General features: G+C 40.4%; 2 protein-coding genes across 6 annotated transcripts; one reads left to right on the top strand and one right to left on the bottom strand.

Moving 5' to 3' along the window:
* Positions 1–17,011: 17,011 nt before the first annotated feature.
* On the bottom strand, positions 17,012–45,055 carry MED1 (mediator complex subunit 1). Of its 3 annotated transcripts, XM_060781081.2 has the most exons (18): positions 44,869–45,055; positions 41,090–41,211; positions 40,121–40,199; positions 38,494–38,548; positions 36,578–36,710; positions 36,233–36,261; positions 35,056–35,127; positions 34,071–34,145; positions 32,889–32,962; positions 31,806–31,895; positions 31,025–31,136; positions 28,815–28,939; positions 27,650–27,768; positions 25,064–25,265; positions 22,279–22,374; positions 22,073–22,178; positions 18,386–20,328; positions 18,080–18,216 (listed from the first exon to the last, which is right to left on the bottom strand). In XM_060781081.2, the coding sequence occupies exons 1-18, from the start codon at positions 44,894–44,896 to the stop codon at positions 18,179–18,181; spliced, it is 3,498 nt and encodes a 1,165-aa protein (XP_060637064.2). In that variant the 5' UTR covers positions 44,897–45,055; the 3' UTR covers positions 18,080–18,178. The 3 variants fall into 3 exon arrangements, with proteins under 3 accessions (XP_060637063.2, XP_067326145.1, XP_060637064.2); XM_060781080.2 differs by having other exon boundaries at positions 17,012–20,328; positions 44,869–45,054; XM_067470044.1 differs by having other exon boundaries at positions 17,012–20,328; positions 41,090–41,199; positions 44,869–45,054.
* Positions 45,056–48,361: 3,306 nt separating this feature from the next.
* CDK12 (cyclin dependent kinase 12) lies at positions 48,362–103,591 on the top strand. Of its 3 annotated transcripts, none has more exons than XM_060781078.2 (14): positions 48,362–50,411; positions 58,544–59,425; positions 62,670–62,846; positions 63,837–63,976; positions 65,735–65,905; positions 67,060–67,249; positions 67,826–67,882; positions 69,263–69,364; positions 70,146–70,223; positions 71,176–71,292; positions 77,859–77,990; positions 79,024–79,238; positions 83,846–84,301; positions 87,642–90,371. In XM_060781078.2, exons 1-14 carry the CDS (start codon positions 49,360–49,362, stop codon positions 88,316–88,318), a joined length of 4,446 nt encoding a protein of 1,481 aa, XP_060637061.2. In that variant the 5' UTR covers positions 48,362–49,359; the 3' UTR covers positions 88,319–90,371. The 3 variants fall into 3 exon arrangements, with proteins under 3 accessions (XP_060637061.2, XP_060637060.2, XP_067326144.1); XM_060781077.2 differs by having other exon boundaries at positions 87,618–90,371; XM_067470043.1 differs by lacking the exon at positions 87,642–90,371 and adding an exon at positions 103,371–103,591 and having other exon boundaries at positions 48,363–50,411.
* Positions 103,592–120,408: the final 16,817 nt, after the last annotated feature.

Raw genomic sequence — 120,408 nt, 5'->3', positions numbered from 1 at the left:
GGGAGGCATCCAGTCCAACCCCCTGCCAAGAAGCAGGAATATTGCATTCAAATCACCCCTGACAGATGGCCATCCAGCCTCTGTTTAAAAGCTTCCAAAGAAGGAGTCTCCACCACACTCCGGGGCAGAGAGTTCCACTGCTGAACGGCTCTCACAGTCAGGAAGTTCTTCCTCATGTTCAGATGGAATCTCCCCTCTTGTAGTTTGAAGCCATTGTTCCGGGTCCTAGTCTCTAAAGAAGCAGAAAACGAGCTTGCTCCCTCCTCCCTGTGGCTTCCTCTCAAATATTTATACATGGCTATCATATCTCTCAGCCTTCTCTTCTTCAGGCTAAACATGCCCAGCTCCTTAAGCCACTCCTCATAGGGCTTGTTCTCCAGACCCTTGATCATTTTAGTCGCCCTCCTCTGGACACATTCCAGCTTGTCAATATCTTTCTTGAATTGTGATGCCCAGAATTGGACACAATATTCCAGGTGTGGTCTAACCAAAGCGGAATAGAGGGGTAGCATTACTTCCCTAGATCTAGGCACTATGCTAGAGTTGTTGCTTTTGTTGTTGTGTGCTTTCAAGTTATTTCAGACTGAGCGAGGGCCAGGTAAATGACCTTGGAGGGCTGTATGCGGCCCCTGGGCCTTAGTTTGAGAACCCCTGGTGTGGAACATAATAAATTGTGGCAAGTTCTTGGTAGTATGGGCAGAGGCGGCCCTAGGTAATTTTCAATGGTAAGCAAACAGTATCCCCCCCCCCTCCCCCTGCCACCATTCACTGATATATATTTTCTGTTCGTTGTGGGAGTTCTGTGTGCCATATTTGGTTCAATTCCATCATTGGTGGAGTTCAGAATGCTCTTTGATTGTAGATGAACTATACATCCCAGTAACTATAACTCGCATATGTCAAGGTCTATTTTCCCCCAAGAGTGCCTCAAGAGCGCCCCTGGGCAAAATCAACTATACTGCAAATGCTTACTTTGCGTAATGGATTGAGCCGCCCCCGAGTATGGGGATACTAAATCACCTTGTCTCTCTCCTGAGGAATCTGTATACTTTACTTAGGTGATCTCTTGTAGTCCGAGGATGATGGTCCTCCAAGTGTAGTGTCCTGGTGGTGGGTCCGTAGGTGAGTGTGGAACTCTATACTTGATCTGCATCTTCTCCCGCAGTGAGGACATTGGTTTCCAGGTGGAAGGCGGTCCAAGTTGGGGTTGGCTTGATGCACCTTCCTCTTGGCACGTTTCTCTCTTTCGCCCTCCATTCATGCGTCTTCAAATTCTACAGCACTGCTGGTCACGGCTGACCTCCAACTGGAGCGCTCAAGGGCCAGGGCTTCCCAGTTCTCAGTGTCTATGCCAGAGTTTTAAAGGTTAGTTTTGAGCCCATCCTTAAATCTGTTTTTTTCACTGTCCACCAACATTCCGTTTTCCGTTTTTGAGTTCCGAGTATAGCAACTGCTTTGGGAGATGGTGGTCGGGCATCTAGACAACGTGGCCGGTCCAGTAGAGTTGATGGCAGAGGACCATCGCTTCAATGCTGGTGGTCTTTGCTTCTTCCAGCACGCTGATATTTGTCCGCTTGTCTTCCCAAGAGATTTGCAGGATTTTTCAGAGGCAGCGCTGATGGAATCGTTCCAGGAGTTGCATGTGATGTCTGTAGAATGTCATTAACAACCTTAGATATGAAGATGATACCACTTTGATGGCCGAAAGCGAGGAGGAGATGAGGAGCCTTCTAATTAAGGTGAAAGAAGAAAGTGCAAAAGCTGGGTTGCAGCTAAACATAAAAAAAACCCAAGATTATGGCAACAAGAATGATTGACAACTGGGAAATAGAGGGAGAAAATGAGGAGGCAGTGACAGAAGGAGGATTTCCTGCAAAGGCGGGACTGCGGTGCCCACTGGCCAATAGGAGAGCATTCCCCGCTCCCAATACAGATTCCTCCAATGGCCAGCGAGGGGCAGGATGGAAACTTCAGACAAAGGAGACATAATTTCATAATTGGATTACATTGTTCCAACTCCAGGACGAACAAAGCGGGGCCCTCAAGACCCATTAGTTCTATTGTTGTGATTATTATCTTTATGAGCCCCAACTGTGTGGGTCTGATGACTCTGCACCAGTGTCCATTGTATTTTAAAACAGCATATTGTCCATGATGATAGGATTACGAATCTCTTCCTGGGAAAAGGGGAAATAGCGATGTGGAAAATGGGGCAAGTCATCCCAACATCGGGGAAGAAAATGGCAGGTATTTATTTATTTATCGTGTCATCAGCAACCATTGTATTACAATTCCAACAGAGCAAAACAAACACAGAGATTAAAAAGAAAAAGAAAAAAGAAAAAAAAAACCACACAGATTTTGTAAATTTGGTATTTGGTTAAATGTCCTTTGACCAGTATCTGGCCACTTGGAGTGCCTCTGGGGTTGCCGCAAGAAGGTCCTCCATCGTGCATGTGGCAGGGCTCAGGGTGCATTGCAGCAGGTGGTCAGTGGTTTGTTCTTCTCCGCACTCGCATGCCGAGGATTCCACCCTGTAGCCCCATTTCTTAAGATTGGCTCTGCATCTCGTGGTGCCAGAGCGCAATCTGTTCAGCGCCTTCCAAGTCGCCCAGTCTTCTGAGTGCCCAGGGGGGAGTCTCTCATCTGGTATCACCCATGAATTGAGGTGCTGGGTTTGGGCCTGCCACTTTTGGACTCTCGCTTGCTGGGGTGTTCCAGCGAGTGTCTCTGTAGTTCTAAGAAAACTATGTCTTGATTTAAGTCGTTGACGTGCTGGCTGATACCCAAACAGGGGATGAGCTGGAGATGTCTCTGCCTTGGTCCTTTCACTATTGGCTGCTACTTCCCGGCGGATGTCAGGTGGTGCAATACCGGCTAAGCAGTGTAATTTCTCCAGTGGTGTGGGTCGCAGACACCCCGTGATAATGCGGCATGTCTCATTAAGAGCCACATCCACTGTTTTAGTGTGATGAGATGTGTTCCACACTGGGCATGCATACTCAGCGGCAGAGTAGCATAGCGCAAGGGCAGATGTCTTCACTGTGTCTGGTTGTGATCCCCAGGGGGACATGAGAGAAGCCTCCTCGCAGGATCCGGGCGTCCCCTGGGCAACGTCTTCGTAGACGGCCGATTCTCTCAACCCAGAAGCAACCGGAAAATGGCAGGTGATAAATATCTTTTTATAAGTCGATGTGGCTGCACAAAGAACAAGTGGTCTGACTCCGAAGCCTGTTGCCTTTTGCACGTCCTGTGGTATGGGTCACAGATGATGGGTGATTGAGTCCTTTGTAAGTAGGTGATGACCAGGAAAACGGCTGGAGGGAATTCCCAGGTCAAGGGGTGCTGACGAAAAGGTCATCAAGGTCATGCTGAGTGGCTTTGTTCTCCAAAGTTTTAAATCTAAACATAAAATATTAAATATTACACATTAACACACACATTAAGGGAGGGAGACACATACATGTCTCCCTCCCCACCCGATGACTCTGAAGACCCTTGGTATCCACAGGGGTTGGAGGTTAGTGAAGGGAATTCAGGGAGACGAGAAGGAGGTTAAACTCATTTACTGACCACACATTTTCCCTCTTCTCAGACCCCTTCTACACTGGCATATAATCCATATTATCAAAGCAGATAATCCACATTAACTGCTTTGAACTGGATTATATGAGTCTACACTGCTATATAATCTAGTTCAAAGCAAATAATCTGGATTTTATATGGAAGTATAGAAGAAACCTCAGAATAGGCGACTGGTTCTATGAGGAACATAGAACTCTTAATTTCACTCTTAATTTTCACTCTTAATTTTCACTCTTAATTTTCACTCTTAATTTTCTCCTAGTAACATTTCAATCATTAGAGCTAATTTATCAAAAATATGCCCTCGTCCAAATTACTTCTAAAATTTCAAACACAAGTTAGTCATAAAAGATATGAGCTGGCGTATCTGCAATGACCAAGGTGTCACTCAAAGTACATATCCAAAATGCTGAGAGCAGAAGTATTTTCGATTTCAGATTTTTTTATTATTTTGAAATACTTCTATTGACTTATATGTACATAATGAGATAGCTTGGAGATGGGGCCCAAATCTAAACATGAAATTCATTTATGTTTCATATACACTTTATGCACAATGTCTGGAGGTAAATTTAATAAAATATTTTAAATAATTTTGTACATTAAATAAATTCCATCCACAGAAAGCAAAGGTGTCACTATCTCAGTCAACCATGTGGACAGGATTGAATTTTGGAACATTTTGGGCTCAGAGAAGGGTTTTTGACCTTATTAGCATAAAAGATCACAGCATTTTAGCTTCCATAGGCCCACCAGTTGTGCCTTCAGGACACTCTGTGGACAGAAAGATGCAAACTTTCAAGTTGAACAAGATCCTGCCTTTTAGATCTGGCTGTTTTATTCAAGCCTGGATGTGAAGTAATTTGTATATCCTCTGAGGGTCTGTTTTGCATGCAGGACACCAAACCTTGCTATTACACTGTGTATGCGCCATCAAGTCGCCTTTCGATTTAGTTCAAGCCTATAAATTGCACAGGGTTTTCTCAAGAAAGGGATAGTCAGATGTGGTTTTGCTAGTTCCTTCTGAAATATAGCCCACAGCACTTGTTACATATTGGCAGCCTACTATCCAAGTGCTCACCAGACCTGATCTTGCTTTGTTTCCAAGGTCTGTTGGGATCTGACACCTTTAGGTCAGTTAGGCTGGTTCTGCTATTATGCTACAGAAAACAAATGTAATAAATTGTGCCTCTCCTAGCTGAAAGTACTAGGATGATAGCTGTAGCCCCTCACATCTACATTACAGAGATCATCTATCACACCAGCACTACCTTGGATACAGGCAGTCCCCAAGTTACAAACAAGATAGGTTCTGTAGATTTGTTTTTAAGTTGAATTTGCATGTAAATTTGAATAGGTACATTTAAGTGTAACTCCAGCCAAATATATCTCTGTGTGAGAGAGCTTTGGAAAGAATAGGGAAGGGTTAACGCCGTTGTGGTGTTTATTTTGCTGTCTGTGCCCTTGTTCAGAAGATTTCACCTCACTTTCTGTCCCTGTGATTGGATTTTGAAATTAAGTGGCTTGCTGTGAAGACAAGGATTGGTAATAAAGCTCCAGTGGATACATTTTTCCCCATGGCAATGCTTTCAGGAGTGATTTTACTTTCCTAAGGGTAGCTTTCTCTCACTTTGTGATGTCTCACCCCTGTTCTTAACTATGAGTCACTTGTAAGTCGGATGTTTGTAACTCGGGGACTGCCTGTATTACCAATGTATTATTAGTAAAGGTTTCCCGTGACATTAAGTCCAGTCGTGTCCGACTCTGGGGGTTGGTGCTCATCTCCATTTCTAAGCTGAAGAGCCGGCATTGTCCATAGACATCTCCTAGGTCAAGTGGCTGGCATGACTGCATGGACCGCCATTACCTTCTCGCTGGAGCGGTACCTATTGATCTACTGATACTTGCATGTTTTCGAACTGCTAGGTTGGCAGAAGCTGGAGCTGACAGCGGGCGCTCACCCCGTTCCCCGGATTCAAACCTGCGACCTTTCAGTCAACAAGTTCAACAACTCAGTGTTTTAACCCACTGCACACTATTATTATTGTGTTTATTTATACCTCACTTCTTCTCCACAAAGGAGACTCGAAGGTAATGCAAGATTCTAAAATATACTTTGTATGTTTAATATTCTTTCTGTCGTTAACTATTTTATTCTGTATCGATGAGTACAAAAGCCAAGCAATTGTCATCTTGGGAAAGGCTTTGTTTCATCTACAAAATGTTGCTAAACTATAACTTGTATAAAAGGGTCATTGCTATACAGAACAGTATTTTGATTCCATTACAGTTTGTCATTACCATTTATTTATTTATTTTGCTTTAATCTGCAGAACCTGATGGTGCACATTAAAGAACCAAGTCATCCAAGCCCACACAAGACATTACTTTCACTTCTGACTTTCAGTTACTAATCTCACCTATGATTAAGAAGGCAGGACATCTAAAAGAAGTGTGGCCCTTAACTACATATTAGTTGTATAAACTAAGTCCTGCATACTATGCTAAATCAAATTGCTTAGCTCATGTTGTCTTGGGGTGGGAGACACATATAGCCCTCATAGCAAACTTCACAATTTATCTCATGTCCTTGAGATACCCTTCCTAAAAACACACACACAAACATTCTAGTTCATGAGGAAGTATATTTCAAAAATTCTGTGTTTGCTATGATAATCTATCATGGCATAATAGAGTATGCAAATACTGTATATAGCTTCTCTAGTACTCTGCATGAGCGTAAATTATCCCTAACATTAACCAATGAGAAAAATAAAACTCTCTAATTTAAGCTGGATGTTGAATGCCATAGTATGGATTGTCCTTTAGTAGCCGCTGACTAAAAAGAAAAAAATATTGACTCTCCTACAACATGGCCTCACACTTGTAGAACCTGTATATCTCTCCAACTTTAATTAGTGTGATACTCAGTCACACCATTTTACAATACCTGTTCCCTTTGTCTCACTGAAGCAAGATGCATGTTGCCTCTAAGAGCAACACCAACAAATCCTATTTTTAGAAATACTGGCAAATAATTGCCATTCACCAGAATCAGATTGGTGGACATATATACTATACTAGCCGTCCCCTGCCATGTGTTGCTGTGGCCCACATGGGGGTTCAGTGTGGGAGGTTTGGCCCAATTCTATCGTTGGTGGGGTTCAGAATGCTCTGTGATTGTAGATGGACTATAAATCCCAGCAACTACAACTCCCAAATGTAAAGATTCTATTTTCCCCAAACTCCGCCAGTGTTCACATTTCGGCTTATTGAGTATTCATGTAGAGCTTGGTCCAGATCCATCATTGATTGAGTCCACAGTGATCTCTGGATGTAGGTGAACTACAACTCCAAAACCAAAGGACACTGCCCACCAAACCCTTCTAGTATTTTCTGTTGGTCATGGGAGAACTGTGTGCCAAGTTTGGTTCAATTCCATCCTTGGTGGGGTTCAGAATGCTCTTGGATTGTAGGTGAACTATAAATCCCAGCAACTACAACTCCCAAATGACAATATCAATTTTTTTGAGTGAAGAACATACATTGGGTTGTTAGGTGTCTTGTGTCCAAATTTGGTGTCAATTCGTCCCGTGGTTTTTGAGTTCTGTTAATCCCACAAACGAACATTACATTTTTATTTATATAGATTTAGGTATGGGGCAATATAGACTGTATTTAGGTATATTTAGGTATGGGGCAATATATACTATATTTAGGTATGGTAAGCCGCTCTGAGTCCCCTTTGGGGTGGGAAGGGTGGCATATAAATGCCATAAATAAATAAATAAATAAATAAATAAATAAATATGGGGCACACTGACAAAATAAGTAGTGGTGTAGGCTATATTTCAGAGGAAGATAATTTTGAACCATCTCTGGGAATGGCTTAAGAAAATATATATATATGAGGCTGGCATAAGTTAACAGGTGATTTGAGGGCTTACACACAGCAGTCCCACATTTTCTATTTTCCTTATCATTCCATTTCCTTCTGTCAATAAATAAATATCACCCGCTGTTTACTATAATATTCACTTTTATTTTTTAAATGGCAAGACACCCATTTTGGTTAAGACCCCAGCTGATGCTTAAAGTACAGTTTGGGCTAAAATCCCATTAACACTTACCTGGAAGCAAGCTCTCTTGAACTCAGTGGATCTTATTTCGAAAATACACAGTAGTGTTCACAATATGATTTATGATGATAATAGGACTATCTGGAATCAATGCAGTTTGACATCACTTTTTAACTGTCATGCTATGGAATCGGGGGAGTTGTAGTTTGGTGAAATACCACTTCACTTCAATTAGGCGATCCCTCGTTTTCCGAGGAGGATTGTCTTCCAGTATTTTTGTGGGTCCGTATGTGGCTGTGGAGCCCTAATTTTGCTCTGCATCTTCTTCTGCAGTCCGGATGCCCGACCACCATCTCCCAAAGCAGTTGCTCTACTCCGAACTCAAGAATGGAAAACAGAATGTTGGTGGACAGGAAAAGAGATTTAAAGATGGGCTCAAAGCCAACCTTAAAAACACTGAGAACTGGGAAGCCCTGGCTCTTGACTGCTCTAGCTGGAGGTCAGCTGTGACAGGCAGTGCTGCAGAATTTGAAGAGGCACGAATGGAGGGCGAAAGGGAGAAGCGTGCCAAGAGGAAGGCGCGTCAAGCCAACCCCGACTGAGACCACCTCCCACCTGGAAACCAATGCCCTCACTGCGGTGAAATACCACCACATTTTGGGCAAGGCGGATAAAGATCTGGTCATTGTAGAATTAACGCAGTTTGACACCACTTTTTAACTGCCATAGCTCAATGCTATGGAATCAGGGGAGTTGTCGTTTGGTGAAGTATTGCCACATTTTGGGCAAGGCGGATAATGATCTGGTCACAGTAGAATTAACACAGTTTGAGACCACTTCATAACTGCCAAGGCGCAATGCTATGGAATCGGGGGAGTTGGCGCTTGGTGAGATATTATCACATTTTGGCTAAGGCGTGTCACTGTAGAATTAACACAGTTTGACAACACTTTAACTGCTATGGCTCAGTGCTATGGAATAATGGGAGTTGTAGTTTTACAAGGTATTTAGCCTTCTCTGCCAAAGTGTGCATCAAATGACAACTCCCATGCTTGAAAAGCATTCGGCCATGGCAGTTAGTAGTGTCAAACTCTTATTCTACAGTGTAAAATGCACCTCTGCAAACACAGGAAAGAATAGTCTAGTTACAAACTAGAATATTATACAGCATTTCCTGTGTTGTTAAAAAGGTGGAAGCAGAATTCTTGCCAAAAGCTATAGTTGAGGTATCTTACCTGCACTTTGCAAAACACGGGCCCAATTCAAGGTGCAGGTTTTGACCTACAAAGCCCTAAACAATTTGCGACCCGCCTACCTGCACAACCGCATTTCCGTCTACGAACCGACGCGACCTCTTCGATCTTCCGAAGAGGCCCTTCTCTCACTCCCACCTTATTGCAAGCACGACTTGTGGGGACGAGAGAGAGGGCCTTCTCTGTGGTGGCCCCTTGGCTCTGGAATTCACTCCCCAGGGATATTAGGCAAGCCCACACCCTGGAAATCTTTAGGAGGTGTCTGAAAACTTGGCTGTTCCAATGTGCCTTCAATGACTGAATGTCTGACAACCGCTAACCAAACTCTGCATAAAATGTCCTCAGATGTTCTCTGGTTTGTGCAACAAACTCTTTTCTTATCCCCTGGATCCCCTTCCTGATTTTTACACTGCCCTATCTCCCAGTGTTTTAAAATTTTAATATTTGAACTGGCCCTGCCCATTGTGTTCATTTTTAGTGGTTTAGTGTTTTGATTTTATATTGTTGTGCTGTATATTTACATTTTGTATTTTATGTTATTTTATTTTCTGATTTTCTGTTGTGTTTTTGTGTTATATTGTGTTTTCTGTATTGATGGGCTTGGCCTTATGTAAGCTGCCCTGAGTCCCCTTTGGGGGGATGGTGGTGGGGTATAAATAAGGGATCCTCTCACCTCTGCAGGAGTCTACCGTATACCATGCAGCTGTGGACAAGTCTACATAGGGACCACCAAACGCAGCGCCCAGACACGCATCAAGGAACATGAAAGGCACTGCAGACTACTTCAACCAGAGAAGTCAGCCATAGCAGAGCACCTGATGAACCAGCCTGGACACAGCATATTATTGGAGAACACAGAAATGCTGGACCACTCTCACAACCACCATGTCAGACTACACAGAGAAGCCATTGAAATCCACAAGCATGTGGAGAATTTCAACAGAAAGGAAGAGACCATGAAAATGAACAAAATCTGGCTACCAGTATTAAAAAACTCTAAAATTATAACAGCTAAACAACAGAGAGGAAAAAACCAGGCACAGATTAACACCTCCCAGCAACAGATTTTCCCAGGCTCAGGCAGGCCTTCAAATGCTAATGAAGGTGATCAGCTAAACATTCACACCTAACTGCAGCAGGGAAGAGCTCCTTGCCCCACCCCAGCCATTCCACAGATATATAAACCCATTTTCCTACTTCCAACAGACCTCACAACCTCTGAGGATGCTTGCCATAGATGCAGGCGAAACGTCAGGAGAAATGCCTCTAGAACATGGCTCTATAGCCCGAAAAAACCCACAAGAACCTAAAGTTTATTATTATTATTATTATTATTATTATTACATCCTATTTTTGACATTGATTTCCAAATGCTAGTACTCCAGGTGTTTTGGACTTCAACTCCCAAGAGCCTCAGCTGCCTTGGTCAATGATCAGGGATTTTGGGAGCTGTAGTTCAAATTACATGGAAGATCAGAGTTTTGGGAACACTGATTAGTAGGCCAAATATATCCTTCAAGAAGAGGGTGAGGATGGAGAAAAGCCAGGCAAAAGAACTGCTGTAGAGACAACCTTTTGGGCAGCACTGGATGCATCTTAATAAGGATGACTTATAAGCACAAGTTATTTCAGTTAAAGGTTTTCCACCAGTTCTGCAATTGAGTTCCTTTCATCAGCTGTAAAGTTTGCCATTTATGGCTTGAGAAGGGAAACAGATTTTTTTAAAATTTATTTCTCTGCATCATAGTCCAGTTTACCAGCATTCCAGCTGGGAACAAAAATAATAATTGCACTAGATCCCTCTAGGAAAAAGCTTGTCTGCTGCAACTTCCGTTTCAACTTCTGCTTAGAGACGCTTTCACCCAATCAGCTTGCAGCTCTAGGAATGCTTCATTGGCAGGAGGTGGAATGGTGGGGGAAATTCAGCGAGAAGGGGATTTAAATAGAGGCCAGTCTCCAGGTGCATCTACACTGTCGAATTAATGCAGTTAGTAAGGCTAACCACCTGAGAGTATTCCTTGCGTATGAAAGTCCTATGAAATCCATAGCATTGCCAGTAAAGAACTTGAAGATCTGTACAGTCCTGAATCTGCAAGTTCTGAGCAGGGCTGTTGACAGAGTGCCCTGGAAGTCTCTTATGCCTAGAACCATCATAAGCTGATGGTGGACAGAAGTGTCTATCAAGTTATTTTCCAATAATAATCTGCAACCTGCCCTCATCATTTTCCATAGAATCATAGAGTTGGAAGAGACCTCATGGGCCATCCAGTCCAACCCCCTGCCAAGAAGCAGGAAAATTGCATTCAAAGCACTCCCGATAGATGGCCATCCAGCCTTTGTTTAAAAGCTTCCAAAGAAAGAGCCTCCACCACACTCCATGGCAGAGAGTTCCACTGCTGAACGGCTCTCACAGTCAGGAAGTTCTTCCTAATGTTCAGATGGAATCTCCTTTCTTGTAGCTTGAAGTCATTGTTCCGTATCCTTGTCTCTAGGGAAGCAGAAAACAAGCTTGCTCCCTCCTCCCTGTGACTTCCTCTCACATATTTATACATGGCTATCATGTATCCTCTCAGCCTTCTCTTCTGCGTGACCTAATGTCCTTGGGAAGTGAGTTCCAGAGTCGGGGGGCCTCCACCGAGAAGGCCCTCTCCCTCGTCCCCACCAATTGCGCCTGCCAAGGAGGCGGGAGCGTGAGCAGGGCCTCTCCAGATGATCAAAGGCGCAATTGGTGGGGGCGAGGGAGAGGGCCTTCTCAGTGGTGGCCCCCCGACTCTGGAACTCACTCCCCAAGGACATTAGGCACGCCCCAACATTGGCAGTCTTTAGGAGGAGTCTGAAAATGTGGCTGTTCCAGTGTGCCTTCCCAGAATAAGGAAAAATTCCCAGCAATATGTCCTCAGAATGCACTTTATTATTGGTTTAGGTTGACCTCGCTCCCGCATTTCTTTTAAAACCCTATACCAGATATATCCTACCTTGTTCATGCCAAGAGTTTATTTTTTAATTTTAAATTATTACATTTAACCCGGCCATAGGTTTTTAATCCTTGTGTGTTATTGTTTATATGTGATTTGTATTAATTGTATTGTATTTATTTTGATTATTGTTTTGTTTTATTGATGTGTTATTGGGCTTGGCCTCATGTAAGCCGCTCCAAGTCCCTTGGGGAGATGGTGGTGGGGTATAAATAAAGTTTAAAAAATATTATTATTATTATTATTATTATTATTATTATTATTCGGGCTAAACATGCCCAGCTGTTTAAGCTGCTCCTCATAGGGCTTGTTCCTCAGAACCTTGATCATTTTAGTCACCCTCCTCTGGACACATTCCAACTTGTCAATTTCTTCAATTGTGGTGCCCAGAATTGGACACAGTATTCCAGATGTGGTCCAACCAAAGCAGAATAGAGGGGTAGCATGACTTCCCTGGATCTAGATACCAGACTCCTATTAATGCAGGCCAAAATCCCATTAGCTTTTTTTGCCGCCGCATCACATTGTTGGCTCATGTTTAACTTGTTGTCCACAAGGACTCCGAGTTCTTTTTCACATGACCTGCTTTCAAGCCAGGTGTCCCCCATTCTGTATCTTTGCATTTTATTTTTTCTTCCTAAGTGGAGTATCTTGCATTTGTCCCTGTTGAACTTCATTTTTTTAGTTTTGGCCCATCTCTCTAATCTGTTAAGATCATTTTGAATTTTGCTCCTGTCTTCTGGAGTATTGGCTATCCCAATTTGGTGTCACCTGCAAACTTGATGATGCCTTCTAGCCCTTCATCTAAGTCATTAATAAAGATGTTGAACAGGACTGGGTCCAGGACAGAACTCTGTGGCACTCCGCTCGTCACTTCTTTCCAGGATGAAGAAGCATTGGTGAGCACTCTTTGGGCTCGTCTGTTTAACCAATTACAGATCCACCTCACCGTAGTTTTTCCTAGCCCACATTGGACTAGTTTGTTTGTCAGGTCATGGGGGAATGTCCTTTTGACTGGCTTAAACAGCCAAATATCCTTTTGACTGGCTTAAACAGTGAGCATGAATTTACAGGAAATCAAATAAAAAATTGTAAACACCAGTTAGGAACAAAAGGACATAGAGAGCAGGTTGAGGCCCCATCTACACCGAGCACTGAGTGTTGTTCGAAGGTAGCTTTGAAATTAAGTGGGCAGATAAACTTCCACGAAAGTGTGTGAAAGAAAATCTTTAATGAGTGCCAATGCTCTGTGGTTTGCATAATCACCATCCAGTCGTCAAACTGGTTCCAGGATTTTCTATTTAATCAACTGGCATGCTAAAACATTTTTTTCAATACCAGTTTAAAACTATATTAAATGGGCAGTGTAGATGGCCCCAGAGAAAGTTAAGCATGTTGCAATTGTAAACACATGGACATGTGATTGAAAATTAGTATATCCTATCCATGTAGTAAGTTACAACAGGCTCAATGATCAGGACAAAGAGGGTGTGTGACAACCCGAGGCAGTCTAGAAGTTGTTCGGCAACTCTATAATTAAAAGTGAATTGATGAGAATTGTAGCTCAACTTTTAAAAGGTACAAACTGCATATTGCTGATATAAGCAATTATGAGCTGGAGAGAACTGATAGATCACTCACACTACTGTACTGTAGGTTTTTAAATCTTTGTGTGTTATTGTCTATATGTATGTTATATTAATTGTATTGTTTATTTGCTTATTGCTTGTTGTTTTTATTGATGTGTTGTTGGGCTTGGCCTCATGTAAGCCGCTCCGAGTCCCTTGGGGAGATGGTGGCGGGGTATAAATAAAGTATTATTATTATTATTATTATTATTATTATTATTATTAGACTAATTCTCCTGGAAAACAGACTGCTCCTTCATGACTATTTATTATGGTACTACAAGTATTTAAGTTCTTCAGTTTCAGTTTAGCACTTTATTATAAAATGTCTCCCAAACAGTTAAGTAGAACGATAAACTCCAATAATTGAGATGAAGCGGATGTTTCTACCAAACAAATTTATTTCCATGTAAAAGCAAGTTACTTGCAATATTTTCAGAAAACCCATTAAGATAATATACTCCCCCCACTCCATGAATCACCAGCCATATTTACACAAGTGTTCACAAAGAAAGAGTGGAGACATACTATTTACATGAAGGGGGAGGGGGTAAAAATGGAAGAACACAACCTTGTAATCTAAGTGGTTCTACCTGAGATTAAAAGGTTTGGCCCTTCGTCACTAATGTCTCTTTACAATACTGGAGGATATAAAATATTGTTATCAATTAAATACATTTGTAGAAATTAAGATTTAATACAGAGCCCTATAAGGTACTAACACACTCTAATTTTGATCGGGAAAACTTGGATTATAGACCATCTTGCTCCATTTCCAAAGTAGATGGGTTTCAAAATTGTTCTTAGTTTATTGGTAGGATTTCAGATTTCGGAGTTGCATTGGATTTCAGTTTTCGGAGTTGCATTGAACACATTTCGCTCCGATATATGCAAAGAAGAATTCCGTAGGGTGCAATGGCAACTCCCTCCACCAACCTTATGTTTTGTATGTGCTGAATACCTATAAACCTGAGCATTCAGCACATATGGAACAGACAGTCTGTATTTACCCTCTCTTTTCCCATTGCAGCCATGCATGGTGTCTCTGACAGACCAGAGATGGAATCTCTTCATGACTGGGTATGGCACAGTGGATGAGGAGCCTATATTTTAGCCCAGTGTTTTTCTCAAACTGTGCTCCTCCGTGTTTTGGATTTTAGCTCCCAGAAATCCCAGCCACCTTACCAACTGAAGTCCAAAACATTTGGAGAACAGTTTGAAAAACTTTGTTTTAGCCTAATGAACATTTCTATCTCACTCAAAGCCCTGCTACTGAACCAAGACAGGTATCAATTTAAAAGCATAGTAAAAATAATTCAGAACATTTGGTTTTGGGACCACAACCACTTTGAAATATCTAACAGGATTATAGTTCCAAGAACCAGTATCTCTTTCAGTAAAATAAGCATTCCATATTGAAAGGACCAATTATATTCCACTGCTTCCCACAGACATCATCCTTGAAAACATAACAGCTCAATGCAAATGATATACAATACCAACAGCTTTTTAAAAGTGTTTCATTTTGCAAACACCATTCATACTGTTGCTGCTAGGACGTAGTAAGCTTTTTCAAAACTTCTGAATAATGAGCTTCCCATTTAGTGAAACATACACTAACTCTCAGAACCCAACTTTCCCAAGTGAAAATAACACTGTGGCAATTAAATAGACCACCACCTACTGTGATCTAAGCTGGCACACAATTAGTCTTGTGCTCTGACTTCATTGTAAGGGACATTACAACACATTTGTGTTTCATAGACCTTTGTGTCTTACATACTCATGACTATTCTCTTACAATAAGAAAGTAATGTAATTTTTGCTGGAAACAATGGAAACAGAAATGGAAGTCATGAAAATTGCAATTTGTGTGTCTTGTGTACATGATACATTGCAGCAGCCTGTTCCATTCTGGTTCACACCAGCTTAGACTTCAAATCTTATCACTACAGTTGTAGTTCAATACATCTAGAAGGGACTACTCTGCAAAAGGTGTGTGTATGTGTGTGTGTGTGTGTGGGGGGGGGGGTTCACAACTAAGAGAATATATGTTGGGCAAATATACTCTGTAATAACTTACTAGATACAAACATTTGGGAGTGCATGGGCCAATGTTATGGACTATATATTTTGTCAATCCTCAATTTAGACACACGGAGCTATGTGTGATCTACTCTGTTCTCTAGAACCTGGACAATATTCACCCTTCCATGCACAGATATTGAAAAGCATGAGGCATCCGCTTTCAGAGACAGATTCATCTGTGCATTACGATCTACAAAGGCTTTGCACATGGGTTATGACAGAGTCATACGTTCCAAATGAGATTCTTAACACTGGCTACTGATGACAAGTGATCAACAAAAAGTTCAAGGATATTTCTTTGCTCATAAGGAAAGGGATCATACATCATATTAGCTACATACATATTCTTGAACTGGTCATTGACCATAATAAAGTGAATTTGAACACATATTCTTTCTCTCTTCTCACTTCTAGTGCAGATATTTTCCATGATGTTCCAGAAAAATCCTCATATCACATAGAAGGAGGCAGTGATAAAGCTGCTCCTTGTGCATTAACTGCCAATGCTTACATTATTTACTCTTTTCTATGTGAGTTCAAGGATCCTATACTTCTGGTGTATAAAGGGCCATGCTGCAGTGCTTCTTCCACAATAGACATGTTACCATTTAATTTAACCGTACTCTCTTCTCTCAAATGTTTATAAACTTATATTTAAAATTACAGCAGCTGAGGAAGTACAAAAATGTCCTGTTCACTGAATTCTGACTAAACCTACCCTTTCCTTTTCTTCCCAAGTTGGGAGAACACAGTAGCAATTGCTACTAAAATACAATACAGAAGACATACATAGAAGAAGACATACATGAAAGCCATCAAACCTTTCATAGGGACGAAGGAAAATGCTTTAAGTCAAATGACTGTTAAGGTTTAACACATGAATATCAGAATACTTCACTTTTTGGGTGACAGTCCCCAAATTGCTAGGTGTTGTACACAGTGTCTATAGCAGATATCATTTTTAACAGGAGATGGTCAGCACCTTAGGGAAGTGGGACATTATTTGGCATGAAATGAATTTGAAAAATTATTTTTCAGTGGAAATACTCTTTAAGGAGGAATCGTAAAATCCACATAAGCTTAAATTTTAAATGCTAATATATATATATTTAAAAAATACACCAAAATGGAACTATTATTGAAACATTCAAAGAAGAATCTGATTCTCCTACAGTGAAATGTTTTTGTATGTGCTCGAGTTTCAGTTCTGGAATACAAATCCAATGTATTTGTTGGAAGCATGTATGTGTATTTATTTACGCTTCCAAGAGCTTTAAAAATAATTCTCTTACTAGAGTAATGCACTGGAAAAGTTTGTCAAATTTGGATTATTTTTCCAAATTTCTAAGTCTAGCCCATTTGAGTGCCATGCACTCATTATTTTAATTTAACCTCCCCCCCCCCCCCCCCCCCCAAATGAAATAGCTCTTTTGTTCTATTCCCCAAATATTTTCAATTTCTTATCAGGGCAATATCCATTAGATCATCATCTTCCTCCCCAATAGAAAAATCAGGGCTGGGCCTGGATGACCTCTCTGATGTAAGAATGGCACTGCTTGTCATAGACAGAGACTGTTCTGAAGAGATGGGAGATTTAGACCAGCTCTCTGGTTTAATGCTGTGAGTTTTCTTTTTGTCTCTTTCTTTGTCACGATCCCTGTCTCGGTCTTTGTCTTTCAGTTTCTTCTTGTCCTTTTTGTGCTTCTTATGCTTTTCTGAACTGTATTCTGGAAGAGGCCTAATTCCATCATCAGAGCTGGGACTGTTTTGATAGGATTTCTCTGCTATAGATGAACCTGATTCACTCTCGCTGTCAATGTTTTGAGGGGTATATGCAGGAGACTTACTGTGGCTGGGAGAACAGCGCTCGTGCTTTGGAGTAGATCCACTTATCAGTGGCGATCCATAGCTTTTGGAAGAGGCCATCTGAGGTCTTAAGCTGTCCCCACCTCCTTCCCCAGGTTTTTGCAAGGTGACTTTGGCTTTAATGCTAGGAGAGCCACCATCATGCTTACTGATGATTATCTTGGCCACTCCAGTGCTTCCAACATTCTTTGAATCGGATGTCTTCTTGGAAGAGTCGGATGAGCCTCCTGAAACAGATACTTTGGATTTTTCCTTGTCACTTCTTTCCCGTTTCCCCTGCAATTCACTTCCAGACAGGTTGTGTTTGGATGACATGGAGTGACTTGAGGAACTGGAACTCTGGATCATCTGTCCATCCATGGAGTCTTCCCCGCCAGGACCACCAGTAACAACACCATGTTTGAGTTTGTCAATGACAGCAGTTAAAGATGGCTTTTTGTTTCGGCTTGGAGACTTGCCTTTGGAACTTCCATGCTGATTCTGAGAGGAGGACATGGAAGAACTTCCAGATGAAAAGGAAGATGAAGATCCTGTTGAAGAATTTGAAGAAGGGGGTGCCTTCTGGGACATGGAACTGGAGGATCCCATCCCTGAAGAGGACTTCATGCTGGAGCTTGATCCTGTCCCAGACATGTGCGAGCCTCCAGAACCGGAACTAATTGGGGACTTTGCTTTAGATGACGGGGGAGTGCCTGGAACGGGTTTCATCGGAGAGGCCAGCTTGTCAGAACCGCCCGAGGGTCTAGAATGAGAAGGAGAAATGTTTGGTTTACTCATGGAAGGGTTCATAAGCGATGAAGGCTTCCCTTGAGGTTTGATCTTGGTACCTCCAGAGCCGCTGCTCAGGCCGTGTTTTGTGATGGGGGAGGACCCAGGCTTGCCCACTGATTGGGTGGAGCTTTTGGACTGACCTGATCCAGAGCCGCCTTGGCCCGAGTAGAGGCTGCTGCTCATCTTGGACCCGGAAGACCCATCCGACTTGCTGCTCTTTATTTTGCCGGAAGCCGATGAGGAAGACGAAGACGAGGAAGATGACGACGAGGAGGAGGACGAGGAGGATGAAGAATGGCTGTGATGACTTTTGCTGCTCAAAGAAGACACTGAGCCGCTGCTTGTGTACTGCCCATGGGAGGGTTTGCCAACAGTCACTGTTCCCTTGGGGATCTGGATAGTGATTTTGGGGATGGGAGGAGTAGCTACCCCAGGGGGTGTCTGAGATCTGCCTGAACTTCCAGGAGATTTTGAGCCACCTGTGCTTGTTGGTGGGGTGAAAGGCCTGGTGGATGAACTATGAGAGGGAGATTTGCCTTCTGGCTCTACTTTCCTCCGTTTCTGAACCTTTTCTTTACTTTTCCCATCACTGGATGGGGTGCGGCTGCGTTTTCCACCCTTGCCATCCATCCCAGGGCCCGTTAAAGAACTCCCAGATCCATTGCCCTCTTTGACCCGCTTCTGTGACTTTTCCTTCCCCAAATCTCCTGTGCTCAGTAAGGGACTCTGACTTCCACTATGATGCTCCATGACATCAGAGGCTCCCAGAGCTTTGCTGGCAGCTGTGATAATACTAAAGTCGACTGTGTCCGTTTGGCTACTTGCCTTGAACTTACTCTCCCCTCCATCTCCCCCCAGCACTTGAACACCCAGAGTACTTATCGTTTGTGGTGCAAAACCTTTGAAGTCATCAGCATCTCCACTCTGGCTGCTATCATCAAAATACTCTTCTCCAAAGCCACTCTGGCTCTGACTGTTTAGGAGATCAGGGTTGAAATCAACGCCATCGGGAAAAAACTGATTTGAAGAGTCACTGTTGGGGCTCACAGTAGCATCAGCAATCAAGTCAGCTGGATCGGTGTATGGGTTGTCACTGTTGTTTGACTGAAAAACATCAGGATCAAACAGGGCACTTTGAGAGTGCCCTGAACTGGATGAGTCCCTTACTGGTGTTCCCATAGGATGACAGTCTTCACTGGTGCTTGGTAGCTTGGATGCTTCCTCTGCTATGTCGGAAAGGATATCTGTGACATCAGGACCAATGCTATCTGAACTGGAGAGCCGAACCATCCTCTGAATGCTGGGCTGGGCATGGGATATTGACTGTGGATAGGTTGTGGGTGGAGTGCTGCACTGACTGGGTGCTGGAGTGATATGGGGAGTATCTAAAGTGTCAGTGGTCATATTGACATCGAAGATGGGGTTCTGTGAATCAACATCCATGGAGAACAGCTCTCTCTGGAAATCATCTTCAGTCTGATGTTTAGGTTTCTCCACTAGGACACGTGACTTTTTCTTCTTTTGCTTGTTGGACCCTGGTCCCATTTCCATCCTAGGAGAACCAGAAGAGGAATTCTGTCTCTCAAGTGGACTGCTCCCATACAAAGTGGAGAAATCTTGAGCTGGATTGTCCTTCAGCAGGTTCATGAGCATAGGATGGTTCTTGGTGTTGCTTGCAGGAGATGACACAGGGGGAGGTGTGTGGTGTGGGGGAGTGGGGCTGGAGCCAATGGTGGAGCCCACATTTCCAGTGATTTGTAGCAAGCTTGTAAGAATGGGATTTTGTGACACTTTGCTGAAGTCCTCCCCATGGCCCACTGAATCATGCCGTTCTTTGATGCCCATGCTCATGGTGAACAAAGTGGAGATGGGACCCCCAGGGAATGTGCTGGTTGGGGTGGTGGTGCCACTCATGGGGTTGTTGCCTGTGGTCATGCCATAACCTGGGCTGCTAGCAGGGGGCAGGTTCTTCTTAACCATGTCTTCAACTGTCTCAGCAATTAGGGACAAGGCTGGTGTATCCGCCTGGATTGTCTCTGCCTTTCTCCGAATAGCTCTCATGGTCACAGGAATTGACATGCATCTGCAAGACATGAGATGCAGAAAAATTAACTTAGTATCATCATTACTCAGTAAATGTTCAAAGATACTGAACCAATGTATAGAGCCCTAGGGCTTTCCCCCCTAAACATAAGGTGAAGAACAATATATACAGATTTTAAATACAGGAAAAGTAAATACAATGTTCAAGACATGACACTGGTTTCTTGTGGGAAGAGGCAGAACACTCTATTTTAGCATCCCCTCCTCCACTTCATCCTTCCTGTGAATGCCCTCTTGCTTCCCTTCTCTTCATTCAACGAACAGAAAAAATAATGTGTAAAAAATGTACATGAAATTCATAAAATACTCTGCAAAATTTTCTCCAATTAACAGTGGGAGAAAATAAAATATAGAATATATGGAGTTTGCCTTTTATATGTATATTCCCCACCAATAAAACACAAATTCAAAGCTAAGACAAATTAATTCAGATCCACATAAATTTGAGCAATGTATTCATTTTATTGTTTTTCCAGGGAGGAAGCATATTATCTGGAAGAGATGGAAGACTTTTTAAGATTGATTTTACTAATCATATACTTATAGCAGGTATCATTTCAGTCAAAGTGTGCATAAGGTATGTGGCACAATGGGTTAAACCCTTTTGCTGGCAGGACTGCTGACCAACAGGTTGGTGGTTTGAATCTGGGGAGCAGGGTGAGCTCCTTTCTCAGCTCTAGCTTCCCATGCGGGGAGATGAGAGAAACCTCCCACAGGATGGTAAAACATCAAACATCTGGGTGTCCCCGGGCAACGTCCTTGCAGACGGCCAATTCTCTCACACCAGAAGCGACTTGCAGTTTCTCAAGTCGCTCCTGACACAAAAAAAGTGTATATTTGCAGGGAAGAATTGATATCTTTTTTACAATGTCATAGGCATTCATAGCCAACTGAAAATAGCAAAATAAAAATTCATATATTGTCACATAACTGTGCATACATTACAGACACTTTTCCCCCTAAAAGTGACATCTGTAAAGGAGAAACTATTCTCTTTCTCCACCCATGGTTAAACAATAGGCTCAGATAACTGCTGTTGGGGGAATGAAAAATGATTTAAAGGAGGAACATGCTGTGAAGGTGCAAACTTAAGAACAATTAAGCTTTTCCAAACAGGCTGACCTTAAACGCTCGACTTAAAGAACACACCTTCAAAGATTGCACAGCTAGAAGTGTCAGGAAATCAGCGTGTGGCTACACAAAGTGCAGCAACCTGACCCATTTCCAAGAATATTTAATGAGAAAGAGATGTGGAAAGCTAGACCATTTTTTTAATGCTTCAAACCATCCTAAGAATTATCGGTTACAAACTGATTACTGAAAAATAGTATAGATAACTTGAGGCAATCCTGGCTGGAAGGTGAGGTTGGATTACTGAATTTTCAAATGATTAAATACTTCTTGTCCTGAACTTCTGAAGAAATTAGGTAAAATTAAGGCATGATTCCATTATTGTAGAAGGATAAGACACAGCTTTTCTTCTTTAGCAAGGCACAGTTTCTGCTACTGAGAATTTGCTATTATTAAATCTACTGCCACCATGAAAAAATAGAATGCAAGAAACAGAATACCTTGCATGAACGAATTTTGCATTAGAGAAACTACCTCTGAACCTCTCCCTTCATCAAACTTTCATTTAAGTACACCTCCGAATAATTGGGTTTATATTTAACTCACAGTCTTCAAAGATCAGCTTTTGTTCTAGCTTAAGAAGCATGACGTACCTTTGAACAACTTTAGCAATGAAGTCATCTGTGCAGATGAGTGCATCCGAGAGCCCTTTATACAATTTGCAGTTCACATGGGTAGAGTCTTGTACATCCATTACCACTGAAAAATAGAAGGTTCACAAGTAGGGTGTTTAATTTCAAATACATAACTCCATCCATCCCTTATTCTGACAACCCCTGGTCAAACATAGGCAACTCACCACAAACTAAAGAGTCATTTACAGGGTGCTGAAATGAGACACTGAAACAGGAGTCAGAAAGAGGACAGACTTCAAACTGGAGGATGCCAGGAGTATCTGAAAATAAACAAAGAATAAACTCATTTATCAAATACCTATTACGGACCCTCTCCCGTGAATCTGCCTAGTCTCCTCTGTTGTTTTAATGTATGCATGCAAACCATTTTTAGCTGATGCTTGGGAAGCACTGGGCTCCCCGGTGGTGCAGTGGGTTAAACAGCTGAACTTCCTGACTGAAAGGTTGACAATTTGAATCCGGGGAGTGCGGTGAGCTCCCTCTGTTAGGCCCAGTTTCTGCCAACCTAGCAGTTTGAAAACATGCAAATGTGAGTAGACCAATAGGTACTGCTTCTGCGGGAAGGTAATGGCGCTCCATGCAGTCATGCTGGCCACACGACCTTGGAGGCGTCTACGGACAACGCTGGCTCTGCGGCTTAGAAATGGAGATGAGTATCACCCCTCAGAATCGCACACAACTAGACTTAATGTCAGGGGAAACCTTTACCTACTTTGGGAAGCACTATATAACAGAATTTGAGTGCCTCAATTTCAACCTCCCCACTTGTTTATTCATTTATCATAGATTTTTCCCCCTTTTGTCCTCATTACACCTTGCACAACTCAACTGCTCTTAGATACAATCAAAACAAACAATACTCTTGTGGAGATTCGAACAAAACACCCAGCCAGACCTTTCCTGATCTTTGCACCAGATCTATGTTATTGTTTACACAGAGACAGGTCACCTTTTTATTCTTGAAATCAAACCTGTGCAGACAAAGCAAAAAGCCACGTCTGAAGTAGCACGGCATCTGTGTTTATTCCTCTCACTTGAACACAATTTCACAATCATTTGGGACCCAGGCAGATATGTCCTTTTGACTAAAGCACATTGGCTAATGTGTATTTGAGATGTGGAAATCCCAAGCTCAAACTTTATAAACTTAACAGGCAAAAAAGCCATTCTAATTCAGCTGAACCCATCCCAGAGATATTCTGAGGAAAACATGAGAGATCCCCACATATACTACTTTACAATGAAGAAAATGGGACAGCGACACGACAAAGATACATGTGGTTTGATTTGGTTTAAATACAATAACATTATCTTCTGAAGTGCTTAAGCCACATACATGCTACAGATGTTCCATTATTTCTATTTGTAATAAATTTCTTTATAGTAATAAATGAAGTATCTGAACCTATACATGTTTCACCAGGGAAACAGAACTGAACATAGACATTAAAACAAAGGTGAGGAATATGTGGTCAACACTGAGCAGCTAGCACACCTAGGTTTAAGAGATGATGGTAGATGGAATTCAGCACCATCTAAAGGGCCATACATTCTGTTCATTGAAGGCTGGAGTAGCATCACAACATGCATATTAGAACTACTTGTGAATGGTAGAAGACAGAAGTATCCAAAGCAGTACATCCTAATGAATGCTGGTATAATTATATCACTGTATTTATTTCCCATCTTTCATTTGTCTAAGATGAACACGGCAGCAACTGTGGCAGCAGGAGTGAGGATCATGTAGCCCTTCAGATCTTGCTGGACTGCAATCCCTGGATAGGGTTGATGGTATTTTGACTAGAAGGCTGCATGCTTCTTGCCTCAGTCTGTATAAATCTACAATGCACATCATCAAGGTCTTTAGAAAGACTTCAAACAACGTACCATATTTTTTGGTGTAGTAGACAACTTTTTAGGCCTGGAAAATCTTATTAAAAGTCAGTAGTTGTCTAGTACGACGGGTATAAAATTAAAATAATAATAATTAAAAGGAAAAAAAATAAAATACAACTACCTTAGGAGGGAGGGAGGGTACGGGGGGCAGGAGCGGCAGGCTGTATTGCCATGGGGACCGGCCGGGGGTGATCACCCGCTGGGCTGTCCCCGCAGCCTCCACTGCTCTCCCTCCTCTAATGTCATGGCCCTCCTCTGCCCCTGACGCTCACCTCCTTTGAAGGCCACTGGGCTCCTTTAGGCCCAAGGAAGCGCCATCAGACAGCTCTCAGCAGCCCTGGCGGGGCATGCCTGGGATGTGCTCGCTGAGGCATTCTAGGAGCCAGAATGCCTCAACGAGCACATCCCAGGCATGCTGCTGCCGGGGCTGCAGGGAGACGTCGCCCGAAGGCGCTTCTTTGCACCTCCAGATAACAACCAGCAGCCCCTGGCGGCGATGTGCTCGCTGAGGCATTCTGAGAGCCATAGGAGTCAGGGAACTATGGCTCCCAGAATGCCTCAGTGAGCACATCTTAGGCACGCTGCTGCCGGGGCTGCAGGGAGTCGTCGTCTGAGAGCCGCAGGAGCTGCCAGGTCTGCTGGGAGTCATCCAAAGGCGTTTCTTTGCGCCTTCAGACAACGACTCCCTGCAGCCCCAGCAGCAGTGTGCCTGAGTTGTGCTAACTGAGGCATTCTGGGAGCCGTAGTTCCCTGACTCCTACGGCTCCCTGAATGCCTCAGCAAGCACATCCCAGTCACGCTGCCAGGGCTGCTGGAAGTCGTCTTCCAGAGGCGCTTCTTTGGGCCTAAGGCGAGACCAGTGGCCTTCGGTGGAGGTGAGCAGCGGGGCGGAAGAGGGCCTTGAAAGTAGAATGGGTAGAGCGGCGACAGAGTCATCGTAAACGGCGAGTATATCCCTAACTCTGTATTTTGTGTTGAAAAGTGGGGGGAATCGTCTTATACCCCCAGTCGCCTTGTATGCCGGAAAGTACGGTACTTTGGGGCAGAACTTACCTTCTTTTAAGACTGTTCGCTTGACACAGCTGCCTATCAGTGTGTTGTAAGCTACCTGATGTCTAATCATATTGAGGATAAGAGGAACCCGACTAGGATGATGGAAAGCAATTTTGCTAAGCAGGGTTCCTTGAAGGCTCCGGCCATCTGGCAAAGGGGCATCTTTATTGATGAAGTAGCAGTGCTGTTGTCCTGGCAGAGCCTGATAGAGAAAAACGCAAACTCACTATTAGTAAGATATGGATGAATACTATAAAAGCATATGCAACCCAGGTGTTGCAAATCAATTATTTCTGAGGGAATAAAAGGTTGTATTTCTCTAATATTTCAAGTACATACTTGTTATTAATGCATGAAGTTTAAATTCAGCTCAAGCCCTTTCCCATCCAAGCCACCCGTGATGGTGGAAAGTGGATTTAACAACATTATACACCCAGAACACAGAATTACCATATATATTCGAATATAAGCCTAATATAAGACAAAAACACCAAATTTTACCACAAAAAACTGGGAAAATTTATTGACTTGAGTAAAAGCCGAGGGTGGGAAATGCAGGATGTATTGGTAAATTTCAAAATAAAAATAGATACCAATAAAATTACATTAATTGAGGCATCAGCAGGTTAAATGTTTTTGAATATTTAAAACTGTAATTTAAGATAAGACTGTCCAACTCTGACTAAACCATTATTCTTACCTTCTTCAATGTAAATGTGCTTATTGTATCCCTCCAATAATAGAGTAAAAAAATAAATGTAATAAAAATAAACATTGAGTAAAATAATGGAAATCTACATCTATATTTATATGTCTATATTTGTATGTGTATGTATGTATGTATGTATGTATGTGGCAGCTTTCTGACTAGCTGCCACTTTCACAGGCAACTGCGACCCCCATGAAAGATGGATCTGGACCAAATTTGGCACACAGAACCCCCATGACCCACTTTACATTGTAGTGTGGTTTGGTGAAGGATGGATCAGGGATGATGGAGTTTGCAGTACTTTCCATCGTTTTGGATCCCACAGACCACTACAACCCCCAGCAATGTTGGACCAGGACCAAACTTGGCACAAAGAGCCCCAATGACCCACTTTACATCCCGGTGCAGTTTGGGAGAGGATGGACCATGGATGATGGGATTTGCAGTACCTTCACTCACTTCCGGAGACCACTGTGACACACACCAATGACTGATCAATACCAAACTTGGCACACAGAGCCCCCATAAACCACTCTACATCTTGGTGCTGTTTGGAAAAGTTTGGACCATGGATGATGGGACTTGCAATGCCTTCACTCACTTCCTGAGACCACTGCGACCCACACCAATGACAGATCAAGATCAAACTTGACACACAGATCCCCCATGACGACTCTACATCCTGGTGCGGATTGGAAGAGTTTGGACCATGGATGATGGAGCTTGCAGTATCTTCATTCACTTTTTGAGACCACTGCAACCCACACCAATGACTGATCAAACTTGGCACACAGAGCTCCCATGACATGCTCTACATCCTGGGATGGTTTGGAGGAGGATTGCTCATGGACAATGGGACATGCATATGGGAGTTGTAATTCACCTGCACCCACTAAACCTAGCTGACATTGGATCTAGACTAAACTTGGAGCACAGACAAACACTGCCTTTCTGAAATAACCCGGACCCCGCCGGGTCCCCAAGCTGGTGTAATAATAAATGTAAAAATAGAGTAAAATAATAAATCTATTAAAAATAATAAGAGTAAAATAATGTAAATGTAATAATAAGAAGAATAAAAATAAAATAATAAAAGTAATAATAAGAATAATAACAACAGAGTAAAATAATAAATAACTTCAATTCGAGTATAAGTCGAGGGTGGCTTTGTCAGACTAAAAAAGGGCTGAAAAACCGGCTTATACTCAAGTATATATGGTATGTTACCCCTGCAACAGCTGAGACAATGAGAATTAAGTGGGTAGCGTAAATGGCTATAAGATTTCAGGCAAAATATATGGATTCAAGGCTGTTGAACTGTAGAATGAAGATGAATGAAAAAGAGACAAGATGATGGAGAGAGAAGGAATTAGCTTGTAAAAAGCTCTAAAACAGTAAAATTTCTTTGAAGAAAGCATGGGGTCACTGGGGTAAATACCATAAAGTTAAAAACCCACTCCCACAACATGTCCCTCAAACAATTTACCAATGAAATATTGAGGCTGGAGGCATTAGAATAATAGCAGGAAATAAAAAGGGGGGGGGGGGAGAGAATATTGAAGAGTCCCAAACACCACTCCTATTGTACGAAAACCGAAGCCTTGAGAAGCAACAACCTTGCTCCACCTCTTTCCTCTGGTTGCTCGTATATGTCTTATTTAAGTTTCCTTTTGCGTTCTGAAACCTAGAGTAGGTGATGTTTTCAATCTGTATTGAGGTGAGGTCAGAGAAGGGAGTCATGCATTCTCTAACCATGTAGATTGTATTAATTCTATAGTTAAATCCTAACTATTCTGGAAGAGAGTATGATTCAACTATAGGATTAATCATAAATGGAAAATGATTCTTATATTCTCATTCTCCACTTAATAACTTACTGCATAGAAGCGCATATTGTGGTTCAATGATCCAGCATCTTGCTCCTTGGACAGCTCAAACTGAGTAATCAGCTCATATAAGGGGACATATGTGGGTGGGGTGTCAAACAGTGGTATGCCTGAGGATTGGGTGTGGGGAGAGAGAAAGAGAGAGAAAGAGAGAGAGACCATGAGCACAATTTTTAATGCAACGATTTCTCAATAAAGGAGAGGTTTACTGCACTGTGGAGCTATTGTAAGGATCCAAAAAATTCTCATCTTTAATACATTTGCATATTCCTGTTTAATAAGGATGACTGATTTATTAATGTTAATACAAACCAATGTGGTCTTATGGTGGCATGCTGCCTCTGGAAGACACTGGTTCAAACTTCTGGAATTCCACAAATTTACACTAGACGGTGTACGCAAGAGGCAAGCTTGTGGGTTAAAATGCTTCCCTTTCTGTTTCCTATTCTTATGATCAGGTACCGTGATGAGATATCCCTCCCTGAGACCTTGTAAGGATGAATGCAAATAACTGCAGTACTAAAAGAAGTGAGCTAAAACGTTGATAGAGAAATCCAGCTGCGTACTAAGAAAACACATATATTCATCCTTCACCAATAATGCTTTGTCACATCTGCCCCCAAAACTCAAATCTATCAGAGAGAATCATGGAATCCTCCAGATGTTGCTGGACTCTAAACTCCAGCAGTTCTAGCCAGTAGGTTAGGAGTGGTTGTCCCAAAATATCTGTGAGGCTGCATGATTATATTCAATTAAGATATTTTTTAAATACAAAGAAAAGAGAGATTGAGAGAACACTAGCAAAATTAGCATAAATTGGCCACAGAAGGTATAGGAGGAAAACAGATGGGGCAAGCATCTTTCTTCATTATTATCATAAAACTCTACTCCAATTGTATCCTTTTCCAGGTTAACATACGTGCATCCAATCACCACAAGCAGTACTATTTGCTTTATTTAAAAAAGAGAGAAAGAGGAAACAGGTAGAAAGATCAAGAGAAACTTGATCTGGACAAATACATAAACAACATATGGTCATAGCTTTGTAAAAACTAGAAAAAGATTGTTAGAATGTGAAAAAAAAGAGTTGACTGTCGCCCTCTGGGTGTCAAGATGTGGCACTAAGCAAAAATCCTTACTTGAAATCATGACCAACCTGTGCAGTTCTGAAGTTTCTGAATGAAACCTCGAGATACTGGAATAGGTCTTGGAAATTTCAAGAAGAAGCAAGCTGGCAAATCAACACTATTAGCACTAGTGATTGAGGAGAAGGAGGGTGTCCTGAAAGAGAAAGGATTGACAACAGTATTATATTTATAATCACCCCAAAGCATTTGCAAGTCTATGGCTTGTAAAAAGATACCCATGTAAGACATTTCCTAATAGGGGTTGAAAAACGCTGTGATCTATTAACTTTAGGAAGGGTTATCCAACTATCTTATTCATGTTTTTCTGTGACCGTGAACTATGAATGCTCTTTAGGTTAGAAATGTGGAATATAAAATTTTAATGTGTTGTCAAAGGCTTTCATGGCCAGAATCACTGGGTTGCTGTGAGTTTTCCGGGCTGTATGGCCATGTTCCAGAAGCATTTTCTCCTGACATTTCACCCACATCTATGGCAGGCCTCCTCAGACGTTGAGGGGTCAGTTGGAAACTAGGCAAGTGAGGTTTATATATCTGTGGAATGTCCAGGGTGGGAGAAAGAATTCTTGTTTGCTTGAGGCAAGTGTGAATGTTGCAGTTGGCCACCTTGATTAGCATTTAATGGCCTTGCAGCTTCAAAACCTAGCTGGTTACTACCTGGGCAATCTACCATGTCAGACTACACAGAGAAGCCATTGAAATCCACAAGCATGTGGACAATGTTAACAGAAAAAAAGAAACTATGAATATGAACAAAATCTAGCTACCAGTATTAAAAAAAATCTAAAATCACGACGGTAAATAAAGAGCAACACTCAAAAAGCAGAGAAATTCCAGAAAAGGATAAATCAGGGCCAGCTAACACCTCCCAACAAAGGATTCTCCCAGGCAGCAACCAGCCACGCTTCGAAGCTGCAAGGCCATTAAATGCTAATCAAGCTGGCCAATTACAACATTCACACTTGCATCAAGCAGACAATAGTTCTTTCTCCCACCCTGGACATTCCACATATATATAAACCTCACTTTATATGTGGGCGAAACATCAGGAGAGAATGCTTCTGTAACATGGCCATACAGCCAGAAAGCTCAAAGCAACTCTATTAAATTTGATAGCAAATAAAGTCCATTAGTTGGTACTGCATCCTCAGGAGTCTGTTGCTGCATGAGCTAAACAAATAGAGCAAATAATAATAAATAAATAAGTCATAAAAAAATTATTTGTACCCCACCACCATTTTCCCAAAGGGACTCAGGGCGGCTCACAGAAGCACTTAAAAAAATACATAAGCATATAAAACAACAACATAAAACAATGAACACACATAAATCCCCATCTAATAAAATTATAAAATTAATAAAACGCAGTAAAATCTGCGAATAAGATTGGCTGTCTACATTTAACAATCTAAAATACCGGTTTGAAGCAATCACTAAGTCCTCAAATCTGACTATAAATTCAACCAAAAAAGCAATCTAATACACTTGCAGGTAATATACTATGAGCACATTCCAACATAATGGAAGGCATCAGATTCCCATTTAAACTCACATGACAAGTATATATTTCACATTTGAGCCACAATGATTTCAGTGACCTTAAATATATTTCTTTCTGTTGAATTGGCCTGAATTAAGCAATTCAGCCCTCATTGTTTCTGCCTACTTATCATCCACAGATCAAATTACAGTACAGTCTCGCTTATCCGACATTCTGTCTTATCTGACACTCTTATCGGATGTCTCCCTTTTCCTCCAGCATTTTCCCCAACTTTCTCTCAATTTCGAATAAGTGAAAAAGGCAAGACAAGGAGGATGAAGAGGGAAGAAATGGGGAAGAAGCAGGACCGGAAATGGAAGTGTCCTCCCTCCTTCCTCTGTGATTCCCACGCTCCTCTTCTAATGGGCCGCTTTAGCCCCGAGGCCTTAACCCTTTGAGTCCCTGTTGTTAGTATTCTAGGTGTCTAGCGCTGCGTCGGTAACAGCAGGAGAATCCGTATTATCCGACATTTTGTTTATCCAACGGTTCTGCCGGCCGGTTTATGTCGGATAAGCAAGACTCTACTGTATTACTAAAAAAAAAAAAAAGCATATAAGCTGAGAAAATCAACTGTAAAGAAGAAAACAATTTCACATTTTGTCCACCTCTGCTCACCTTAAGGAATTATTTTAATCCATGACAGTATCTGTTATAAACTTACAAACTGTGCTTCTTTCTTACCCTTTGTTATCCACAGGATGAGACCCCATAATCAGAGGAGCAATTGGAAGCTTGTTCATAGTCAAAGTTCCTTCAATTGTAACATATACATTCATGCCCAAGTTTCGAGGAACTGAAAGAGAGTAAAAAATATTCAAAAACGTGTAGTTCAAAACACGAACTATATAGCAAAGAGTTAGAAACTGGATACTGCACAATGTGTGTACTCTGAAATCTTCAAAAGAGATATATGAAGTTTCTGCTTCCGTGAAGAATAATATCCTTAGATAAGCTATGTTTCTCACTTATTACAGCAGAGAAAACTAGGCCAAATAGGCTCTTCCTCTAGTTTTCGTGCATGAAAACCTGCTCATTCAGGTCCTGGCTGGCACCAACAGAAGCCTTAACAGTTCATGTTCACATCTTTCCATTTTACTTCTCAAGTTTGAAACAACAGCAGGTTGCAACGCAGTTGGAACTACAGAGGGAGAAAATGAATGCACTGGGAAGTAAGATGGTGCACTGAGCTATTACTGTTTGGTGTTCAAGTTGTTTCCTACTTATGGTGACCCTAAGCCAAAGTTTTCACAGGGTTTTCATGGTAGGATTTGTTTACAAGGGGTTTGCCTCTGCTTTACACTGAGTCTGAGAGAATGCAACCAGTTCAATTACTGTTACCCCAAGCAAACTGCCCAATTCATAGTTTGGAATTGACGTGGAAGATGGATATGAGAAGTTCACCAAAAATCCTCCCTCAATATAGGCATTTAGAATAGGCATTATCTGATGAAAAAGACCGTACCTCCGCCTTCATTCAGTATGACAGGTGCTCCAGTACCATCTTCAATCAAATCATATGGTGAAACATAATACTTCAGATTTATCAGGTGACCTGGAAAAGGAAATGGATAACTTAATAAAATATACGCAGCAAAAAATAAGCCTATATATTAGCATATGATTGTGTTGAATCAAACTTAAAACAGGATATATGAATTAAGAGAACAAAAATTAACAAAGCCAAGATTTGAAAGTGGTTTTTAAGAAACAATATTCTCCTTATAATTGCAGAACTGAAACTCCCCCATATAAGAAATTGTAAGATAATGATGGGGAATCTATGGCCCTCCATTTGTTATGAACCTCAAATTCCAGAATGCTAAATGTAGAAGTTGTAGTTCAAAACAAGGTGTAGTTTCTTCTTTTTACTTAAAGCAAACAACATTCTGAACCATAATGCTAATCTATACAAGAGACAAGTGGAAATGGGCTTTGCATAGACTGTAATTTCCTGTCAGCATCATAGTCGAGCATCAATCATTTCACAAGGTTTTAAAAAGTTTTTTTAAACACAAGTATAAATCCAAATAATAAAATCCAAATAATGAAATTTCACTTACATTTTCACTCAATATAATGTATCTTATTTACTTACTCTTACCAATCCTAATCCCACCCTTATCAGCCTCTTGTGTCTACCAGTTTTTCTTTCCTCCCCCACCCACTGGGAACAGTTGTGTCTTCATTTCAAGTATTATTTGAATTGATCAATTGTGAAGAGGATGCGATTGAGTTCTTTATATATTTTTTCCTTTTACTCTAGCTATCAGAGTTCCCCATTTCAAGTCTCAATTCTTTTTACAGATGCCAGTTGCGCATTTCAACCTCCTTTCACAAGAATAATCCTGGAGCATACAATCAGCTAAATAGTCAAACCATTTTTTAATTTCCCGTTTTTCCCACTCTTTCCAGCCCAAGGCTACTGTTGCTTGGGGAACTTCTATCATATGCTATTCCTCAGAAAAAGCTAGCAGGATTGCTGAGTGGATACAAAGAATCTATCCTTATTCCTGCTATACATCTTTAGAGTAAGATCGTCTCCTACCTCCACTCCTTGGAGTGAGATAGCCCACACTTCCATGCAGAATCTTGTCCAAAGGACTTGCATTGGTGGCTTGCCTAGAAACAGACAGAATCAGAAACATATAACACACTGGGTGCAGAACTGAAACAGTCTCATTTGTGACCTTGTTTCACTAGACTAGTTACTAGGCCTGGGTAACAACGGAAAAATTTGTTTCTAAAATCGATTCGTTTTTTGGGGGTTTTTGCGTTTCGATATTTAAAAGAATTCCGAAATTTTTCTTTTAAAAAGTTCAATATTTACGAAATTTCGTAAATGTTAAAAAAATTACGAAACATTAACGAAACAAATACGAAACAATAACGAATCGATTCGTTAATGGCGGACGCGACCGCGCAATACGCTAAAAAACCTCTAAATGGGACAGGGGGAACTTCTGAAGCTTCCCTCTCCCTCTGTTGTTGACTGTTGGTGTGATATTATAATTTTTTTTCACTAATTAAACAAAAAACAACTATAAAACTTGCCCCAGACATGCGGAAATAATAACGAAACGACCTCAAACCGATAACGAAACAAATACATAACGAATCCGAAGCATTTACGAAACGAATTTAAAAATTCGTTTCGTTTTTAAGTTGCTCCAGAATGGTTCGTTATCGTTTCATTATAAAAAAATAACGAATTTTTAACGAATTACGAATTAACGAAACGAAACCGCCCAGCCCTACTAGTTACATGTCCCAACTGAAGACTTAGGTTTACGACACTAACAGCACAAGTCATTTATTCAGATGTCAGTCTTATTACTCCCCTGTGGAACTTACACCCTGACATAAGACATGTATAGGATTGCAGGTTAGGATCTACAAAGAGGTAACTACTTTTCCTTTCTGGAGATGAAATGGGAAGGAGCTACAGCTTGTTTCAGGAGAAGCAAATAAGAGTGTCATAGCAAATTGAAGGCCAGAGTTAGTGTGGACAGCACTCCTTCCATTTAGAGTTTTTCAGGGCTACAGCACTATGAGAAAGGATGTGTGTAATGAAATGGGCTATTACCCACACAAGGATATCTAGTGAACCCATGCTTCAAATGGATGTTAGGTTAGATTCTTCCAAACTCAATATTTCATTTTCTAGACTATACCGAAGCTTATTGAGCTAAAAGTAAGTGCTGAGGTCAATGTGGTAAAATGCTCTTACCAGTACATGACTGCCATCTTTGTAAGATCGAGTTCCAAGGATTGAAGAGCCAAGTACATTTTAGTTTTCAGTTTGCTGAAAGAAAGAAGATTTCATTAAAAATAGGTAAGTGGCATTTAAAACAGTGCCTTGAAAGTACATTCCACTGAACTCAATGGCAGATATGGACAAGATTGCACTGATAACAAATGCAAGAACTGTCTGGCTGTCAATAGACCTCCAAACTCCAAGGAAGATACTTTTCCTGAGCTTATCAAGATTGCTATCGAGCCAAGGATCCAACAGAGATCTCATATAGCCTAAAACACCTTCCTATTAGGAAATAAAGTAAATGGGCATAAAGATGGATCTATTTTTTTATCACTGTCATGCTGTCTAAACTGCACCTGCATTCATATTGGAGGAAAACACCGGGGGGGGGGGGGGGGGGCATATGGGGAGCCATAATTCCTCACTCTAAAAATATTTCCAACTAGAATACACTGCTTTCCTAGATATCTTCTTGATGCAGTTTTCATAACATCCACATAATGACAGCAAAGACTGGAGAAACAAGACTCTGATCAGCACCTTTTACAGTGCTCTGGGATCGAAGCCTCACTGCAACAGTATTTTTCTTACCAAATCTATCCTACCAGTTACTGCAACAGCTGTATTTAGCCCCGCAATCATTTTAAAAATCACTGAAGATAGGATCCAGCCGTGCTTGCAGAATTCTGAATACATCTCATTTGTTATTTTAGCACCTGCTGCAGGCTACCCCAACCCTACATTTGCTTCCTCATCCAAAGCTGAGGTGACTAGGAAGTATTGTTTAAATGTTGAAAAGAAAATGAGTGACATTGGAAGTAAGTTATGAGGTATATGAGAAGATGTGCATCCAGATGTACAGACTGTCAACTGCTTGCACACAAAAATAACACAAATACTTGGTCAAGTTACAGAAAGATTTCACACAATAGAAATTATGTAATAAAATACTTACTTGTCACCTGGCAGTTTATACAGATTAACGAGGCCTTTAAGGTGCTTAGAAAATTCATCAAAATCTCTCTCTCTGCAAAGTAAGAAAAAGACCTTAAGCTCAAAAGAACCTGGATGGTTTTTAATATCATCAGCCATGGTATTCTTATGAGGCATTGGACTGGGAAGAGCCTGTCCTTTACTTATAGTGCCCCTTTGTGCTATTTAACAGATACATGACACAACTTTGTGAAGGTCCCTTGAGTTTGGGGTTCACTGCTATCGGTATGCTGACTGCATCCAGCTCATCTTTTAAAATCTAAAGGAAATGAACCAGTATTTAGTACAAATGATAGCCTGGATGAGGGGAACACATTGGCATTTAATGAAGACAAAAGAGAAATGCCTAATTGAAAGGGAAACCAGTGAATAGGGATTCAGCATGCTGCATAAAGTTACATTCTCTTGAAGAATCAGGCTAGCATTCGAGTCATACTCCTGGAGTCAGGGCTGCATTTGCAGATGGCTGGGGCCAACCTCAGGGAGAATGCAATTCCCATTTTACAAATAGCTACTCATCTGCTCCTGGACACAATTCAAAGCACTGTTTTAGAATCTACAAAGACCATGTGGCTTTGGGACAAGCCATTTGTAATATTACTCTACCATGTGAGTCTGTTCAGGTTTTAAGATATTTGGAAATGACCTCCATTTGATGCTGCCTCCAGTGGTCACTTCTCCAAAAGGAACCTAAGAGAAAAGTATCTTCTTTCAAACTCTCAACTCCCTGCCAACAGAAGGAAATTTAATTCATTCTGTTGTCCTTCTGCTAAAGATAGAATTATTTTTATTTTGACAGGTTTTGGGAATATAAACTGGTTTTGGGCTGATGGGACTCCAACCATTTGGATGCTTTCAATCCATCCTCTGTTGAGAAACATATTGCCTGAACACAGGTATGGGCTCTATGTTCCAAATAGCCTTTAAGGTAGCCTAAAATACTAAAATAAATTGAAATGTCAGCATGTAACCACAGAATAGTAATATTTGCACATTTTTGCTTACAGGAGTGGGTGGGAAGAACAATTCATTATTATTCTCTGTAGAAAAGAATGATAACAGCCAGAAAACCATAGCCATACAACAGCACTGGTGTCCAAAAGAAAGGTAGTAAGCAATGAATTTTATATAGTACTCACCTTAGATGCTGCACCAATTCTGGACAACTCTATAACAAAAAAGGACATGTATCTCAAAAGTCATCTAAAGTTGCTGTCATTTTTAGTTCAAATGGTACATCCTTAACATGTACAGGGCTACAGTGGATATCACCTTCATTTAGGTACAGTTACTCCTCTGAATCTAAACATCTCTCCATTGAGCTCTACAGCAGATGGGCAGCTGACTTTCTCCTTCCCACAGTTGGAAAACTAAAAGATCTGGCCCTTTTATGGTGTTTGGACAAACAATGTGAAAATACACATCTAAACAAAGTGAAATCAAAGGTAGAAGTCTGGTTAGGCAGATCAGTATATCCTACTTACCACAGGATTTTCTCCATGATGTGCTACTTTGACATCACACAGTTGTCCAGAAGGATCCAAATGAACTTCCACATAAAACATGTCTGAAGTTATGTAACATTCTGTGCCATTTGCACTAAGGTGAGATCCCAGGCTTAAAAAGAGGGAAGAAAAAGACACTCAGACCTTAACAACTTTTGTCAAATACCAGCAAATCCCAAGATAATGATCAACATCTTCTGGAGGTACCAGGTCCTATCTGATTTTGGATGCTAAGCAAGGTCAGCCTTGTATAGAATCTGGGTGGGAGATCACTAGGGAATGTCATTTTGCTGCAGTCTATATTTTTGAAGAAAGCAATGGCAAATCTTCTCTCAGTACCCCCTTTCTAAGAAAACTGTATGACGTTCACGTTGCCATAAGTCAAGAGGTAACTTGAAAAGCATACAAATACCTAGTCCCCACACACACTTCTAGAGGCTCATAACTGACAACAATGTAATTGGTCTATATTATATTAGTTCCCCTAAGAAATCAGCAATACAGAAGTCAAAACTAATTTGTTTTACTGATTTCATGGGAATAAATGATCATTTGGCTTAAAACATTCGTGCTCTACACTATCCTTATAGTTTTTTTTCTATTAATATTCTGTTCACTTCTTCGCCTCCTCACCTCAGCCCTTGCCCCTGAACATAATGGAAATAAAGTAGAATCTATGGTTCTCTTGTGCAATTCAAACAATTAATTTGCTAGCAGAAGCTGTCATGAGTATTGCTTTTTTCCTTACTTTCGGCAAGCTTAAACTATTAACAAAACGTGCAAAAATGTTACTTCTTGGAAGTTATATTATCTCTTAAATGTAAAGTAGAGGTGAAAAACATACCAGCAAAAGAGATCTGTGCGAGGTTAATAAAGACTTGTTATTGAAGTAGGAAGGCTATTTTCACTCTCCCATTTAGAGTAAATAGCAATGATTGTTTGAGAACTATTTTATTACATTTTCTTGATTTTACAGTTAGTAGAGATAATAATCCAATTTCTTTCAATGATACATTTCAAAGTAAGCTTTCCTTTCACAATACTGATATAATTTGCAATCCAAGCATTCACATTACATGGGGTGACATCTGCTAGAAGAAGAAGAGCTTAATTTTTCTACCCCGCCTCCACCTCTCTAAAGGGATTCGGGATAGCTTACATGGGGCCAAGCCCAAGGCAACACACAATTAAAAACAGAACAACAAATTATGATAGCATAAAACATCATAAACAATAATAAACAAACATCAAAAGCAACAGCAGACTAATTTTGGGGGGGGGGGGGGGGAAGGAGGCCACTATGCGAACTGGTTAAAGGATAGGGTGGTTCAATAAGGTGGATAGAAACATATAGTGCCATAGGAAATATCATGGAAACAGAGCGATTAAACAGAATCAATTCGGCTTAACTTAAAATATAGTGATGTAATATAGGAATTCAGATTCAGGTCATGATTCGGTCATGATACAGGTCATCTGTCACAGGAGTCATCAATCCAATGCACGACGAAACATCCACGTCTTTAATTCCTTACAGAATGTGAGTAGTGGTTCTCAACCTGTGAGTTCCTAGATGATTTAATTTTCTACTCCCAGAAATCCTAACAGCTGGTAAACTGACTGGGATTTCTGGGAGTTGTAGTCCAACATGGGAACCCACAGGTTGCACATCACTGTATATCATACTATAAGGGAAGCAAGACTGCTTCCAGTGTTGCTACTTTAAAGGGCTTCTGTGTCAAGATTAAACATGCTATATTTGTGTTGAAGTTGACATTGATTACTTCCATGCCGGGACTGGTATATCTTTTCCAGCAAATCTTATTGCCAGTGAGAATACCATGATTTTCCCCCCAAAATAACTAATACCTTTAATAGGATAAAAAATGACTCACCCATTTTGTCGAGCAATGGATTCCAAGCGATCTGTCATGGCAGGGAGTGATGTTACTGAGAGGAAAACAGTTAGTTTAGATCTTTGTACAGATGTAGGTTAATTTAAATACATTTCAGCAAGTCTAATGGATTTTTTTCCCCAAGTTGGTATATGGGCTGTTTCTTTGGTCTTACCTAAATCATTAGCACTTCTGTTTTCTATTTAACAATACTGATGCTCCCTTTTCTCTTTCTATTGAGTTATTTAGAAGTCTTGCGACAAGGTGGGTTAGGTTTTGAGTTCTATAAACCAATTCATAATGTTTACTGTTCCAAAGAGAACAACTCTGCATTTTTATACAATGATGCATACCAATCATGCAGGAAATGACAAGGAGTAATGATATCTGGCTTTCACTTACATTCAAATTATACTATTTGCTTCACTGTCTGAAACCCAATTACATCAAAAATAAGCAAGGAAATGGATAGAATACTTAGTGAAGTAAATCAAGTAGTTCAAAGACAGTATGGAAACTATCTGCATTCATTAGCCTTAATGAGCCTGCCCTCAGTTTCATTTGAACTCATTCCCATGGAACAGAATCTCCCCACATTCTGGCAAGTTACACAACCTAAGGTATCCGATCAATCACTATAGCCAGAGAAGGAGAGAGCCAACACCTGCTCATTCTCAGCCTCAAACACTGGGGGAAGACAATGATGTGTTTTAACTCTGGACTAGCTGGGTGGTAAAAAGCAGTCTCTCTGTCATTCTGCCTTGAATTAGAAGTGGGTGGCACAAATATACAGGCTAATTACTGTATCTACTGAGTGGCTACTACTCTTGATTACCCTGCAGGAAAAGAAGGTAGAAGTACATCTTAGTAAGAAGGAACATCACTGTCAGAAGCTTCGTATGCCTTTTCTGGTTCTGAGATGGAAAATATTATCTTTTTACTTCTCCCTGACCTCTACATTTCCAGGATTCAGCACAAGACTGATGGTCAGACCTTATTCTCTTGATAAATCACAAATTCTTGGCTGCTCGCTCACACCTAAGATTTTCAACCTCCACCAACCACTCATAAAAGATTAGACTGAAAATTTGGTCCTAGCCTGCCCTCAGAAAACATGGACAGAAGTCACTGAAGAGCTATGGATGCCTTAAGAGTAAACGAGGCTCTCCTGTTATAGAAAAGTGGCTGAATTACCATATTCTAGGTACAGAGAGATGGGAAAGAGCATTTTACACAGGCCCCCAAGAATGCTGGACAGAAAATTACAATTTTTGTAGCAAGGATTTGAAATTAGTACTTTTCCAAACATGTAGATGAAGCAGAAGTATAAGAAATTGTTCATTTTTAGGCAAGCCATAAGTGCTTACAAGTTTATGAGAATACATATGATATGAAACAGAACTCAACTTGTGCCAGGGCAAACCAGTATACCAGCTACAAAGCAAATCTATTGCTTTCTCCTTATGTGTAGAAATGCTGCAATCCTAAACACATCTGCAAGGAAGTATACCCCTCTCAATACAGTGGGACTCAAAAATACTCAAATAAACCATTCAGAGTTTCAGGTGCATCAGTTCCTATGTCCAACTTTCTGATGATCTCAATGATCTCATTTGGTCTTACAAACCTTTCAAGGCCTTCTGTAATGTTTCCAAACAGCTAACAAGATTCTGGTGACCTCCAGAGTTCATTACAACTCGTTTTTCCTGTTTTCAGAAATGGAAGACAAAAAGTTGAGAAGGTTTCAAAAAGCATTCAGTAATATTGCAAAAGAGAATGAACAGCTAAGAAGCAAGCATAATCAACTGCATTCCCAGAAGAGTTGACTGTTTTTTGCACTTTCACTTAAATTCCCAAATTTAGTGCATTGTGCTTCTCAATGCTGGACTGTGTATATAGAGCACACTAAGCCAGTGAATGAAGGATAGCTTAGCTTGGCTCTACGAAATGTTGGCAGGAGAATGGTTTTTTTCTTATTCATTTTTCATGCATTCATTATTAGTTTTCCACACCTGCTTTCTATGTTCTCAGGAATTAAGAAATTTCTTAACAAAATAATTAGTCCTGACCATATACTTTTCCTATCTCAGATGTCTAACACCACCAATCCTTTCTTGGCAATAGTATGATAGCTGGGACCCTAGACTACGCTGCTTGCACAACACAGGTCTGAATTAGGGGAACATGTGTGGGAGTGAGCGCACCAAGTGAGAGACGCAGATGCGGCGGAGTTGTTGCAATGGAACGACTCCCTTAACCTGTCCCTCCTGAGATAAATTATTTCACTGCTATCCTGTCATAGCTGCGTCTCTCACTCGTTCCGCTGTCTGCCGCACATATTGCCTTCATTAATTCTGACCCGCTTTGCACAACTAGCGTAGGGTCCCAGCTATCATACCATTGTCCTTTTCTTGTAAAGCTTAATGCATAAGAGCACTATGTATTTGCCAACTTTACAGGTTTTGAGGAAACGCTCACAAACTGCTAAGGTAAAATACTCTAGAAAAGTAGAAAAAAATTGATAATGATAATTATAGAAACATGTTCTCAAGAAGTTTCACCACATGCATATGCCTACATTGTGCCAAATCCTCACCATAACTTGCCGGACAAGTTTCATGGTTTCTGTCCAAGGTCTGGTGTTGGGATTAAACTTGACATGAAGCCTTTCTAGTAGCGAACTCATCTTGTTCAGCTTTTCTGATTCTGTGAGAGAAACTGAGATCAATAAACAGTATCTTGAATCTAAATTTTAAGAAGCAACTATATTATTCAAGTTCCCTGCATGATTATTTTTCAAGTTCTCTGTAAGCAAGATACACCACACTGCACATGTAAGCATGACTCACATAATGAAAACATGTCCCAAACATTAATTTTCATTGCAGCAATCTAGAGAAAATATGGTTCATCAGACGATAGCAAATGACAGTCCACAACCAACTCATTCTTTTCTATTCGAAAAATTCACACAGGTTGTGTACCTTATCAAAAAGTTCAAAATAGAGTTTGAATAAGTTAATGTATAAAATAAGTAGAAGGAACCCTCACTATGCAGATCTGGAGAACACAAGAAATGATGAGACAATATAAGAAGACAAAATAAATAAACATAGATCCTGAAGGAAAATCTATTTTTGTTAGAAAAGATATCACGGTTGGATTTTTTTTCTCTCATTTACATTTTTTTCTCTACTAAATAACATGTATAATGTTATTTAGATGAGACAGTAGACTCAAGTGTAGAACTGTTTACGTTATTAACATGGCTCCGTAGCTTGCATACTATACTTTCTCACGTTTTCCATCTCCTCTCCCAAATTTCCCCCCCTCTTTTACTGTTCATTTGATTAAAAACACTGAAAACAAAATAAAAAATTATTTGCGGGGGAAAATCAAAATAATGTAAAATTCAAGAAAGTTAACATGGGTGGCTGAGATATAGACAACTTTGCTTTTTGATGGTTGAGTATACTTTACTTCATGCACACAAATGTATATACATTATATAATATTACAGGTGTCCCTCTATACCTGTGGTTTTGACTTCTGATTTGATTTAAATGTTCTAAGAATCTCTAGACCCTCCAATGTGACTCTGTGGTCAACTTCTTCCAATCATGGTGGAGGACCAAGCAATTTTTATACATTAAGATCTCTAGAAATTTTTGGGTTCCCTAACCCAATTGTATGATTACCTTCCAACAGAAGTTGCCCATAGAGTCATGTTGGAACACCTAGAAATTTCTAGAGGTGTTATCTGAAATAAACACAATTTCTTTATTTGCGCTTTTTTACTTTCATTGTAGTCCTGTGCCGCTTTCTGGGCAGAGCATGCTGAACTCACTGGTATAGCCTATGGATGTTTAGAAAAGCATGTTGATTGTTTGCTTGCTCACACCCCTTCTTCCTAAGTCCCATGCATACTACTTTTCTCCCCAGGAACAGCATGGGTTTGCCCACTCATCTTTTTTCATCGTGACCCCTCACTATGAAGCACATAGTGAGCAAGTGTTCCTGTATAATTACATTTATTTTTATGCCACTGTTCTTTCTTAACAGAGACTCAAAGAAGCTATGAATACTCTTGAAGTCAAACAGTCAAAGCTGATGACATGCTTGTTTTCCTGACACTTTCACCATACCTGAAAACGCTGAAACTATGTGTCAAGTATCCCTTTACACTTTAACTTAAGTTTGGTTCTTTTACCTGTGCTTGGGGGAGTGAGTGATATTTCTATTCTGGTTTCTACCTGAGTGTGCCATAATCTCTGCTACCAAATATCATACAGGGTGAGGCAGCATAACTTCCAAATCATTGCAAAGTCAGCTATTCAGTCTAAAGCAGGTATGGGCAAACTTGGGTTCTCCAGGTGTTTTCAACTTCCACAATTCTTAACAGCCAGTAAGTTGCTTGGGATTTCAAGTTCAAAACATCCAGAGGGCCGAAGTTTGCCCATGGCTGGTCTAAAGGAAGGGCCTTCTAACTATTCACAGAAACTAAATTACAGTACAGTACTCATTAAGCAGAGATCTAGTATGGAACAGCATCTGCAGAGGACCAAGTCAAGGTGGATACTAAAGGGAAAGGTGGATAGATTACAAGGCCCAAGCCAGACAGGGGAGAAATTCTTGATTTTTTTTATTTACGGCATTTATATGCCGCCCTTCTCACCTCGAAGGGGACTCAGAGTGGCTTACAATATATATTTTCATACAATATATTATATTATTAGCATAGTACAATATCAGTATTATATATTACTTTATTGCACTATACCATTATATTGTAATATTATTAGTGTAAATATATAATTATAATATCATATTATTATTACTAGTATTATATTGTATTACATTATAATATTATAAATATTATATGTATATACAATATACTATATTAGATTATTAGTAAAGACAAGATGGAAACGTCTTCTGCTCCCCTCTGTCTTCGCTCTGGCCAGAGCAGCCGTTGGGTCGTTGATGCAGTCTACTGGACCGGAAGTGGTAGCAAATACAGGGTGAGGCAACATAACTTCCTTTTTTAAAATGCGCGCCATTCAGGCGGTTGAAAACGTAGAGGAGCGCTAGGGGTCTTGTTCGAGAGGCGGGAGTATAAAGTTTTGTCCTGACACAGTTCAGTCGCCATCATGCGTTGGAACAGTGAGAAGCGTGCTTTTGCTGTTGAGGCCTACTTTTTGAGCGGATTTGGGAGTGGCTGGCCTCCTCTCCAGATTTGGCCCCTTGTTTATTTATCGAGCCATCAGCAACCAGGCAATTATATTACATTTCTAACAGAACAAAGCAAACAAACAAACAGACAAAATACAAAATTTGTGAATTTGGTAGTTGATTAAATGTCCTTTGACCAGTATCTGGCCACTTGGAGTGCTTCTGGTGTTGCTGCAAGAAGGTCCTCCATTGTGCATGTGGCAGGACTCAGGTTGCATTGGCCCCTTGTGATTTTTTTTATGGGGCTTTTTGAAATCCCGTGTTTATGTGAACTGTCCAAGGACCCTAAAAGATTTGAAGACCAACATCCAGGAAGAAACTGCCAACATAACGCCTGCTATGCTGGTAAGAGTCATGACAAATGCCAGAAATCGGTTTACTCAGTGTATGGAGAATGAGGGACGTCACCTGCCTAATTTGATCTTAAAAACTACGTAAAACAAAACTTTAGGTATGCGCCTACATTATATTAAAAATATTCTGATTCTTACAATGGGTTTTATTAAGTCTTGAAAAAGGGAAGTTATGCTGCCTCACTCTGTATAATGTTCACATCTACAGTTTCAGCTTTGTGGATCAATGCTACTCAGAGGACCAATTCACAAATGTGTCCATCCCTTAATGACTGACAGATGAATGCATGAACCAAGCTCCTGGGAAAAACAGGAGAGTCTTATTTGTAGTCTTATATGTGATTCAACTTCTGCTTGTACTTTTTATGACAGACAAGACATCGTATGAGGCAAAATATTGCAAAGTCAGTTGATAAAGCTTCAGTCTAAAGCAGGCATGGGCAAACTTGGGCCCTCCGGGTGTTTTGGACTTCAACTTCACAATTCCTAACCGCAGGGCGGGAGTTGAAGTCCAAAACACCCGGAGGGATTAAGTTTGCCCATGCCTGGATCATATAATTCGGTTCACGCTGCATTATATAATAGTGCAGATCAAGCCTCAAAAATCCGAGATTCCAAACACTTGTGGGGCGAACTCATTTGGGATATAAGATACTTCGCCTGTACGGCCCTGCACACCTGAGCTTTGCTCACACAAGGCTCTTTGTGGGGTTTCTGAACGCAGCCTTTATTGGGAGTGCTCCCACTTTGAGGCCTTGGTGTCACTCCCAGGCCGGCGTGACTCACTCACCCTCCGAGGCGCCCTGGGCGGCCTTCATCCTTCACCGGAGCGGCAGGCAGGGAAGGAGAGGGGCCCGGCGCCCCGCTCCGCCCTCCCTCATGCGGCGGGGAAGGAAGGCCCGTCTCCCGCTCGGAGGAGAAGACCCGAGGCGCGCGCAAGGCACCATCCCACTGGCGTCCGCGTGAGATTTCCAGCTCTCGCGGGATTTGGGAGGGGAAACCGGAGGTGGAGAGCAACAAGCGCGAGAGAAGCCGCGGCGCGTGGGAAGTCAGCCAATCTAGCGGCAGAAAGCACTTCTCGCGAGGCTTTCATTTCCACCTCCCTTGAAAAAAAAAAAATAAACAAACAAAACAGGTCACGCTCTTTCACCCATCAGGAAAACGTCCAATGCAATTCCTTCGCTTTAGACAAAGTCCAAAACACCCGGAGGACCGAAGTTTGCCCAAGCCTGGATCATATAATACAGTTCATGCTGCAATTTCCTGTACTTTACTAATAATCCAATATATTGTATATACATGTAATATATATTATAATGTAAAACAATATAATACTAATAATACAATTGGGTTGTTGTAGGTTTTTTCGGGCTATATGGCCATGTTTTAGAGGCATTCTCTCCTGACGTTTCGCCTGCATCTATGGCAAGCATCCTTAGAGGTACTGATGCTTGCCATAGATGCAGGCGAAACGTCAGGAGAGAATGCCTCTAGAACATGGCCATATAGCCCGAAAAAACCTACAACAACCCAGTGATTCTGGCCATGAAAGCCTTCGACAATACATTAATACAATATTATAATTATATATTTATATTACATGTAATATTACATGTAATATTACAATAGGTTGTTGTAGGTTTCACCTGCATCTATGGCAAGCATCCTCAGAGGTTGTGAGGTCTGTTGGAACTAGGAAAAAGGGGTTTATATATCTGTGGAATGACCAGGGTAGGACAAAGGACTCCTGTCTGCTGGAGCTAGGTGTAAATGTTTCAACTGATCACCTTGATTAGCATATAATGGCCTGACAGTGCCTGGAGCAAACCTTTGTTGAGAGGTGATTAGATGTCCTTGTTTGTTTCCTCTCCGTTGTTGTGCTGTTGTAATTTTAGAGTTTTTTTTAATACTGGTAGCCAGATTTTGTTCATTTTCATGGTTTCTCCTTTCTGTTGAAATTGTCCACATGCCTGTGTATTTCAATGGCTTCTCTGTGTAGTCTGACATCGTGATTGTGAGAGTGGTCCAGCATTTCTGTGTTCTCAAATAATATGCTGTGTCCAGGTTGGTTCATCAAGTGCTCTGCTATGGCTGACTTCGCAGGTTGAAGTATTCTGCAGTGCCTTTCATGTTACTTGATTCGTGTTTGGGAGCTGCTGCGTTTGGTGGTCCCTATGTAGACTTGTCCACAGCTGCATGGTACACGGTAGACTCCTGCAGAAGTGAAAAGATCCCTCTTGTCCTTTGCTGAACATAGCATTTGTTGGATTTTCTTGGTGGGTCTGTAGATACTTTGTAAGTTGTGTTTCCTCATCAGCTTCCCTATGCGGTCAGTGGTTCCCTTGATGTATGGCAGGAACACTTTTCCTCTGGGTGAATCTTCATCTTTACTCTTGTGGCTTGTTCTTGGTCTTGCAGCTCTTCTGATGTCTGAGGTGGAGTATCCATTGGCCTGTAGAGCCCAGTTGAGGTGGTTCAGTTCATCTTGAAGGAGGTGGGGTTCGCAGATTCCTTTTTCTTATATTACAATATAATGGTTGAGTTCTGTTTTATTGACTATTCTAAAGCTTTTGTGTCGATCATAATAAATTGTGGCAAGCTCTTGGTGGTATGGGGATACCAAATCACCTTATCTCTCTCCTGAGGAATCTGTATAATGACCAAGTAGCAACAGTAAGAACTGACCATGGAACAACAGACTGGTTCAAGATTGGGAAAGGTGTATGGCAGGGTTGTATACTCTCATCCAACCTATTCAACTTGTAGGCAGAACACATCATGCGATGTGCGGGGCTTGAGGAATGCAAGGCTGGGGTGAAAATTGCAGGAAGAAACATTAACAACCATAGATATGCAGATGATACCACTTTGATGGCCAAAAGCGAGGAGGAGCTGAGGAGACTTCTAATCAAGGTGAAAGAAGAAAGCGCAAATGCTGGGTTGCAGTTAAACATAAAAAAACCCCAAGATTATGGCAACAAGAATGATTGACAACTGGGAAACAGAGGGAGAAAACATGGAGGCAGTGACAGACTTTGTATTTTTAGGTGCAAAGATAACTGCAGAGTCTATGATTTCTACCAAGCCTGTGCAAATACTTCCGCTCTAAACACTAACAAAGATTACTGCAAAGCAGACTGCAGCCAGGAAATCAGGAGACACTTACTTTTTGGGAAGAGAGCAATGTCCAATCTCGATAAAATAGCGAAGAGTAGAGACATCCTACTGGCAACCAAGATCTGCATAGTTAAAGCAATGGTCTTCCCTTTAGTCACCTACGGATGTGAGAGCTGGATCATAGGGAAGGCTAAGCAAAGGAAGATAGATGCTTTTGAACTGTGGTGTTGGAGGAAAGTTCTGAGAGTGCCTTGGACAGTGAGAAGATCCAACCAGTCCATACTTCAGGAAATTCAGCCTTCCCTATGGTCCAGCTCTCACGTGCATAGGTGATTATGAGGAATACCATTGCTTTAACTATGCGGATCTTGGTTGCCAGTGTGATGTCTCTACTCTTCACTATTTTATCAAGATTGGACATTGCTCTCCTCCCAAGAAGTAAGCATCTCCTGATTTCCTGGCTGCAGTCTGCGTCTGCAGTTAATTTTTGCGCATAGAAATACAGTCTGCCATGACCTCGTTTTCTCCCTCTATTTTCCAGTTGTCAATCATTCTTGTTGCCATAATCTTGTTTTTTTTAATGTGTTATTGCAACCCAGCTTTTGCGCTTTCTTTTTTCACCTTGATTAGAAGTCTCCTCAGTTTCTCACTTTTTGCCATCAAAGCGGTATCATCTGCATATCTAAGTTTGTTAATGTTTCTTCCAGCCATTTTAACCCCAGCCTTGCATTCATCAAGCCCTGCACATCGCATGGTATATTCTACAGACATGTTATTACATTTTTGTGTGTACTTTTTATCATGACAGACAGGCCAATCTGTCACCACAAGAGGGAAAGCACTGCAAAGTCAGTGTTTTCCGTCTAAAGCAGGCATGGGCAAACTTGGACCCTCCGGGTATTTTGGACTTCCAATTCCCATTTTGCAACGAAACGTGGCAGCTTCCCTCTCCAACCAAGTCAGCGCCGAGCCTCTGCAATTGTCCCCATGCAGATAAAAGTTTTGTTCAAACGCTCGAACGAGTTCCCGTGAGATTTCGGCCCCGCGAGAGGTCAAACCCGTTTCGAGAAAGCGGAGGAGGTTTTCCGCTTTCCCTTCTCTTCCTGAGGGGCAGCGTCGCGAGACTCGGCTTGTGCGCCTGCGCGCCAGAAGGTAGGCAGGCAGGCAGGAAGGAGAGCAAGCTTGCGCGCGCTTGCTCTCGCGATATCTGGAGGAGCAGGTATAGAGAGAAGAGAGAGCGAGAAAGACGGAGCAGAAGAGCCCCCCGCGCGTTACTACAGGAAGCTTCGGCGAATTTTGTCCGTGTTCTCGCGAGAGTTGGCGGCTTACCTTCTCCCCTCCTCACTTTCCTCTCCCGCCCCTCCCCCCAACCTGGAAGCGGCGCCGTTTCGTGGAGGGAAGTAAGAGGGGGCGAGGAGGAGGAAAAGGAGGATGGGGGGCCCGGCGTGGGGGCCTTGCTAGGGACTCGGCCGGAGGGAGAGGCGGAGGGGGCTCCTCAGCAGGGGACTCGTGGCCCCCTCGAGGGCCCCCGGCGCCTCCGCGGCCAGCCAGGCCTCGGCACCACTCTCTCCTTTCCCTCAGAAACTTGGAAGCAGCAGCCTTGAAGGAGAAAGTGCAGCCAGCTGTGGCCTTCCTTCTCGTGAGGACTCAGGGCCTCGAGTTGGTAGCCGAGGGGGCGTTTCAGACCCTAGAGAAGCCATTATACCAATTCTTGGGGAGACCTACAGCTTAGAGGGGTCTGAAGTTGGAAGAGAAGGGGCCACTTCCAGGAACTTTCCCTCCTTTTAGACGGTTTGGAGGGATCCATCTCCAGGAGTAGTTGGGACCCATACATTGACCTTAGCATTTTGAGATTGGAATCTCCAGCTAAGGAAAGTTAGCTTCCTGTCATTGCCCACCCCATGCTTGATATCTAGGAGCAGGGCCATTGTAATATAAGTTGCCCCGCCCCTTTAAGGGTTCAAAGTTGAAGGTCTGTGTCTTAGGCAGTGGTTTGGGCTAGATCCCCTTCTAGCTCCAAACTCTGGTAAGACAACCGCATGCCGAAAAGAGCAAAGTGGCTGGATGTAGGAGAGAAGTGACGCAAGGGAAGGGGGTGGCTTTGACAATTAGGGTTGGGGGTTTTGGAGGAGTCCCCCCTCTTTTAGAGCCCAGTGGAGAAGGAATGCCAAACCCAGAGAGACATGGGGTCAAGAAGGAATCAGGAGGAGGAGCGCTCTTGCATCAAGAAGCCGTATCCAGCAGCGGGAGCTCAAACAACAAAGAGAGGCACAGGCTCTCCAAGCACAAGAGACACCGGTCCAGGCATTCCAAAGATTCAACCTTGGGGGCCCAAGACGTTGGAACAGCTCTGGGAGGCATGATCAAGCCTTTGGTGGAGTACGATGACATCAGTTCGGACTCAGACACCTTTTCTGATGAAGCTGTCCTCAAGCCGGAACGCAGGGAAAACGACGAAAGAAAAGGGACGTCGGAGAAAAGCGACCGGCTACACAGGCACCGTCACCATCAGCACAGGCGCGTACGGGAATTGATGAAAAGCAAGCTGGTGGACAAGGAGAAGCGGAACCAAGAGTCCTCGGGGAAGTTGAGTTCTGCAAAGGACAGGGTGTCGGGGGCTTCCAAAAGGCTGCACGAGGAGAATGACGAACATCCCTCTAAGACTTTCAAGAGCAGCAGCAAGGAGTCCCGATCAGCCAAACTGCATAAAGAAAGGGCCAGGAAAGAGCGTGAGGCAAAATCTGGCCACAAGGACCGCAGCAAAAGTCACCGTAAAAGAGATGCCCCCAAAAGCTATAAATCCCTGGACAGTCCAAAGCGGAAATCCAGGAGTCCCCACCGCAAGTGGTCAGACAGTCCCAAACAAGATGACAGCCCCTCGGGAGCATCGTACACACAGGACTACGATATCAGCCCTCCACGCTCACACACATCCAGTAATTATGATTCCTACAAGAAAAGTCCAGGTGGGTCCTCAAGAAGACCGTCAGTCAGCCCACCGTACAAAGAACCTGCTGCGTACCAGTCCAACATGCGTTCTCCCAGTCCTTATAGCAGGAGGCAGCGGTCGGTCAGCCCATACAACAGGAGACGTTCATCCAGCTACGAGAGAGGAAGTGGATCTTACAGCGGAAGGTCCCCCAGCCCATTCAACCGAAGGCGATCCAGCAGTCCTTTTGTTTCCAAGCGGTCAATGAGTCGGAGTCCTGTATCCAGGTGCGTGAGCTTTTGTAATTGATCAGAAATTTTGAACTTTTTGTTCAGGTGTAAATGAAGGTGCTGATATCCTAAAGTCATACTTGCCATTCAGGCCAGAAAAAAACTGCTACTATTATTATTTTGCAATATTACTCATTTGAGAACAGATTTTTGCTTGTCTTTCCAGACTTTGGTAATTACCTATTTTGTCCTTGTATAAGTTGAAATTATAGTCAAATGAACCCCACAAAAAACTGGGTCAACTTATCCACTGATCAGTATGAGTACTGTGGTTCTTATATTAAAAAGGAACCCTCCCTTTCTCCAAGTTGAATGGTAAACTGCAAGAGTTTAACCAATTCTGAATCTAAAAGAAGCATCAGTCCCCTTTACTCTGTCATGGCTTTGCTTCTTACCTTTATGAACACCTGTGTGTGGAAGTGTGGTGGCCACGGGTTGCTGGTCCCCTAATGTAGCGTTGGTGCTTTCTTCTCTCTGAGGAATGACCCTCGACTTATCTGGGGGTCAGAAATCTGCAGGTTTGGTCCCCCAAGCCTGTCCCCGACTTATACATGAGGCCAACTTATACAAGAATATATATGATATCTCACATAATTTTGCATTCTAAGTAAACCCGTAAGGTGCTGGTCTGATTCAAAAGCTAACTACAGTTAGTCTCATTATTATGGGGAGGTTTTTTTTTTTAAAGGAAGACTTTGGAAACTTTTATCTCTTGACGTTTATTGGTCTGATAGACTGTTTTATTTAAATAAGTAATATGAACCATAGTTTGTTGGCATCACGTGACACAGTAAACAAGTACAGTGGTTCATGGAAGCAAGAAATTATCTTTTAAAACTTCCTTGATAATGGTATTGTAAGAGAGTAGGGGAATGAAACCAACCCAGTTGTTCTTTTATTAAAACTAAATTAGCTTGATTAAATATGTCAGGTATAGAGATGGAGAGAACTATTATCTTTTTTGTATACATTTTATTGTGATATATGAGGGGGAGAAAAAGGAAACATACAATCTTCAAAATTCAACAATCAAAATACAAGTATTTCCTCAGTCGTACCACCTCCCCATTCCCATTCGTGAATCACCACCCACGACTTCCGACACCACACCATGTGGAACTAGTATCTAACAAAAATCTGTCCTTATCATTACACTAAAAATTCCCCTGTTCAGCTATTTCAAAATCTATTTTTGTCTTCTTTTTTAAATACCCAAAGGCCAGCCTCTATTTTCTAGCAAATTCTTCGGTTTCCTCCCCTTATGCCATTGGTGATCTTGGCCATTTGAATATACTCTACTAATTTTCTTCTCCAATCCTTAATAAGTAGCTTTTTTTCTCCCTTCCAAGATTTTGCTATTGTGATTCTTGCTGCTACAAAACTATATTGGCAAATTTCTACATTATCATTACCCATTCTCTCTTGAAACAAATCCAATAAATACATTTCTGGGTTTTTCTCAATCTTATTAATCATTTTGTTGGTTTCCTTAGTCGCCTTTTTTCAAAACTTTAACCACCATACGTGTCCACCAAACATGAAAGAAGGTGCCTTTCTGCGCTTTACATTTTGGGATCTATCAATTTTAGCCATCAATTCAGGATTTATTTAACTTCTTTAGAACATTTTATATATGTTTTCTCTGACAAAACCCACTATTGAAAAATCCTTTTTTCCATAAGTATTCCCAATTATCCAAATCTATATTTTTCTCTAAGTCTCTGGATCAGGAAATCATTACCGGTTTTATTTCATTATCTTCCAGGTTATGCTCTAGAATATATTTGTATAACCTGGAAATCAATCAATCCCCCAAAATTTTCCAACTCCGATTTTTTTTAGCCAACCCAATTTTATTGTCTTTCCTAAATATATCCTGTAATTGATAATAAAACCAGTCATTTATCCCTAACTTTTCTCTCCCTTTTAAATTCAATTGCCCTTTGTCTTCGATTAGATATTCCCTATAAGTTCTCAGTTCCTCATTGAATGTTGGTTTTAACACTCCTTCCCAAGGGCACAGCTGTAGAGGGATTTTCTGCTCCATCCCTTCTTTGTATCTTTTCTGCATTACTAGAAGGCTAGCTCTTATGGGATACCTACTAAAATCTTTATTATACTGATCTTTTCCATACCACATGTAGTTATGCCACCCGAATTGTAGATTGTACCCCTATAGACTAAGTAAAGCTCAATTTTCTAATTATATCCAGTCCTTTAGCGAACTAAAGCCTTCAGCTTCATAATAGTATCTAAGATCTGGAAGTGCTAACCCTCTATCTTTTGCATCTGTTAGATTTCTATATGCAATTCTAGCCCTTTTTCATTTCATATAAATTTAACCAATTATTTTCTCAATTTTTCAAAAATCTTCACTCCTTAATTATTAGTAAATTTTGAAATAGAAACAGCACTTTCATTAAATTTTTGATTTTTTAACATGGATATCCTTCCTAACCAGGAGAATTGAATCCTTTACCATCTGTCTGGGTCTTTTTAACCTCCTTCCATGCCTTTCCATAATTAACTTGATATAAATTGTTTTTATTATCCATATTCCTAAATACTTAACTTTCCTTGTGACCTTACACACTGAACCATTCTCCAGTTTTTCAATGTTAATTTGGAAAGATTTTTAGTTTAAAACTTTTATTTTCTCTTTATTTATTTTAAAACCTGCCACACTTCCATACTTACTAATTATTCCCATCAAATTTGTTATACTCTTTATAGTATCTTCTGTAATGACCACCATGTCATCTTCATATGCCTTAACTTTAAATTCTTGCCCTTTTATTTTCACTCCTTTGATATGTCTGTTTTCTCTGACCTTATTATTTAACACTTTTAACATCCATATAAACAAAAAGAGTGACAATGGGCAACTTTGTGTTCCCTTTTGTATTTCTATCCAATTTGATAGTTGGCCATTTATCCTTAGTCTTGCTTTTTGTTTAGAGTATCTTGCACACACCGTATTTCTAAATTACTGACCCACCCCATGTTGAGACAAACATTTCCATAAATTCAGAACTATTGTCCTGACTCTAGCCACTTCCAATAAAAAAACAGTGACCATCAAGTCTTGAAATCAACACAGACTAAACACAGAAGTCTTGGATATTAGTAGTATTTGTGATGCTGAATTCTCTTAAACTTCTTGTTAACAATATTTGGCTAGGGAATCCATGTGGTTCTGTCTTGAACTGTTACTTTTATCAGAATGGATCAGGTTTCACTTGGTAAAGTGAAATTTCTTCATACTTGTTATGGAACTGTTGTGCTGTAATCTAGGTTTTATGTTGGATGTAAACATATACTCTCAGCTGAGCAAAATAATCAGTATCTTAAAATTCAGTTTGATTGCATCTTCTAATATTTATAAATACCACTTTGGAGTCGGGTATATTCTTTAAATTGGCCTGAAGAACAGTGAGTACTTTTAATAATCAATTATAAGTTTTTTCCAAATTTGAAAGACATCTTGTTTAATCCTTTACTCAGATCCTTGTCAATATTTTGTTTACACTATCTGATTTTTGTTTTTGCCCTATTTGCTTTACTCAGAGTGAGGAAGGTTTTTATTAATTGTACTGGTACCTTCATAATAGTGGTTACTACAAATCATTGTGTGAGGCAAACTGACTACTAACAAGACTGCTGTCCACATTGTTTTCCTGCAGTTAGCACATTGGATGAGCAAACTTGCCTTTTGAGTATACGCTCCCTTGTGTTTTCTGCAGTGCCTAGCATCCTGTAAATATAAAACAAACATTGCTTTGAATACTTAGAGATCAAATCCTCTCAGCTCATGAACACTGGATGTCTAGGGCAAGTTACTTTCTTCTGATTTTTTTACCGTTTCTATCTCTTTCTAGTGGTGGTGTTAATGATAGAAAAATTAATTATAGTAGTATACGACATTTATCAGAGAAATGGTTTTGAAACAATTGCTATTGACAAAATCAGTACCTGTTATGGCAGAAAAGAGATGCCACAATTATGTGATGTGGTTTTTTTTTTTTATTGTCCAGTTATTGTTTACTCTGTAAAACAAATTCTGGGATTTATCTGAGTTGACTCAGTTGCAATTTAAACCAACTTTTCTATCTTTCATACCACACCAATTTGCCTGATCTCAGCTACTTTAAAGCAATGTAGGCTAAATACTGGAGAGATAGAACTTTAATTTCCTACTTGATAAAAGCAAGTACTATCAGAATTTTTCTCTCTGGTATAGATTGCTTCATTTAATATTGTTCACCTTATACAGGTTTTACTACAACTATTACAATAAACACGGCTACCCCATGCATTCTGTGTTTAATGTTCCCCAGTTGTTAGTTTGAGGAGACTGCAAAAACCATCACTGTAAAGATGTCTCCTCAGCTGAGTCCTTACAATGCATTTTGTAGAATGCCCTGAATGGGACATACAGTAACATGGAATGATGCTTTTAAATATATGCGGCACAAGGGGACATAATTGCCTAAATATCTTAAAGATCTTGGAAGCTAAGCAGGATTGAGTCCGGTTAGCACTTGGAGTGGAGGTGCTGTCAGCTGTATTTCAGATGAAGGAACTGGCAAAACAACCTCTGAGTGTTCCTTTCCTAAGAAACCCCTATTAGATTCATGATGTTACCATAGATCAATAGGCAACTTGAAGACACATACACACATGAAGGGACATCTCATCTAATCATTTTTTTCATGCTCTCTTTTTTACTTTATTGGCTTTGTGAGAATATCTACTTTTTAAAAATTGTTTTCCAGCAACTTAGATATGCGTTGTACTATATGTTCTGCATCCCCCTTTCCTACAGAAGCAGGATGTAAATGCTTTTCTGTAAAATAGCACATATCCTTCCTCTGCAATTACTTATTGGTATTAACAGAGAGAGAAAAATCATTTCAATTTAGGTAAGTAAATACTTAAAACTTAGTAGGATCCACAATCAGGCAAATATTTTCCTGAGAAAAGATCCAATTCAGAGGTGCAGGGTTTGGCAGACTGCCTGTTTCTTGCCAGTTATGAGAAAGCAGTTGTTGATCATTGTGGTTCAAATATTGTACCTTGAGAGAGAAGTTGAACCATCAGATGTGGATCAGAAAAATGCTGTAGGTCTGAAGTGGGAGAAGTTTTCCTGTGTGCTGGAAGTGTCCACGTAGGCCACCAGTCCAAAACAACAATTTTTTTTCGTGTCAGGTACAACTTGAGAGATTGCAGGTCGCTTCTGGTGTGAGAGAATTGGCAGTCTGTAAGGATGTTGCCTAAGGGATTCTTGTGGGAGGCTTCTCATGTCCCTGCATGGGGAGCTAGAGCTGACAGGCAGCTCATCTGCGCTCTCCCTATATTCGAACCTCCGACATGTTGGTTTTCAGTTCTGCCGGCACAAGGGTTTAACCCACTTCGTCACTGGAGGCTCCTATGATAAAGATGACTCTTGTAAAATACCATAATGGAATGCAGTGTTGACTATATGTTTTGTAGAACACAGTTGGAAGTGATAATCTTACATAGTTAGTAAATAAATATGGCTAGTAGATACAGAAGTCTCTGATGGTATCAAAGTAGCCTTCAGAAAATCAATGATAAAAAGCAGAGGCAAGCTACTTGCAGTTCTTCTTATGTGTCTTTGATCAAATAAAAGCAAGGGGCTTGGAGTCATGCTGAAATTACAGCAGTATTGCAGATAGCTTACAAGTGGAATGTGAAACTATGACAATCCAGATGTTTCTGGCATGCAGCTCCTATCACTTTCCTGCATAACCAGCGGAGAAGGACTATGGGAATTGCAGTTCAGTTGCATCATCAGACCTGCCCAGTCATGATAAAGAAATAGAGGAACTACCAATAACACAAGCATGCAGAATTGAGGGTCATAAAGCTTTAAAAATGTATGCTGGTTTTATAGGAATTTGGTATTCTAAATTCACAAATGTTCTCAGATTTCCTACTTTTTACAACTTGCTTTCATGTTTTTATTTTGTAATATGTGGCCCAGTAAGCTGTCTTTGGGAAGTAAACAGTAAACATACAGGACTTAAAAGTATTCAAAACACTTTAATTTGCTGATATGAAACAAAAATCCACATCCCTAAACCGATATAAAAGAGCTACAATATTGAAAACAGTATTTCATCGCAAGTCTGTGCAATCTTTGTGTGTACTAAAGCTTCCTGCTGTATTTGAATATACAACTTACTCACTGGACTATGGTTACAGGTTCAAATGACTTGTCCAAGCAATGTGAGAAGAAAAAGTTGCTTGGACTATCTATGTAAAATAAATGGGTCTCCTCAACACAGACAAATTATCTGCTTAGTGGATGGCGCTGTCACTTCTGCCCTCCATTAAGCTCGGCAGGGAAAGCATGACATTGTCTTGTTGCAGACTTTTCTTAGGGGTTTTAGAATAAGGGCCGTAATTGTTAGGGTTGGTGTCCCAATATTAATATATTCTGTATGGGAAGCCTAGCAGGCAGTTTGAACTATGCAAAGCAGCCAATGTGAACTCTGTAGTTATTAATTGCCAGCCTAATCTGGACACAGAGCAAAGCTGGAGTAACTGGCCTATAGGTGAGTTCAGCTGCATTTACTAAATGGTATGAAATGTTCCTAAAACACTCATTTGGTCATAGTGGGGTTTTTTTAGTCAACCTTGTGTTCTGTTTGTTCTCTTCTACAGCCTTCTGACCCTTGGGCAGTTGCATCTTTGAGCTTAATTTTAGGCAGCCTGTGATAAACAGCAGTGCTTACAATTTTGCATGTTTAGTGACTCAGGCAGGTGGGATTATTTTTCAAGACTGACTATAAGTCTTCTAATACAGATAGTTAAAAGTATTCTCAAATTATAAAACTACCTGTAAGAGGAAGGCCTCACAGTGGTTCTGCCACTTGCTTGGATGAGTGAGCTTTCAATTGCACTTCTGTGGATGTGTTGCAACCTTTGAAAACATTTGACTGCAAATTGTTAATTTGTGTGGCGTAACATTGTTTAGTTGTTGTTACAGATGAGGTTTTATAGTTCCTATTTAGGACTGGTTTAGATGAAAGTAATTGCTGACTTCCTAAGATCTGACATACAAAACTACTTTAACTAATTGTTTTAGAACTAGAATGGCCAACTGGTGATTCACAGGTCCCATCTGGTTCCCTAATATCCATTGTACTCCACATTTCTGGGATGGCCAAGAAGCTTTCGGGAATGCTTTATTGAATTTGGATAGCCTGTGTTTATATCATGCACAGTACAATATATCTGAGATTCCCTTTCAGTTTCTGAGCTGGGTGGTCATCTTGGTCCTGAAAGAAAGATAGCTCAGTAGTCTGTAACTGAGGACATGGAGACTTGCAGGGCATCATATAGACAAATGGACAATATGTGAGGGAAAAGCTCATTCAAAGGCATCTCCTTCCACCTGGCTCCTTTCTGGTGTTTGTTTCAGCATTAAAAAGAAAAGAGATTTGTTTGAAACTATGCATAACTTTGACAGACACTTTTCTCCAAACCCTGAAGGATTTTTCTTAAATTTTCACCCGCATTCTAGCATCTGTGAAGTTTGAGTGTTTAATGACACACATTCCAACCCTCAAGTACTTTTGAGCAGAAGCCTTATAGATCCTGACCTGAAAAAGATGTCAGTTAGTTTGGAATATGGTGTAAAGATGGTTATTAGTGTAGTACAATAAATAATGTCCAGGAACCAGTGTGCATGTGGAAAATAGAAAAGAGTCTGGGTTATGCATGAGAATTTAATCAGACAGAATAACGTATCATAGAGTTGGAATATATACTGGAGGTGTTTAGTCCGATGCCCAATACCCCTGAACCCCAGTATTTTGTTTGTTTTTTTTAAAATTGAAATTTCCATTTACCTAGTTACCCCCACTCTCCTTCCCATAGTTGAAATCTGCTGAAAATGGTATCTGAATGCACTAGTGTAGCTGGCAGGGCATAAGCTAATGGTTAAACATTGGCTCCTATCTCCTGCCCAATTCCCCATCTTCGTTGTACTTACTATTAAGCACCCTTGGCAATGCCAGAAGCTAGAAACCTGTATTCTTACCTCACACACGACAATCAAGATGTTTGCAAGTTCTTATTTTCCTACTCTGTTTTCATAGGAAGCCTGCAAAATCCCGAAGTAGAAGTCCTGCTTATTCGAGGCACTCGTCATCTCATAACAAAAAACAAAGATCTGGGTCCCGCAGTCGCCATTCCAGTATCTCACCTGCTCGACTGCCTTTGAATTCCAGCCTCGGAGCTGAGTTGAGCAGAAAGAAAAAGGAGAGAGCAGCAGCAGCGGCAGCAGCAGCAGCAAAAGTTGATGGGAAGGAGAGTAAGGACTCGCCTAGTACGCTGTCTAAGAAAGAAAACAGTTTTTCTGAAATTAAAGAGCCAGTAGTGGAGGCAAAGAAGGTAAAAACCATTAAGCCTGAGAAGTGCCCTTCTGATGCTGAGATGGCAAATGTCCTACAGCACAATACAGAGACAAAAATAATGCCTGAGCCTGTAAAAATAAAAGTTGTAGAGAACTCGGAGAAGAAACTGTTGGCTGCAGTTAAAGACTCAAAATCAACGGGAACAAAAGATATGAAACTTATAGCAAAGGAGGAGATTGCGACTCCAAAGGAAACAGAGGCAGCTGAGCAAGAGCCCCCACCTCCTTTGCCTTCTGTTAAGCCACTACCTCCTTTGCCAAAATCATCACCCCCAACTCAGGCTGCTCCTCCTCCATTGCCCCCTTTACCTCCTTCAACAGTTCCTCCCCCTCCATTGCCTGTCCAATCAACCACAGTTCACACCCCTGCTTCAGTTCCATTGTCCCTGCCTTCGTCTACCCACTCCAGGACATCTCTGACTACTCAGGCTAACTCTCAACCCGCTGTGCAATCCTTCTCAAAGGCCCATGTCTCTGTGACAACTGCTGTTGCGCTTCTGAAAACATCAACATTGCCTCCACTCCCTTTTCCGCCTGTCCTTCCTGGAGAAGATGACTTGGATAGGTAAGAGCATGACAGAAAAATTATTTCCATTAAGGGTGGTGATATTGTTAATTATTTATATTCTGTCTTTCTCCTAAAATTTGGACTCTGTGTGTCTTACAATTTAAAAGCACTTTATAGCGAAAAACATTCTAAATGGAAACATTAAAATGGGACTAAACTATTGACAATATATACATGATTTTAAGATTACACTTAAAGAAAAAATGTTATTAAAAGAAAAAAGCAATCCAAACAATTCAGTCTAAAACACAGCACAATTAGCCTATTCTTTTAATTTTTTCTATATTAAAAATGGCTAGAATAAAAATAGTGTGTTGAAAACCTGAAGTGGATGCTTTTGTGAATTTGTCACTACAATATGACTTTGGACCCTTCTACACTGCCATATAATCCAGACCATCAAGGCAGATCATCCACATTACCTGCTTTGAACTGGATTATCTGAGTCTACATTGCTATATTATCCAGATAAAGCAGATAATCTGGATTTTATACAGCTATGTAAAAGAGGCCATTGTGTTGCACTTGAAGCAGATCAAGCATATAACTGGTGTCATCAAATAAGGAAGCAAACTTTTACAGTCATTCTATCATGCAAGGAGAAGGGAAGGGGAGTGTATGAACTCACACCTTGTGAGGTACTCCCAGTAGCTCAAACTGATAAGTCTTTGCATCACTTCCATTCTCAAGTTACTAACATGAATGTTTTCTTCTTTTCTCCTCCCTATTTAACTTTAGGGCCCTTCCAGACAGGCCCTTAATCCCAGGATCTGATCCCAGGATTTTTGTTGATCTCAGATTAACTGGCAGAATGAACTCATATAATCCAGTTTAAAGCAGAAAACCTGGGATCATATCCTGGGATATTGGGTCTGTCTGGAAGGGCCCTTGGTCTTTGAAGGGCTTCTTTTTCCACTCATGACCCTTTTTTTGCCTGATTTTTTTTTCCACGACCGTGGGTATATAAAGTAGATATCGAAACCAAACATTTATTGATAAAAACTAAGATTTGCAAAGTTTGCTGAGCAGTCTGATTTTCCTTTTTATGAAGTACAGCAGAAGCAAGTTCTGTAGAATCCACTGTAAACACTGCATGTTGTTGCTTACAGATTTGTATAAATGTCTAGGTGGCATTCAGAAACCTTTTACTGTTACCATTTTTTTGCAAGCCCAGCAATGAGCTAAGGGGTTTTGTGAACCCAGCACTGAGCAAATGGGGCTGGGACCCACAGTTTAAGAAACAGTGGACTAGAACACTAGTGGTTTGGCATGAGTATAATTGGACCTAGTATAAGCAATGAATTAGCCAACAACATAGAATCTGGCTTTTTCTGCTCTGATAGGTAAGCATGTTGTTGTCATATTCAGACCTGAGTTATGACCTGTAGACCATTATTTTTTTATATTTGTTCCAACAAAGCTGTAGACCATAGATGTTGCTGACACAAGGCATGTAATAGTATATAATATGACCAGATATTGTCCATGCAGTCCTAATGTAATTCCAAGCAGGGGATATTATGTGACTATCCCTCACTTGGAATTATATGAATGGGAGTTTGTTGAGAAGGTGGACAATTATTTGAAAAAAAAAATCTTGACAGACAAATAGGGCTGGATCTGAGAAAATGAGTAAGATATTAGGCTGCTAAGAGGATTGGGGTTGAAGATATAAGGCATGGCTTAGCTCATGTCTAATTGTTTGTCTCACCTTTAGCTCTGTAGAGGGGAAAAATTGCAAAGCAAGCTGTTTAAAACTTCAGTCTAAAGCAGACATGGGCAAACTTTGGTCCTCTGGGTGTTTTGGACTTCAGCTCCCACAATTCCAAATAGCTGACAAAACTGCTTGGGATTTCAAGTCCAAAACACCTGGAGGGCCGAAGTCTGTCAATGCCTAGTCTAAAGGAAGAGCCTTCTACAGAATCTATATTACATTACATTACTCATTAAGCATATATCTACTACACCACAGAGCCTGCAGAGAAGCAAGTCAAGGTGGATACTAAAGGGAAAGGTGGACAGATTACAGGGCCCAAGCCAGACACGGGAGGAATTCTTATTGATGCAGTTTGTTGGACCTGAAGTGTAGATGGCATAATGTTCTCATCTACAGTTTTAATTTTCTGTATCAACGCTACTCACAGGACCAATTCACAAATCTGTCCATCACTTGATGACTAATAGCTGAATGCATAAACCAAGCTCCCTGGAAATAATTCAGAATATCAAGGCAGAAAATGCAACAATATCTGCTTTGAACTGGGATATATGAGTCCATACTGCTATATATTCCAGTGAGATTTTATTCAGCTGTGTGGAAGGGGCCTGAGATGATATGGAAGAACATGAGAGTATTATATGTTATTCCAGTTTTTTCTTATACTTTTTATGATGACAGACAAGCCAATCTGTATTTATTTCTTGGTTTCACTGGCTTGGGGAATGACACATGTGTAATATCAAGGTTAGAGAAACTTAAAAGAGAAATGTTAATTCATTGAGCACTCATTTACACACATGTAAGTAGTAGTTGGACACTCATCCTATTTATACATGGGCATGAGCTTTGCAAATAAAAAATCGAGACCTGTTCTCACCGCTTCATATTGGAGCAAATGGAACTCTAGTTCTTCCAATCCAGTAGGAGCAGAAGAATCTGGGACAGAACGGACATTCCTTCATATAGTGTAAGGCGATGCACACATGCATGCAAACGTGTTGGGAACTGTTTTCTACAAGTAGCCTGAACTGCTTTGTAGATAATTTAAGGTATGTTTCCATATACTCAGTATGAATATTTTGTCCTTGATGTTTTGATGATCATATCACCCAATCAGTAAGGCCTTGGGAATGATTTGAGGGTACACCTAAACATCTGAAGAGTTAACTAGTAGAAAAAGAAGTAACTACGCTCAAAGTTTCTTGTGACTTCTGAACTTTCATTTACCACTGTCTACTCATTTCTGACCTTTTTTCCAACGGCAGTGTGCACTACTTCCTTTGTTTGTTATTTTAAAGGCCACTATGTCAAGATACATAGATCAGTAGCAGTTAACTGATTCTTCTTGTGCATGCTAACCTCTTGGATGGGAAGAGTGATAGTGGGCATTCTGAGTCAAGAGTGAAATCGTAGACATTACTATTTTCTTCCTAACTAATAATTGCTATCAGTCTGTGTGAAAGCTTCGAAATGTAGAGATTGGCAATCTGTAAATAATTGCTGTTTTCTTTGGTGTTTTAGTCCAAAAGAAGTTGTTCATCTAAAACCAGTGAAAAAAGAGAAAGAACAGAGACCACGTCATTTGCTCACAGACCTTCCACTGCCCCCAGAACTTCCTGGTGGAGATCCTTCACCCCCAGAGTCTCCAGAACCAAAGGCAGCCACACCACCTCAGCAACCATTGAGAAAGAGACCAAAGTAAATATTGAGTGTGCCTTTTTACTTAGCAGTAATAGGCTATATTATGGCCTTTTGAGCAAGGTTTTGGGATATTAGGGGAGACATGAAAGACTGGATGGAGTTTGCATGTTAGCTATGCACTCTGCTGTGATTGTTGCCTTTGAGCTATCTGAATTGTATCATTAAATGTGTACTAGGACTTCTGTCCAAAATATGTACTAATCAGGACAATAGGAGTATTCATTCAGTCCAAAAGGATAGTGTTACTAATTAAGAGATCTTGATTTTGGTGTAAGCTGGACTTTGCTTGGGTGAGAAAATCATCTGGAGAAAAGCTCAACCTGAAGATCTGAACATACCTTCATTTTTTACATAGAGGGGACCCACAACTTTATTGAAGCAGAGTTTTAGAATGAATACTGATTTTTAAAAAGGTAACTTAGACATGCATTACCAGTAAATATCTCTAATTCTGAGGTTCTTGTAAATAGCACCACTAAATAATAGAAATGAAGGAAACATGCACAGAGGGGATCTATTTCTTGACACATGGTGGGACCTTAATTTTTTTTAAATAATATAGAGAGAGGGGGTGGGTGGGATAGGAACAAGATGACTATATAGAAAAGAGAAATTGCTTATTTGAGGATCCTTTGTATTCAAGATTTGCTGTGACACCAGTTTTGACATACTGGGAAGGTTAGTTAACTGATGATACCCGAGCTCAGAAAAACAGCAAATCCCAGAAGCACATTTCTCTTTTCCCTCAGTTGTTGCTTTTCTGTTGTTTTTTTTTTCTCCCATGCTTTAAAAAAATCAAGGCAGTGAATTTTTTTTACAGATACAAAATAATGAAAAAGATATGTAGCAGTTCAAATTCAGGAGTTAGAATTCTATGTTCTATAGATGGACCTGTTAAGGCTTATTAATCAGCCAAGCTTTGTCCAATCCATACTTTGCCATTTTAACAGCTCTTGTTTCTTTTCTTCTTATTTCCATCTCTCTCAGAATCTGTTGTCCTCGTTATGGTGAGAGGAGACAGACAGAAAGCGACTGGGGCAAGCGTTGTGTGGACAAATTTGACATCATTGGTATTATCGGAGAGGGGACATATGGGCAAGTGTACAAAGCCAAGGACAAAGACACAGGTGGGTATCTGTTCTAAGTTTTTTTCTCCTTATTTTCCATGCAACTATTTAAAAATAGTAGGTGGGCTAACACAAATTTCATTCATGTTGATCTCTCTTGTTTTATGGTAGGCATATCTTTTCAAATCTTGTTAACTTTCCATAGAATGCAAAATGTTCAAGATGCTATGCTTTTGAGAACAAATACTATGAGGTTTACGTATGACAACTTATCCAAAGGTAATATAAGAGGCCTCCTGGATCAGATAAAAGATCCATCTAGTCCATTCAGAAGCAGGTCATGAACAGGCTGTTCCCTATTGGTTGTCCGTAGAAAATGCTGTTCATAGCTCTGCTACATATGCTTACAAAGGTTTAATTTAGTTATACTAACAATAATAACTTTTTGATAAATCTGACCATATTAAAGCCCCTCTAAGCCAGGGCCTATCACTACAATTGCCTGCAAATTCAGTACATTGATAAATTGTCTAAAAACTAATTCTTCATCTGTCTTCAGTTTATTGCAGTCGATTTATTTAATAGCTCTGAATTCTAGCGTTATAAGAGATTCACCTTTTCATGAAAGATCCAGGCATTTCCCACTTTACATGTGTTCTGGTAAAACCAATTGGGCCTATAAAAGGTTAGGAAGTCACTCTTGGCTGGGGTAAAGCTGTTTTACATGTCATCCTAGACCACACGTAGACACTCTTTAAAAGACAAGAGTTCCTTGATCAGTTGTAATTGATAACATATAACACATGTTCCAAAAAACATGAAAGTTATATTCTTGACATTATTTCAAACTTGCAGCAGCTCTATTGTTAATTTCATTTTTCTATTTTTTTTCTCCTAATTCCCTCTCCTGATTTTTTCCCTGCAAATTTGCCCTTTTTTTAAAAAAAATGCCGCATTATAACATATGCCTGAGAAAATACTGAAGAAATTATATGTTTGTATGAAGAGAAGTGGTATTTATCAGTTTGGTACCCAGCATTGTAGCTTGTTCATTCGTTCAGTCATCTCCGACTCTTCGTGACCTCATGGACCAGCCTACGCCAGAGCTCCCTGTCGGCCGTCACCACCCCCAGCTCTTTCAAGGTCAGTCCAGTCACTTCAAGGATGCCATCCATCCATCTTGCCCTTGGTTGGCCCCTCTTCCTTTTGCCTTCCACTTTCCCCAGCATAATTGTCTTCTCTAGGCTTTGCTGTCTCCTCATGATGTGGCCAAAGTACTTCAACTTTGTCTCTAGTATCCTTCCCTCCAGTGAGCAGCCGGGCTTTATTTCCTGGAGGATGGACTGGTTGGATCTTCTCGCAGTCCAAGGCACTCTCAGAACCTTCCTCCAACACCACAGTTCAAAAGCATCTATCTTCCTTCGCTCAGCCTTCCTTAAGGTCCAGCTCTCACATCCGTAGGTTACTACAGGGCATTGTAGCTACTGCCTTCAAAAGCAATGATTTGCCAGCATATAGTAGACAGGACAATTTACCGTCTCAAAAGATACAGAATGCATAGTATTGGATAGTATGTCTCACTGAGGTTGCTATACACAAAGCAACATGAATTCAAGTTCTGTGAATGGTGTAAGCTTTTATGCTCTGACATAATTAATGTGCTTCTAAAACAGAAGTGTCATTGTACTAACTTGATATTGTTTAACTAATTTGAAGAAAGGACATGTTTAGCTGTGTTAGGCTTTTCAGGACTGTGCCTTTTTATTGTGTATACCATAGTTCTCCAAATTTCTACTGATTATGATTTCCATTTGGCAGGTGAATTGGTGGCTTTGAAAAAAGTACGTCTGGACAATGAAAAGGAAGGCTTTCCCATCACAGCAATCCGTGAAATCAAGATCCTCCGGCAATTAATACATCGGAGTGTTGTTAACATGAAGGAAATAGTCACAGACAAGCAAGATGCACTTGATTTCAAGAAGGACAAAGGTAGCTATCTCCAAATAATGATGATGGTGATGATAATGATTACACACCACACAGTGCTAAACACTTGGGAAGTATTCAACCTGTGATTTTATGATACGAAATCCAGCATATATGTCTCATTTGCTGTGTCATACTGTGTTTTTGTGTCAGTATAACAACAGCAACTTTATTCTTGGACCCTGCTTCCATCTCCCCGAAGAAAGTGGCCTTAAACAGAGCATAAAATAAGCACACAATAATATACAATAAAGTAAAACATATAGCATATAAAAACAGTTTAAAACTCAGACCAACGCCAAATAACCTATGGAGACAGCTATCGTAAGACATGGCCAGACTGTAAATAAGACAAGGGAATGGGATAGTGCAAGTTGTTGTTAGCTAAGGAACAAGGGCATGAGATGAAAGTGCAGTACTTATTGCTGTGATGTAAAATGCAAGGCTTAAAGCCTGCAGTTCAGGTCAGTATGCCAACTTGATAGTATTAAACATTCTTTCTTTATAGGAAGTTTCAGGTAATGTATTTTTTTCATAGCCGTATTCTAGTTTTGTCAGGAGTGGCAGAATAGTGAAGACTTACCACAAACGTGAATGCCTGAAATTTCTTATCTATTCTGAGGATCTTTTCTTTTGAAATAAATTTGAGAAAAAATCATGTTGCTTTAGTTCATCTTTCACCCTGATTATCATAACCAACACAAGAAGGAGAGAAATGTTGCTCTCATTAGAGCCTTCATGCTTCAGAACCAAAATACAATCCAGTTTTAGGGAAGACAGATCGGTAGGTATTTAGTCATATAAATGTGCAGTATTTATTTCCTATTATTTCAAAGTGGTTAATCATCCATCACAGCCCCTCCTCAATAATTTAATATAGTTGAATTAATAATTTGAAAAGGGGCAGTAAGTTCCAAGTCCTACTTTTTTTTCCTCAGAGGAAAAGAACTGTGACACTGGCAGTCTCACTTACAATCTTTCTCATTTCACTCTATAAACACATTCTTGAATTTTCTTACTTAGACATAGCTTATTTTGGAAATTCTACAAAAAGGCATTTGAATTTAAACATTTTTATGGTACTGGTGAATTTCTATCAAATCTTGTACTTCTGCATTTTTGGTTTGTTAAGACTAGTGTCTTTTATCTTCTGCTAGGTGCCTTTTACCTTGTATTTGAGTATATGGACCATGACCTCATGGGATTGCTTGAATCTGGCTTGGTGCACTTCTCAGAGGACCACATTAAGTCTTTCATGAAACAATTGATGGAGGGGCTGGACTACTGTCATAAAAAGAACTTTCTCCATCGAGACATAAAGTGCTCCAATATATTATTGAACAACAGGTAAACTGTTTGACTTCCTCTTATGCATGGCCTGTTTACAATAGGATTTTGGATGGGGGTAGAGTTCTGGACATGGAGGCCCCTAACCTAATTTTTTCCGGTGTAGTGCTTCTTAAGGTGTGTGTAAAAGAAGGGGAACCAGATGTGGCAGTAGAGCCAAAGCTTACTTCTTTCTGTTCTGCAGTTTGATGTGATGCTAAATAAGCACAGTGGTTGCATCCATTCTGTCTCAGAACTTATTTATTTATTTATTTACTATATTTGTATACCACCCTTCTCAGCCCTTAGGTGACTCAACTTAAAGATTTGGATGGACTTTCCAATTGAAAATTGGAGATGTTGATTATGCAGTCACATTTACAATATGATTTTATGGTCACTGTATTTTGTTCTGTGGAGAGGCTGTTCTACATTATAAGCTGTGCCATTAAATATATCATATTTGTATTTGGAAGTGTTTTTTAAGCCCTTGTGAAAATGTTAGTGACTATAATTTATTCATTTTAGTAGTTCCTCTTCATGTGCTTGCATGTATTTCATGGTGAACCTTTGTCCATCACCCTTTCCTTTTTACAGTGGACAGATCAAGCTGGCAGATTTTGGACTAGCTCGGCTTTACAGTTCAGAAGAAAGGTAAGATGCTTGATAGGAAGATAGGTGTAGCTCTCAGTTTCAACAGAAGAACAGCAGCATGGCTTCCTGTAGAAGTCTCATTTAAATCAATTGCAAAAAAGCAGTGATATTCTCTTGCACATTTCCTGTCTGTGTCAGCGGACTCATGAGGGAAATAGTTCCCCCGGCGTTATGTTATTGTTTGGGTGCAGTTTAGGCTTGGACAAGTATCAGAATCCCATTTTGGTCTTTAACTTTTTGTGAGTCAGCCAGCAAGTTACTGTCAGCTTTAGGTTCTTGCCTAAGAAGTGAGAATAATTGCTGCTTTTATTTAAAACAAAGAGGCAGCTGACAACCCGATTTTTAATCTAATCTTGGAAGCTGTCTTCTTGTTCCCCTGGTGTGGAACAGAGACTGATAGTGGTGAGGGAAAGAGACTCTGCACCTGATCAAAAGCTCTTTGATTTCTCCATCAAACATTCATAAACTGAGTCTTTGGCAGTACAAAAATGTTTTATAGAGCTGAGTCTGGATTAATTGTGGTTCATATGCTGACCTGCTTCCTGGAGTTTGAAAATGATTGAGATCATGATTGTAAGTAGCTTGGCACATGTGAAGTGTATGAATTATCAGTAGTGGCAGATATTCAGTGTAAAGCTAGGTTATATGTGAAATTGATTTCCAAAGACCATGTTTCATATGCCTTATGTACATTGTATTTCTGATAATGTTAGCAGCAAAAATAAAAATCTGTGGTAGTTTTACTTGAAATCATTAAATGAGTTAGTTTTATTTCTAAAACTAGGGAACCAGCAAATCGGCATAGAAAGATTTGGGAGGTGAAGCTTAAAAGCTGCTTATTGCAATCTTAGTATTCCTTATATTGTTTCTTTTCACCCTTCAAAGTGTCCCAGTCCTAATGATGGTCCTACAGCGGTAAAGTCCAGATGCTGCATTGAATTATTATTTTCCTGCCACCCCTTAAGGAAGGGCATGGACCACAAGCTGTCATTATAGGAAAATTGTCCCAATATCAAGGATAATAAACCTTTCTCCTTGTTTGTTATCATCCAGTCATTGAATTTATACACCATTCAATTTTAGACATTTTAACAGTACTTAAAATAATCTTTCTAAATGTTTGAGGCTAAAGCTCTACTTGACCATGCAATGTGGTCCATTGGTAAAGGGCTATAAGAATTGAAGTCGAAAATATTTGGAAGGCCAAAGGATCTATAGTTCGTGGCATGAGTGAAGAGGTGTTGTCTACATCCGAGATGACAGCTTTATTTCTGTCTCAGCATTTAGTTGATTACATCATTCTGAGTTGTGTACATATGATTCATTCCAGTAATGTCTGAACTATGAAGTCCAATCTAACATAATTTTTCTCTTTTTTAGCCGTCCATACACCAATAAAGTAATTACATTATGGTATCGACCACCTGAATTGCTGCTAGGTGAAGAGCGTTACACGCCAGCCATAGATGTCTGGAGCTGTGGGTGAGCCAGTGACTTCTTTTCTTTTTGCTTCTGTCACAAGCTTGTGCTTGACACAGTTCTAACTAAAATTGTAGTGAATCATCCATTTTTTTGTTTTGAGTGGGGCTATACATTTGATGCAGAATAAGTAGTGCAGAATAAATATTTTGCATTGTGGCAAAGACTGTAAACATATGTGAGTTTACATTTATATAAAGTGCCTGTAGATTTTAGTTTTTATTACTTTTTGTATCCCATTGTTCCTCTTAAAAATTGTGATAGTCTGGTCCCATACTTGTTGCAGAATTATTTTGCTGACTTATTTCTCTGCCTTGGAGCACGAAGAATGGGAACAAGGGAGTTAATCAAAGTTGTTCTGATGTCCATCTTTCCTTCTAAACACATGTAGTTCAAGTTCACTTTATTACGGTCAATGACCAGCTCATGAGGACACATGTAGAAAATTTGGAGTAACTCACCTTCTAGAAACCAGCCAATTTTCTTGATGACCAGATTTTCTGATTTTGTGTATAGGGATCCTGTTCCTTAGATATGCTGAATGTCTCTCAAGTATAAATGTTCCAGAAGGAAGTTGGAGGATGCTATTTCTTCAGGGTGGAACGGTGCAGTTTTGCATGCGGTTTTCTCATGGTCATCTCCTTGTGCCTTGTCTCCTAGAGGTTTCATGAGTCCCCTGAGGGTAGAGATTCTCCCTGTTTCGTTCCCATTTCTCCTCCCCTGTTTGTTTAAATATCTGTTTTTCTGTTTATTTAAATTCCATTTTTTCCCATTTTCCTGCTAGCTGTATCCTTGGGGAACTATTTACAAAGAAGCCTATTTTTCAAGCAAATCTTGAGCTGTCACAGCTTGAATTAATCAGGTAAGGCACATGTTGCAGTTTGTATTTCCAGCCTGCCTCAGTAGTACTGTCAGTTGTTTTTTTCTGGAACTGGCAGAGATATGCCTAGATTTCCAAGTATCAAATATTTATATGAAGAAATAGTGTGTAGTGACAGTTATTCATGTCAAGAACATATAGACAAAAATGTGCAAATCAGTTGTCAATAAGAGAAAAAGATTGATGTAGAAGTGTGCCTTCAAGTGGTTTCCAACTTATGGTGATGGTACAGTTATTTATCACAGGGATTTTTTGGTAAGATTTCATCAGAGGATTTTCGCTTTGCCTTCCTCTGAGGCTTAAGAGTGTGTAACTTGCCCCAAATCACCCAGGGGGTTTTCATGTCTAAGTGGGGATTCAAATCCCAATTTCCAGAGTTGTAGTTTTTAGCTGCAAAATGCCATCCAAGATTTCTGGGGGTGTGCAGGGATTTGTGTAACAGTTGGAGGCATCTTAGATCTCTCTATTTGCCTATGACTCTAATAATCAGCACTCCACACTTGTGATTAAAATGTTCTTGCTAGGAATTTCTAGGACCTCCAGTGTAACACTATCCAACAGCAGTCCACATAGGAGTTCCTACAATCGCAAATAAACAGAAAATAGTTAAATAGTTATGGCCTTACATTGAATTTAGGAGGAGCCAGCTTCATACAGCCAATACTATTTATGGAAGTTGGATCATATCAACAACAACTTCTTCTTCCTCCTCCTCTTCTTCCTCCCCCTCCTCCACCCCCCCCCCTCCTCCTCTTCTTCTTCTTGATGTCATTGAATGACTTCAGCCCAAACTTGGGAAATGTGTTTTGTACTTCATTCATTTTTTTGTTTATTCCATTTGTAAAACAAAGAAAAAAATCCTTGGAGATACAGTGATAGTGGTGTAGCTGTAGTAAATTGTGCCATTTATATTATTTCTTTCTTGGTCTTGTAGTCGTCTTTGTGGGAGTCCTTGTCCAGCTGTGTGGCCAGATGTCATCAAACTACCCTACTTCAACACCATGAAACCGAAGAAGCAATACCGAAGGCGGCTAAGGGAGGAGTTTGCTTTGTAAGTTTGTTTTGAACTTTTTGGTTGATTGAATGATATGGTGTGCCCATAATTCCACATATTTGTTACAGTACTACTAAGCATGGGAATTGAGTCCCCGGTGGGACAGTGGATTAAACTGCTGAGCTGCCAAACTTGCTGACTGAAAGGTCAGCAGTTCTAATCCAGGGAGTGGGGTGAGCTCCCGCTGTTAGGCCCAGCTTCTGCCAACCTAGCAGTTAAAAAACATGCAGATGTAAGTAGGTCAATAGGTACCGCTCCGGCAGCAAGGTAACGGCGGTCTATGCAGTCATACCAGCCACATGACCTTGGAGGTGTCTATGGACAATGCTGGCTCTTCGGCTTAGAAATGGAGATGAGCACCAACCCCCAGAGTTGGACACACCTAGACTTAATGTCAGGGGAAAACTTTTACCTTTAACTTAAGCATGGGAAGAATTTTCTGGTCCCAATTGGTTTAGTAATTCTTCGTCCACAAGGGTTAGTTCTTTTTCATTGATGACTCCAAGGCTATGAAATCCTCTTCTTAGTGCAGCTTGCTTGTCTGCTTTACTATCTGTTTCAGTGGACAGAAAAATATATCTAGGAAACCTTTTGTGGGGCGATTGTGTAAAGTTCCTGTTTGGATCTGATTGTTTTTATTGCTTTTAGGTTTGGCAACCCTGTTTTAGTCTTAACAGCTACATTGTTTTTGTTAGCCTGCCATGGGCACCATGCCACTGATGGTGGGGTAGAATAAAAACTACCATATATACTTGAGTATAAGCCATGTTTTTCAGCCTTTTCATTATTTATTATTTTACTTATTATTATTATTATTATTATTATTATTATGATTACATTTATTACTTTACTCTACCAATAGCTGCTTCTTTTCCCACCCTCAGCTTATACACGAATCAATATGTTTTCCCAGGTTTTTTTGTGGTAAAATTAGGTGCCTCGACTTATATTTGGGTCAGCTTATACTTAAGTATATATGGTAAATAGGTTTAGGGTGAAAAAATTCAGTTATGAGCAAACAGTACCATGAATTTGCTGTTGTGGGTTGCAGTGTGGAATGGGTTAATGCAATAATTAGCTCAGTAATTTCTCCATATTGTGCTCCCAAAGGGCCACTCAGTTTGAAAATATTGGCTCCAGTAGAAAATGTTTTAGCCCATTTAGTGCTGTGGAGGAGAGGACAAGATAGAGGATAAACCATTTTGCATGGAAGACTTTGTCATGGAGGTTCTCCTCTCCCAGTTTGATTTTTTTTTGTTTTTCTGTGGTTGACTGTCTTCAAAAATTTTAATAGCTTTATAGTATGTTACATTTGCTTCACACTAGTTGTACTATTTACTATCTTTGGGACAATGTCTGCAGACAGAAGAGATGGTATTTTTTGACTTTGCTAATCAAGCTAATAATGGTGTCTCCCAGATCTGCTCCTTCAAGGGCCTTTCTTAGTGAGAAGTCCCTTGGCTGCATTTCCTGAGGGAAAGGCACTGGAAAGCTTACTACTGTGGGCTTGGAGATATACCTGAAGTCTCAGCAATAAAGACACCTTTGATTTGCTCCTAGCAGCGGGAAGTCATTCTGCACATGCTTGGATGATCCCCACTTAGCTCTTTAGCTTCAGGGTTGAAAAGAAGGTTTCTTGTTATGGTTGCTAGCATTGAAATTATTTCAGTGTATATGGCAGTTTACAGAATACTAGAGGACAGGTCTTTTCCACAAGATGATAAAGACATAAAACCTAATATCCAGAGATGATTCAGTGGACTAATTGGCTGGAGAGCAGGAAAGCCATGCTGGGGTTTTGAGTTTAATTTATGCATGGGTCTTCTTTTTTTTTTTTAAAAAAAATGATTTTTATAAGGACCTAATATTTAGTACAGTAAAGAGACAATGGAAAAAAGATAGCGTGTGGAATCAGGAGAAACTTGGAAGATGTATGCATTGTTTTAGTTGTGGATGCCAGGTCATGTTGTAGGAAATTAGGAGGCATACCTCTCTAGCCTCACAGTCTCACCGTAATTGTTTCTCCGGTCTGATCTTTTAACTAAGCCTTTAAAAAAAAAGAAATATGTATGTATGTGTGCGTGCATATGTGTAGAGATATATATAGATGTATATGGCTGTGCATGTGTGAACACATATGTATATACATACAAATAAGCAGTTAATTAGGACATCCTGGGTAATCCTGGAAGTGCATTACTCACCCCCTATCCCACCACCTCCCTCTCCTTATTCACCCCTCCCTCCTTACTTTCCTACCTCAAATGACGGAAACCTATTGTTCCTACCCATTTTATGTAAATAATAAGAAAACAATAAAAATATATTTTTAAAAATCCCTTTCTCCCCCCATCCCCAATACATAAAACATGATCATTCTGTTCTTGTCCAAGGTAGTGCTTTCTGAATACTCAGGGAGCTTGAGTTAAAAAAAATACCCACATATTGGTTAGAAGTCCAAAATGGACCTAGAAAACCCTATGGACTTCTTGAATAAGTTAGTGTGGGAAAGGAATTTGGAATGGGATGGGAGGACTTTTGACAGTTTGAATCTAGAACAGTTTCTAGAAAGTAGTAAGTTCAAAGTAAGTAGTAAGTAAACAAGGTTATGACTAAGTAGGGTGAATATCCCTCCATCTCCAACCAGGGATTGTAGGATCAAAGTTAGCAGCCGGACCTTTAATGGAAAGATGTATTTACTTACTTAAATATTACCTCCCATTCCAAAAGGACTCCATAAATTCCAGACTACTGTGAACTCTCAACAGGAACACTTAGTAGTGATATGTTTTATGTTTTAAAATATTTATATCCCATTTTTACCATGGGATTTCAGGCCCATGTACATATGGATATCCTGGATCATTATGTTGTGAATATCCACTTTTTATAACCAATTAATCAATCCATTTTTTTGTAGCCTGTCCCCTGTCCCTGGGGGACTCAGGGCGGCTAACAACATGAAATAATAAACAAAGCAAATGGGTAAATAAACTATCATACATTAAATAAGAAATAAGAAACCTTTCCTTTTGTAGCAGTTGTTATGTCCCTTCAAGTCATTTCTGACTTATGATAACACTAAGGCAAACCAACCACGGTGCGATTTTTTTTGTCTCAATTTGCTCAGAGGGAGTTTGGCATTGGCTTCCTCTGAGGCTAAGTAACTGTGATTTTCTTGAGCCATCTGAGGGCTTTCATGATGATGCAGGGGTTTTTGAATGCTGGTTTCCTAGATTACTAATCCAACAGTCAAACCACTGTTTTAGCTCCCTTTGCATACCATTGCCATTGTTGAAATACCTAAGATAATTTGCATTAAATTCAAATGTCACCTGAATTGAGAGAGACTGTTTAATTTAGAAAATGTATGAAGTGTGCAGAATTATCTTAAATCAGTGTTTCTCAACCATCCTACTGCTGCGACCCCTTAATACAGTTCTTCATGTTGTGGTGGACCCCCCCCCCCCCACCCACAACAATAAATTTATTTTTGTTGCTATTTCATAACTATAATTTTGCTACTGTTATGAATCGTAATGTAAATACCTGATATGCAGGATATATTTTCATTCAGTGGACCAAATTTGGTACAAATACTCTATACACCCAAAATTGAAAACTGGTGGGGTTTGAGGGGTGTAATTTTGTCATTTGGAAGTTGTAGTTGCTGGTATTTATAGTTCATCTACAATCAAAGAGCATTCTGAACTCCACCAACGAGAGAATTGAACCAAACTGGGCACACAGAACTCCCATGATCAACAGAAAATACTGGAAGGATTTGGTGGGCATTGACCTTGAGTTTTGGATTTGTAGTTCACCTACATCCAGAGAGCACTGTGGACTCAAACAATGATAGATCTGGACCAATCTTGGCATGAATGCTCAATATGATCAAATGTGAACACTGGTGGAGTTTGGGAAAAATAGACATTGGCATTGTAGTTGCTAGGATTTATAGTTCATCTACAATCAAAGAGCATTCTGAACCCCACCAGTGATAGAATTTTGCCAAATTCCTACAGAGAGGAATTTCCTATGACCAATAGAAAATACTGTGTTTTCTGATCATCTTTGGCAACCCCTCTGATAGCCCCTCGCAACCCGCCCCCAGGGGTCCTGACCCCCCAAGTTAAGAAACGCTGCCTTAAATGTAATTCCTTGTACCAACTTGCTAAGACACATGCCTCTGATATCATGTCAGGTCACTGTGCATGTAATATTCATGCCAGGAACTGAAATTTATTTTGTCAGACAAATTTTGTGGGCGGCAAGGAGCTGGACATAGAATGTAGGCTCCAGTAGTACAGGAAGGGCCCAGTCACTGTGACACAATTACACTCTATCCTGCTCCCACAACTATGTTTTTTGTCTGAGAATTTGTTATCAACGTACAACATCTAAAGATGTGAACTTATAACCACAAAAGCTCATGTTAAAATAAAACAAGTTGCTCTTAAAGGTACTGCCACATATCTTTGTCTTTTCCCCCCTCCCCTTCCTTTTCTTTTTAAAATACCAAGAACTGAAGCATTGTTTCAGAACAGTCAGAGACAAAAACTACATGAAGTTAAACTACTCTAGATTTTTGCACAGTGTTCAGTAAGATCAGCCAAAAGTGAGAGAAAACTGAATTCGGACAGTGTTCTACAACAGTGAAAATGATATCTAAATAAAAAAAATCCTCCAAGGTTCATACACTTGATCAAATGTAAAGTTGACCATTGTGGTCTTCAGAAAGATGTTCTCAGCATGACGTACTATGCAGGTAATGGTGAGACTAGTGCTTTACCTTAAGGTTTGTCTTCTCGATATTTTTTTTGTGAGAGATGCTGAAGCAAATGAGCTTTAAATATATTTTCTCAAAGCTTAATTCCAAGGCAGGCTAGATTTTACTTGGAAGTAAGCACCACTGAGTTGGAAGGACATTTAGTACTGCAGCTATAGTTTTCCAGACTCAGAGTGGTCACTCCAAATCTCACTTCAGCTTGGGTGGTAGTCTGCAAATCACTGTCTCAATCCCATCCCTTATACGAATCATAACATGTGTTTTTTAATAAGTTTTTTATTGAATTATACATACATGAATATAAATAAATAAATAAATAAACAAGTGATAGAAGATTTTTACAAGGAAAGTGGGAGAACATTATATTATAAGAAAGTAGGAAAATTTCTGAGTAAAAATAGCGAGAGGAAAAAAGAGAAAAAACCCCCCGAGTAAAATCAAAAATAAAAGTAAAATTAAAAAAAAAATTTGTTGACTTCCATTCTGTGTCTTCGCTCAGTTATGTATTGTCTTATTCTGTTGGATTCGTCTTACCCGTTCCTTCCAACGGATCTTTTCTTTACATCCTCAGTAACTACTATTTAGACAACATTGTTGTTAATCACTTACAAAGAGTCTGTTCATCTGTTGGTATTTTCCTTTGAAAATCTTTCCAAAAGTGACCAATCAGTCTCTCATACTGGATTTCCCGAACCCTTTTTCAACAAAAATGTTAATTTGTCCATATTTTTAATTTCTTGAATCTTATTTATCTTATCCTCTACCTCTGGTATATTGTTCATTTTCCAGAGCTTCGCATATACTATCCTTGCAGCAGTTACTATATAAGTAAATAATATGTCTTTATTTAGGTCTAGGGAAAGATCTAAATCTGTAATATTTAATAAGTAATATTCTGGTTTTCTTGGAAATAAAATTTCGAGTATTTCTTGTGTTTCTACATGTATATTCTTCCAATATTCTTGTGCTTTCTTACAAGTCCACCACATATGAAAAAAACTACCTTCAACCCCTTGACATTTCCAGCAGTTGTTATCCATATTTTTATACATTAAACCTATTTTTTTGGTGTCATAACATCTATGAAACATTTTAAGCCACATTTCTTTTAAATCCATCACATAGGTGTATTTTATTTTTTTTATTCCAAATCAGTTCCCATTTTTTAAAATGAATTGGTCTCTTCAAATTTTGGGCCCATCTAATCATACAATTCTTTATAAGTTCCGTTTCTGTTGCCCAATCCAATAACTTATTATAGATTTTGGTTATTTATTTTCTCTGAGTTTGGATAATTTTATCCCGCGTTGTATCTTCTAGGTTAAAGCCTATTTTTTTATCTTGGTTATAGTAGTTCAAGATTTGCATATAATGTAACCAGGAAATATTATCAAAATCTTTTTTTTTATATTCTCATGGGATTTTAGTAATTTTGTATTTTTAATGAGTAAGTCCTTATATGTCGGCCATTTTGACCATCCCAGTAACTTTTTTTGATTCGCCTCCATGGGAGAAACCAACAATGGGGTTTCTGAATAAAAATTTCTTTTGTATTTTAGCCAGGTTCTTAATAAAGCTGATCTTATGAAATGGTTACCAAATCCTTTCTCCTTTCTTTCACGAGTCATAACATGTTACTATGCCACAGAGCTTGGCATGGAGGAGGCATTATAATATAATGCATGCAAATTACTTTAGACATCTAAGGAAAGTGTAGTTTAAAATATTGTTATTATGGGGATTGTTTCAACTTCTTCATTTTGCCCTCTAGCATTCCTGCTGCTGCACTTGACCTGCTTGACCACATGCTGACACTGGATCCCAGTAAAAGATGCACAGCAGAGCAAGCTTTGCAGAGTGACTTCCTGAAAGATGTGGATGTCAGCAAGATGGATCCTCCAGAGTAAGTTCCATGTTTTCATCTGTGAAAGTACTAAAATCAGGGACAGCATCCTGATTTTGGCTATGTATTAGCAAGTAGTTAACATAAGTATGTTAAGTAAAGGTAAAGGTTTCCCAACATTAAGTCCAGTCATGTCCAACTCTGGAAGGTGGTGCTCATCTCCATTTCTAAGCCGAAGAGCTGGAGTTGTCCATAGATGCTTCCAAAGTCATTTGGCTGACATGACTGCATGGAGCACCATTACCTTCCCACAGAAGCGGTATCTGTTGATCTAGTCACATTTGCATGTTTTCGAACTGCTAGGTTGGCAGAAGCTGGGCCTAACAGCGGGAGCTCCCTCCCGCCTCCTGGATTCGAACCACCAACCTTTTGGTCAGCAAGTTCAGCAGCTCAGCAGTTTGATCTGCTGCACCACCGGAGGGGGGGCACTTGAGTATATTAGTGAAGCCATATTTAAAGGGAGAGACAACTCCATCCCTGATTTGTAAACCATTTTGAGGAGGAGCAAATGAATGAATGGTGTGGTGCTGTCTCTGTTATGTGGTTCAGCTCCAGTGTGTGCTGTTTTACTTTGGATATGAAGGAACCTAGACTACCCATTTCTCTTTCTCTGCAATGCAACTGTGATCTGATAAGAGATTCTTACTTTCTGTCTCTTCTGATTTGTTACTCCTTAGAAATGGCAGGGAGACTTTGACTTCCACACACATTTGTAGTGCAAAACTTCATTAGGTGACAAAAAATAATCTATAGTAGAGTGTGTGTTTTAACTTAGATTAGTCCCCCTCGGGGTGAGAAAAGCAGTATACAAATACTGTAAATAAATAATAAATAAATATTTTGTGTTAATTGTTGGCCTAGTCTTCATCGGAGGTCTGGCATATGTACATAGGCCTCAAGGAAAGAATCTTGTCAGACTAGACCTGAAGGGGCAATTGCCTTTAACTGACCAAATACCACATTTTGTAACTTGATTCTCTGCCACCACCTGTTTCACTCGCTTCTCAGTAACCTCGTTGTATGATCTTTCCAGCCTTCCTCACTGGCAAGATTGCCATGAACTGTGGAGCAAGAAACGTCGGCGGCAGCGGCAGAGTGGGATTGTGGTGGAGGAACCCCCCTTGGTCAAAGTTTCCAAGAAGGAGTCGGTTTCCATAACAAGTGCAGAACCTATCAAGAATCACAGCAGTCCAGCACAACCACAGCCAGCTCAGATCAAAACACAACCTTGTGCTGGAGACACATTTGGTCAGTGTATAGTCTGGGACAATCTCAGAAGCTAGCTAACTCTTAGGGGCTTTTTTTTTTATTACTATGGGTTCCTTTGTCAACGAATTGACTGCTTGTTCCTCTTGCTGCTTTGAGAAGAGTTTACATGAAGAGGTGATATCCTGAAGCCAGGTCTCATTAGGAAATTATTGTGGCAAAAGTAGTACAGTTGCTGCTGAGTTTGAAATGCCACAAACTGGTGCAGGAATGTGCCTTTAGGGAGTTTCAACAACAAGTAAGAATTCAGGGTTGTATCAATCACTTAACTACTGACATTTGACTCATTCAGCAATCTGATTGATTTAAATGTGTACAAAATATTTTTGTTATTAGCAAAATCTTAATTATCTAAAGAAGGTAACTACAATGTACAGTTACATTGTTGGAGTGAAAATTAGCAACTCCCAAGAAGGAGAACCTGTTTTCCCTTTTACTTTTTAAATTCTGTATTATAGTTTCTTACTGGAATAAAGCTTCATCCACGTAAACTACAGAAAAAAAATAAACAACAGTGGCCTTACCATTCAGCCTTGTCATTTTAGTATTGAATTCTGCCACATAATTAGCTTCATACTGATGAATCTAGTCAGTAAAGCTTTCAGGTTTCTTTGTCTTGTTTCTTTTCCCAGACCCAGTTTAATGTAGAGGTTGTGGCTAATTTGCCTCCTCTCCTTGATCCCAAAGGGCACAAGTTAGCAGACTGCCATTTGTCCGAGAGGAAAGTGTATGTCTATTGTATGTTCGTTTGACTACATTGGAGGACTGCTTGATTTCTGTACTGGATCAACTTGAGTAAAGCTGAAGTTGACACTTGTCATTTTATGCCTTCAAAGGCATTTTGATTTATGATTACCCAAAGGTGACCCAATCGAGAAGTTTTTGTGGCAGAATTTGACCAGAGGCATTTGCCCTGAGGCTGAGAAATGCCAAGTAATCTAGTGGGTTTCCATTGCTGAGTGGGGATATGAACCCTTCTCTTCCAGTGTTCTAGTCCAACACTCAAACCACTACAGCAACCATGCTGCCTCTAGAAATTGCCTGTACATGGAATATTTTGCATGGATCTTTTCCAGTTTTAAAGAATAGTGCATGCTTTCCCTCTCTTCTCGGAAACCAGTACATGATCTAAATCCCACAAAAGTTGATTTCAGGAAGTAAGGCATACATTGAATTTGGATATCTGAGCACAAGATTTGGACACCAGTGTCATGGAAGTATCCGACTTCCATCCAGGCTTAGTGCAGGGCATTGAGAATGGGCAGAGGAGGGTGAAGCTATAAGGGATCCTTCCCACTTTATCCCTGTGGAACTCTGTTCACACCATTTTAACATGAGAAGTTAAAGAGTTCAATCAATTGAAAGAATTGCTTCTATGAACCTGTTCCAGAGACTGTCTGCCACAGCAAGAAAAGGAATGTATAGTAAATTTATGCATTCAAAACATTTCAGAAATGAGATACCAACACTGAGAGGACACTTTCCCGATGTCCGCTCACTTCAGTTTTGATGCTGGGACAGGCAGGGAAAAGCTTCCATTGCAGTTTTCAAGATAAGGGTAGGTTGGTGTGGATACAGAATTCCTTCTGGTATCTACATCACAAGCTATGTAAGTTTTAAAGATGAGCGCCAGTATTTTTGTTTGGTGTTAAAAACTGACCAAGAACATGTCTTTTAAACACAATTGATTCCACTCTTCACAGCTCTTTCTCAGATATCTGACAGTGTATTCTAAGCTAACTAAAGTCTTCAGACAGAGTCTCACATATACTGTATTGCTGCAGTCTTGGACTTACCAGAGCATCGATCACTGTCTAGGCTAGGTGTGTCACTCACTTCCAGGACAGAGATAACACAGACATATCTCTACCTATAGATAATAAAATACCACAATGTCAGTCAGCAGTCTTCTAGGCATACTATTTGGAATCTGCTGTCTGAATTGGAATGGAACCACCAAATTGCTGTTATGATTTGGATCTGTTATATTATGAAGAAGGGAACTTGTGAAATCTCCAAACTAAATGAAGCTCCTACTGTTAATTTGGGGTCTTTGCAAATTGGTACTTTGGTGATACAAAAAGTTTCTGATTAGGTCCTGGAGAATCAGCCCAGTCACACATCAGACCCTCTCTCTTATGTCATACTAGCTGTGTCCTGCCACGCGTTGCTGTGGCCTATAGTAAGAATTTTCGAAGTAGACGTAGATATCTGGACTATTATGAAAGCGAGGTACCTACCTATTCCTTCCCCCCTTTTTCTTCCCCTTCCTCTTTCTCTCCTTTTTTCCTTCTCTACTTCTTTCTTTCATTCCTTCTTTCGCTCTTTGGTTTCATCCTTCTCTCTTTCCTTCCCTCCCTCCCCCTTTCTCTACTTCTTCCTTTGTCTCCTTTCTTCCCTCCCTGTTTCCTTCCTTCTTTCACTTTTTATTTCCTTTTCTCCTTCCTTCTTTATCTCTTTCCTGCCTTTCCTCCCCCTTTTCTTTCCTTTTTTACTTTCTCTTCTTCCTTCCTTTGGTATCTCTTTTTTTTCCAAATTTGGGGTTATTTGGCCCCATAGGTTTTTTTGTTTTTAAGGTACTCATTATGCACAGAGCATTTTTATATATATAGATATCAACCAGCAGAGCAGCCATGGTAAGGTTCCAAAATCTATGGGCATAAGAGACTTCTGGGTCTTGAGAGCACAAACCCAAGTAGGGGCTAGATATAAAGTAGACTAGTATGCAGATAAAGTTGGATTGAAGAGAGGAGAATTTAAAGTATTTTGTTGAAATACCTCCCCCATCTTCTGTTATGAGATCTCCATGTGACAGTTAAAACAATTGACAGCAATTAAGAATAAAAAATAATGTAAATAGGATATAAAATACATTAAATAGATATTTAGAATAATAATAATAAAACTTTATTTATAACCCACCCTATCTTGCCTTGAGTCCTCCTATCTGAGGGGGACTCAGAGCGGTTTCCAAATAAAAAGTGGTGAACATTCAATGCCATAACAAAAAACAAACAGACAGACCAAATCAAAACAATAGGTAAAGCAACATCAATATAAACTTATAATAACTAACTAAAAAATAAGTGCTTAAATAAACATAATAAAGCTCATCAAACACATTTACAACATAATAAAATCTGAACAGCTAAAATGCATTAAAAGTATATTGATTAAAGACATCACTTGGTAAAAACAGCAGAAAGGGCTAAACCAGTGGTTTTCAACCTGTGGATACCCAGATGTTTTGGTCTTCAACTCCTAGAAATCAGCTGGTAAATTGGCTGGGATTTCTGGGGGTTTACACCTGGGGATGCACGAGTTGAGAACCACTGGGCTAAAGCCATGTAGATGATGCTTCAAAATAATTAAGATTGTGGCCCAAAGGTTTTAATAAAAAGTTGTGTTTTTATATATATAAAAATATTGACACCAGTTGGTCTTCCAAGGGGAGGATATTCCATAACAGGGCACCATTGCAGAGAAGAACCTCTCCCATGTCCTCTCATGATATATTAGTTTGCAGCAGTTCTGGAGAGATCAAGGGAGAGGGGTGAGAGATTCTTTCAAGTATTGCAGCCACAAGTCATTTTGGAAGTTGACTGTAATTACCAGCACCTTGAATTCAGATTAACACCTACTTCAATTCCTTAAAAATTGTATGCTGTATTGTACATATGATGGCCCTATCAACAATCTTACTAATGCATTTTGTGATAGCTGTAGCTTCCCAATCATCTTCAAGGACAGTGGTAGTGATGCATTCCTCTGCATCAGTACAGGAGATGAAGGCTGAAACCTTCTCTAGTCTATTCTCCTGTCCTACCTTCCATCCCATTTTGTAGACTCAAGTCCACAGGTAGGGCATGCAACATATTCCAGTGTTAATCAAATAGCTAGACTTTATGTTACAATTTTTTCCCCAGGTATCATTGGGTCATTACTTCAAACCTTTGCTTTCTTATTTATTTTAACTCAGTATTGCTCCTCCTAGTTCTCTTAATTATTTTCCCTTCAGAAAGTTAAAAGCATGTCTCTTTCATTGTGCAGGAGAATAAAAACAGGTGGAGAAGGAGGTGATCTCTAACAAAAGAAACAGTGAACTTCTGTTGGCATGAGGGTGATCTGTCCATGGTGGAGTGCTCTTCGTGCCACCCTGAGAGTATTCTCCCTCTCACTCCATTCAGATATACCAAATAAGAGAAAAATATATACATAAAAACAATTGTGGGAATATTGTGCAAACTATGCCAAACCATCTAAAGTAGTGGAGAAATTGGTGTAAGAGTTTGGGGAGGCACAAAAATCATTTTAGGACTAATATGCCCCCTATGGATTGTGCCTTGCCCATCCTGTATCCTGTCAAGCTCCTTAGTAACTTTGTTTTTGTTAATTTCAAAAGTCTGGTTTTAAATGGTGGTGGAGGAGAAGCAGTGTCTGAATATGTTGTGGGTAAGTGTAATTGTTTGGGAAGGGGGAGGGGGCATCACTATCTGCTGCTCTGTTCTAAAAGTTTGGATTGCTCTCCTGCCCCCCTTTTCCCCTCTCTTTCCCCCTCTTTATCCCAATGGTCTCCCTTGTATTTGCAGTTGGACTTGGTGACATCACTCAGCAGCTGAATCAGAGCGAGTTGGCCGTCTTGTTGAACTTGTTGCAGAGTCAAACAGACCTCAGTATCCCACAGATGGCCCAGCTGCTCAACATCCACTCAAACCCTGAGATGCAGCAACAGTTGGAGGCTCTCAATCAGTCAATCAATGCACTCAACGAGGCTACCACCACACAGCCATCACAGGAGTCCCAGAAAGTGGCTGAAGAAGAAGCTGCTCTTGAGGAGCCCCCGCCATCCCAGCTGTCAGAGGAGCAAGCCACTCCAGACGCAGCAAACACTCAGGGAGACATGCAGAATGTCCTGACGGTTTTGCTGAGCCAGCTCCTTAAGACCCAGGAGCCTGCAACAAATATGGAGGAGAATAATAGTGAGAAGAGCAGTGAACTGCAGGGGTGCCAGCCAAGCCCCACTTTGCCTCAGGATGAACCAGAAGGTAAATAACTGGGGCCCCTTTTCCCCCCTGCTCTTAGGACATAAGGGGGGAAATATGTGGGTTTCCTACATGGTAAAATAAAAAACACATTGATTTTTCTTTAACCAAGCCTGGTAGTCGTCTCTGAGTGCGTGTGGAATCTGGCAATAGCTCTGGGTTCCTGAGAATTCTCACTGTAGATCCTTCAGGAGCTTCACACTCTCATCTTCTGTTTCCTTATGTGTTAAAAGAGAATAGTGGAAATCTTCAGGATGCCAGAAATGGGGGAGCTACTTATAAATTAAAATGACTTCCTAAATTAGGAGAAGCCGCAGCATTCATATCCCTCTCACAGCTGGTTCAAACATTCAGCTAAAGCCCATTGCACACCAGTCTTGGGATTTTACTACCTGGAGGGTAGACTGGGAATTGGGTTCGTAAATGTTCTTTCACATCAAAACCTCCATGCCTATAGAAACTTATCGTAGTGCAAATAAGGCTAGGATGGCTTTTCACCCATGGGGGTGCATTCTAATGTCGCAGTCATAAGACGACTGTTTTCTGAATGTTAGAACCTGCTGCTGCTCATGTCTTTTTGCCACACCGCATGCATTTTTAAAGTATCACCCTACCTTCCGTATTTAAATGTCACCAAACTATGCTTTGAACCATTACATTTGAGGATTTCTTTAAAAAAATGTATCTTCTGAGGTATGGAATATTTTCTGACCCCAGCAAAAATTCCATGCACCAAGCAGCATGAAAACCTTTCGTATTTAAAGAAGCGTTTGTGTAGAATCAAGTGGATTCCACATAAACATCCAGGCAGAAAACACAAAGAAGAGTGAAAGTAAAATAAAGGTAAAGGTTTCCCCATGACATTAAGTCTAGTCGTGTCTGACTCTGGGGGATAATGTTCATCTCCATTTCTAAGCTGAAGAGCTGTCGTTGTCCATAGATGCCTCCAAGGTCATGTGCATGGAGCGCCGTTACCTTCCTGTCGGAGCGAAACCTATTGATCTGCTCAAATTTGCACGTTTTTGAACTGCAAGGTTGGCAGAGGCTGGGGTTAACAGCGAAAGCTCACCCCACTCCCCAGATTTGAACTGCTGAGCTTTTGGTCAGCAAGTTCAGCAGCTCAGTGGTTTAACCCGCTGTGCCACCAGGGACTGCTAAATAAAACAAAACATTATATTATTGTGAGCTATTTCTAAGCCCCACTCCCAAATATCTATTGTTCTGTGATTTATTTGCTTATATTTGGCCAATAGCTGACATTTGGGAGCATTTATTACAATTGTCCAAGTAACAGTGTTGTGTAATGCTGGTTTCCCGTCGTGGTCAGCTGTGAATCACACATATGGTTGATTCCTGCACTCGCACAGGCAGCATCAGAAATTATCGAGACCAATTTGACAGTTAGAGTAGCCTCACCCACTCTCCCCGTCAGTATAAATATCCCGTGGGAGGGGCTACTGCCCACTTCTTCTCATCCGCCGCTACAAGCAGCTAGAAAATTGAGACCTTGTTGAACTAGCATTAATTTGATCTAAAATTATAACATCGATCTAATACTCTCAAACAGTGAGCCAAACTTAAAATTATAAGAGCGATGTCCATCACTTCCTTTAAAAAATGTGTGTCATGTCCTAATAAGTTTCCGGACAATGACGCACACCTCAATTGCCTAATATGTCTGGGCGAAGGACATCTTACCCAAACTTGTGCCATCTGTAGGGCTTTCACGCCCCAAACAAGAAAGAATAGGGAATTAAGACTAAAAGCTGCTCTCTACGAGCAAGCCCTTCTTCCCCTGGCACCGACAGCACGTAGGGAAACCATTGAGGAACCACAGAATAATTGAGGAACCACAGAATAACATTAACAATAACTTACCTAGCACGCGATCAACAGCCACAAAATCCTCTGCTGCAAAGAAAAATAAAAACAAAAAATCCAAGCCGCAAAAACCCTTGTGAGAAGGCGAGGCAGCAAAACAACAACCAGAATTAATGGAGCTACTAACATAGCCTTCTCAGCAGAGGAAATAACGGCTCAGGGCCAGGGGGCGACCATATGTGTGAATTCACAGGTGACCACTCCGGAAACTATGTTTACAGGTAAGCAACCTATATTTCTCTATGTGAATTCTTCAACAAAATGAATCCTCAAATAGCCAGAATGCCCCTTCCTAGATTGCATATATGATGCAAACTTTTTTTAAAAAGCTGGTCAGAAAAAATGCTTCTAGATTTAGAGCAGTGGTTCTCAACCTGTGGGTCCCCAGGTGTTTGGCCTACAACTCCCAGAAATCCCAGCCAGTTTACCAGCTGTTAGGATTTCTGGAAGTTGAAGGCCAAAACATCTGGGGACCCACAGGTTGAGAACTACTGATTTAGAGGATAGCGCATCACAGGGAACCTACTTCAGTCAAACTTTGCCCCACTCCTTCCTAGCCTTGAAACCCTCTCTACCTTTTTCTGTGGAAGAAACAACCACAGTCCAAAGTGAAGCAGAGGTGTAGGGTTCCAAACCCAATGAAAAGTAATGATGAGAATGACACACTTCTATCCCTTGATTGTTATTTTGACTATTGAAAATATCAGTAGTTCATGTAGAATGAAAACAAGAATCCACCAATCAACATAAAGACAAAAAGACAAGTAATTGCTAGGTCTCTATTAAAATCCAAACTCTGCACATTCTACCACAAATGCACAGAACCTAACTAGGGGTATTAATTTACTGGGAGTTTTGATTATGGGAAGGGCTTTGTGTGTGTCATGAGTGGATTTTCTCTCTGGTACAGCATTTTGTGCAATGAGATTTTCCCCACCAACTTCTTTTTCTAAAAAAAATAAAATAAAATTCCTAGGCTTTAATTGTAAAGATATTCTTGAAAGGTGTATTAGCAATAGCTGTTAAAATTTCAGAAACCACAGAAGGAGTTTGGCAATAATTCAGGGGGGTAGGACTTCCATACCCTGCCTTGCTCTTTGCATCTCTCTGTTTTGTATTCAGGTCACAGAATGAGTTATAATGCAGAAAATATGTTTTTCTGTTTTTTAAAAAATGCTCAAGCATACACACAGCTCTACTTATAATTGTGTACCTAGTGCAATTTCACTGATTGCTGTTGACTTCCGAAGATGCCTTTCAAGCCCTGCTATCGGATAACCTTTTTGATGAGAGATAAACTAGGACCTCCTCTTATGATATGCTTTTCCTTAGGCTGTGTTCGTATATCCGTATCTCCATATTTCCATGTCTGAAATGTGTTGATATTTGTTCACGTGTACTTTTGAGATGGTGTTTAAAAGAAGTAACCATTCCACAGCCTGTCCTCACATTCTCCCACCAGAGAAGAGACCCCCTGAGCCTCCCGGACCGCCACCGCAGCCACCGCCTGATCTGGCTGAAGAAAACATCTCCAACGCTGCTGAGGAGTTGAACCCAGTCGTGACAGCTGCGCTCCTCCAACTTTTATCCCAGCAAGAGGCAGGGCCCCCGAGTCACCCAAAGCACGAACCCCAAGTTGAGAGGCCTCCCTTGGATTACACCACGTCACAAACCTCCTCCAGGACTTACGGCGCCGATGGCCCCGAGGGCTGCAGCTTTGATGTGGATGATCGGAATTCCAGCCAAACCATAACACAGACGTCACCCCAGACCTTGGGGAAAAGTAGGACCTTTCTGGGCTCCGCAAGTCATCTCGGGGAGTCAAGCAGCTACCAGGGCTCAGGATCAGTTCAGTTCCCAGGGGACCAGGACCTCCGTTTCACACGGGTCCCTTTAGGGATGCATTCTGCTCTCGGGCAGTCCTTCCTCAAAACTGAAGGGAGCAACAACACACTGGCACACTCAGAGGCCAAAATTCACAACTACAGTGAGGTGGGAGTGGCAAATGCTAGTTCTAGTGATGCAGGAACGAGCCACACGTGGGGGGACCCAGTTCAGTCCACAACTTATGGAAAAAACTTTCGCGGGCAGAGTAGAGTGCCTCCGCGAGGAGGAAGAGGAAGAGGGATCCCTTACTAAAATGACTGGAAAGGGGGGAATTGGAACATTTTTGCTGATATTTTATCCTCCTATTCCCCTCTTGACTTTAGAGCAGCCAGTTTATCAGAGCAAACCATTGTCCATTTCTGGTCACCACACAAGCGGTTCATTGTTGATATTTTTTCTCCCTTTCTGCTCACCAGACTGCTGCTATCTCCCCCCTTTCTCAATGGTTTTAGAATGAAGACCCTTAGCCTTTCTCTTGACACCTTTCCATGCCCAAAGTTCACTGATTTGGGTTTCACATGGCAAGTTTTCCTACTCGTAGATGCAGAGGAGTGGGAGAAGGAAAAAAGAAATAAAACTTTAAACATATAATAAATTGGAAATATGAATGGAATGTGTTTACAAGCCTTGAGCCATTATTTCCGAAATGAGCCCACTGAAGAAGTAGATAAATTAAACCATTGCCCTGGTGTGTACATGTGACAGGTTGAAAGACTCACCTTGTGGGGATTGCCATTTTTGACCTCACCCTTCTACACAATAAACACCTAGGGAAAATCCACTTCCTTGCAAGTAGAAAATATGGTACGTCAGGAAGATGCTAACCCCACCTTCTCTACACTGTATGAGTTTTCTACTTGCAAGCGAGGTTGTGTAACTATGAGAGGTGGAAGCATTCAGAAGTGGCAATTCCACTAACTAGTCGGCAGGAGCACAAACAGCTATTCTGAGACTATGTTCTGCAGAATGTCATACAGACCCAACCTCAGTATTGCAAAGATGGTGTGCTTATCACTTTCCTTTGCCTCCTTGAATTTCAAGATTTGTCAAGACGGTGCCTACATGCCTTTTTATACTGATTTAGGAGGGCTTGCTTCATGTTATGTAAAAGTTTGGAATCTTCTTTCTTAGCCACATTTTCTCCACATGAAGGCAAGATGCTACAGTCTTCTTCTGTGAGTGAGCTGTTCTCTGTTTTACTGTGAAAGGCCCAGTCCTGACATACTCATTTTCCAATCCTTAATGGAACTGAGTTTTTTGTAGAGTCCTTGAATTGGTTGGCTTTTGGATGGGTTTAGGGTTTATTTTTATTTTCCCTCTTTAAGAATGGCGAGTGTCCTTTTGTTGGAGGTTCTGAAGGCCAAAGTCAATGGCAAAGAAAAAATAATAAAATAAAAACCAAAAACGTTGTAATCCTTAAGTTCTTGGGGGTGGAGGGTCTTCAAGAGTGAAGCTGTGGCAACCCTAAATAATTTAGATGTAATGTTTTCAAGCTTTCAAAGGCTTAAAGATGTTATTGCCTAGTATGTGATTTCACGGCTTTCAGTGTTAAGAAACTCTGCAGATTTTTTTTCACAGACACTGCAATTGAGACCTTTATATTTATTTTTTTAATGCTGTCGGAGCTCGAGCCGCGTGAATTTACCATTGTTTTGGTGAAATTTAGACTTTCCTTAGAGGCTGAGATACGAACAAAGATGTTGCAATGTGAAAATTTGAAAGCGTGACTATAATTTCTCAATAAAACATCATTGTTTCTTTTATGATGGCACTGTTCAGAGAAGCATGCCAGAACTGTGGGATCAGAGGGAAATATAATTTTTTAATATGTTGCTTTCCTATGTATACACAGGATGAGCTCTCTAACGAGTGGAGAGAGTAGTGCATTGATACTGAAGTCAGGAAAAAATATGCCTTAAACTGGCTTTCTCTAACCTTTTGCCCTATAAATATGTTGGACTGAAACTACATTGCAGAGTTGCAATCTGGATGGTATCTGTTTCAGAAGGCTGCATTCAAACATAAGGATAGGACATTGGTGTCATACGAGGCAGTTGAAACAGCATTTAGAAGAACCTGCATGTAGGTGGGAGCACTAATAGATATAATATGTGTCTCTGTGTTTGTTTTTTTAAAAATGTGTCTATCAGTTCTTCAAAGTGTAGTAAGTTTGCAAAATTCCAAGTGTATACTTTGTGGGTTTTTTTAAAATGAGTTGGAATTTCATACCTAACATGCAAAAAAGTACTGTATATGCAGAGAGGCAAATAAAAAGGGAGAGATTTCTCCTAGGCATTTATTTAAACATTCCTTCTCTTTTTCTCTGTTCCCTTGCCATTTCAATATGCATTTTGTCAGTTGTTTGGATTTTTTTGTCATTTTAAAACTGAAATGAAATTTCTCCTTGACAATCTCTGATCATCTCCTACATGCACTTCATTTCCCTATTTTCCCCCAGAGAAATAGGATTACAGTGTTCCCTCACTTATCGCGGTTGTTCTGTTCCAGAAACACCAGCGATAAGTAAAAATCCGCGATGTAGGGACGCTTGGCTCCCCCTCCACTCCTCCTCTTCCCCCTATTCTTCCTCCTTCCTAAATCTCCATCGACTTTGATGTGCTTGGAGGCAAGGCCGCTGAGGAATGGCCAGGCCCGGCCCGCAGGCAGGCAGAGAGAAAGGGAAAACTAGGGAAGCATGCCACGGCCTCCTTCCTGCTCCGGTGGCTCCTTGGACAGGCAGGGAAGAAGGGAAAGAGTGCACTTGCCCGGCCGAGGCCTGCTGTTGCTGCTGATGAGCTCTCCCTCTTTCCGCCTCCCGGTTTGCCTGCCTGCCTGTACCATGAGGAGAACCAGCTGCTCCCCACAAAGGTGAGTAGGCCCTCGCCCTCCCGACTCTGTCCCCTCCATCTCCAGCACCTTTGGGCCTCTCACCTCGGGCCCGCTCACCTCTTTGGGAACCAGCTGGTTCTTGCGGCGCAGGCAGGCAAACTGGGAGGTGGAGAGAGGAAGAGCAGCAACAGCAGGCCTCAGTCCGGCAAAATGCTCTTTCCCTTCCTCCCTACCTTTCCAAGGAGTTGCCGGAGCAGGAAGGAGGTGATGGCATGCTTTCCTTGTTCTTCCTTCTTCCTTGCCTGTCCAAGGAGCAGCCTCCTCTTCTCCTCTTTCTCCAACAGTCCCCAATAAACTTATTTATTTTTAAGAAACAGTGAGTCCGCGTAAAGCGAACCATGAAACAGAGAGGAAACAATGTATTATCAATTAGCCATATAACTATGTTTTTTCTCTTGTCTTTTCAAAAACCTGTTCACTTAAAGGAATTTGAGCACCTAATTTTATGCAAGGTCTTGCAGATTTTTTTCTACTACAAGTTTTTCCCTCCACTATCACCAATCCCTTTAGACTTCTTTCTTCCTCTGCTGAAATTGCTGAAGGAGATGCAGCCTAGCACAACGTTCTATTTCTGTAATTTCCAGTTCAGAAGCTTCAGATCTCTCACCTATACCCATTCTTTTGTAGACAACACAACACCATAGAATTCCACCAGAGTAGAGTATTTCAACAAAGAAAATAGTGCCTTAAATTAGGGATGCCAGGGAATTTATTATTTATTTATTTATTTACTATTCTTGTATCTCAAGCCCGAGGGCGACTCATAGCGGTTTCCAGAAAGCAAACCACACAGACAGTAAAAACAGCAGTAATCAATATATCATAACAGTTAACCTTACCTATGATATTAGCTCCAAAGTTTCCTACGGCCACCTTGCCAATTTCTATGTATGTTGGCTTACATATTTAAAAACAATGTTGACATTGGAGTGTTGTGTGGTTTCTGAGCTGTATGGCAGTGTTCCAGGAGCATTTTCTCCTGATGCATTGCCTGCATCTGGTCCTCCAGATCCTCTGAATATGCCAGCCACAGATGCAGGCAAAACATCAGGAGAAAATGCTGCTAGAACATGGCTATACAGCCCGGAAACCACACAACACTCCAGTGATTCCGACCATGAAACCCTTTGACAATGTTAACATTGATAAAGTAAGTGCTCTTCCATTAAATTGTCATGTTGAACATCTTCACATCTCACCCACTGCTTTCAGGAACACACCCCGTCTGACCAAGATTTGTTGAATCCCAGTCTTGAGCATTGTGTATTCTTTTGAGGGGTTCTATGTATATTCTTAAATAACCATTGTCATATTTTTGGTAGTGAAGAGGAAAGAAAGATGGTGGTGGACAGTGGAGGAAATGTCAACCATGTAAGGTTCAGTTTCCTAAAAAGGACTTACTTTGATGAATCTGAGATCTTTTCTTTAATCATCTAAAGACGTGATTGTTCAAAGTATTGAGATGCAGAAATGAACACAAAGGTTCTCTGGGGCTATAATAAGAAAAAAATGTAAAATCTTGAGTAGGACAAATTCTTGCTTTAGATCAATGGAAAGTTGTGATTTACATATGGAGCACAGCAAGCAAAGACCTATCACATGCTGTAGAACTTAATAGTTCAAAGTGATATTTTTGGACCCAAACCACAGTAAAAAAGCGGAGAGTCCAATTTGATGGACCATGAATGGATCCTGTGCAAAACTGCAGATAATCTGCTGATATTCTTGCAAGTGTTACTTATAAAATACCACCAGACTGACATTGGCAATCATTTGAGATCTGCTGGACATTTAAAAAACATTCTCCTCAGAATGAGAAGTCTGAAAAAAAATTGGGAGATATACAGTTGAAAGCTTTCAGGCAGCATTTACAAGTGATAAGATCTGCAAAAGTATGATAGCTGAGACCCAATGCTGGTTGAGCAACGCAGGTTAGAATTAGAGAAGTAAAGATGTTACATATTTGAACGTGTTTGCATATGATATCTGGATAGCCTTAAGCACTATGCTTGGCTGTTTGTTGGGTCTTCCCCCCCCCCCCCTCCCACTTTCTGGCGAACTATCTTGCCATGACTCTTTCGCACCTGTGCCTGTCACTGCACTGTCTCAGCTTTGGGTCCCAGCTATCATACTTTTCCCCATTTCTCTTCTATTCCAATAAGTTTCAAGCTCTATTTCGGGGACAGTTCTTGGGTGTTTTCTGATATTTGTTCATGAGATCTGCGATGCAAGAACAATTTTCCTGAAAGCTTGTCCAGCACTATGCAACATGCAAGTTTTGGAGAATCTTACAAGTAAGACACAATATATTTGTTGAGTGCTTCAGCTTTCTTTATGCACCCTGGACTGTACTTTAGACCAGTAGTTCTCAACCTTTGGTTCGCCAGTTGTTTTGGACTTTAACCCCTAGAAATTCCAACTAGCTTATCAGCTGTGGGAGTTGAAGTTCAAAACACTTGGAGAACCAAAGGTTGGAAACCACTGCTTTAGACCAACAGCGGGAGTCTTCCTATAGATCTGTAGGTGACTTCTAGTAGACTAGTCACTGTTTCCTGAATTCCTCATCGATAATAACAAAACAACCATGTTGAGTCTTGTTTAAAAGAGATATAAATAAATATTATAATAACAAAATAAAATGGCTTTTATTCTAGACTAGACTGCTTAAAAAACTGACCAAGGGCAGCTCATAACATGGAAAAGCTAACCTTTTGACTATAGCTCCCAGAATTGGGAGTAGCAATCCAAAAAATAGTTTCCTGTTCTGGAAGCAAAAAGCACATTCCTAGACTGTTATAGGTTTTGAGGTTCTGCTAAAAAGTGTCTATTGACTTTTGCAAGGTTTCAGGGAAGGAACCTGGGAAGAATTCCTTGAAGATGCAAAGTCTGAAAAGTTCTGAACTGACTAGAGCTTGGAAATCATTGGTTGCTTTAACTAGTTAAGTATTATTTATTTTTTCCTTACCAAATGACTCTTAACAAGTTAATTTGGTAGTGAACATCACTCACTGAGAAGTTAAATATAACGGGTTAAATTTAACTAATGTGATAATTTGTTTCCTCCTTTTCCTACGGAAATTAGAGGAGTCTTGAGCAACACTCACTGTTCCAGTATTATAAAGAATAGTTTTGCATTACTCTCTATTATGGGAAGTATTTCTCAAACTCTGCTCCTCCAGGTGTTTTGGACAGAAATCCTAACCAGCTTACCAGCTGTTGGGAATTGTGGGAGCTGAAGTCCAAAACATCTGGAGGAGCACAATATAAGAGTTTGCGAAACTTGGGCTATGGGGTATCTCAAAAGGAGGAGAATGACTAGATAGTACTAAGTAGTAGGCATGGACAATCCATGATTCTAAATGGTTCTAAAGTATTTACAAAACTAGGGGTGCTGGTGCTTTGCTTCTATAGTGTTGCTAAAGTTCTGGTGGTAAAAATTTCAGAACTCTAACAAAACTTTCAAAATTTCATTGTTATTTCGTTATTGATGATTTTTATGACAGAACCAATTAGGAACTGCCATTTATAACAAAATTTTGATAGTTTTGTTAGAGAGCTGAAATTTTCACCACCAGACTTTAACAACACTGTAGAAGAAAAGCACCAGCGCCCCCTAGTTTTGTAAGTAGTTTGGAACCATTTAGAATCATGGATTGCCCATGCCTACTAAGTACTTTGGAACTGAAGATGGTAGGGATTGAGTTTGGGACCACTGACATCTGCATGCAGATCACATTCTTTAGCATTTATCTTTGCAGCCTAACCAGGATGTTGCAAAATTTATATATTCTTTAACAGCAAATAGTAGCTATGGTGAGACTAGGTAAACACATTGAAGAATGTTATAAAATGATTTAATCAGAGTGACATATTCCATTTTAAATTATAATTGTATATAAGATGTTCAGATTGTCATTCCTTGTGCACTGAAGCACTACTCTCATTGTCAAAGCACAGAGTTGCAAACCTCACTTAAAGGTTTTTCTTGTAATTTTACAACTTTTCTCTACTATTGGAAACTTTAATCTTGTTAACAATTCATACAGTTCCAGAATTACAAGATATTAAGGATCTATACATTTAAGGGGTCGAGGATGAAATTATGACTCAATACTGTAGAAAAATAATAGAATAACAGAAGTATAGAGTTGGACAAGAGTACTAGGGTTATCCCGCCCACTCCATTCTATACATACATACATACATACATACAAAAACACTCCTGACAGATGGCTTTCCAGCCTCTATTTAAAAACCACAGAATGAGACCCCATCACACTTTGAGGCAGCGCATCCCATTGTTGAATAGCTCTTACCATCAGGAAGTTCTTCCTAATGTTTAGGTGGAATTTCTTTTCCTGTAGTTTGAATCTTTTGCTCCATGTCCTAGTACTTGGAGCAGCAGAAAACAGGCCTTGCCCATATTCAATATGCCACCCTTCCACATATTTAGACATGGTTATAATGCTCACCTTTAACCTCCTTTCTTCTAAGCTAAACATGTCCAACTTCCGATGTCGCTCTTCATAGGACTTGGCTTCCAAACCTTTTATCCTTTTGGTCTCACTCCTCTGGACACATTCCAGCTTACCAATATCCTTGAAATCTTCTGTATGTTTAGAGGCACTCAGAATATCCGATTAAAAGGTCTTTACCCCTGAATCATCAACTGCTTTTATGTAACCATGCATTGCTGACTTCAATGTGGAGCTGGATCAGTGGCATCTAGGTTGAATGAAAATATCATTCCCTATTTACTTTTTCCAATCCAGTCAAAGAAATCCACAGTGTCTGAAGGGTGATTAAACAGCACATATGTTGATGGCAGTGGGAGGAAAGAAGAGAGAGAGAGAGAGAGATCAGGGATAACATTTAGATGAGCAGATTATTAGTACCATGCTTTGGGACAGCCTTTCCAACCCAACTTTGCACTACAAAATTCATGAATCCACAATCAACCAGACTATAGATCTGCATTCTTAAGATTTCTAGAAGGTGTGAGGTTGAGAAAGTTAACTTTTATAATTACAAAAGAATTAAAAACTCAAACACTTCGGAGCCAATAACAGGATTACTTGTTGGGAGCAGAAACCATAGCCAAACATGCCAATTTCTGTACATTTCCAGATGATTTCTGGAAAAAAACAACCCAATAATTAACAAATTTAAAATGATACAAATTAAATATGACTCTTCCCAGCATTAGCAAATGTAACATCCCCATTTCTCACTATCACAGTTAAAGAATTAATTTTAAACCTAACTCTGCCTATTTCTCCTGTGAACTTTTAAAAACCCTTGTATTTCACATTTGTTATTTGGTGTCTAACCAAATTTTCAACCATTGATTGCTAGAAATGCATTCAAAATTCCATAAAGTTCTGGCTAAAAAGTTCAAAGGTGAAGTGACATTATGGCCAAGGAGAAAAAGTCAAGATGCTTTGTCAGTCTGATCCAGCTGAAATAAACTAACGGTAGCTAGAAATTGTCTCAGATGGATGAATCTGCTGTATGTGATGTGTATTATTGGATCTACACTGCTATATAATGCAGTTTCAGAATGCAGATTAACTACATTGAACCGGATTATATGGCAGTGTAGACAGTACATTATATGGCAGTGCAGATCTAGCCAATGAGTTTGGTGTGAATATGTTGATTTAACTGCCTAACTGCAGCCGGGCTCTCTGTGTATGTGTATGTGTATGTGTATTAACACACTTTTTAAAAGCTGGTGTAAAAAATGAAGTTCTGATGTGCATGTCTTATACAACTTTGGCATGATTTATTCTGCATTTTTACAATTCTGTAAATCTAGTAAGTACTGGGGAAGAACAAGGAGATTTGCTTAGTATTTGGCTCCCATTCTCAGCTACTGTGTAGTTTGTTCAACAGGGTTTCTGGCTTCTAAAATGTTTCTAGGTGTCACCATCTTTTGGTTGTTCAAAACTACTACTGTCACCCTTTTCCTGATTTTCAGGGATCCCTCATTCCCTCTTCATCTGTAGCTGGTTATCTTGTTCTCCAAGAGTTTTAAAGTGTCTGTCACGAATAGGAAACAACAAAGAAATTTGCCACCAGTCTAGCTGCGCCCGTACCTTGGGAAGTCTGACTTGGTCACGGTGGTCCACGCTCTTGTTACGTCCTGAATAGATTACTGCAACACACTCTACGTGGAGTTGCCCTTGAAGACTGTTAGGAAGCTTCAAATGGTCCAAAGGGCAGCAGCCAGGTTACTAACAGGAGCGTTGCTCAAGGAACATACTACTCCTCTGTTGCATCAGCTCTACTCGCTGCCAATTTGTTACTGAGCACACTTCAAAGTTAGCCCTAAACAATTCCAGCCCAGCTTACCTGTCCGAACGTATCTCCTCATATGAACCATCTAGGAGCTTAAGATCGTCTGGGGAGGCCCTGCTCTCTATCCCACCTGTCTCGCAAGTGCGATAGGCAGAGACGAAGGACAGGGCCTTCTCAGTGATGGCCCCTTGGCTATGGAACTCCCTCCCTAGGGATATTAGATCAGTCCCCTCCCTCCTGACTTTCCAAAAAAAGTAAAGACCTGGCTCTTTGAGCAAGCTTTTGAGAATGCAGCGGAATAGATAACACAGAACTATGAATGATGAACATGGAATGGCCAGACAATGTTACTGGATAACGTTTTTAACAAAATGACACTGATGATTATATGCTTTAACGTTTTTATGTTTTATATTGCAATCTTGATTGTTTTTAATGGCACTTGACATCGAATTGTGCCAATCTGTAACCCGCTGAGAAAGGCGAGCTATAAATATCGTAAATAAATAAATAAGTAATAGTGGAAAACTCCCAAATCTGGATCCACCCAATATCCTAAAAACTATGAAAGAAAGTAGAAAAAATAATAACTTACAGAAAGATAGTTTGTATATTCTTTGTTCTAGCTCATGTTCAGCAAACAAGTCTATTTTTCCTGCATGTTTGTTTATTGTTTTCCATAAGATGGGTCCTTTATTGGGAGAAAGGCAGAATATGAAATAAATATCTTCAATGCATTCAGTGCATGTGTTTTCAGACTCCTGAAAACTGGCTGCCATGTTGCCATTTGGTGCTGCAGTCTAAACCTTTTATCTGCCTATTCAGGAGTAAACTACCATAGTCTTGTCAACCATTTCTTTAAGCAGGAAGTTTGTTTGTGATTAATATTTTAGCAACAGCTAGTCAACTGCAACGTAGATCATGATTTTTATTCTTTAACTGTGCCATCTAAATCCTCAGGCAGAATCTTTAGTCGGCTATCTAAATCCTCAGGCAGAATATAATTACGCTAACTGGATTTATAACCTTTCCTTTTGCAGCCAGGGGGCTAGAACTCTTATCTGCCTTCAAGTTATTTCCAACTTACAGTGTATCTAAGGCAAACCTATTATGGGGCTTTCTTGGCAAGACTTGTTCAGAGAGGCATTGTATTCCTCTGAGGCTGAGAGTGTGTGATTAGCCAAAGGTCACCCAGTGGGTCCATGGCCGAGTGAGGACTCAAACCCTTAACTCCAGAGTCATAGTCTAATATGCAAACCAGCACACCATATTGATCAAGATCTGTTGTGTTTTTTTACTCATGTAAAAACTGAACATTCAGAAATTCTGTAACTATCTTCCTCTGTATTTCTGTGCTCAGGGCATGTCACCATGTTGACATTTGGTGCTGAAATCCTCGGCTGCTTTTCTACTGTGTCAATCTATATAAATTCCAGCCGCAGGATTTTAATTCTCATTTCTTGCTTTCAGAGTTGTGCATCCTTTCTGAAATTTCATTGATTCATTTAAAATGAAGGAAGAAATGCATAGATAGATAGATAGATAGATAGATAGATAGATAGATAGATAGATGATAGATAGATAGACTATAGTATCATGATAAATAGCCATCTTCCTATCTACAGGCAACTTAAGTTTTGCTTGCTTTTCATTTCAAGGTACCATGATTTATGTTAGGGGTCCTCAAACTAAGGCCCGAGGGCCAGATACGGCCCTCCAAGGTCATTTACCTGGCCCTTGCTCAGGGTCAAACTACATCTGAAACTACTTGAAAGCACACAACAACAACAACAACAACAACAATCCTATCTCATCAGCCAAAAGCAGGCCCACACTTCCCATTGAAGTACTAATGAGTTTATATTTGTTAAAATTGTTTTTCATTTTAATTATTGCATTGTTTTTCAGTGTTTTTTGCACAACAAATAAGATATGTGCAGTGTGCATAGGAATTCATTCATGCTTTTTTCAAATTATAATCCGGCCCTCCTACAGTTTGCGGGATCGTGACCTGGCCCTCTGTTTAAAAAGTTTGAGGACCTCTGATTTATGTATTCATGTCTTTGGGTTGCTTTTAAGGAACTAAATGATTTTGTATTTTTTGTAACTTGCTCAGGCCCCTTTCACGCAGTTGAATAAAATCCCTCATTTTCCGATTTGAACTGGAATATATGGCAGTATGACTTCAGATATGCAAGTTCAAAGCAGATATTGTGGGATTTTCTGCCTTGATATTCTGGGTTATATTTATTTACCATATTTATATACCGCCTTTCTCAGCCCGAAGGCAACTTGTATGGCTGTGTGGAAGGCCCTCAGTTGAATGTAGCCAGTGAAATTTTGGTCTGAAATCTATTTTTTTGAGGCAAAATTGGGGTGAAAGTCATGTATTACTGTTCTTAACTTCCTTTTGTTGCTTCATCTGCGTTTCTAATTCAGCATCATGTATGTCTTGGAGCCACTTTAGTTAACCCCATCTAGAAGCCAAATGTCTAAACATGTTATTTTGACAACACAAAACTCTTAATAAGTCTCTTTGATGTTCCCATCAGAATTTACATGTATGATAGTGTTTTTTACAGCCACTTGACGAAGCTTCCCACTTGCTTGTTTTCAGAAGATTGCATGGTGCAGCTTCTATTTTCTCTCCTAAACCAATGGCTATTCTGCAGTCTTATTGTGATATCTAATGACATATTGCACATATTACTGTTTATTAGAGCACCAACTAAAATGAAACAGTGAAGATCATAAGTTTCCATCCAAACCAGGAGACTTTCATTTTATATGTGGATGAAAAAGCATCCCTGCATAATGTGATCCATTTCTTGTTTGATTAATTTTCATAATAACTATGTGCAGTGGGATCTCCATTTCTGTTGGGCTTTGGTTCAACACGCTGATTTGGCTGAGTAAGATTTATTTGGAGTAAAGAGTAAACAGTGAGAAAGTTGTTGATGTCTTCTAAGAGACTTTAAAAATGTTTTAATTCACTGATATGAAACACAAATGTCTGTTCAAAAGCACTAAAAAAAATCGCACTGGAACGCTAGTATCCACAGTTAATCGAAATGGAACAACAACTTAATTGATATAGCTTTAGAAGTTGTAAAAGAACAGTGTTTGGCATATTTTATTGTGTTTTTTAAAATTCAACACCAAAAAATACATTACTGTTAAAGCATTTTTCATTGCAGGCCTATGTAATAGCCCAGAAGACTAGCCTTTTAAAAAAGGTCTGGGTACCAAGTCCAACAAGACAAGACACAACTGCTTTGATCTCTAGTTCATCATCTCTGTTTCCAGCCGGTGTAGTTTTCAGATTTGTGTGGAGAAAGAGAATAAATCTTATCTCTAAAGCAGGGATTGGAATTGTGCAATCCTCTAGAGATTGTTGGACTGCGGCCACCAACATTCCTTTATGTTGTTTATGCTGGGTATGGCTGCAAGGAATTTTAGTTCAACAACATCTAGAATGGGTTCTCAACCTGTGGGTCCCCAGGTGTTTTGGCCTACAACTCCCAGAAACCCCACCCAGTTTACCATCTGTTAGGATTTCTGGGAGTTGAAGCCAAAACACCTGGGGACCCACAGGTTGAGAACCCATTCTAGATGTTGTTGAACTAAAATTCCTTGCAGCCAGGAAGGTTGAGAATGACTGATCTAGAGGTCTACATAGTTCCTCCCCCTGAGCTATAGTCAGGGGTGGCTCAACCATTATGCAAAGTAAGCATTCGCACTATAGTTGATTTTGCCCAGGGGCGCTCTTGGGGGAAAATAGATCTTGACATATGCAAGTTGTAGTTACTGGGATGTATAGTTCACCTACAATCAAAGAGCATTCTGAACTCCACCAATGATGGAATTGGACCAAATATGGCACACAGAACTCCCACGACGAACAGAAAATATATATCAGTGATGGGTTTGGGGGGGGGGGGGCGCCAAAATACTGTTTGCTTACAGTTGAAAATTACCTAGGGCGGCCTCTGGCTATAGTCAACTGTACCGTGATTTGCAGTCTTTTCCTAAAGTCTGACTTGTGAAAATAAAACCAACTTCTTGGTTTTAATAAATCTATTTAAAATATGGAGAACCAGCATGGTGTTTTGTTTGAGTGCTAGATTAGGACCCTGAGGGCCCACGTTCAGTTCTCTGTTCCGTCATGGAAACCCAGTGCATGACCTTGTTTAAGCCATACTTTCTCAGGCTTAGAGGAAAGTAAGGACAAAGCCTCTCTTAACAAATTCTGTCAAGAAAACTTCACAATGGCTTTGCCTTAGGCTTGCCACTAGTTGGAAACAGCTTGAAGACACACAAGTATGGAAGTCTGAAATATATACAACTGATGTGAAAAAGTTGGGCCTAAAACTTGCTATAGCTATTTGTCTGGCACCATAATAAATATCTCACCTCACTGCAAATACTCACACCCTAATATTAAGCCACATTGCCATATTTGTTCCAGCCACTGAGTTGGTTCAGATATATGTGTGTGCATTTGCTCAATGACTTACACTTGATAGCTAAGTGCAAAATGTGACTCGCTAGACAAAGTAAATGGTCTTCCTGTGAGTTGCTAGCTTGTAATTACTCATTTGCACAGGCAAGTTACTTTTCAAATGGTGGACTTGCATGTATGGATGAGCCAACCCATGGCATCTCCCTTTTCTTCTGAACACAGGATTTGGAGAAAGGTTGTTTGGTCTTCTTTCACAGTCTCTCAATAGACATCAGTTGCTGATATATGACAAATATGCTTGTGATGACTTTTTGCAAGTCTCAACCTTCTTGCAAAGGCTTCAGAGCAGTTATGGTTGATTCATGTTGCTAATTGTTTGTAATGATTAATGAGGTTATTACTGTAGAGATGAGGTTGCCAGATCTCAACATTTGTTCTGAAGTTTCAGGATCTGAGCCTTCTCAAAATAAGCATGGTCTTCTGAGGGAAAGTGTTAGACCCTGACTTTAGAAACCTGGGTTCACATTCTGATTTACTGATTTACTTTGAGCCAGTCTCTCCGTGTCCTTTCCACCCAAGTTACTTTGCAGAGTTGCGGTAAACATACGAACAGAGCAGAAACCACCTTGGTTTCCTTGGAGGGAAGGTGGAATATAAATTAAAATAAAAATTGTTACATTTTGTAGCAATTCTACAAAGCCCTCCACATTTATATTGCTCTTTACTTCAATTTTCAGAACAACTGTATGTTCTCAAAAGTTCTTTTATACTGCCACTAATGTCAGCTTCTTACCACCTACATCCACATAAGATAGTATGGATTTAGTGAATTTTTGGATATTAAGAGGGTGGAAGTTAGAAACATTCAGCAGAACATCCATGTGGAGTTTGCTTGATGGACATGGTTTGAAGCAAACATCAAAATACCAAATTCAAGAGAATACAATAACAGGTTGAAATGCTTGGGATCAGAAGTGTTTTGGATTTTAGATTTTGGGATATCAGTAGTTGCATATTTGTATATGATGAATTATCTTGGAGATGGAACCCAAATCTGAACCCAAAATTCATGTATGTTTTATATATACCTTACATCCTAAATGTAATTCGAGACAACATTTTAATAACTTTGTGCATGAAACAATGTCTGTGCACTTTGAATATTCAGAAAGCAAAGGTATCACTATCTCATCCACCAATGTGGATTTCAGAGTATTCCAGATTTTGAGATTCTGGATAGAGGATGCTCAACCTATATCTTTCATATTTTAGTCTCCTTGCTCTGAGATAATTCCTCTTGTTACTCTGCTGGCTTGGAGATTCTAGAAGTTCTGACATAAAAGTAACTTTCCCAAACTCTTTCCATGGCTCTTGGAAACTCAGAGAAGACAGCTCCGATCCTAAAATGTCAGATCAAACTTTGAGTTCTGGCAGAGTTGCCCCTGCATTGATAGTATTCTTCATGGGAGAGTGATCTGGTAAAGGCTTTTGAGGTGAGTTGTGGGTGAATGTTGGGCTGAAATTTGAACTCTGTAGACTTGATAGAACGGGATCAAAATTCATGCTTTTAAGGTATAGGCTAAGAAATATGGGAATTATATTTCCAGGCTCTGAGTTAAACTCTTAACCAACCCCTGCTTTTTCTATTTGCAGATCAAGCTGTGAGGTGTTGGCTACAGGTTGCCTGATCTCAACGTGCTTGCAAATCTGTGTGATGCTAATTCGTGCTCTTCAATGGGAAAAAGACAAAGCTTTGTAAGTATGTTACATGGTGTACTGTGTTGCTACTACTGTGGAAGAAGAGCTGCCAGCTTAGGGTTACCCATGCTGATTGCTGCATCAACCCAAGATAATAAGGTTCTGTCCGAACGCATCTCCCCTTATGAACCTGCTAGGACTTTAAGATTGTCCAGAGAGGCCCTGCTCTCAATCCCGCCTGCGTCACAAATACAATTGACGGGGATGAGAGACAGGGCCTTCTCAATGCTGGCCCCTTGGCCATGGAATGCCCTTCCTAGGGACATTAGATTGGCCACCTCCCCCTTAACATTCCCAAAAAGAGTCAAGACCTGGCTGTTCGAGCAAGCATTTGAAAATGCAATGTAAAAGACATAGGAACTTGGAATGACTGGATGACGAGATGGATAATATTTTCAATTAGGAAATGCAAATGGCTTATGTTTTTATTACTTTTGTTGGGTTTTATACTATGTATTAATGTTTTAAATATTTTATGATGTTCTTGGGCATTGAATCGTTGCCTCTGTAAACCGCCCTGAGTTGCCTGAGGGCTGAGAAGGGTGATATACAAATACAGTAAATAAATAAATAAATAATATGTGTTGCCCACTTTTTCCTCATTTAGGGCTACTGTGACTGCTACTGATGTCTCTACTCAAAGCAGTGGCCCATAGTCTATGAACTATTAGCTCCTGGTCTGCATGGGGTTTCCAGAAATGAAATAGCTGTAGTTAATAGCACAAATAGGGTACGGTTGGACCTTGGTATCCATTGGGGATTGGTTCCAGGACCCTCACGGATAGCAAAATTAGTGAATGCTTGCCTCCCATTATATACAATGGCACAATAAAATGGCATCCCTTATGACAAATGGTAAAATCAAACTTTGTTTTGGAATTAAAATTTTTTTTCAAGTTGTCGGTAGTATAACCCATAGATATGGAGAATCAACCATACTGGAATTTGGCACCTAAGGGCCCTTCCACACAACCATATAACCCAGAATATCAAGGCAGATCATCCACAATATCTGCTTTGAAGTGGGTTGTCTGAGTCTACACTGCCATATAATCCTGTTCAGTGTGGATTTAATACAGCTGTGTGGAAGGGCCCTTAGAGACAGAAGTTCCCCATACCAGATAGCTTAAGAAGCACTATTCTGGATAAGTCCAGATCCAAAAGAACAAACAACCGCTTCCTTTCCCAGTTACACAGGTTAAATCAGAGCTTCTTAAACTTTTTCCACTTGCAAGCCCTTTCTGCCGAGAAATGATTACATGCCTCCATGTAAATCTATATAAATAAAAATGTAATGTTCGTTGGTGGGATTAACATAACTCAAAAACTACTGGATGAATTGACACCAAATTTGGACACAAGACACCTAATAGGCCAACGAGTGACCATCACTCATAAAAACACTGAAAACAAAATGGAAGAGACTTTAAACACCAAAAAATAAAAATTACATTACAACGAATGCGCAAAACCACATATATACACATACACACACATGTATGTATATATATATATACACACACACACATGAAAACATATACACAGACTGGGCCACAGCAACAGCTGAAGTCCAAAATACCTGGGGGACCAAGGTTGAGAACCACTGTTCTAGACAATAGTTTCCACTTGGAAAAGTGTTGGCCGAGGAGGAGGCAGGGAGAGTGCCTGTAATAGCTTCAGAGATGAGAAAATATATAGATGTTACATTTCTTCATCCCACCTGAATTCTTGAGCTGCCCTTTGTTCCTATAGGTTGCAGGCTTTTGTTTGTTCTTCTTGCAGCATAATCTATCTCTTGTTTGCTTTCCTTCTGAGTGTGTGTACTACTGGCAGTTGAACGATTTCATGTCAATGGAACAGCAAACATTGTTTGAGTTTTAGTCCACATTTTAAAGGCATTGTCCAAGGAAAAACCATTGCATCAAAACCTACTAAATGGTTCAGGAGAATTCAATAGGCTGCACACTCTTGTTGCCCTCCCGGCATAGGCTATTCATCAAAACAAAGCCCGACACCACATTGAAAAGGATGCAGATAGAAGGGCAAGATTTGGAAGAACAAAACTTAGGCTGGATCTACAATGTCATATAATTCAGGTTATCAAAGTAGATTATATGCTTTGAATTGAATTATATGACGATGTAAACTCATATAATCCACACTATCTACTTTGAATTGGATTATAAATGAATATTTAGTCATCATTATTCAAAATGGGCTTCCATCTGCTTAAATACAAGCACTCATAGCAGTGTAGACTTATATAATCCAGTTCAAAGCAGATAATGTGGATTATCTGCTTTGATAATCTGGATTATATGGCAGTGTAGAAGGGGCCATGAATTGGAAACAACTTGAAGATAAATGTGCCGTCGCGCCTGGGGGCTATTATTCTCAATAAAGGAGGGATGGACGTGGCATCTTTCCCCCAGGGGATTGCTTCTTGCCCTCCTATAGGAAACTGGAACTCCCAAAAACCCAAAACGCTGTAAATAGCTCAAAATAAGTTTTATTTATTACAAAGTCATTTCTTCAAAGCAATGAGCTGGAAAACCTTAGAGGGGTGAAGGAAAACATACATTACAGTCTCAATTAGCCCTGGGTCCAAGGGGTTTGAAGCTGAGAAGCCTCACCAAGTTTCCTCTTTCCTCAATGGCTGTGAATGCCGGAGCAAACCACAACCCCAGTTCAGATGGCCTATGTTTTGAAGACTCAGGATCTTCCTCTGGTGCCAAAAGAACCGGCTTGAAGGTGCTTGGGATCTCCTCAATGTTATCCAGGCCGATCTGGACATAAAGCATGAGTCCCAGGGGTAAAAAACCTCAGAACTGGTGCTAAGAGGTAACTTAAATCAGGGTCCTTTAGAATCAAGTCTTTTACTCACATCCATGTGGTATGAACTCTGATGGCAGAATGAAAAGAAAGAAGGAAGCTCTCCCCTCCTGCAGGAAGTGGTGGAGCCAAATAGTACTGATTGACAGCTACAAGCAACCAATCCATACAACTATACATAAGCAGGGTAAAAAGGGGCAGGATTAAGCATGAAACAACAGTTTAAATCTTACAACTAACAGTTCTATACATAGGTGGCGCCACTCACGCCGTCACAATAAATAACAACAAAAATAGAATCCAAACAACAACAAAATAGCTTAACATTATTATTACAAAAGTTAAAGACCATTAAAATATTTTATTTTTTAAAAAACACACATGTAACACAGTTTAAAACTCATTTCAAACATAATAAAAAGATAAAATCATAGCCCCATTAAAAACCCCTTCTGCCACATGAATGATGAACCAAAGGCCTGCCTGGTTAATAGCACTATGTAAAATGATTTTTGTTCCTGGGCTATAAATGTTGTTTCCTAATTGCTTCTATCATAGAAAAATGGGAAACGTTTATTAAAATGCAAAAACTTTGTTTCTGACGGACATCCCGCAGCACATTTTGCTATAGCTTTTCAATGAATATCTTCTAGAGTCTCAACCAATTCAACATAGTTTTGTGTTAGCCATAAAAACAAAGTTTCTGGAGTGGAACAACTACTTTCAAAGTAAGTACCACACAATTAAACAGGAAATGACACTTACAAACCAGGAACAGAATATTTCTCAAATTTGTTACATGTGATAAAAGGACTTTCCCTGTTTATGAAAAGAGAGTAGGACGATCAGAACGAATTCCACTTCTTGGGAAGAGCCCCCAAAAAACTTCTCGTGTTTTTCTTACCAAACCTTCCTGTACTTAGAATGCATTCTAAGTAGTACGAGGGTTGAATGAAAAGTAATGCTTCCACCTTCATTACTTGGGTTTGGATGGGAATATTTTAATAAATCAAACGCAGAAATAATCCTTAGAATGTGCTCTTTAACTACCACTATTCGCTTTTTGACATAATCACCAGACAATTGGGTGAATTTCTGTCAATGATGAACAAGTTTTCTGAATCCATAACAAAAGAAGTCGATACTCTGTTTCCGCAACCCATTGTACACAGATCTTCCAATAGCCAAGCAAAGCAATAGTGTGACCCACACATTCTTGTGAAATGCCAATTATTCTTGAAATATCTCTCTGAGTGATACGACGATCATCCTGAATCAATCTGTCAACCTTTTCCTTGTGAAACCTTTTTGTTGTGAAACTCGGTGATTGCTGTCACAGGGCATCCAACTCTTTGTCACACAAATCAGATGTTCCCACCTCAACATCTTTAAACTTACTTGTCCAACAACGCACAGTACTCACATCAACACAATCACCATAAACAGCTTGCATTCTCGGATGAATCTCCTTTGGGGTTTCTTTTTTTTTTGTCATGTCAGGAGCAAGTTGCTTCTGGTGTGAGAGAATTGGCCGTCTGCAAGGACGTTGCCTGGGGGACACCTGGATGATGTGATGTTTTTATCATCCTTGTGGGAGACTTCTCTCATGTCCCCGCATGAAGAGCTGGAGCTGATAGAGGGAACTCATCCGCCTCTCCCCGGATTCGAACCTGTGACCTGTTGGTCTTCAGTCCTGCCGGCACAGAGGTTTAACCCATTGCACCACCGGGGGCTCCTTTGGGGTGACACCTTCTGTTGTCAAATACTCAATGACTGCACGTTGCTTAGGTCATATTGACCGACTGTATGCGCAGGGTTTCATACTTTGCACTTTAACAACACAACCATTTAGTGCTAAGACTTCCCACCAAAATCGAACTGTAGAGGAGAGTCTACTGAACAAGCCAGTACCTGCCACATACCAGTACTGCCATCTGTTGAGGAGTTACGAACTCATATTTCTCTTATTTTGGAAAAAGTCAGTCTTCTTGCCTTTCCTTATAGACCAAGACTGTTTGAAAGAGAGCTTATATATAGACAGCCCAGTGTCATCTGTGATAAACAGTTTTGTCAGCCCCCCCTCCCCCCGCCACATTTATATAGTTCTGGAGGTCTGCAACATCTGCTTGACCCAATGAGGTAGCATTTGGATAGCATGGGAAGTGATGTTTTCTGAAACCACTTTCTTCAGCAGTCTGCAAAAATTCCCTTTCCTGTTTAGTGCTGTGTTGATGCCACCAGATGGCATTCCAACCAAAGTAGAGAAATGCACACATCATTTTTTTTTCATCTCAGAACTGTCTTGTGCCTTTAAAGTGTGTGTGTGATAGAGAGAGAGAACAAGAGATGCAGTTTTCATGCATTTCCCAAGTTACGGACAAGATAGGCTCTATAGGTTTGTTCTTAAGATGGATTTGTTTGTCAGTTGAACAGGTACATTTTAAAGTGTAACTCCATCTATCTATCTATCTATCTATCTATCTATCTATCTATCTCTCCATCCATCCAATCATCCATCCATCCATGGATAGCAAAAAGGATAAACACACCTGTGTTGTTTGTTTTGTGGTCTGTGCCTCTGTTCAGAAGATTTCACCTTCCCTGTGACAATTGAATTTTGAAAAAAATAGGCTTGTTGTGGAAACAAGGATTAGTAATAAAGCTTCAGTGGAGACACCTTTTCCCCATGATAACTCTTTCAGGGGTGAATTTCCCTTCCTACAAATTAATAATAATAATAATAATAATAATAATAATAATAATTCTCTACAATCCTGCTGTCACCTGGGATTGCGACATCTTATGTCACAATCCCAGTGACAGCAGGATTGCAGAGAAACAACTGGAAAAGCTGACACGATATAAGGATTTAAAAATCGAACTGCAAAGACCCTGGCACAAGCCAGGTGGTCCCAGTGGTGATCGGCACACTGGGTGCAGTTCCTAAAGACCTTGGGCTGCACTTAAACACAATTGGCGCTGACAAGATTACCATTTGCCAGCTTCAGAAGGCCACCTTACTGAGATCTGCACGTATTATTCGTTGATACATCACACAGTCCTAGACACTTGGGAAGTTTCCAAAGTGTGATCCTATTCAGCAGCCAGCAGAGTGTCTGCTGTGGACTCATCTTGCTGTGTTTCAAATAATAATAATAATAATAATAATAATAATAATAATAATGTACATATTTGTATCCCACCACCATCTCCCCTAAGAGCAGCTTACACACAGTGCAGGCAATAAACAAAATAATTACTTAACAACAGAAACAAATTAAGTCAACAAACAACACTAATCAATAAAAGCAACTAATCAATATAAGAACAGCAACATATCAAATTAACAGACACCATCTTTCATAAAGTGCAGATGAATAGTGATTATGTTATGTAGACCAATTAAAACATCTTAGTTATTGGTCTGGTTAAAGGCAAAAAGTAGATATCTCTCACACCCATTCTGAACTATGAGTAGTTTGTAAGTTGGATGTTTCTAACCCTGTACCTATAAAAACAGTCTGAAAAAGAAAGGGTGTATCTGTGCCAGTCAATGCACCTGAAGTAATGTGATGCCACTTCTGGATACAATTTTGGCTAATATTTTTATTTCTAAGGCCTTACCTGCAAAACCATATAATCCACTTCATAGGAGATAATCTGGATTTTATATGGCTGTGTAGAAGGAACCTTAGTCAGTTTTGGTGACAGGATTCAGGGGAGCAATCTGGTGCCGTTTTAGGTGGTTTTGGGGAGGGGCGGTTGAGGTGATTTGAACACAACAAAGGTAAATGAGTTATTTATTTATTCACTAGCCGTCCCCTGCCACGCGTTGCTGTGGCCCAGTCTGGTAATCTGGAAAACAAAGTAACGGGAAAGTGTTGGTTTCTAATATATGTAATTTCTTTATGCTTGTGGGTAAACAGTATTTCCTGCTGTTTCTTCGTCAGTGTTGATTGGAGATTGACTGGTTTGCCTACTCTGGAACATGCAACATATAATTGTCCTTCTATGATACTATATCACTCTGTGTGTGAATCATGTCTATCTATATCTATGGCTGGATGGCTCTTTGTCAGGAGGGCTTTGACTACATTTTCCTGCCCTAGTGAAGGGGGTGGACTGGATGGCCTTAAGTATTTTCTGCTGGTCATGGGCGTTCTGTGTGGGAAGTTTGCCCCAATTCTGTCATTGGGGTTCAGAATGCTCTTTGATTGTATGTGAACTATAAATCCCAGTAACTACAACTCCCAAGTGTCAATCCCCCCCCCCCCCCCAACTCCATCTGTGTTCATATTTGGGCATGTGGAATATTCGTGCCAAATTTGGTTCAGATCCATCATTGTTCGAGTCCACTGTGCTCTCTGGATGTAGGTGAACTACAACTCCCAAACTGGAGTTGGACTAGATGGCCTCAAGTATTTTCTGTATGGGAAGTTTGCCCCAATTCTGTCATTGGTGGGGTTCAGAATTCTCTTTGATTGTAGGTGAACTATAAATCCCACATGTCAAGTCCCCCCCCCCCCCCCAAAAAAACCCCTCCATCTATGTTAATATTTGGGCATGTGGAATATTCGTGCCAAATTTGGTCCAGATCCATCATTGTTTGAGTCCACAGTGCTCTCTGGATGTAGGTGAACTACAACTCCCAAACTCAAGGTCAATGCCCACCAAACCCTTCCAGTGTTTTCTGTTGGTCATGGGAGTCCTGTATGCTATGTTTGGTTGATTCCATCATTGGTGGAGTTCAAAATGCTCTATGATTGTAGGTTAACTATAAATCCCAGCAACTACAACTCCCAAATGACATAATCATTTTTTGAGTGATGATCACTCCTTGGATTAGTAGGTGTCTTGTGTCCAAATTTGGCGGCAATTCGTGCAGTGTTTTTTGAGTTCTGTTAATCCCACAAACGAACATTACGTTTTTATTTATATAGATTGACCTAATTGCTCTTTATTATGCATACCTTTCAACTGGTCTGATTTGGCAGGGACAATCCTGATTACTCCTTTGTCACCCCATTTTTCCAGCTTCTTCTAAAATGACCTGGCTTCTCTCTTCTCCTCTCCATTTCTCCCCGTCACCCCAATTCACTTCAGTTGTGACAAGCTTGTGCTCCATTCCTGGAGGAAGAAGAGAGAAGGAAGCAGAATCTTGCTCTTCTCTATAGACTCAGGCAAATGCGAAGTGCTGCAGCCTCTCTCTTCTGGCTTGTTCGTTCTTCTTCTTCATTAATAACTTCCACTGTCTCTAAAATAATAACATGTCCTGGTTTCCATTTGTTGCACGCTGGAGGAGGGTCTTTGAGTACTGCATAAATACTTTTGTGCCATGAAACAGAGGCCTTTGGAGTTGACCAGATGGTGGATCTGCGCTCAATGGAGGAAGCAACCTTTCTTTCTAGACGCAAGAGGGCAGCCCCTGCCAGGAAATTTTCCTCACATTTCCATGGGAAGACTGTTCTGGCATCTCTCTTTTGGGTCATCATGGCCTGTTAACCCCATCTGAGCTCTGTTTTGGTTTCATTTCATTTTACCACTTGCTGAAGGGATACTTCCATTGCCAGAGAAGTTAATTATGTCGAGGCCGAGGAGGTTATTGAAAGCCACTTCAGCAAAAGACGCAATTGATTCCTGGCTGAATAGAATATCTTCTTGTTTTCTCAAGCTCATTTGTGTAGCCCACCCAAATCCTTTACCTATTTTCCCAGTTCAAATGACTGAATAGTGGAGAATAAGCAACTCGCATTCTGTTCTCCAAAGCCGTTCCAAGGTATTTTCCTGCTTCATGCAAATGACAGTGTGGCACTTCACTCCCATCTATAGAATCTGGCAGCTGGCAGACTGGCTTTGGTGGCAGCGCATAATCCAGAGGGCATCAGGCTAACCAAGAATAATAATATTATAATATAGTATTGTCGAAGGCTTTCATGGCTGGAATCACTGGGTTGTTGTAAGTTTTTTTGGGCTATATGGCCATGTTCTAGAGGCATTCCCTCCTGACGTTTCGCCTACATCTATGGCAAGCATCCTCAGAGGTAGTGAGGTCTGTTTGAACTAGGAAAAAGGGTTTATATATCTGTGGAATGACCAGGGTGGGACAAAGAAATCTTGTCTGTTGGAGCTAGGTGTGAATGTTTCAACTGACCACCTTGATTAGCATTTGATGGCCTGGCAGTGCCTGGGGCAATCTTTTGTTGAGCAGTGACTAGATGTCCTTGATTGTTTCCTCTCTGCTGTTTTACTGTTGTAATGTCAACAGAAAGGAGGAAACCATGAAAATGAACAAAATCTGGCTACCAGTATTAAAAACTCTAAAATTACAACAGCAAAACAGCAGAGAGGAAACAATCAAGGACATCTAATCACCTCTCAACAAAAGATTGCCCCAGGCACTGCCAGGCCATCAAATGCTAATCAAGGTGGTCAGTTGAAACATTCACACCTTGACCTTCTTTAGGGGTCCCTTTCAAATCTATGATACTATATCCATGTGTGTGTGAATCATATATATCTATCTATATCTATGGCTGGATGGCTCTTTGTCAGGAGGGCTTTGGTTACGTTTTCTTGCCCTGGTGAAGGGAGTTGGACTGGATGGCCTTAAGTATTTTCTGTTGGTCATGGGGGTTCTGTATGGGAAGTTTGCCCCAATTCCGTCATTGGTGAGGTTCAGAATGCTCTTTGATTTTAGGTGAACTATAAAACCCAGTAACTACAACTCCCAAATGTCAAGTCCCCCCCCCCCCAAAAAAAATCCATCTGTGTTCATATTTGGGCATGTGGAATATTTGTGCCAAGTTTGGTCCAGATCCAGATCCATCATTGTTTGAGTCCACAGTGCTCTCTCAATGTAGGTAAATTACAACTCCCAAACTCAAGGTCAATGCCCATCAAACCCTGCTAGTCTTTTCTGTTGGTCATGGGAGTCGCTCTTTGATTGTAGGTTAACTATTAATCCCAGTAACTGCCTTGATCTAAGAAACATACTAAAAACACAAACTCCAAAAGATTTCAATAGCATTAAACAGTAAGGTTTAAAACAGTACAGCAGATACACCTATTTTTTCAGTTCCAAATGCCTGAATTTAAAAGAATGTTTTGTCCTGCATACTGAAGGACATGCAAGGAGGAGGTCATTGCATTCCTAGGGAAAGAACCCCAAACTTCCCATCAGCCATATCTATGAAGATGGTGGGAGTGGGAGAAAGGCCCCTCCTATACATTCCAGGGTCATGACAGGATCATTTTGGGAGATTCAGATAGCAGTATAGGGCTTTATAGGGCTTTATTACTAACCCTTTGAATTGTGCCCAGAAACAAACTGGCAGCCAGTGGAACTGTTGTAACAGGAAAATTGTACAATCCTTATAACCAGCCCCATATTTATTTATTTATTTATTTATTTATTTAAAATATTAATACCCCGTCCTTCTCTGCCTCCCAGGAGGGACTCATAACAGCTTCCAAACAGCCAACAATTCAATGTCAACATAGTAAAAATACATACATACATCCATATATTAAAATAGTTAAAATATACATTAGAACCAGTTCGCCAGATTAAAATCACCATATTAAAAAAGTCGTCCAAATCAGGCTAAGGACGGTCCAATAAAATCTTGTCTTCCCCAGTAACAAACTATTCTGTGAACGATTTAAGTTTCTTCCAGAAGGTCAGAAGGGAGGCGGCGGATCTAACCTTGCTAGGGAGGGAGTTCCATAGCCAAGGGGCCACCACAGAGAAGACCCTGTTTCTCATCCCCACCAGATGTGACTGCGATGGTGGTGGGACCAAGAGCAGGGCCTCCCCGGATGATCTTAAGGTCCTAGATGGTTCGTAGAGGGAGATGCGTTTGGACAGGTAAACTGGGCCGGAACCATTTAGAGTTAACACTCTAGCTGTAGTTCTTTTTGTACATGTATATGTGTATGTATAAAATGAAAGTTATGAGTCTATTTCATTACTCAGGTGACATCTCCAAATACTCTTCAAAGTCAACTCCACATAGAACAAGCTACAGTAATACAAACAGGATATATCCAAGACGTATGTCACTGTGGCCAAATCAGGCATCTCCAGGAATGCGATAAGTTGGCCCACAAGCTTTGAACGTACTGGAACTCTCAATAGCCCTAGGCAATGTTGGTAATAGTGAGAGATAGTAAGAGTTGTAGAGCAACATTGTGTGGAGGGCTAGATGATCCCGAACATCCTCATTTACATTTTTAGGAATGAGTGTAAGGGACAACAATAGGAAACAATAGTGTCAAATTAGAAGACATGAGACCTGACAAGAGCCAGAGTCATGCCAAAGCATTCTGCCTGAAGAAGAGAAGGAAATCCTCCTTTCAAGTCAAGGTGCAAATATCCAAAACCATATATGTATGAGACAGAAAATCCCAGTGACACCTCTTCCCATCCCTACAAATAAAAATATCAATAGCTAACAATCAACTGCTTTCACATCACAGTAAAGCTCTGCTTCCCGAGGCAGCTGCCTCACCTAACTCAGCGGTGCATGTGTATGTGTATAATAGAAGTTATGAGTCTATTTCACGGAGTAGTTGGACTATCGCAAAGTACTAATGTGAATCCAATTCAAGATTCAGTTTTGAACAGGATTCACCAGGTTGTTTCAAGTGTATAGACTACACACAGACTACATTCGCCTTCCACAAAATGGAAACTTAAGCGTTCCACTTCCCAAGTTGATGGAAAATATGAGAAAATGGAAGAAAGGGCTACCAATTTATTTATATGTGAAAAATAGTAATAGAAATGGGCTGACAATCACTTTGTATATTTCTGTATGTATTTACAATAGGAATGTGTGATCCATTAAAATGGTCCAAAAGTCATTACAAAACTGGGGGACACTAGCGCTTCATTTCTAAAGTGTTTCGAAAGTATACGAAGGGAAAAATTCATTACTATAATGAACTAACGAAATTTCGTTACTATTTCGTTATAGTAATTGCGCATAATTAGATGACTATAATTGGGGAAACTTCAGGAGCTCCTTTCTCTCTCATTTTTAAAGTTATTGGGATGAAACTTGCTACAATGGTAGAATACATTTATTACTGTTAGCCCACCAAATTTCAGAATGTTTCCCTTATCCACGGAATTTTGGCAATTTTTTAAAGGTTTTATAAAAAACATTTTTAACAATAAAGAAAATATGTTCATACTTTGAAAGTGTTGTTTTCTATTTAATTGTGTGATCTTTACTTTGAAAGTAGTTCAAAATAAAGAACTGATTGGTGCTTTCTGATGCTGATGTAGTCTCCTCAGAGGTAGTGATGCTTGCCATAGATGCTTGCCATAGATGCAGGCGAAACATCAGGAGAGAATGCCTCTAGAACATGGCCATATACCCCGAAAAAAACCTACAAAAACCCAATCATTGTCATTGTCAGCATGATTACCCAAAGGCCTGGTCCCACATCCACGTTTTTAACTTCTTTCTGAAGGGAAGGAGAGACGTAGATAACCTAATTTCACCAGGGAGCGAATTCCACAGGCGGGGGCCACCACCGAGAAGAACCTGTCCCTCATCCCCCGCCAAGTGCATTTGCGACAGTGGCATGGTTAAAAGCAAGGCCTCCTCAGAAGATCTTAAACTCCGAGGTGGTATGTAGATGGTTATATGGTTGTGTGCAAGGGCCCTGAAACACCTGGAGAACCAAAAGTTGGGAACCACTGATCTACTCTATAGCTGTTTCCTAGCAGTAAAAATATAATAAAAACAACAATAAATCACTGCCTTATCACTCTCAAAATATGTTGCCCAAGGGAGCAATGTCTCTCTACCTAAGGGTAGAACCAACATAGGATCTATAGATATCACTGAACTGCATTTCCAAGCATTTTTCATCATTGGCTTTGCTGGAGTGAACTGCAGGCCAACATTTGGAGAACCTATCCTCTTGCCCCTGTTATTTAACATCTACGTCCGACCACTTGCTGGACTGGTGCGGAGCTTTGGCATAGAGTGCTACCAGTATGCAGATGATACCCAGCTACTCTTGCGTCTCGAACCTGGGACAACCGTGATTCCTGAGAACTTTAAGCTGTGTTTGGAAGCAGTGATGAGTTGGCTACGAGCAAGCAGACTAAAAGTCAATCCTGCAAAAACTGAGATACTCTGACCCGGCCAGCCGCCAGAATTAACCCAGTCTCTGCCTAATTTTGATGGGGAAGCTCTGGTTCCATCTGCCACTGTTAAAAGCCATGGGGTTGTGTTGGATTCATCGCTGACGATGGAGGCCCAGATCACTGCCATAAGTAAGCAGGCCTTTTTTCATCTTCGCCAGGCAAGGAAATTGGCATCCTACCTTTCGGTAGAAGCATTGGCAACGCTAATCCACGCAACAGTCACTACTAGGTTGGACTATTGCAATGCCTTATATGCTGGCCTTCCGAAGTCAATGACCCAGAAGACTCGGATGGCCCAAAATGCGGCAGCCAGGTTGCTAGCGGGATCATCTATATGATCCCATATTACACCGATTCTGCAACAACTGCACTGGCTACCAATAGAACATTGGATCTCTTACAAGATACTGATCCTGACATTTAGAGCTCAAAATGGCCAAGGACCTTTATATCTTAGGGACCGCCTCATTCCTTTTCCCCATCAGTGGTCACCTCGATCCACCAGGAAAATCTCCTATACACACCGGGTCCTAGGGAGGCACATTTGGAAGCTACAAGGCGTAGAGCTTTTTCGATCTATGCTCCAGTTCTGTGGAACTCATTGCCTCCATATATTAGAGCAATGTTGGAGTTGCGACCTTTTGTAAAGGCGCTCAAGACTTGGCTGTTTGGTTGTGCATTTAAGTAATCGGATCAAATTTTGCCATAGTCACTGCTGAATGTTTTTATGTTGAATGTTTTTATGTTGAATGTTTTTATATTGAATGTTTTATATTGTGTATAAGCTATTTTAAATTGTAAGTCGCTCGGAGCACTTTGGTGGAGAGCAACTAATTAAGAAATAAAGTGATGATGATGATGATGATGATGATGATGAACATTTGATAGCATTCTTCATCATTGGATACGCTGATGGGAACTTCAGGTCACCGCCTGGAGCAGGGGACACAACTCTCATACCTGGTCTAGTTCTTTGGCACCAAAGTGGTCATGACAAACTGCAGTTTAAGGCCACTTCCACACAACTAAATAAAATCCCACGTTATGCTTTAAACTGGAATATATGGCAGTGTGGACTCGGATAACCCAGTTCAAAGCAGATATTGTGGGATTTTCTGTCTTGATATTCTGCATTATATGGCTGTGTGGAAGGACCCAAAGTCAGCTCCAACATGATGACCTTGACTTGGGTCTTAGTGTCCATGGCTTTTGGTGGAAAATGTAATCACCCTTGGTCGAGGTCATTCTTATTTGGGGCCAGCTCCAAATCCTTCCACTCCCTTTCCTCTTCGCTTCCCCCTCCTCTTTTCCTCTTCCACCATCCCATCTTCCCTGCCAAGATGGCTTGATTAAAAAGCCACTGCTTCTAGAATAGCTGCACAGCTGGTGATACTGTCAGCACCCCTGAGCAGAAAGTTGCCGAAGATTAAAATCTCCAATTAGTGGGAATGTGAAGTCTGCAAGAAAACACAGTGGATTCCAAAGCTGGGAACAACTTTGTGGGGCTTCTTCTTCCACACAAGGCTGGGAATGAACCCATCGTCAAGTCTACCAATGGAAGACTTTTTATAGCATTTCAGTTTGCTCCACGCTCTGCACTTTCAGTAGCACTTTCCTATTTTTCATTTTTCCCCATTTATTTCCCCAAGTCATCTTAAAATGACTTCATAATTTTGACTTGTGTTTACTTTTAAATGCCTTAAAGATTATACAAAACTTAATAAAAAGTTTATTATTAACGCCAATGGCACAGTGGGTTAAAACGCTGAGCTGCTAAGCTTGTTGACCGAAAGGTCACAGGTTCGAATCCAGGTAGTGACAAGAGTGGCATTGTCCCTAGATGCCTCCTGTGGCCAGCACGACTGCATGGAGAGCTGTTACCTTACTGCCAATGTCACATTTGGATGTTTTCAAATGGCTAGGTTGGCAGAAACTGAGGCTAACAATGGGAGCTCATCCGTCCTGCGGAATTGAACCCCCAACCTTCTGGTTAGTAAGAATGCCTCTAGAACAGCAGCTTAGTGGTTTACCCCGCAGCACTACTGTGGCCCCTCAATTCGGCTTACTAATTGTTTATCTAATTACAGTGTTATCAACTCATTCTCGTTTTTACAAAAGAAGTCCATAAAAAAATCCAATCCTTTTTTTTAAAAAAAGGAAATAGTTGTTGTTTTTCTCTTATCAAATAGTTAAGTTTATCCATCTTGCCCAAGTCCATCAATTTCAACCATCATTTTTCCTGCATTGATCATTCTACAGTCTTCCACTTCTGCACATACAACCGTTTTCTGCAGTGATCATATATTGGAGAAAACATCCATGATTATTTTGTAAGTGATCATTCATATCCCACAAAAGAAAAAGGTCCAAATTCATTTGAATATGAGCCCTCAGTGGCGCAATGGGTTAAACCCTTGTGCCGGCAGGACTGCTGACCAAAAGGTTGGTGGTTCGAATCCGGGGAGCGGGATGAGCTCCCACCTGTCAGATCCAGCTTCTCATGCGGGAACATGAGAAAAACTTCCCACAGAATGGTAAAACATCCGGGCATCCCCTGGCCAACATTCTTGCAGACAGCCAATTCTCTCACACCAGAAGCAACTTGCAGTTTCTCAAGTTGCTCCTGACATGAAATTTTTTTTTTTAAGATTAACTTTCAAAATTCTTTGATACAGAGTCTGTATTTGCACACAGCTTTTTTTTGGTTTTTTTGTATGTCATCCACATATGGTAAAATGTTCTTTCACACCTTTCCAAAATACATTAAAAATGGCTTTATGCATTTTAGACAATTTCTTAGGCATCATTTGCCAAAGATACATCGTTTTGTAAAAATTAGCTATAAGATCAGAGATTTACACAAAGCAGATTTCAATGTTTTTGACCACATCTTTCCCCATTGTGTCATCTGAATTCTGTATCCACAGTTCATAGCCAATTTTATCAAATATTCATTTGTTCATCCTCCAAATCAAATTTTATGAAATTTTATTCATTTTGCCTATTACGTGTTCATGATATGTATATAATTGCAATTCAAACACTGATTTATTTATTATTGAAAACCATAGATGGTTTTCGCTAAACATAATTCTTTCAAGTAATGGTAAATAAGAATACTACTGAAAATTATAATTGTCTGCAGGCAGTTGTACATCTGTTTTAATCTTATATTCTCCTTGATATTTCTTCAACAAATCCTGGTAAGTTAACTATATGTATTTATCTGTTTTTTTCCTTTCTAAAATATGCTTCTTGTTATTTATTTATTTATTTATTTACAGTATTTATATTCCGCCCTTCTCACCCCGCAGGGGACTCAGGGCGGATTACAATGTACACATATATGGAAAACATTCAATGCCATAGACACACAACATATATAGACAGACACTCAGAGGCTATTTAACATTCCAGCTTTTGGCCACCAGGGGAGCTGTTGCTTCACCGTCCATTTGTGACACTGATGAAGTACGTTCCTCATTCTCTGCATACTTCCTGGAAATTTTTTGTTGTTCATTCGTTCAGTCGTCTCCGACTCTTCGTGACCTCATGGACCAGCCCACGCCAGAGCTCCCTGTCGGCCGTCACCACCCCCAGCTCCTTCAAGGTCAGTCCAGTCACTTCAAGGATGCCATCCATCCATCTTGCCCTTGGTCGGCCCCTCTTCCTTTTGCCTTCCACTTTCCCCAGCATAATTGTCTTTTCTAGGCTTTCCTGTCTCCTCATGATGTGGCCAAAGTACTTCAACTTTGTCTCTAGTATCCTTCCCTCCAATGAGCAGTTGGGCTTTATTTCCTGGAGGATGGACTGGTTGGATCTTCTCGCAGTCCAAGGCACTCTCAGAACTTTCCTCCAACACCACGACTCAAAAGCATCGATCTTCCTTCGCTCAGCCTTTCCTAAGGTCCAGCTCTCACATCCATAGGTTACTAC

Source organism: Anolis sagrei, chromosome 6 (genome assembly GCF_037176765.1).
Source record: "Anolis sagrei isolate rAnoSag1 chromosome 6, rAnoSag1.mat, whole genome shotgun sequence".
NCBI lineage: Eukaryota > Metazoa > Chordata > Lepidosauria > Squamata > Dactyloidae > Anolis > Anolis sagrei.
Note: the sequence above shows the minus strand (reverse complement) of the source record. Positions and strands in the feature narration are given on the sequence as shown.

Excerpts from the sequence above, each read along its gene's own strand:
- MED1 (XM_060781080.2), bottom strand. The coding sequence starts at position 44,896 with ATGAAGGCCGCCCAGGGCGCCTCGGAGG. Across the intron at positions 32,963-34,070 it reads AAGATGGCAGTCATGTACTG|GCAAGCCACCAATGCAAGTC; the intron begins GTAAGAGCATTT and ends GTCTGTTTCTAG. Across the intron at positions 28,940-31,024 it reads CATCCTGTGGATAACAAAGG|GACACCCTCCTTCTCCTCAA; the intron begins GTAAGAAAGAAG and ends TTTCTCTTTCAG.
- CDK12 (XM_060781077.2), top strand. The coding sequence starts at position 49,360 with ATGCCAAACCCAGAGAGACATGGGGTCAAGAAGGAATCAGGAGGAGGA. Across the intron at positions 65,906-67,059 it reads TGATTTCAAGAAGGACAAAG|GTGCCTTTTACCTTGTATTT; the intron begins GTAGCTATCTCC and ends ATCTTCTGCTAG. Across the intron at positions 67,883-69,262 it reads CTTTACAGTTCAGAAGAAAG|CCGTCCATACACCAATAAAG; the intron begins GTAAGATGCTTG and ends TCTCTTTTTTAG.